Raw genomic sequence first — 143,525 nt, 5'->3', positions numbered from 1 at the left:
CAGTGGAGATGCCGAGATCATGAGATGGCTGCCGAGGAGCTGCCGGCCCTGATGAAGTTTTCCACGACTGTGAGTAGCCTAGCTGGAGGGGCAGAATTGGAATGCCAGAGACTTGTTGCTGGTTAGAATTATCGGACTTGAAGATTTGTCACTGGTTAGAGTTGCTGGACTTGAAGCTACAGAGTTTGATGTTTGCCCTGGTTGTTTTAAATCTTGTATTGGTTGAATGTTTCTTTGCTATGCCCAATGTCATCTTTTGCAGTGTGAATATTTATTCTGTGCCATTATGGGTTTTTTGAGGTTATATTTTGGTATTATGGCTCAGTTAAAAGATCTTGAACTATGGGGATGTATGAACATCATTGGGATTGATAAAAACTATGGGGACTTTTAAAGTCAGACTGAAAGCATTGTATTTTACATCATGTATGGATATCAGTTTATGGGGGCCAGGGACGGAATGTGGTGGTTTGATTCAGGTGTCCCCCATAAACTTAGGTGTTCTGAATGCTAAGTTCCCAGCTGATGGATATTTGGGAATTAATGCCTCCTGGTGGGAGTGTATTGTTGGGGGCGGGCTTATGGGCTTTATAGCCAGTTTCCCCATGCCAGTGTTTGGCACACCCTCCTGTTGCTGTGGTCCATCTTATGTTGGCCAGGGGGTGATGTCCACCCTCTACTAATGCCATCGTTTTCCCCTGCCATCGTGGAGCTTCCCCTCGAGCCTGTAAGCTAAAATAAACCTCTTTTTCCCAGAAGCTACTCTTGGTTGGGTGATTTCTACCAGCAATGCGAACCGGACTGCAACACCCTGATTAACAAATTGGCACCCTACCTGGTATTATGAAGTATAATAAATGCAGGGAAGAGAGGGTCATTGAATTTGCAACACAGCCTGTGTTTGGAAATGGCCATAGGCAGTGTGAAGCAGGATTGTCCACATGGAGACACAATGGAGCTGAGAGGATGGGCTGTGAGTTGCACTGGAGACCCAGTGGAGAAGCCAGGACCATGAGACAGCTACTAAAGAGAGCTGCTGGTCCCAATGAAGTTTTCCAGGACTGTGAGTAGCCTAGCTGGAGGGGAGGAATTGGAGTTACAGAGACTTGTTGCTGGTTAGAATTATCGACTTGGAGATTTGTCACTGACTAGAGTTGTTGGACTTGGAACTACAGAGTTTGATGTTTGCCCTGTTTAAATCTTGTATTGGTTGAATATTCCTTTGCTATGCTCAATGCCATCTTTTGCAGCATGAGTGTTTATTCTGTGCCATTATGTTTTTTTTGGGGGGGGATTTTTTTGGTATTATGGCTCAGTTAAAAGACCTTGAATTATGGGAATGTTTGAACATCACTGGGATTGATAAAAACTATGGGGACTCTTAAAGTCATACTGAATGCATCATATTTTATATCATGTATGGATATCAGTTCATAAGGGCCAGGGGCAGAATGTGGTGGTTTGATTGAGGGGTCCCCCATAAACTTAGGTGTTCTGAATGCTAGTCTCCTCAGCTGATGGCAATTGGAAATTAATGCCTCCTGGAGGTGGTGTGTTGTTGGGGGTGGGCTTATGAGTGTTATAGCCAGTTTCCCCATTCCAGTGTTTGGCACATTCTCCTGTTCTTGTTGTCCACCTTATGTTGGTCAGGGGGTGATGTTCACCTTCTTCTCATGCCATTGTTTTCCCCTGCCATCATGGAGCTTCCCTCGAGTCTGTAAGCCAAAATAAACCCTTAAAAAAACAGCTGCTCTTGGTCGGGTGATTTTTGCCAGCAATGCAAACCTGACTGCAACAGGTAGTAAGTTAAGGAAGAGTAGCAGAGAGAAAATATCAAAACAGAAACCAAGAAATCCACATGAGAAATCTTAAGGTGGAAAGAGACTTATACCCATGGTTGCCTTGAGCTTAGAGAAATTCTCCAGGTAACAGGCCTAGAGTTAGAGGAAGCACCCACATGGTAGATCTAGAGTGTGAGGGAAATACACATATGGTTGATTCAGAGACCAGAAGAAAATCATACACGTAATTACAGTGAGAAGATACCCCAAACTATAAAGCAGAGGCTAGCAGAAAAGTCCCCCAGACCAAGAAACAGTGTTCTTATCTCCACTGCCCCAAGCCAGACTGGGTCAGGGGGAAGCCAGACTCAATCCAAACAGAGATGAGAGGGAATCCAGAGAGAACTCCACAAAGAAAAAAAGGCAAGACACGAAGAAGATGAGCACCTTTATATGCAAGGAGAATACCCAGTTGGTTTGTAGATTTAGAGAGTGTATCCCAGAGCCATCCCATTTGGGCAAGCCCACCTAAACCAGCCCATTTGGGCTGTCTACCTAGGTAGCGGGGGACACTGTAGATCAGTCTTGACCAGACATGAGTTCCATTTTGTTTTATTTATTTGGGAGAGAGAGAGAGACAGAGAGAGAGAGAGGCAGATAGAGAATGGGTGTGGCAGGGCCTTTAGCTGCTGTAAATAAACTCCAGATGCATGTGCTACCATACATGGGTCCTGGGGGATCAAACCTTTGGCTTTGTAGGAAAGTGCCTTAACCAGTAAGGCATCTCTCCAACCCACGAATTCCATTTCTGCCAAGAATTATGTTCTTGTATCAGGGTGAGGTGTCATGTTGGGTGGTATCTCTTGGTTCTCTTTGGGCCACAATCTCTAAGTGAAACTAAAAGGAGCTAGCTTTCTCCTATCTACCTTTCACTGAATTTGCAACACAATTTTGGTCTTTGGAAATGGCCATGGGCAACGTAAAGCAGGTTTGTTGGATTACCTGTGTGGAGGCCTGATAGAGCCATGAGGATGAACTGTGGGTTGAAGTAGAGACCCAATGGACATGCCAGGACTATGGATGGCTGCCAAGGACAGCTGTCAGCCTTGGATGAAGTTCTCCTGGACTGTGAGTAGCCTGGCTGGAGGGTCAGAATTGGAACTCCAGAGACTCATCACTGGTGAGAACGATCAGACTTGGAGACTTTTCCCTTGTTGGAGTTGTCAGACTTAGAGCTACAGAGTTTGATGTTTGCCCTGGTGTTTTATTTATTTATTTATTTATTTATTTATTTATTTATTGGTTGATTTTAGTTTTTCGAGGTAGCGTCTCACTCTAGCCAAGGCTGACCAGGAATTCACTATGTAGTCTCAGGGTGGCCTCGAACTCATGGTGGTCCTCCTACCTCTGTCTCCCGAGTGCTGGGTTTAAAGGTGTGCGCCACCACACCCGGCTCCCTTGTTTATTTTAAATCTGGGACTGAATGCATTGCATTTTGTATCATGGATGGTTATCAGTTTATGGGGTCTCAGGAACAAAATGTTGTGGTTTGATTCAGGTGTCCCCCATAAATTTAAGTGTTCTGAATGCTAGGTTCCCAGCTGATGGAGATTTGGGAATTAATGCCTCATGGAGGCAGGGTATTGTTGGGGGCGGGCTTATCGGTGTTATAGCCAGTTTCCCCAAGCCCGTGTTTGGCACACTCTCCTGTTGCTATTGTCCACCTTATGTTGCCAGGGGTTATGCCCACCCTCTGATCATGCTGTCATTTTCCCTGCCATCATGGAGCTTCTCCCTCGAGCCTGTAAGCCAAAATAAACCTCTTTTTCCCCAGAAGCTGCTCTTGGTTGGGTGGTTTCTACCAGCAATGTGAACAGGACTGCAACAATGTATCCTTAGGCTTCACAGGCAAGCACCTTAACCACTAAACCATATCTCCAGCCCGAGGACTAACTTTTTAAAAACATATTTTCTTTACTTACTATGTATTTATTTATTTGAGATGAGAGAGAAAAAGGCAGATAGAGAAAGAATGGGCACACCAGGGGTTCCAGGCACTGCAAACAAACTTCAGATGCATGTACCAACTTGTTCATCTGGTTTACATGGGTCCTAACGAATTGAACCTGGGTCCTTAGGCTTTGCAGGCAAATGTCTTAACTGCTAAACCATCTCTCCAGCACAAGAGGACTCATTTTGAAGAGATGTTAGTGCTGTGAGCTTTATTGTGAAGCAATTTAATGTTTTCAAACAAGTTTATTTTTTAAAATTATTTATTTGACAGGAGATGGAGAGAGAGAGAGAGAGAGAGAGAGGGAGGGAGGGAGAATGAGCAGGAGAACAGGCATATCAGGGCCTTCAGCCATAGCAAACAAACTCCAGATGTATGCACCACCTTATGCATCTGGCTTACGTGGGTACTGGGGAATTAAACCTAGTTCCTTTGGCTTTGCAGGCAAGCACCTTAACTTCTACGCCATCTCTCCAGCCCAATTGTTTAAAAAAGGTCTTATTATTTATTTATTTGAGGGTGAGAGAAATAGGTAGATATATATAGAGGGGAATGGGTGCACCAGGGCCTCTAGCCACTGCAGACGAACTCCAGACACATGCACCACCTTGTGCATCTGGCTTACATTGGCCCTAGGGAATCAAACCTGGATCCTTTGGCTTTGTAGGCAAGCCCCTTAACCATTAAGCCATCTCTCCACCCCTTTCAGACAATTTTCTTGTGGCACTGTTATCACTGTATGTTTTGGGAGGAAGATTTTTTTCCCCCCTGCATCATCAGGTTAGGTTCTTAGGTATGAAGATTAAAGACAGGAAGCCAATTAAGAGTCTGTTGGAGGCCAGGTGTGGTGGTACACACATTTAATGCCAGAGGTAGGAGGATCACTGTGAGTTTGAAGCTATCCTGAGATTACATAGTGAATTCCAGGTCAGCCTGGGCTAGAGTGAAATCCTACCTTGAAAAACCAAAAGAGAAAGTCTGTTGGACATGACAGAGAAAAGATAGGAGAGTCTAGATTCAATGGTAAGACACGGATAGCCCGCTGCTGCCATGACATGTGCCACCTCTAGCACATCAGCCAGGGCCCAGGAGAAAGTGTAGAGGAAGCGACATCATGAATACTGACCTTACTGTTGGCCCAGGGTGATGACAGACATGAAGATTAATCAAAACCTATGAAAGCAGAAATCTAGAGACTATACATAACACTAAATCTGACTGCTAACAGACCTTCCACAGCTCAGGGAACATCACAGAAGAGGGGGCAGAGAGAATGTAAGAGCCACAGAGTGGGTAGGGATCCCTTGAGGCACAGTTCCCCTACTACCTCATAGAGACTGACTGAGGCCTTCATGACTCCATAGTGATGACCATAACCCCACTGAGGAGGGCCCCAGGGTAATGGAAGTTGGGGTGAGGGGATAAAAGAGTATAACATGTTATAAGATTATATATATAATATATGTAACATATTCATATATATATGGTTTAAAAAGCTGAGCACAGTCAGTGCTTGGGACCCCTGTTTATTTCAGGCATTCACCAACAGAGGCACATTCAAAGCTTCAAATAAAAGCTCTCATTTTCTCTTGAGTAAATTTGCCTGATAATTCTCACTGACTCAATTTCTCTAATTTCCTGTACAAGCAGTGGATTTTTTTCATGCTATGTTGGACCTTGCTAGCATTCTCCTTTAGTATTTCAGCTGTTGACTACTGAGACCATCTGGCACCTGTTTGGAAATGGATGGTTGTGTGCTTTCAGAGATCCTGCCTACTTTCATAAAGAGGTTCTATAATAGAGTTCAATAAGGTTTTTATAAATATTATAGTGGTAACCTCTGGATGTCTTACATGTTTATAAAAGATATCTGAAAAGGCAGCAAAGACCACAGTTATCCAGATATGGTGGCGTACACCTTTAATCCTAGCACTGAGGAGGCAGAGGTAGAAGGATCTTTAAGTTCGTGACCAGCCTGGGACTATAGAGTGAGACCCTACCTCAAAACAAAACAAACAAAACAGATAACAGTTAAAGAGTTTAAAGGAAATCTCTAAAATAGACCATATACCAACGACACAAAGCAAATCATAACAAGTAGAGGAAAATTGAAATAATTCTTTGTACTCTATCTGATCACAATGGGATTAAACAATAAATCAGCAAAAGAAAAACTACAGAGCATATAAAAAAATCATGGAAACAGCACACTACTGAATTATTAATGGATCATTGAAAAATCAAGAAGGCAATCAAAAAATTCCTACAATCATGCCAGGCATGTGGTACATGCCTTTAATACCAGCACATGGGAGACAGAGGTAGGAGGATTGCCATGAGTTCGAGGCCAGTCTGAGACTACATAGTGAATTCCATGTCAGCCTGGGCTAGAGTGAGACCCTACCTCAAAAAAACAAAAAAGAATTTAATTATTATTATTTTTATTAACAACTTTCATGATTGTAAACACTATCCCATGGTAATGCCCTCCCTCACTCCACTTTCCCCTTTGAAACTCCATTCTCCATCATCTCCCCTCCCCCTCTCAATCAGTCTCTCTTTTATTTTGATGTCATGAGCTTTTCCTCATGGTCTTATGCAGGTAGTGTCAGGCCCTGTGAGGTCATGGATATACAGGCCATTTTGTGTCTGGGGGGAGCATGTTGTAAGGAGTCCTAACCTTCCTTTGGCTCTTACATTCTTTCCACCACCTCTTCCGCAATGGACCCTGAGCCTTGGAAGGTGTGATAGAGATATTGCAGTGCTGAGCACTCCTCTGTCCCTTCTTCCCAGCACCATGATGCTTTTGAATTATTCCAAGGTCACTGCCATCTGAAAAGAGAAGGTTCTCTACAAAAAGTTAGAGTAGAATTAATATATAGGTATGAACATTACGAAAAGAGCTTACTGGGCAGTTTGATGAGCATAGTATATACATGTAGCCAGACATACTGTACAAACATATACTCCACTAAGTTTGAAAATCTGAAAGAAATGGGTGATTTACTTGATTTATATGACCTACCAAAATTAAATCAAGGGTAGATTAAGCACTTAAATAGACCTATAACAAGTATGAAGATCCAAGCAGTTATAAAAAGTCTCCCAGAAGGCTGGGCATGGTGACACATGCCTTTAATCCCAGCACTTGGGAGGCAGAGGTAGGAGGATCACCATGAGTTCGAGGCTACCCTGAGACTACATAGTGAGTTCCAGGTCAGCTTGGTCCAGTGAGACCCTACCTCAAAAAACAAAACAAAACAAAACAAAAAGTCTCCCAGAGCCGGGTGTGGTGGTGCACACCTTTAATCCCAGCACTGGGGAGGCAGAGGTAGGAGGATTGCCATGAGTTTGAGGTGACCCTGAGACTACATAGTGAATCCCAGGTTAGCCTTGGCCAGAATGAAACCCTACTTCAAAAAAACAATAAATAAATAAATAAAAATAAAATACCAGGCCTTCATGGAAGAACTAACGCCAATACCTCTCAAACTTTTCCATAAAATAGAAAAGGAAGAAATACAACTGAACTCTTATGAAGCAAGTATCATCCTGTTACCAAAACCAAAGATAGAACAAAAAAAACCAAAACAAAACAAAAAAAAAGAAAACCTCATGATAGAAAAATCCTCAACAAATATTTGCAAACAGAATACAAGAATATATCAGAAAGATCATTCACCCTGACTAAGTAGGTTTTACCCCACAGATGCAGGGATGGTTCAACAGCACATGCAAATCAATAAATGTAATATATTATATAAATGGACTGAAGGACAAAAATCACATGATCATCTCATTAGATACAGAAAAGGAATTTGACAAAACCCAATACAATATCCCTTTATGGTAAAAGTGCTACAGAGACTGGGAATAGAAGGATCATATTTCAATATAATAAAGGCTATTTATTACAAACCTACTGGCAACATAATACTAGGTGGAGAAAAACTTGAAGCTTTTCCACTGAAATTAGGGACAAGACTTTTATTAATATTTATTTATTTATTTGCAAGCAAAGAGATAGAAGAGATGTGGATGTGCGTGTGTGTGTGTGTGTGTATGTGTGTGTGCGTGTGTGTGTATGTGTGTGTGCATGTGTGTGTGTGTGCGTGTGCGTGTGTGTATGGAGACAGAGAGAGAGAGGACAGAGAGCCTCCTGCTGCAAACATAGACGCATGTGCCACTTTGTGCCTCTCTCCACTTTTATTTAATATAGTACTAGAAGTACTGGCTATAGCAATAAGAGAACAGACACTCTTAAAAGGGATACAAATTGCTGGGCATGGTGGCACATGCCTTTAATCCCAGCACTCGGGAGGCAGAGGTAGGAGGATTGCCATGAGTTCAAGGCCACCCTGAAACCACATAGTGAATTCCAGGTCAGCCAGGATTAGAGTGAGACCCTACCTCAAAAAAAAAAAACAAACAAACAAAAAAAAAACAACCAAAGAAACAAAAAAAAGGGATACAAATTGGATAGGAAATGATCAAATTATCATTATTTGCAGACTCTATCAGCAAACTGTTAGAGCTGATAAACACTTTTAGCAATGTAGCAGGATACAAAATACACAGAAATCAGTAGCTTTCCTATATACTAAAAACAGGGAATTGTACCCATTCACAATTGTCCAAAAAAAATGAAGTGCCTTAGAATAAGCCTAGCCAAGGATGTAAAGGATCCCTACAATGCACACTTTCATTAATTCTTTGGATTGTTTTTTTGGGTGCTGCCCTAATCTTTATTATTTCTTCCCGTCTACTGATTTTTGGTTTGCCTTGTTCTGCTTTTTCCAAGGCTTTAAGTTGAAGCATTAGGTCGTTCACTTGCGACCTTTCTAATTTCTTAATATAGGCACTTAAGGCTATAAATTTATCTCTTAGAACTGCCTTCATTGGGTCCCAGAGATTTTGGCATGTTGTGTTCTCATTATCGTTTGACTCTATAAATTTTTTGATTTCCTTCTTTATTTCTATATTGACCCATTCATCATTTAGTAGTGTATTGTTTAGTTTTCATGATTTTGTGTATGCTCAATAGCCTTTCTTGCTACTGATTTGTACTTTAATTCCATTGTGGTCAGATAGAATGCAAGCAATGATTTCAATTTTCCTGAATTTGTTAAGATTTGCTTTGTGTCCTAATATATGGTCTATTTTTGAGAAAGTTCATGTGCTGCTGAAAAGAATGTATATTCTGCAGCATTTGAATGAAATGTCCTGTATATATCTGTTAGGTCCATTCCTTCTATGACCTCATTTAGTCCAGATGCCTCTCTGTTTATTTTTTCCCGGGATGACCTGTCAATTGATGAGAGTGGGGTGTTAAAGTCACCCACCACCACTGTGTTTGGTATTATCTGTGACCTTAGTTCTAATAGTGTTTGTTTGATGTATTTGGAAGCCCCATGTTAGGTGCATATATGTTTAGGACTGTAATGTCCTCCTGTTGGAGTGTGTCCTTAATCAATATAAAGTGACCTTCCTTATCTTTCTTGACTAACATTGGACTAAAGTCTACCTTGTCAGATATTAGGATAGCAACCCCTGCTTGTTTTCTAGGCCCATTTGCTTGAAACAGCATTTTCAAACCATTCACCCTAAGATAATGTCTATTCTTTGTAGAAAGGTGAGTTTCTTGGCGACAACAAATTGTAGGATCCTGCTTTTTAACCCAGTCTGCAAACCTATGTCTTTTCATTGGGGCATTGAGGCCATTGATATTAAGAGATATTATTGAAAGATGTGTATTTATGTTTGCCTTTTTTTTGTGTGGTTCTGGTTCTACCTGTGCTCTCTTGTTTTAACTAGTATTTGAGTATTGCTTGTTTTTTCTAGGTTCCTTATATATGTGCTTTTCCTTTTCTTCAGCATGAAGGACTCTATCAAGTATTTTCTGTAGAGCTGGTTTTGTCTTCAAATACTCCTTTAACCTGCTTTTGTCATGGAATGTCCTTATTTCTCTGTCTATTTGAATGGATAGCTTTGCAGGATAAAGTAACCTTGGTTGACAGTTGTTATCTTTCAGAACTTGGAATACATCACTCCAAGCCCTTCTGGCTTTTAAAGTTTGTGTTGAATAATCTGTTGTAATCCTGATGGGCTTGCCTTTGTAGGTAACTTGATTTTTCTCTCTAACTGCTTTCCATATTTTTTCTTTGGTTTGTGTGTTTGGAAGTTTGATTATAATATGGCAAGGAGAGGTTCTTTCCAGGTTTTGTCTGGCTGGGGTTCTAAAGGCTTCCTGTATCTGCATTGGCACCTCTTTCCCAATTTGGGGGAAATTTTCTTCTAAGATTTTGTTGAAGATGCATACTATGCCTTTGCAGTGGAATTCTTCTCCTTCTACTATGCCCTGAATTCTTATATTTGATCTTTTCATAGTGTCCCGAATATCTTGAACTTCCCACTCATACTTTTCTATAAGTTTGTCTTTCTCTTTGTTAGACTGTATTAGATCTGCCACCTGGTCTTCTAACTTAGATATTCTGTCCTCTCCTTCATCCATTCTACTGGTGAGATTTTCTACAGAGTTTTTCATTTCATTAACTGTGTTCTTCATTGCTAGTAATTCTGACTGGTTTTTCTTTATTTCTATTTCCTTATTTATGTCTTGTATTGCCTTCTTTATTTCATTAAATTGGTGTCCTGCATCTAATTTCCTCTTTGATTCCTTTGATTTCCTCTTTGATTTCTTCTTTGATTCCTTTGATTTGTTCTTTGACCTCTTTGAACATATTTACAATCATTCTTTTGAAATCTTTCTCAGGCATTTCCTCTAACTCGTTCTCACTGAAGGTCATTTCTGATGCATTAATACTTTTAGGTGGATTTATATCGTCTTGCTTTTTAGTGTTTCTTGTGTTATAATGTATATATTTTTGCATCTTAGATTAAGTTAATGCTTGGATTTTCTATCTAGCTGTGTATTCTTAGCTGTATCAGTCGATTTGATATATATTTTCAGGGTAGGAGCTTAAGGTGTTAGATGTAGCTCTTAAGACTCTCAGAGTATCTACAAAGGTGTTCCTAGGGGTTGAGTTTCCCTGCTATGAGAGTATTCAAGTAGGCCGAGTGGAATAAAATACAGGTAGATTCTAAAATTTAACTAAACACTGTATGCATTCAATCAAAAACAGCCCCAAGCAAGTATGCAAGAGTAGTTATTATAACGACCAGATGCTCTATCAACAAAGAGGCAAAGATTTCTGGTCTTTTGAGGCATCCAAGTCAGCTTGTGACCAAGTGAGACCCTTCCCTGGTACAATCCCAGTTTACCTTGGATGATTTTGGTCTCAGTCAAGCTGCTGCCTGGGTCGTCGGGCTGCTGTTCTGATTTCTGGAGCTGGACACTGGCTTTTCCTGTGGGGCAAACTGAGCCTGGCAAGTGTGGCCCTGCAGATCAGCACCCCTGCTGCTGGAACTGCTGCTGCTAAAGCTGCCTCTGCTGGGTCTGTCACCACTGTTGCTGCTGAAGCTGCTGCTGGACCCACCACCGCTGCTTCCACTGAAGCTGCTGCTGCTGGGTCTGCCGCTGCTGCCGCTACTGGATCTGCTGCTGCTGGGGCTGCTGTTGTTACCAGTGCTGGAGCCGCTGATGTTGCTGCCAGATTCTGCTGCTCCTTGGGTCCTGCTGTCGGCTCAAGTTGGCATGGCTGGGTCCCGGGACCACTGCTCTGTTCGCTGGAGCTGGGTTCAGGCGGTTGGGGAGGGGAGAGAGCCACAGCTGCTCTAGTTCTCTCACTGTTCCATGTGTTCTTCTACCTCGTGGTCTCCTCCTCCGTTGTTCACTGCCACTCTCCCTTCATATTTCTTGAGTTGCGGAGAGTGCCAGTGTGAGTGGAAGCTCCCCTCACCTGGCTTTTCCTGCAGCTCGAGCTGAGCTTGGCAGCTTTCTGGTGCACCTCCCCTGCTGCCACGGCAGGTGGACCTCCCAGGGCCACTTTTGCTGGCCTGTGTGGACTCTGGATGCTCTGGATCTCTTCTACTTCTCTGCTGCCACTTCAATTTCCTATACACCTCACTTTTTAGTAAGAGTGTGTATTTTGCTGAGCTTTTTTGGTCTTTTTCCCCCCTAGGCTGCTTTGCGTGGTACCTACGCCACCATCTTAACTGGAAGTCTCCCTACAATGCAAACTTTAAAACACTCAAGCTAGAAATTGCAGGAGACATTAGGAAATGGAAAGACATACCATGTTTTTGGATTAGAAGACCCAATATTGTAAAAATGTCAATCTTACCAAAATCAATCTACACATTTAATACAATCCCCATCAAAATTCCAATGGTATTCTTCACAGAAATAGAAAAGTAAATCCTAAAATTCATTTGGAAGCACAAAAGACACTCGAATAGTCAAAACAATTTTGAGCAACAAAAATAAGGCTGGTGGTATTGCTATATCTGATTTTAAGCTATATCACAGAGCCACAGTAACAAAAACAGCATGGTACTGGCATAAAGACAGACATGTAGATCAATGGAACAGAATAGAGGACCCAGATGTAAATCCAGGCAGCTACAGCCATCTGATCTTTTCCAAAAATGCCAAAAAAAAATTCATTGGAGAAAAGACAGCCTCTTTAACAAATGGTGCTAGGAAAAATGGATGAAAATAGATCATTGTCTCTCTCCATGCCCAAGAATCAAGTCCAAATGGATCAGAGCCCTTAATATCAGACCTGAAACTCTGAAGCTGCTAGAGGGAAAAGTAGGGAAAACCCTTCAACATATTGGCACAGGCAATGACTTTCTGAATAACCCCAGTTGCTCAGGATATAAAGCCACTAATCAACCACTGGGATCTCATGAAGCTTTTGTACAGGAAAGGACACTATAAATAGAGCAAAGAGACAAGCCTACAGACTGGGAGAAAATCTTTGCCAGCTATAATCTGACAGAGGATTAATATCTAGGATATACAAAGAACTCAGAAAACTAAATAATAAGATATTGAACAACCCAATTAAAAATGGGCTATGGAGCCGGGTGTGGTGGTGCATGCCTTTAGTCCCAGCATTTGGGAGGCAGAGATAGGAGGATCACTGTGAGTTCGAGGTCACTCTGAGACTCCATAGTGAATTCCAGGTCAGCCTGGGCTAGAATGAGACCCTACCTCGAAAAACCCCCCAAAAAAGGGGGAGGGCTATGTTACTACAGAGTTCTCAAAAGAAGAAATACAGATGGCCTATAAACATCTCAAAAATGTCCTATATCCTTAGCCACCAGAGAAATGAAAATTAAAACTACTTTGAGATTCCATCTCACTCCTGTCAGAATGGCTACCATAAAGAAAGCAAATGACAACAAATGCTGGTAAGGATGTGGATAAAGAGGAACACTACACTTCTACACTGTTGGTGGGAATGTAATCTTGTACAGCTATTGTGGAAACCAGTGTGAAGGTTCCTAAGACAGCTAAAAATAAATCTACCATATGATCCAGCTATAGCACTCCTAGGCATATATCCTAAGGACTCTTCTCACTACCTTGGGGATATTTGCACAGCCATGTTTATTGCCACTCTATTCACAGTAGCTAGGAAATGGAACCAGCCCAGATGTCCCTCAACTGATGAATGGAAAATGAAGATATGGTATATTTACACAATGGAGTTCTATTCCGTGGTAAAGAAAAATGAAATTATGAAAATGGATGGATCTGGAAATGATTATACTAAGTGAGGTAACCCAGGCCCAGAAGTCCAAATGTCTCTCATATGTTTATCCTAACTACAAATGTTCAGTCTTGTGTGTGAGTTGGAATAAAAAATCAGTAACAGAGGCCAGTGAGCTAGAAAAGGGTATAAGAGAGGGAGGAGAGGGATGTGTGTAAGTAGAACAGATTACTGAGGGTCGAATGGCCTAGGCAAGTTCAGGGGAAGAGATTGAGTAAAAGAAGGGTGGGTGGAGGGTTAATCAAAATTCAAGATATTGTCTAAGGTCCCAGGTTCAATTCCCCAATATCCATGTAAGCCAGATGTACAGGGTGGCACATGTGTCTGGAATTCTTTTGGCTGGAGACCTGCAGTGGCTAAAGGCCCTGGTGCATCCATACTCTTTCTCTATCTGACTCTTTCTCTTAGAATAAGTAAATAAATAAAATATTAAAAATATTTTGTCACTTATTCGAAAGAAAGAAACAGAAAGAGGCAGACACAGAGAGAGGGAGTGTGGGCACACTAGGACCTCCTGTCACTGCAAATGAACTCCAGATGCATTCCCCATTTGGTGCATCTTGTTCTAAGTGGGTACCAGAAAATTGAACCTGGCCAGTCAGGCTTTGCAAGCAAGCACCTTTAGTTGCTGAACCATCTCTCCAGCACTGAGTTAATATTCTTTTTTTTCAAAGTAAGGTTTCACTCTATCCTAGGCTGGCCTCAAATTCAAGCAGTCCTCCTACCTTTGCCTCCCAAGTGTTGGGATTAAAGGCGTGTGCCACCATACCCAGGTTAGTGCTTATATCTTTTTTAAATTTCTTTTTATTTATTTAAGAGAGAGAGAGAGAGAGAGAGAGAGAGAGAGAGAGAGAGAGAGAGAATGGGTGCACCAGGGCCTACAGCTACTGCAAATGAATTCCAGGCAGATGTGCCACCTTGTGCATCTGGCTTATGTGGGTACTGTGGAATGGAACCTGAGTCCTTAGGCTTCACAGGCAAGTGCCTTAACTGTTAGGCAATCTTTGCAGCCTAATGCTTATATCTTTTTGTTTGTTTTAAGGCAGTGTTTCACCCTACTCCAGGCTGACCTGGTACTCACTCTAGCTCCACATTGACCTTGAACTCATTGTGATCCTCCTACATCTGCCTCCCTAAGTGCATATACATTAATTGCGCTTAAATACTTTCATTTTTCTTAAATGGGCACACCAGGGCCTCTGGCCACTGCAAACAAACTCCAGATGCATGTGCCACCTTGTGCATCTGGCTTATGTGGGTCCTGGGGAATTGGGAATTGAGCCTGGGTCCTTAGGTTTCACAGACAAGTGCCTTAGCCATCATGCAAGTGCTTTTATTTTTTTGGAGGTAGGCAGAGCATTCTTCCTGCCTCAGATCCCGAGTGCTGGGATTCCAGGGGTGCACCATGCTTGAATTAAAACACTCTTTAAAATTGTGTTTTAGTTCATTATTTATTTATTTATTTATTTGAGAGCGACAGACATAGAGAGAAAGACACATAGAGGGAAAGAGAGAGAATGGGCGAGCCAGGGCTTCCAGCCACTGCAAACGAACTCCAGACGCGTGCGCCCCCTTGTGCATCTGGCTAACGTGGGACCTGGGGAACCGAGCCTCGAACCGGGGTCCTTAGGCTTCACAGGCAAGCACTTAACCGCTAAGCCATCTCTCCAGCCCTAAAATTGTTTTTTTAAATACTGGAGAGATGCTTGTGAAGCCTGACAGCCCAGGGTTCAATTCTCCAGAACCCATGTAAAGCCAGATGCACCAAGTGGTGCGTACATCTGGAGTTTGTCTGCAGTGGCAGCAGGCCCTGGCATTCCTGTACTTTCTCTCTCAAAAAGAAACAACTACATATAGTGTATGTGTATATATATATATATATATATATATATATATATATATATATATGTACTATATAGTATATTAGTATATATACTAATATACTATATATAGTATTTTCTCTAAAATATTTAATTTATTTATTTACAAGAGAAAGAGGGAGGGAGAGAGAATGAAAGAGGGAGAGGCAGAGGGCAGAGAGAGAGAGAGAGAGAGAGAGAGAGAGAGAGAGAGAGAGAGAGAGGATGGGAATGCCAGGGCCATCAGCTGTTGCAAACAAACTCCAGATGCATGGACCACCTTGTGCATCTGGCTATCTGGCTTACATGGGTCCTGGAGAATCGAACCTAGGTCCTTTGAATTTGTAGGTGAGAGCCTTAACCACTAAGCAATCTTTCCAGCCCATACATGTTTTTAAGAATGCTGCTCATAGTTGCCCATTCCTGTAATCATAACATTTGAAGGGTAGAGGCAGGAGGGGCAGGAGCTTAGGCCAACCTTAGTTACATACAGAAAAGTTCCAAACACTAGCTGAGGTAGCTGGGTTGGTAAAGGGGTTGTCTTGAGAGCATGAGAAACTGATGTTGAACCCGAGAATCTTTATAAAACTGCCCTGGAGCTCACTGTCCAGCCAGTCTAGCCGCATTGGTGAGTTCCAGGCCAAAAGAGAGGTGGCTAGTGTTCCTGAGGGTGATACCTGAGATTGTCCTCTGCTTTCTACATGCACACTAACATCAATGTATGTGCACCTTCACATGCATGAACACATAGACACATGCATACAGGACAGCTGGGGATGTGGCTTAGTGTGTAGAGGACTTTCCTCAAATATATAAAGCCCTGAGTCCTATCCCTAGCACCACATAAAACAGATATGAGGGCACATAGCTGTAATCCCAGAACTTGGGAGGTGGATGCAGAAGGATCTTGAATTAAAGGTCATACTTGGCTACATAGTGAAGCCAGTCTGGTCTATGTGAGACCTTGTCTCAAACACACACACACACACACACACACACACACACACACACACACACATACGTAAGATGGCTTAGACATTGAGAGGGCTTGCTGTGGAAGCTGGGGGGCCTGAGATCTACTGAGTTTGATTTCTAGCACCCATCTGCAAAGCTGGGCAAGGTCACACATGTCTGGAACCCAACTGCTTGCTGACAAAAAAACAAAACAAAAAAACAAACAAAAAAAAAACCAGCTAAAATATCAGCTCTGGGTCCAGTAAGAGATTCCATCTCAAGGAAGCAGGCAGAACCGTGGGGGAGGATACCCAGCACTCTGTTCTGGATGGACCCTATGTGCATGCACGCAGGACGTGATATCTGGACACATATCCCACACCACAAATACTTTATTATTTTATTTTTTTGAAGCAGAGTTCCACTCTGTAGCCCAGGGTGGCCTCTAACTCACAGTGATGTTCCTACCTCAGCTTTCTGAGAGCTAGAATTATAAGCATGAGTCATCGCACCCTGCTTTCATCTGGACTTAATTAGCTTGCATGTGTAATTCCACAGCTGTTTGATTCTTTTACGGGCTGGATGATAATCCTGACCCTACAAATGAAGAAATGAAGGCTCAGAAATTATTTAAATTCAAAGCTCTACCTCTCAAGCCAGGCAAGGGTCACCCCTGAAATTCATTCTCTCACACCTGGCTTCCATCTGGGAAACTTGTTGATCTTGAATCTCCCAAGGTCCAGGACACAGCCAGGGATGTAAGGAGACCCTGTTTCTCAGCACCTGCAGTGCTTTCCTCTAGAGGCGCCTTTACCTGTACCAAGAGTGTCTTCTTCATGTGGCCCTGGGCCTCCAAGCCCATAGCCTTGACCTCCATAACCGCTTGGCCAGTCACAAGAGGAAGAAGCACAAAGGGCATTGTTGGGCCTGAGAGGCCCGGGTGTGAGGCCTAGTGGAACTTCCTGAGCCTAGCTAAAGTTTGGTGATCTGCCTCAAGCCAGCTATGCCTAATGGCTTCTGGCCTGCTACTTCCGCGTAGGAGTTGGAATTCCCGTGCGTGCCCGTGCTTGGGACCAATCACCTCAAAAGTCACGGTTTACTATTGGCCCTTACCTCCCACCCACCCCCCCGTCCTAGAATCCCTGCCTTTGTTCCCAACATTATATAGGCAACCACCTGTAACAATAAAGTGACTTCCTGCTTCGACAAGACTCTTGACTCAGTGTGGCTTTTCTCTGGTGACTAGGAGGCGTTCTGAGTTGTCTGACATTTACCCTCTTCCTCAACCCCTTGGGAGGAACCAGTGGGCCTGGTTTACCCATTGGAGGAGCCCTGCATCTGGCGCCTAACGTGGGGCTCCGGGGACCTGGCAGACTAGTGCCCTGTGAGAGGCATTCATTGAGGAGGTCAATCGGTGTACATGTGTGGGTGAGCGTACCCTCATAAGTTATGAGGTAGTCTTCATATTTAATGTGCTAAACTTTGCTTCTATAACCTGTACTTGCTTGTCAACATCTTTTCATTCTCTTTCTCTTTCCTTTCACTTTTGGTTTGCCAGCAAGCTGCATCTGCGGCTTTTGTATTTCTGAACGGGTCATATGTCCCTAGTGGACACACTGTATGGCTTTTGACCTTTGGGCTTGTATTTCTCTCTCTCTGCTTGGGCCTGTGAAGGCAGGTCAACTTTTTCTGCCATTATGGAACTTCCCCTGGATCTGTAAGCTTCAATAAATATCCCTTCCTCCATAACTGTGCCTGGTCTGGAAGTTTATCTCAGCGAACCTGAAGCTGTCTGATACAGAACTTGGTACCGAGAAGTGGACTGAGATAAACCTGACCATGTGGATGTTGATCTTGTGGAACCTTTGTTTTGGAGGAATGGGCATGGACTTGGGGCTTGCAACTGAAGGTGTCTTTTGGAGTGGTAAGCCAAATTTTATGGACTATTCTAATGAGAATCTAAAAATGCTAAGTGCAAACAGCATTGAACTTCGAGGCTTGGCTTATGAGCTTTCTAAGGGAAAGGAAAGACTACGGAGGACTTTTTTGGAACTGGGCTACTGGCATAAGGGCTGCTGCATCCTGCTGCCCAGGCCCAGAGAGTTTAATCAAGGTTAAATTTATAATGGGCTGATGTGCGTATGAAGGAAAGAATTTTCAGGTTAAACCTAAATGCCATGACTTAAGTTAGAGATTTTTCAACTGTTTACAGACTTAAGGATACTCTAAAAGTTTTATGTAGGGACATAGTCTTAATCTAAATTATCTTACATTAGACACAGGCGATGCCTATTCTAGGTGGGTCACAAAGTCATAAGTACAGATGTAATTGGAAGTTTAACCAGGTTAAACATAGACAAGAGTCTATCACTTTGTGTTTTGCAAATGGGTAAATTTGCTATGTAAAACAAACAACTTCAGAATAGGATAAGAAATGTCAAGATGCTTATCTCTCTGCTCTGTAATTTCATTTTGCTGTTGCTTTCCAACATATGCTACTTAAATTCATGGAAAGCTGGACTCTAAAAAACCGGATAAAACCCCCTTTATCTCAGACCCCATACAAGTTTAAGCCATGTGTCCTCCAGACTCTGACTAGTGACAAAATGGCCAATTGTCTCTGACAAAGAAAAAAAAAAAGTACAACATATAACTGTGATTCTCTTTAGTTCTTCTCTTTTAAACACCTAAAGTCACATCTGTTAGATAAAATTTCTCACTAGACAAAATGTTAAATAGGTCAACTGAGTCAAGGTATTTGACCAGGTTGCAAACTCCTTACATAAGATAAGCATCAGACTTACCTAATGTGTATATCAGGGGAAGGGCCCCTTCATTAAAACATTTAATTGGATTAAATCTAATGTTTACCTGATGCCAACGTTTTAATCAATGGAGAAACTGAGTCTTATGATAAGACCTCACCCATTAACAGGTCACTGATGCTAATTTGTTATGATTTAAGGGTTATAGAACTGGCTTTAAGACTCTCTCAGTAAAGTAAATTAGGTTCCTCTTTTCATCAAGGTTTTAACTATTCTTAAGATAAAGGCTCACATAGAAATGGTTAATTTCCAAAAGTAAAGTACTCATACCTAAAGACATCGTAACTTTAAAAGTAGCTTCTGTCTTATTTATGCTAATTCTATTGGATGGTCATAACTAGGTTTAATCACTTAGGTTTAAGTGATTTAATTTTAGTAATGATAACTTTCATCTTCCTGGGATATGTTAGGATAGCTTGCTTAAGCTTTATCAAATTTAAGTCATAGGTAAAACATAAAATTGTTTTAAGTTAATAAAAGTTTCTGTGGTACATAAAATCAATAGCTATCAAGCTTAAGCCCAAATCATTGGTTGTCAAATAATGTTTTTTTCTTTCAAAAAGATTTATCAAGGGTTATATTAAAATTTAGCTAGCTGTTTTTGTTTAAAAAATTATTAAACTCTATGGTTGTGTTTTCAATGTTCTCTGGATAATTTGTACCAACACAGGTATTTAAACTAGTCAGAGATGTTTTCAAACACAGGTGCTAAGAATTTCTAGGTTAAATAAGTTAGTCTATAAATCAATTGGTACTGTTTTCAGGACTGGTGACAGGTTCTACCTGTGTTTATAAATGTTAAATATTTAAAATGTGAGATACTCATAAGTATTAGATATTTAAAATATGAGATATGTCTACTTTCTATACCTCATATATAAGGCTTATACTGCCATAGTACAACTAAAATTTTAAAAATAGAATAATCAGACTCTCAAGTCTCAATTACAAAAACAAAAGGGGGAATCCTTACCCCCACATGACCAACTAAAAAAGGTATTATTTACCCTAAATAAACAATTATCCCCTTTTCAAAAACATTGGTCCTCATCCGTTACCTACAGTTCTATCTGGTAAGATGGAGGGTCCCATTGACTGGGGCCTGGAGAGGACCAGACCCGCTCCTCACAGCAGGGAGAGGGTTTGGGTGTGTCTTCCCTCAAGATGACAAAAGACCCATTTGGGTACCAGCGAGAGACCTAAAATATTTGTCCCAACAAGGGGACCTGACAATCACTTCTCCAGGGAGTGTCCCACCCCAGAGGACTATTCCTAAAATGGTCTTCACCCTGCTGTGGCTTTGCCTCTGATCTGGGCCTCCCTGGCTGCTTGAAGTACAGTTGCCTATACAACCTTAAAAAATTGTTCAGCCACCTTCGCCATCCCCATCCAGCTTTTCCCAGTGTTTCCTCAGGAACTTGCATTTGCACCCCAACTTTCCCTAATAATTCCAGTATAGATGTGGGATACATTCATCCTTCCTTCTCTACTTTTAACACAATTGAGCCCAGTGCTCAACGCTGCCCACCTTCTGGAATGGTTTATGTTTGTGGAGGCAGGATAGCCTATGACTTTCTGCCCACCAATTGGATGGGCCTTTGTGCAATCCCATATATAGATATCATTCCTGGAAATGAGGCCCTCCCTATGCCCTCTTTTGATTATATTGGAGGGAGACCTATTTCCAACAACAGCTAGATTCCCTGGCTGACGTAGTCCTACAAAACAGGAGGGGACTAGACCTACTAATGGCCAAAAAGGGAGGCATATGCTTGTTTTTACAGGAAAAATGCCACTTTTTATGCCAATAAATTGGGAATCATCCAGGACAAGATCAAGAAACTTCATGAGGACTTGGAGAAGAGACAGTGGGACCTCCAGGACAGCCCACTGTGGACAGGTTTACATGGCTTCTTACCCTACCTCCTCCCTCTACTTAGGCCACTCCTTCCCCTTCTCCTTCTCTTCACTGTCAGGCCTTGTGTAATTAACAAAATTACACAATTCATTCACCAGCAGCTAGAGGCAATAAAACTCCATCAGGTTGAGATACATTACCACAGGCTGGCAACTCAGGAATTAAGTTCCTCAGATGACCCACTGCCACCTCCTCTGCCCTCCATATGACCAATGATGGGTAAGATCTCAGACTGACTGAGACAACCTAAGACAGGCCATGGAGTGGGTTCTCAGTGAGCTAAATACCTGGTACCCAGTGACGGGTAAGATCCCCAGAGGGGGACAACCTAAGACAGGGGCCATGGTGACTAATGCTCTCACAAAAACAAAAGGGGGAGATGTTGGGCCTTGAGAGGCCTGGGCATGAGTCCTAGTGGAACTTCTTGAGCCTAGCTAAAGTTTGGTGATCTGCCTCAGGCCAGCTACACCTAATGGCTTCTGGCCTGCTACTTCCACATAGGAGTTGGAATTCCCGCGCACGTGCTTGGGACCAATCATCTCAAAAGTCGCGGTTTACTATTGGCCCTTACCTCTCCCCCGTCCTAGAATCCCTGCCTTTGTTCCCAACATTATATAGGCAACTGTCTGTAACAATAAAGTGAGTTCCTGCTTTGACAAGACTCCCAACTCAGTGTGTCTTTTCTCCGGTGACCAGGAGAGGTCTGAGTCATCTGATGTTCATCCTCCTCAACCCCTTGGGAGGAACCAGTGGGCCTGGTTCTTCCTCAGCACTACCTACCAGTCAGGGGAGCCTGGAAGGCATGACCTTACAGGCAGGGGGCACAAAGACCACTTGGTGAGATGGGGCACCTGGCTTTGAAGCACTACACAGTGGCTTCTTGTGGGTGAATGCCACTTGGGTCTAGTGTAGGAGGGACAGGTACCATGCATGGGGTGGCCTAGGGCTATAGGCTCACAGTCCCTTCTCTGCCCCTGCCCTTAGATACCCAAGTTACAGAAATAGCCTATATTCTGGCTCAGAGCTCTTTTCAGCCACTTTCATGCTGTGTGACCTCAGGCAAATCCTTTGACCTCCCATGCTTCCATTTCCTGTTCTTGAAACTATTACTGCATGCATGGGTGCAAGTTATTGTGATATTTAAATGAGATATTTTAGAAGCTTCCAAGAAGCCTGTGGTTTTCTTTTCTTTCTGTTTTTAATTTCTAAAAATATTTTAAAGCTGGGTGTGGTGATACATGCCTTTAATACCAGCACTTGGGAGGCAGAGGTAGGAGGGTTTCCGTGATTTCGAGGCCGCCCTGAGACTACATAGTGAATTCCAGATCAGTCTGGGCTAGAGTGAGACTCTATCTTGGAAAACCAATATATATATATATATCTTTTATTTACTTTATTTGAGAGAGAGAAGGAGAGAGAGAGAGCGGGAAGAGTGCACCAGGGCCTCCAGCCACTGCAAATGAACTCTAGATTCATGTGCCCCCTTGTGCATCTGGCTAATGTGGGTCCTGGATACTTGAACCAGGATCCTTTGGCTTTGCAGGCAAAGGCCTTAACCACCAAGCCATCTCTCCAGCCCCTTAAATTTTTTTTTTTTAGTTCGAATTTTATTTTAGAGAGATAGAGACAGAGAGAGAAAGAGAGAAAGAACAAGATAATTGGTGCACCAGGGCCTCAGCCACTGAAATCGAACTCCAGACACTTCCACCGCCTAGTAGGCATGTGTGACCTTGCATTTGCTTCACCTTTTGTGCATCTGGCTTATGTGGGATCTGGAGAGTCCAATATGGGTCCTTAAGCTTTGCAGACAAGCACCTTAACTGCTAAGCCATCTCTCAGCCCCAGTTTTCTTTTATCTTAAGTCTTCCTTCCCTCCTTTCCTACTCTCTCCCTCCCTCCCTCCCTCTCTCCTGTTTTGTGTTTTAAAAATATTTTTACTTATTTATTTGAAATAGAGAAAGAGGAAGGGGCTGGATATAAGCGCACCAGGGCCTCCAGCTGCTGCAAACTAACTCCAGATGCATGCACCGCCTTGTACACCTGGCTTTATGTGGATCCAGGAGAATTGAACCCGAGTCCTTTGGTTTTGCAAGCAAGTGCCTTAACTGCTACAGCATCTCTCCAGCCCTCTTTCTTCCCTCCCTCCTTTCTTCATTCCTTCCTTTCTGTTTTGTTTCTTGTTTAGGTGTGCATGTGTATAGTATTGTGTGCACACATGTAAAGGTCAGAGAAGACTCTCTCCTTCCACTGTGTTTGGACCAGGAGGACTGGTACCTGTGCATGGGGTGGCCCAGGGGTATAGGTTCTTTCTTTTTTTTTTTTCTGCTGGGAAGGCTGAACTAGCTGATCCACAAGACTTGGGATTCTCCTGACTCTGCCTCCCATTGCCATGCACTGGGATTGCAGTTGCATGTCTGGATTATGTGAGTGCTGGGGATCTGAACGCCCGTTGGCAGGCTTGTAGAGCAAGTGCTTGTACCACTGAGCATCTTTCCAGCCCCTATTTTTTTCAGTATGGAATGCTTTACGAGTCTGCATATCATCCTTGTGCAGGGGCCATGCTAATTTTCTCTGTATCATTCCAATTTTAGTATATGTGCTGCTGAAGCAAGCACTTTTTAAGTTTTTTTGTTGACAACTTTCATAATTATGGTCCACTGTAATCCCCCCTCCCTCTCTCCCTTTGTAATTGTAATTCTCTCTCCCCCACCACTTTTCCCTTTGCAACTCCACTCTTCATCACTCCCCTTTCCCCTCTCAATCTTGTGTAGATAGTGCCAGGTACTGCAAGGTCATATGTATCCAGGTCATTTTGTGTCTGGAGGAGCAGGTTGCAAGGAATCCTATCCTTCAGCTCTTACATTATTTCCACCACCTCTTCAGCAATGGACTCTGAGCCTTGGAAGGTATGATAGAGAAATTGCAGTGCTGAGAACTCCTCTATCACTTCTCAGCACTATTGTGCCTTCTGACTCATCCCAAGGTCACTGCCTTCTGAAAAGAGAAGCTTCTCTATCCAAAAGTGAGAGTAGCATTAATGCATGGGTATGAACCTTAAGAGAAGTGCTTACTGGGCAGTTGTTGAGCATAGTATCTACATTTAGTCAGATACAAACATATGTGATACACCTATAGGGCTCATGACTTCCCCTGTTGTAGGTTTTCAGGGTCAGGCATGTATTCCCTCCCGAGGAGTCAGCCTCCAGTCCAATTAGAGAGCAGTTGGTTTCTCCCATAACAGACATGACACTATTGTACCAGTTGGCTCATTTGACCTGGATAGCCAAATTTAAGGCTTGCAGTGTCCACTGTTGAGTATCTCCACTGGTGATTTCTCTCTGCCCCATGGAACTGCATGCAGTGTGGCTTTTTCCAGCTTTCTGTCAGCTGGTCTACACGAAGAAGGTTTTCAGCTCAGCTCCAGCAGGATTTCTCAGTGACCTTGCAGCCCAAGTATGCGGAGTCTTTAGCAAAAGGATCTTACCATCTATTCTGTGTGGGAGTCCAAGAGCTTTGGCAATGGTCTGTAATGTTTTGGGGAGTATCAGGTACCTCCCTGGCCAACAATTCACTGGAAGGTATCCCATACCTGGCACTGAAATTTTTCTAGTAGCAATCTATGGCTTCTGGGTGAAGCACTTCCTTTTTGAGACAGGGTTCCATGTAGTCCAGGCTGTCCTCAAACTTTTGATCCTTCTATCTCTACTTCCAAAGTGTTGGAGTGACAGGAATATGCCATTATGCCATGCTAGGGTCTCAGCCCAGACTGACCTCAAGCTCATGGTGATCCTCTTACCTCAGTCTCTTGAGTGCTGGGGTTACAGGAGTGAGCCACCATACCTGCATACACCATCATTTTAATAAAATATACTGAAAGAAGCTGGGTGTTTGTTGTACTCCTGGCAAGGTGGTACCACTTTGTCATTCCAGTACTCAGGAGGTGGACGCAAGAGGATCAGGACTTTAACGCTATCCTCAGAAGCTACATGAAACTCTGTCTCAAACAAACAAACAAACAAACAAACAAACAAACAAACAAAGAAACAACAATAATAAAATACACTGACAGAAGCCTGGTCTGCTAACACAGGTGTGTAGTCTCAGAATTTAGGAGGGTGAGGCAGCAGGACCAGGAGTTCAATGACAGCCTGGGCTGCATACCAAGATTTTGTCTCAAACATAAAAACAAAGAACTTGCCATGTAAACATGAGTACCTGAGTTTGGATCCTCAATGCCCACATAAAAGGCCAGACCTGGTGGCATTGGCCAGTAATCCTAGCATTGGGAGGTGGAGACAGGAGGATCCCTGGGGCTCCGGGGCCAGCTAGTCTAGCTGAATTGGTGAGCTCTAGGTTCAGTGAGATCCTCTTTCCAAAAGTAAGAGTGGAGAACAACTGAGAAAGATACCCATTGTCAATCTCTGGCTTACACACACACACACACACACACACACACACACACACACACACACACCACAAGATCCCAGTTCCAGATATTTGGGGAATCTCACCTTCACATGGCAATTCCTGAAATTGTATAGCACCACTTGGATTTGGACTTGCTCATTTCTGATCACAGATGAGGACAACTTAGGTCCATAAAGAACAATTTTGTAACTATCAGCTTCAAGGGCCCCAAGACACAGTTACCTTAAACACCAGAAGTGCAGTGGGTTGAAGCAGATGCCAGAGGCCCAGAGTGGGGCAGGGCAGGGCCATGGTCTCCCTCCTCCCTCTGTGCTGGGCTCACTGGATCACCTCATTCTTCCTCAAGACTGACGGCCACAAACTGCCAAGTTGTGATGGAATCTGGCATCTGCACAAGGATGCTATATTCAGAGATGCCATGGGAAGTGGGGGATATTGTTGAGTTCCTGCTACCTGGACAGGGCATCTGAGTATGGGGGCTCACTGTGCATGTTTATGGTCACTTTACAGGGTGATCACATTAGCAACAGGTGACCCCATTAGCAACACCATAGCTCATGGTTGATTATTTTGTGATACATATAGGATTTTATTTTTCTTTTTAAGTTTCTTGTAGCATAGTCTGGCTTTAAACTTCTTATGTAGTTGAGGGTGTATGGTAGTTTGAATAGATAGCCTCCAATATATTCATTGTTTTATTAGTTTGTACTTTGCATTTGCAGCCAGCTGGCTGGAGGCAGTGTCACTGGGCAGGTCTTAAGATGTGGTGGTGGGTTTGAGATTTCAATCTAAAGATATGCAAAGTGTGCCTAGCTGGAGTTCCTGAAGTGTGCTGTACTGTGTGTCTTTTGGATTTTGGCTTGTGCTTCTCTCTCTGTGTTTAGTCCTGCAAAAATAGACCAGCTTCTTCTGCCATAATGGAACTTCCCCTGGATCTGTAAGCTTTGATAAATCCCTTCCTCCATGACTGTGCCTTGTCTGGAAGTTCATCTCAGTGAACCTAAGCTGTCTGCTACAGGTTGACTTTGAACTTCTGATCTTTCCTGTCTCTACCAAGGTGCTGGGATGATAGGTGTGCATTACCACACCTGGTTCATGCCATGCTGGAAATGGAATTGAGGGGATTCTTGAACGTAGACAAGCACTCTATCAACTGGGCCATATCCCCAGCTAGGTTTTTTGGAACTTGTGATGCAGCTGAGGATGGCCCCAAACTCCTGATCCTCCTGCCTCTATTTCCCAAGTGAGGGATTACAGGTGCACTAGCATGACTAGCAATGTTTTATTACTGTATGTGTAGATGTGTAGGTGGGTATGGGGTTATATGTGTGCACATGCATGTGCCATGTTGTACATGTGGAGGTCTGAGAACAACTGTGGGGTGTTTGTCCTCTTCCACCACTCTACTTGACACAGGGGTTCTCTTTTATTTTTGCTGCTTTACTTCATGTGGGCCAGTGTAGGTGGTATGCAAGCTTTTGGATTCCCCTTAAAAAATGAGCTACATGCCCGGCGTGGTGCACACGCCTTTAATCCCAGCACTCAGGAGGCAGAGGTAGGAGGATTGCTGTGAGTTCAAGGCCACCCTGAGATGACAGAGAGAATTCCAGGTCAGCCTGGACTACTGTGAGACCCTACCTTGAAAAACCAAAAAAAAAAAGCTACATATCCAGCCCTTGCTTCTTAAGGCAGGGTCTCATGTGGACTAGGCTGGAGGCTTCAATTTTCTGTATCTGAGGATGACCTTGTACTCGTCCTCCTGCCTTAAGTTTCTGAATAGTAGTAGGATAGGCCTATCACATCACATTGGGATCTTACTCTCCATCCTGGTGGTACGGAGCTTGGGACTTCCCAAGTCTCAGTATCACCACTGGGGTCATGTCCATTGGAAACTGGAAGCATGAGGGACCAGAACTTGACATCTGACATGACAGCTGCCATCTTACCCTCACTTTTTGGAAGTGTGATCTTCCTCCAGAGCCAGCTCTCAGGGAACAAGGTCTGGACAGGTATGTCATTCACGAAGAGGTTGTTGAAGTCCTCATCTTCATCAGCTGTGGCTACAGGGATTCAATGTGAGTAGCATCTCCATATTGCTCCTGAGTCCCTTAAGAAACCATCCTGGGGTGCCCTCCAGCCCCTTACAGACAGTATCACCCCTTAACCTGTTGCCACAGTTGTCTTATTATCCTTCAGCTCAGCCCCCCAGTAGATGCCTCCTGTTCACCTCATGTGGCAGCAATCTAGGAAGGTAGCTGCACAGGCTGGAACACAGGGGATATGCCAGTTCTGCTCTTTGCAGGAGAGTCCCACGGGGCTCTCCTGGAGTACAGTCTTGCAGCATCTGTGCTTTAGGCATGTCTTAAACTTGGTAACTGTGAAACAGAGAGAGGAGGACTGGGTGGGACTCGCTGAACCTGCAGGCTGTAACCACTTTGCCTTCCTGCTGGCCACATCTCAATGGAACCCACTTGATGGCTTCCTCTTCTTTTTCCTCTTAGTGTATGTGTGTGTGTGTGTGTTTATTTCTCTTATTGGCAGCACACTGGGGTTGCATACATGAGTACTTCTTGTTTACTTTTTAAATTTTATTTATTTATTTATTTGAGAGAGAGGAAGAAGAGGAGGAGAGAAAGAATGGGTGTGCCAGGACCTCCAGCCACTGCAAACAAACTCCACACTCATGTACCTCCTAGTGCATCTGGCTTACGTGGGTCCTGGGGAATCAAACCTGGGTCCTTTGGGTTTGCAGGCAAGTGCCTTAACTACTAAGCAGTCTCTCCAGCCCCACAGGTGCTTCTTGCATCTGTCTTTATGTGAGTTCTGGAGATCCAAACTCCAGTTGTCAGGCTTGTGTGGCAAGTGTCTAAACCCCTGAGCCATCTCCCTAACCCTAAGCCTTATGTTTTTGAGAGAGGAACTCTCCCTGAACCTGGCACTCACTAGTTTGGCTACACTGGCTGGCCAATGAGCCCCAGGGATTCTCTTGTCTCTGCATCCCCAGCACAGGGATTACAGGTATAGGCCACAATGTCTGGCTGTTATTTATTTGCATGTGTATGTGTGTGTATGGGTGTGCCAGAGTCACTTGTCATGCAAACAAGTGACTCATCTGGTTTTATGTGGGTGACTTGGAAACTGAACCCATGCCTCTTGCTGCTGCAAATGAACTCTAGACACATGTGCCACTTTGTGCATCTGGCTTTATGGGGGTACTGAAGAATCAAGTCCAGGCCAGCAAGCTCGTTCAACTGTTGATCCATCTCCCCAGACCCCGCAGCTTTTATGTAGGTGTTGTAGATCTAACTCAGGCCCTCATACTTGCATGACGGACACTTAGGGTACACTGAGCCATCTTCCGAACCTTCTTTTTTGAGACAGGGTTCCATTTTGCCCTTCCTGGTCTCAAACTCTTTTTTTTTTTTAATATAATTATACATTTATTTATTGATTTGAGAATGACAGACAGAGAGAGAAAGAGGCAGAGAGAGACAGCAAAAATGGGCGCTCCAGGGCTTCCAGCCTCTGCAAAGAAACTCCAGACACGAGTGCCCCTTGTGCGTCTGGCTAACGTGGGTCCTGGGGAATCAAGCCTCGAACTGGGGTCCTTAGGCTTCACAGGCAAGCGCTTAATGCGTAAGCCATCTCTCCAGCCCTGGTCTCAAACTCTTTATGCAATTGAGGATGGCCTTGAACTATTGATGTTTCTGACAGTTTCTTTTTTCTTTCTTTTCTTTTCTTTTTTTTTTTTTGGTTTTTCGAGGTAGGGTCTTGTTGTAGCCCAGGCTGACCTGGAATTCACTATGGAGTCTCAGGGTGGCCTCGAACTCACAGCAATCCTCCTACCTGTGCCTCCTGAGTGCTGGGATTAAAGGCATGTGCCACCACACTTGGCTTCAGACAGGGTTTCTTGTTGAGCAGAGAGGGGTTCAGCCAGCCTAGAGGACCTAACCTGTGTTCCTCTTTGCCTCCAGTCCCTGGAGGGGTGGCAGCAGCTGGGTGAGGGACTCTGAGGACAGTGCCAGTCTGGGGGTGAGAATGAGTGGATCACTGTTACAGTCATTATCGACATCTGTGATGATAGTTATTAAGTGCTTACTGCATACTTTATGTGCATCACACTTCAGCCCACTGTCTCTGAGAGTCCTAAAGGCTGGGCTATCCTTAGTAAGCCACTTAACCTCTCCAGACATTAAGTTCTCCAGCAAAGTCAAGTGGGTGTAATCATAGTTCTATCAATGATATATCATGCATAGGAAAATACTTATCAGATGCAGAAATACTGTTATTATTGGTCTATTGATGTGGGTTTTTTTTGTATGTATGTGTGGTGTGGTATGTGTATCCACAGTGTGTGCACATGTGTATGTAGATGCACATGCCCTGTGTGCATAAATGACAGAGCACAGGAGAATGCTGGGTGTCCACTTCTATCACTTCCCCTGTTGGTTCCTTGAGACAGAGTCTCTCACCGAACTTGGCATTGTGGTTTTCAGTCAGATTGGCTGACCAGTGGTACCATAGGACTAAGGTTATGTGTGACCATGCCTGGATATTTTTTAGCATGGGTGCTGGGACTGAGCTTAGGTCCTCTCAGGCCCACATGTTTTGGAGGCTCTTACTTGCTGAGCCATCTCCCCAGTCCTGTTGTTGGTTTTTAATTTTTTTCCTTCTTCTTTTTCTCTAAGACAGGCTCTCATGTATCCCAGGCTGGCCTCAAACTGGGTAGATGGTGAGCACCAAACAAAAAGTTGTCCATTTTTTTCATTATTTTAAAATCTTTATTAATTGGTGCTTGCAGCTTTTTTTTTTTAGAAAAAAAAATCAAGTTGTAAACTTTTTTATTACAAATTAAAAATGAAGTTCTTAAAAATCTCAACTTGATCAGATGGGCGTGGTGGTGCACGCCTTTAATCCCAGCACTCCATAGGCAGAGGTAGGAAGATTGCCATGAGTTCAAGGCCACCCTGAGACTACACAGTGAATTCCAGGTCAGCCTGAGCTAGAGTAAGATCAAAACTCCCCCCCAAGAAGGTGTCTTGAGAAAAGCCAGGCTAAAAAAAATCCACGTTTGTCATTACCAAAAAGAGATATCTTTAGATGAAAATAATAAAAACCCCATGCTGCATAGACAATGCAGGTAGTTCTAGTTTATCCGGTCAACGGGCAAACAGCAAGCACGTAAGGTCTTCAGCCCTGATCTTTTATTCATTTCTTACTGCTGGAGAACTAAACCAGGTGACCGCCAAGATGGAAGCCGGCTGAGCCCGCGCGGGGAGCGGGGGATCGGCTGCCCGCGTCTCCTTGCCGCCTTGGGCTTCAGGGCTCTCCGGCCTCCGCGCCCGCAGTTGACGTTGACCTTGGGGTCCTCTTGAGCTTCCCGGCTTCTTCGTCGCCGGCCCCCCTGGGCTGTCTGCGGCCGCGGAGCCCTGCGGGACCGTGGTCTGCGACCCCACCCGCTCGCCCCGCAGGTCTGCCGGGCGGTCCTGCACCCGGGGCGTCGGGCGCCCGCCCGGGAGGGGCTGCCCCGGCCCCGGCCCCGCGCGGGGCTCCTCCTGCAGGAGGGTGGGACCCTCGCCCACCGGGCCGCGGCGACCCCAGCGCCTCTCCACCACCTCCCCCTCTTCCCTGGTGTCCTTCCTGAGATGAAACCATACCCGTTCCTTGCACTGAACCATTTTACTGCTCCCGAAACCTTTCTTGCCATGACCTTCTTGTCCGCTGCCGCTGCCGTGCTGTGGGGCTTGGTGTGGGCGGCGCCGAGGGCAGGCCCGGGCGGCTGCTGGGTCTCCCTCGCTGCTCAAGGGGTCCGTGATGTGCATCGAGGTAAGGTGTCACTCTAGCCCAGACTGACCTGTGTTCATTGTGTAGTCCCAGGGTGGCCTTGAACTCATGGCAATCCTCCTACCTCTGCCTGCTTCCCAAGTACTGGGATTAAAGTGTGCCACCACGTGGACCCAGGGTATTTTTTTTTTGTTGTTGCTGTTATCGTTTACATTTGCTTTCATTTTATTGAGAGGAAAACTAGACATTTTATGAAAAATGAAATCCATTGTACAACATATTAGAAAGATCTTAAAGTAGTACTGGCATCATAACTATCATGTTCCACCGTTAATAAATAACAACAAAAAGACTCCTCTTTAACAGAAAGTAAAGTGCTACCCATGTTAAACATACTGAAGCCTCATTAATACTATATCTCTTTAACCTTATTAACTACCACTTTGTAAGTACATAAAGGTTGATTAATTTTGCGTGGCCTCCTATGTCTTAAAGTATTAAATATAGTTTTAATTTGGGAAACATAAAAACTACTTAGATCTGTAGGTTGAACCCAAATATTGTACCGTAGTTATCAAGATAAAGATATTGGGCTGGATAGATTGCTTGGTGGTTAAGGCACTTGCCTGCAAAGCCAAGGGACGCAGGTTTGATTTCCCATGAAAAGCCAGATGCACAGGTGTCATATGTGTCTTGAGTAACTAGAGGCACTGCTACACCCATTCTCTTTCTCTACCTCTCTGCACCCCGAATAAATAAAATATTTTTAAAAAAAGATATTGCAAGAAAATGATGACTTTATCATTTGAAGGTTGTCTCAGTAACTGGTCACCATTAGTCCTTTTCTCATTGCTGGGCGCAAATACCTATAGAAACAGCAGAAAGAGGGCATGTATCAGCTCACTGCTTGGTGGCAGAAGGGCATAGTAACAGCCATGGTGGCAGGAGGTGACAGAACATGAGGCAGCTTACGCACATCTCCATATCAAGAAGCAGAGAGAGAGCTCTGCTGGAACCAGGGTGGGATTGTAACCCTTCTCCCCCACCCACTTTTCCACCTGACACCCACTTCCTTGAGGCTCCACAATCGGCTTTAAAGCAACACCAGCCATCAGCTGGAGACCCAGACAGGGTGTTGCAGTCAGGTTTGCATTGCTGGTAGAAATGTTAGGTCAGGATGAATGTAGTCACCAAGGACAGCAGGAGGGCAACAGATACCAGGGAGGGGGTCATCCACATTCCTCAAGGAACCACCCAGCCACCATCCCTTCCTTGCCTAACAATGCCCCAGGTCTAGGTGTCCTGCCCCCTTATCTCTCAGGACACCAGGTTACTGTTCTGATGTCACACCCTGGCTATCTTCGATCTCCCTTAAAGAAACCTTTTCTTTACTTCCCCCTTCTTCACCTTCCCCCAACTGAAGAGCTCTATAAAGCCCACTATCTGAAAACCCATGCTGACTGCTCCACTCTTGAGAGCCAGTCCAGGCAGTTCGTGTTTTTCCTGAATGAAAGCTTCCAGAGTGGTATCCGTGGTCCTTGGTCACTCCTGAACCTTACATCTGGTGCTGTGACTCAGATGAGGCTCCATTTGCCCTCTTGGGTGGTTTATTTTTCTCTCATCTTTGTTTTGCTCTTTCCCTGTCTCCTTAAGAACTTAAAAGCCTTGATGACTCTTGGAAGACATCTTATCTTTCTCTGCAACTCTGCTTGGCCACATCCATAAGATGGACAATGGGTCCAAATGGCCTGAGAATGATACTTTTGATTTCCAAATTCTCACCGATTTAAAATACTTCTGCCAATGTGCAGGCAAATGGTCAAAAATACCCTATTTTTCACTCTGCATGCACAGCCTTGTCTCTGCTCTACCTGCTCTTCTCACCAGGTCCTTCTAGCCCCCTCACCCAGCAGCTCCTCCAGCTCCCTCAGCCTCTCCTGACCCCCTGCCTGGTAACAAGGTTTGATTTTAGTCTCTGGAGTTGTAAAAAGAATAGAAATTTAAAATGAAAATGCACTTCTAAATGAGTGAAGGGGAAATGGTTGTCTAGAATCTATATGAAAAGTGCACTTAAAACAAATGTGTGTGCAGGAGTGTGTACGGGCTCACAGCCCCAAGGCTGCAGGATGATTTCTGTTCTGAGCAGTGCCGTTTCATTGTGGGGGTGTTTTCCACCAAGGCCACTGTACTAGACAGCATAGCCAATTTTTACTGTTGAGTGTCCCCCAGAGGGAACACTAAAAGTAATTAAGATCATAGACAAAAGAAAAAAAAAAAAAAGCAAGATACTCCTACTCTTAAAGAGTTGTAAAATGGCAGGATCAAAAAGATGCCTTATAGCCCTGAGGGAAGATCAAAACTCTCCCTGGAATTTAGGGGGAAAAAAGGCTCTTTCTTAGCTTCCCTGCCTTGCAGAGCCAGAGGGCTGCAAGCACAGGGAATCGCAGGATCCTGGCCCCAGCAAGATGATGGGTGAATGCCAAGTCGTTATAAACAGATGGTGACTTCTTATAAGAAATTTGTAACTGCTTTACTTTATCTTTCTATGCTTCTATGGAATTACCAATAGACCACACAGCCTCAAGATTTATGTTTAAATTTCAGAGTACTCAATGTTGAATTCGAAAAAAAATTCTCTAAAATTTCGAATATGGTTCAAATCTGCTTTCATATATATTTTAAAAACGTGTTTCAGGAAAGTTATAAGAAGTGAGGTTCCAAAATCTATATGTTTATTCTGGGTAACTAGCATAAGTCAAATCTGATCTACTCTTTCTTTAGAAAAGTTATTTCAGGCTGGAGAGATGGCTTAGTGGTTAAGCACTTGCCTTGTGAAGCCTAAGGACCCTGGTTCAAGGCTTGATTCCCCAGGACCCACGTTAGCCAGATGCACAAGGGGGTGCACACATCTGGAGTTTGTTTGCAATGGCTAGAAGCCCTGGCGTGCCCATTCTCTCTCGCTATCTCTCTCTCTCTCTCTCTGTTGCTCTAAAAAAAAAAGTTATTCCTAAAAGCCTTTTGAAGGAAAAAAAATGGTCATATTACAAAGTACTCAATCAGATTACATACTTCTTTTTTTTTAATTTTTGTTTATTTATTTATTTGAGAGCGACAGACACAGAAAGAAAGACAGATAGAGGGAGAGAGAGAGAATGGGCGCGCCAGGGCCTCCAGCCTCTGCAAACGAACTCCAGACGCGTGCGCCCCCTTGTGCATCTGGCTAACGTGGGACCTGGGGAACCAAGCCTTGAACCGGGGTCCTTAGGCTTCACAGGCAAGCGCTTAACCGCTAAGCCATCTCTCCAGCCCAGATTACATACTTCTTGAGACATAAAATGACTAGCCTAGGGCTTACATCAGACTAACAGAGTATGGCCCTGGCTGGTAGCAGGTTACTGTGGTATTCAGGTTGTAAACTTAACTTTAACTCATTGATGTTAATCTGGTCATAATAATAGTCATGAAAGACTAAATTTAGAGTACCCAACCAAATTAACTAGGTCAACCTTTTAACTAAATGTTAAAGTTAAAATTGGCTCGTTAATATTCTCTCTTATCATACCTAAAACCCTGCCTCAAAAAAAAAAAAAAAAATCTCACAGAGAAACTATTTACCTTCACCCCTATTTTATAAGGTAAATAGACCACATTTGAAATGTTAAACAGTATTTATCTGTCACATACTTAAAAAACTATTTATTTCATGGTGAACAGTAAAAAAATTCTAAACAAAGTTATGTTGTGATTTAAGATATAGTTCCTCAATTCCTCCAACAACCAGTCTTAATACTTTAGATTTAACTATGTCATTACTGAACAAGTTTACCAAAGTACTACAGGCAGAATTATAGAGTTGGTTAAGACTGAAATGGTTATTTCTTCTTGGCTTAGCAGTTTAAGATGCTTATTTGCGAAGCCAGATGAATGTAGTGGGGCATACATTTTGAAATCGTTTGCAGTGGCAAGTGGCCCTGGCATGCTCAGTTCCTCTCTTTTCCATGTGACTTGTCTCCTTTTTTTTTTTTTTTATTAGATCATGGCAGTTTAATCTAGTTCCTCTATTCTTTGGGTATGTTAAATATCGCTAAAATAATTTCAAAACTGACTTATAGATTGGATGGATCTCTTACTTAGCTTTTAAAAGTGCTAAAGCTTCTCAAAAAATAAAGGTGTCTTAATTCTGATAAGCTTTAAAAATTATAAAATTTTTCATGTCTTCATATTTTAGCCAAAATGTAACTACATAATATAGATTTCTTCTTTATTTTAAATTCTGTCAACAAATCTTTTGATCATGGTTTACTCTCTGTAGCCTCATGTGCCTTAAATATGTAAACTCTACTTTTTGTTAATATCAGACTTTTCCAGATATCAGAATATTGTAATTTGATTTATACAAAGTCCATGTTTGGCTATCAATAAGCATGCATCATCATGCCTGGCTAAAACTCTGTAATTTTAAGGTGGTTCTTGTCTTGTTCATGCTGGTTTTGCTAGATGATTATCATTGAGGTTATAATCTAAGTCTTATAGAAAGTGCATTATTGTGATTTTGTTCTTTAAAAAAAACTGAAAAAGTTCCCCTTGTCTTAGAAAAATCTACTGTATGCAAACAACTTTAATATAGTTTGTCTAAGTTTCATGTAACAGTCATAAATATTTCTTTAGTTAAGCCTTAAAATTGTTGAATGGGAAAAAGTACTTTAAAAAATTGCTTTGTGTCTGTCATATTGTCTCTAATGCAGGCTTGCTTAACTCAACAATGACCAAGTTTCCCCCCCGCACCCCCCCCCCAGAGGTAGGACAGTAACATAGACACCATAGAGATGGTAACTGTAGAACATTGTTCCTTGGAATTTCTTGCCTTCTTTCATGTGCTCTTCAGTCTTTTTTTTCTTTCAGTACACAAAAACTTTTCCAAAAGGCTTGATTCTTCTATTTATAGTTCATCTTCTGGTAAAAGCTGGAGTTTATCATCAGCAGTTAAATATGTGATTGGCAGCCATCTTTCAGCTTCCTTGGATGCATGATTCAAACAAAATTGCCCAGAGCTGACAGAGAGGCAAAGTTGTCAAGTCTCCTTATTTCATAAAACTATGGTGGTGCCTACCATTTTTTTCCCCTTCATATGAAACTTCTAGTTACTTCTGGTGGAGATAACCCCTGGTAGTTCACCACCTTGGATAAGTCAGGGTCACACAGGTAGCACAGGTAGGAGATGGTGTCCAAGTGCCTGCACCTGGGTGGACCCAGGTAAGCTGACCTCTCCACTCATGCAGTGCCCACATGTTGAGTATGCAGGCCAAGTGCATGCACAGCTGCAGGAAGGGGCACGTGTCACTGCACATGAGTGAGCACCAGATGGCCAGGTGGGGGTCTGAGTGCCCATCCAGGCTCTGGCATTGACCTGGAGCTCCTGGGCAGCAGCAGCAGTACATCTGCCTCCTTGATGGCACTTATTATTATTATTTTGAGATAGGGTCTTATCTAATCCAGGCTGGCCTTGGAACTTGCTGTGTAGCCAGTGTTGATTTTGAACTTCTGATACTCCTGTCTCCATCTCTGGAGTATTGGTATGACAGGTGTGCACCAAGATATCTGGCCCTCCTATGAGCTCTTATCACCACCCAACTTCTCTGCTATGGATCCCCTCTGGGTCACACCACCTATGGCTGTGGCCCATTTCTCAGCAGCAGAGGCTGGGGCTTGAGCACCTGCAGGCAACCTCTCAACCCAGAGCCCAGGTGCTCTTACTGTCTTCTGAATGAGCTTGTGTCTGCTGGCCATGATGTGGACAGCCTTGTCCACAGCCATCAGCCCCACGATGGGCTCAGAATCACCTGTCACCTTCAGCTCCACTTTGCTGTCAGGCTCCAGGTCTGAACGAATCCATCATTACTCAAGTCCACCTTCAGCTGAGCCAAAGAGAGATGTCATGAACTCTACCTTCACACCCTGCTCCCCATTGCAGAGCACTGGGGACATCTTCCTTGCTTTTTGTCCCTCTCCTCATGTCTCTATGCCTCCTCTTTATCTCTCTGCCTCTCTGTCTTTTTCTGTATCTGTTTGTGTCTATATCTTTGCTTCTGTCTCTCTGCTTCTTTTTATCTCTCTCTCTTGGCATGTGCATATATGCGCATGTGTTTGTGTATGTATGGGATATATATGTACACATATATGTGGAGGCCAGAAGTTGATGCTGGGTATCTTCTTCAGCCTCTCTTTCCACCTTATTTGTTGACACAGGGTCTCTAACTAAGTCAGGAGTTCACTGAGTCAGCCAGACTAGCTAGGCAGTGAGCTCCATGGATCCTCTTTCTCTACCTCCCAGCACCGGGGTTATGTGCACATGCCACCATTTTGTGTGGGTGCTGGGAATCTGAACTCAGGCCCTTATAGTAACCCTCTCAGCCTTGTCCCCAGCCCCAACTTTTCTTTTTCTTTCTGTCTGTCTTCCCTTTAGGGGCTCCCTAAGTACCTCAGACCACTGAGGTCTGCTTTGGGGTGTGTCTGGGAGCATAGAGTACAGAGTCTCACCCTGAAGTGGAAGGACATCTCTGGTTTGAAATACAATGGTGTTCTGGTAAAGTTGACATTATACGGGGTCTTGATGACCTGAGGCCACCATTTGGACCATCTCACCCCTGTGGAGACAGAGAGACCAGCTTGGAGTCTGCCAAGGAGACTCAATGCCATGAGCTCCCTGCCTTGGTGGAGACAAAGGAAGAGGGAGCCATACAGTTTCCATTCATCCAGCTCTGCTGATGGTTCTCAAGGGAATTCACTAGGACATGGCTTGAGGTCACACCACCTGGGAACAAAACTGTCATGGGGCAGGGAAGATAACTCAGTGTGTAAAGCACTTTCCATGTAACTGTGAGAGCTTGAGTTCAAATCCCTAGCACATATATAAAAGCTGCCAGGCACTAAAGATACTCCAGAGGTGTTAGCAGGAGGATTCCTGGGGCAAGCTGGCTACATAGATTTGCCAAATTTCCAAGTTCTGGGTTCAAGGGAGGCACCCTACCTTAATAAATAAGGTAGAGAGTAATTGAGAAAGACACCTGATGTCTACTTCTAGCATATAATCATGTAAGTATGCATACCCACATGTATACGTGCCAAAAACACGCAAAAACAAGCACATAAACAAGCCAGAAGTATGACCACAATCAGAGTGCTGGATGAGGGTATGCCCTGAGGAGAACACAAAGTTCTGGAGGAAGGTATCCCCAGAGGAGGACACAGAGGCCTGGGTGGGGGTTTCACCTGGGAAGACACAGATCCATGGAAGAAGCTATAAGGACACAGAACCCTGGATGAGGGTATACCTGAGAAGGACACAGAACTGGATGAGGGGATCATCTGAGAAAGACACAGAGCCTTGGAGGAGGGTATCACCTGATGAGGACACAAAGACAGGGATGAGGGTATCACTTGAGAAGGCTACAGAGACCTGGATGAGGATATCACATGAGAAGGACACAAAGACTTGGATGAAAGTATCAGGGAACAGAGAGGTCTGGATGAGTATATCACCTGAGAAGGACACAGAGTCTTGGAGGAAGGTATCACCTGAGGAGAACACAAAGACAGGAATGAGGGTGTCACCTGAGAAGGACACAGAGCCCTGGATGAGGGTATCACCTGAGAAGAACATAGACCTTGGATGAGGGTAAGACTTGAGCAGGACACAGAGACCAGGAAGAGGGAATCACCCTAGGAAGAAAAAGGCATGGGAGTGGGTATAACCTGAGGAAGACAGAGAGACCTTGAAGAGAGTAAAACCTGAGGAAGACATGGAGACCACGATAAGGGTATCACCTGAGGAAGAAACAGAGCCTTTGATGAGGGTATCATCTGAGGAGGACACAGAGACCTGGATAAGGGTATCACCTGAAGAAGACACAGAGCCCTGATGAGGATATCACCTGAGGAGGATATACAGACCTGGATGAGTGTATCACCTGAGGAGGTCAGAGAGACCTGGATGAGGGTATCACATGAGGAAATTACAGAGACCTGGATGAGGGTATCATGTGAGGAGGACACAGAGACCTTGATGGGGATATCACCTGAGGAGGACACAGAGACCTGGATGAGGATGTCACCTGAGGAGGACACAGTACCCATGTTGAGGGTGTCTTCTGAGGAAGACACAGAGACCTGGTTTAGAGTATCACCTGATGAGGACACAGAGACCCAATGAGGATATCATTTGAGGAGGACACAGATCTGGAAGAGGATAGCCCCTGTGGAAGACACAGAGAGATGGATGAGGGTATCCCCTGAGGAGGACACATAAACCTGGATGAGGTAAAATCTGAGGAAGACACAGAGCCCTGGATGAGGGTATCATCTGAGGAGGACACAGAGATCTGGAAGAGGGTATCTACTGAGGAAGACACAGACACCTGGATAAGGGTATCACCTCAGGAAGATACAGAATCCTGGAAGAGGGCATCATGTAAGGAGGACACAGAACCCTGGGTGAGATTACCCCCTGAGAAGGATGCAGAGACCTGGAATAGAAAATCACCTGAGGAGGACACAGAGACTTGGATGAGGGTATCACTTGAGGAATACACAGAAATCGGGATAAGCATATCACCTGATGAAGACATAGAGACCTGTATGAGGTTATCACCAGAGGAAGGTACAGAGTCCTGGATGAGGGTATCACATGAGGAGGACACAGAGCCCTGAATTAGGGTATTCCCTGAGGAGAACAGAGAGAACTGTTTGAGGTAATCACCTGACGAGGACACAGAAACCTAGATGGGGGTATTGCATGCAGAGGATATAGAGTACTGGGTGAGGCTATCAACTGAAGAAAACACAGAGCAATGGGAGGGAGTATCAACTAAGGAAGGCCCAGAGGCCTGAAGATGGTATGACCTGTGGAAGACACAGACACTTGGGAGAGGGTATAACCTGAGGATGACACAGAAACCTGGAAGAGGGTATCACCTGAGGATGATACAAAGTCCTGCCTAAGGGTATCACATAAGGAGGGCATAGAGCCCTGGATGAGGGTATCCCCTGAGGAGGACACAGAGACCTGGATGAAGGTATTACCTGATGAGGACACAGAGATCTGGAAGAGGGTATCACCTGAGGTGGACACAGAGCCCTGGATGAGGGTGGCACATGAAGAAGACATAGAGATCTGCATGAGGGTATCACTTGAGGAGTACACAGAGCCCTGGATGAGGGTATAACCTGAGGATGACACAAAGACCTGGATGAGGGTATCACCTGACGAGGACACAGAGACCTGGATTAGGTTATACCCTGAAGAGGACACAAAGATCTGGAAGTCAGCGTAACCTGAGGAAGACACAAAGATCTGGAGGAGGGTATCAGCTGTGGATGACACAGAGAACTGGATGAGGGTATTACCTGAAGAAGATACAGAGTCCTGGCTGAGGGTATCAAATGAGGATGATACAGAGCCCTTGATGAGGGTATCACCTGAGGAGATCACAGAGGCCTGGATGAGGGTATCACATGAGGAAGACAGAGACATAGATGAGGGTATAACTTGAGGAGTACACAGAGCCCTGGATGAGGGTATACCCTGAGGAGGACACAAAAGCTGGAAGAGGGTATTACCTGAGGAAGGCACAGAGGCCTGGAGGAGGATATCATCTGACAATGACACAAAGATCTGGATGAGGGTATCACCTGAGGAAGATACAGTGTCATGGATGAGGGTGTCACATAAGGAGGACACAGAGCCCTGGATGAGGGTATCACCTGAGGAGGACACAACATCTGGAAGAGGGTATCCCCTGGGGAAGACAAAGAGAACAGAGGAGGGTATCACCTGAGGACACAGAGCCCAGGATGAGGGTATCACCTGAGGAAAACCTATAGACCTGGATGAGGGTATCACTTGAGTACATAGAGCCCTGGATGACATTATACCCCAAGGAAGACCCAGTGATCCGGAAGAGGGTATTACCCGAGGATGACAGAGAGCTGGATGAGGTATCCCCTGAGGAAGATACAGAGTCCTGGCTGAAGGTTTCACATGAGGAGGACACAGAGATCAGGAAGAGGGTATCACCTGATGAGGACACAGACCTGGATGAGGCTATCTCATGGGGAGGACACATGGAACCAGATGATGGTATCACTTGAGGAGGACACGGAGATCTGGAAGAGTGTATCCCCTGAGGAAGACACAGAGACCTGTTGGAGGGTATCACCTGAGGAGACAAAGAGCCCTGGATGAGGGTATCACCTGAGGAAGATACAGAGAACTGGATGAGCATATCACCTGAGGAAGATACACAGTCCAGGATGAGGCTATAACATTAGGATGACACAGAGCCCTGGATGAGAGTATCCCCTGAGGAGGGTACAGAGACCTGTATGAGGGTATCACCTGAGGATGACACAGAGCCCTGGATTAGGGTACCACCGAAGAGGACACAGAGATCTTGAAGAAGGTGTCAACTGAGGAAGACACAGAGACCTCGATGAGGGTATCACCTGAGGAGGACACCAAGTCCTGGATGAGGATATCTCCTGAGGAGGACACAGGGCCCTGGATGAGGATATATCCTGAGGAGGACACAGAGCCCTGTCTGAAGGTATCACATGATGAAGACACAGAGACCTGGATGAGGGTGTCACATGAGGAAGATACAGAGCCCTGGATGAGAGTATCCCTTGCTGAGGACACAGACCTGGATGAGAGTATCACCTGAGGATGACACAGAGACCTGGTTGAGGGTATCATCTGAGGAAGACATAGATACTTGGATGAGGGTATCTCATTAGGAAGACATAGAGTCCTGATGAGGGTATCACATGAGGAGGAGCATTGGATGAGGGTATCCTCTGAGGAAGACAGAGATCTGGATGAGGCTATCACCTGAGGATGAAACAGACCTGGATGCAGGTATCACCTTAGGAAGATACAGAGTCCTGGCTAAGGGTATCACATGAGGAGGACACAGAGCCCTGGATGAGGGTATCACCTGACAAGGACATGGAACCCTGGATGAGGGTATCACCTGAGGAAGCCACAGAGACCTGGAGGAGGGTATCCCCAGAGGAAAACACAGAGACCTGGAATAGGGTATCATCTGAGGATGACCCAGAGACCTGAATGAGATATCACCTGAGGAAGATACATAGCCCTGGCTGAAGTTATCTTATGAGGAGGACATAGGGCTCTGGATGAGTGTATCCCATGAGGAAGATACAGAGTCCTGGCTGAGGGTATCACATGAGGAGGACTCAGAGCATTGGATGAGTGTATCACCTGAGGAACACATAGAGACCTGGATGAGGGTATCACCTGAGGAGGACACAGATCTCTGGATGAGGATATCACCTAAGGAGGACATAGAGCCCTGAATAGGCTATCATGTGAGGAGGACAACGAGACCTGGATGAGGGTATTTCCTGAAGAGGAACCATAGTCCTGGATGATGGTATCACCTGAGGATAACACAGATCTCTGGATAAGGTTATCACCTCAGGAGGACACAGATCCCTTAATGAGGGTATCACCTGAAAAAGGCACATAGTCCTGACAGAGGATAAAATCTGAGGAAGAAACAGAGACCTGGAAGCATGTATAACCTGAGGAAGACACAGAGCCCTGGAAGGGGATATCACCTGAAGAAGACACAGAGACCTTGAAGAGGGTATTACCTGAGGAAAACACAGAGTCCTGAATGAGGGTATCACATGAGAGGGACACAGAGCCCTGGATCAGTATATCATCTGAGGAGGACACAGATACCTAGATATGGGTATCACATGAGGAGGCACAGAGACCTGGATGAGGGTATCACCTGAGGAGATCACAGAGCACTGGATGAGGATATCACCTGAAGAGAACACAGAGCTCTGGATATGGTATCCCATGAGGAAGAAACAGATCCCTGGATGAGGGTATTATCTGAGGAAGACACAAAGACCTGGAAGAGGTATCACCTGAGGAAGACAGAACTGGATGAGCTTATCACCTGAGGAAGATACAGAGTCCAGGGGGTGGGTATCACATCAGGAGGACACAGAGCTCTGGATGAGAGTATCCCCTGAGGATGGTGCAGAGACCTGGATGAGTGTATCACCTGATGAGTACATAGAGACCTGGATGAGGGCATCACCACAGGAAGACACACAGCCCTGGATGAGGGTGCCACCTGAGGAGGACACAGGGATCTGGAAGAGGGTGTCAACCAAGAAGAGACAGAGACCTGGATGAGGGTATCCCCTGAGGAGGAAACAAAGAACTTGATGAGGGTATTACCTGATGATGACACAGATATCTGGATGAGGGTATCACATGCAGAGGATAAACAGTAAAGATTGTATCACCTGTTGGAGACACAGACACCTTGAAGAGGGTGTCATCTGAGGATGACACTGAGTCCTGGAATCAGGTATCACCTGAACATGACACAGAGACATGAAGTGGGTATATCCTGAAGAAGACACAGAGCCTTGGAAGAAGATATCACCTGAGGAAGACATAGAGACCTTGAAGAGGGTAAAATCTGACGAAGACACAGAAACCTCTATGAAGGTATCACTTGAGGAAAACAGAGAACTGGAAGAGGGTAAAACTTGAGGAAGACACACAGCCCTGGATGAGAGTATCACTGGAGGAAGACAAAGAACACTGGATGATGGCAAAACTTGAAGAACACACAGAGCCCAGGATGAGGGTGTCACCTGAGGATGAAACAGAGCCCTTATATCTGTAGCACCTGAGGAGGACACTGAGGTCTGGATATTGGTATCACCTAAGGAAGACACAGAGCCCTGGATGAGGGCATCACCTGAGGAAGATAAGAGTCCTGGGTGAGGGTATCACCTGAGGATGACACAGAACCCTGGATATCGGTATCACCAGAGAAGGACACAGAGATCTGGAAAAGCATATTACCTGAGGAATACACAGAGACCTGGATGAGGGTATCTCCTGAAGAGGACACAGAGACCTGGATGAGGGTATCACCTGAGGAAGACACAGAGTCCTGGATGAGGGTATCACATGAGGAGGACATAGATACCTGGATGAAGATATCATCTGAGGAGGACACAGAGCCCTGGATGAGGGTATCACCTGAAGAGGATATAGATACCTCGATGAGTATATCACATGAGGACAACACAGATACCTGGATGAGAATATCATCTGAGGTGGACACAGAATCCCAGATTGGGTAGCACATGAAGAAGAAACAGATCCTTGGATAAGGGTTTCACCTGAGGAAGACACAGAGACCTGGATGATTGTATAGCCTGAGGAAGACACAGAGACCTGGAAGAGGGTATCCCCTGTCGAGGACACAGAGACCTGGATGAGGTTATCACCTGAGGAGGACACAGCAACCTGGATGAGGGTGTCACCTGAGGAGGACACAGCGACCTGGATGAGGGTATCACCTGAGGAAAACCAAGAGCATTGGATGAGGATACAACTTGAAGGACACAGAGTTCTGCAAGAGGGTATCAACTGAAGAAGACACAGAGACATGGATGAGGGTATCTCTTGTGGAGGACACAGAGTCCTGGATGAGGGTATCACCTGAGGAAGACACAGAGCTCTGGAAGAGTGTATCCCATGAGGAGGACACGGAGAACTGGATGAGGGTATCTCCTGGTGATCACACAGATACCTGGATGATGGTATCACATGCAGAGGATACAGAGTACTGGGTGAGGCTATCACCTGAAGAGAACACAGAGCAATGAGTGGGGGTATCAGCTGAGGAGGGCACAGAGACCTGAAGATGGCATCTTCTGTGGGAGACACCGACACTTGGAAGAGGGTATCACCTGACAATGACACAGAAACCTAGAAGAGGATATCACCTGAAGACGACACAGAGACCTCAAGTGGGTATATCCTGAGGAAGACACAGAGCCTTGGAAGAGGATATCACCTGAGGAAGACATAGAGACAGTGAAGAGGGTAAAATCTGAGGAAGACACAGATACCTTTGTGAGGGTATCATCTCATAGACACAGAGAACTGGAAGAGGGTAAAACTTGAGGAAGACACACAGCCCAAGATGAGAATATCACCAGAGGAAGACACAGAGCAAAACTTGAGTAACACACAGAGTCCTGGATGAGGGGGTCACATGAGGAAGACGGAGAGTCCTGGATGAGGGTATCACCTGAGCATGACACAGAACCCTGGGTATCAGTATCACCTGAGGAGGACACAAAGATCTGGAAGAGCGTATCACCTGAGGAATACAGAGACCTGGATGAGGGTGTCCCCTGAGGAGGACACAGACACCTGGATGAGGGTATCCCCTGAGGAAGACACAGAAACCTCTATGAGGTTATCACCTGAGGAAGACACAGAGTTCTGGGTAAGGCTATCACATGAGGAGGACATAGATACTTGGATGAGTATAACACATCAGGAGGTCACAGATACCTGGATGAGGATATCGCCTGAGGAAGACACAGAGACCTGGATAGGCTATCATGTGAGGAGGACCCATAGCCCTGGATGATGGTATCACCTGAGGAGGACAAAGATCTCTGGATGGGGGTATCATCTGAGGAGGACACAGAGACATGGAAGAGGGTAAAACCTGAGGAAGACCCAGAGTTCTCTATGAGGGTTTTACTTGAGGAAGACAGAGTCCTGGATGGGGTATCACATGAGGAGGACACAGAGACCTGGATGAGGGTAAAACCAGAGGAAGACACTGTGACACTGGTAACAATACAGGCCCCTATGAGGTTTTTTCTGTTGTGGGGGAGACGATGGCCTAGACCTTTCAAAATGTGTTGTTAGGATAGGAGAGAGGAGGCCCAGATGGGTTCTAGGAAGATTGATGGTGAGAGTGATGGTGAGATGGAGGCATGTGAAGGCTCTGGAATTGGTCTCCTCCACCCTTTATAGCTAGCTTTGTATGGGAGTCTAGGGGAGTCCATTGTGATTCTAAGGTGCTCAAGGCATGCCCATTAACTGGCTTGTTGAAGATGTATGTGGAACACAGAGGACCATCTTGCTCATCTGGAGACACCCACAAGCCCTGGTTCTAGATGGCTTATGTGACCTCATAGAGGCTGCTGTGTTGGCTATGTAGCTTTTTTGAGAGTCTGAGGTGGCCTTCAGGATGGCTTTGTGGCCCATGTACACAACAACTCTGAAAAGTGGCAAGTATGTCCCAATTAACCTTATGAGTTGTGGGAGGGCTGGAAGGATGGTTTAGTGGTTAAGGCACTTGCCTGTAAAATCAAAGGACCCACATAAGCCAGATACACAAGGTGGTGCATGTGTCTGGAGTTCATTTGTTCTAGCTAGAGACCCTGGCACACTCAGTCTCTCATTATCTCTCTCTCAATCTCTCTCTCTCTCTCTCTCTCTCTCTCTCTCTCTCTCAGTCTTTCTCACTCTCTCTCCCTCTGTCTCTCTCAAATAAATTTAAAAAATTAACCAAAAGAGTTGTGGGAATGGTCCTGTGACCTCACAACATAGGAGAGATAGTGGACAAGCCTGGATGTGGTTATTTGAATCAGGTGTCCCCCATAAATGAATGCTTGGTGCCCAGTTGGTGCAATTTGGGCAGTGGAGCTTGAAGAAGATGTGTTGCTGTGGTCAGGCTTTGTGATGTTATAGCCAGCTCCCCTTGCCAGAGTTCAGCTCACTCTCTTGCTGCTATCTTCCACCTGCTGTGATTGTGGTGATGTCCAGCCTCTGCTGGTGTCATGCTTTTCCCTGACACCATGAAGCTTTCACTAAAAACTGTAAGCCAAAATAAAACTTTTCCTCCCACTAGCTGTTTTCAGTCAGGTTTTTTTGTCCCAGCAATGAGAAGATAAGCACAGTAAATACTGCATGACTAGTGAGGTGGCTGTGCTACCCCAAAGGGGGGACCGAGTGGCCCAGGGGCAGGTAAGAGTGGTCCGAAGGATCTGTGCAATGTCATGCTGGCACATGCTACCTTGGGTAGGCAGCATGGCCTGGACCAACTCAGAGAACCATGGAGATAGCCTACCAACCTCAAAATGTAGTATGTGTGGCATTTGCCATCTCTTAGAAGTGTTGTGGACAACTTCACAATGGCAAAAAGGACCCATGCACCCTTGCAGGCTTTCAGAGATAGTCTGAACCATGAAGCAGCAGATTTGTGGTAACCCCCTCCATCAGGTACAGATGAGTGCTGTGACCCCATAGGTGATATTCAGGGAGTGTTCAACCTTAGCCTCCTGACAGCTGGGATTACAGAAGGAACCATCACACTCAGTTTATGTGGTGCTGGGAATTGAACCCAGGGCTTTGTGCATGCTCGGCAAGCCCTACCCACTGAACTAAGTCTCCAGCCCAGAGCTCATGTTTTCAATGCTTGGTTCTCACTGTTTGGGAGGTTATGGTACCTGTAAAAGGTGGTGACTGGCTAGAAGAAGTTGGTTACCTGAGGCAGGTCTTTGAAGGTCATCCACATTCTTGGTTCCTGCCTCCCTTCCTGATTCCTGGCGCACCAATATGTGAGCAGCTTCACTGTCTGTACTGGCCACCAAGAACAGCTCCTGGGCCTGGGGACATAGCTCAGCAGGTAAGAGCACTTGCTGAACAAATATGTAAATTTGAGTTTGATCTTTACCACCCACATCAAAAACCAAGCATTGTGGGCTGGAGAGATGGTTCAGGGGTTAAAGGTGCTTGCAAAGTCTGTCAGTTCCAGCTCAATTCCCAAGCTGACCATGTAAGCTAGATGCCCAAAGTGGTGCAAGCATCTAGTGTTTGTTTGCAGTGGCAAGAGGTCCTGGGATGCCCATGCACACATGTGTGCAAATACCTGCACATGCCTGTAATCACAGAGTTGAGAGGGATGAGGAAGAAAGGATCACTGGGGCTTCCTGGTTAGCCAGTCTAACTGAAAAACCGGGATCTCAGGTTTTTTTTTTTTTTTTTTTTTCCGAGGTAGGGTCTCATTGTATCCCAGGCTGACCTGGAACTCACTATGTAGTCTCAGGGCGGCCTTGAAGTCACGGTGATTCTCCCACCTCTGCCTCCTGAGTGCTGGGATTCAGGTTTGTTTTTTGTTGTTGTTGTTTGTTTGTTGTGTGGGTGTAGTATTTGTTGTGTGTGCATTGTGTATACACGTGTGTGTGCAGATGCGTGTGGTCCCATGTGCGCCTATGAGGTCAGAGGAAGACATCAGCTGTCCTCCTCTATCACTTACTTCCTGAAGACAAAGTCTTTCCCTAGATCAAAGTGGCTCCTGATGAGGAGAGAGGGTGGATTTCTAGAGTGGGGCTGAGCTGTGTGCCTGTGGGGTGGAGGCATGAATCACCAGGGCCCACTAGCCCTGTCCCCTTGGCTTTGCTTTGCCTGCCCCATCATGATGGATTGAAACCCCTGACACCTTGAGCCAAGATAAATCTTCCCTCCCTTAAGTTGCTTCTGTATGGTATTTTGTCAAAGCAACAAGACAAGTTGCCAATACTTCCGTGAGTAGAATTCCTGACAGAAACATTTAAGGCATAAAAGATTAATCTCAGGCTTGAAGTTTCAATCCACCATGGTGGAAAGTTATCTGGAGTTCCTGCTTGGTTGATAGGATGTAGAGAACTGTACAGGAAATAGGGTGGGGCTATAACCTTCAAAATACTGCCTTTGATGACCTACTTCTGCCAGTGAGACCCTGCCTCTTAACCACAACCTCTCAAAACATTGCTGTCAATTGTGACCAATAGTTCCAGCACATGATTGTGTGTAAGGGACATTTTACACTCAAACAATAATCGTGAGGAATCTCCTGTCCCTTCATTTCCTGGTGTTTCTGGTCAGTAGCAGGGAAAAGGGCCAGGGAGACTCACCAAGCTTTGATGTCAACATCCAGTACCTCCTCACTGAGGCAGAAGAACCTCTTGTTTGGCTTCAACTGGACCTGGAAAGATGGAAGCACTGAGACTCTGAGCCAGTCACCTTGTTCCTCCCTGTCTTTCTCCTTCCTCTCATGTCTTCATGATCTCCCCTCTCTCTCCAGCGACCCCCACCCCCACAAATTATATCTCAGTCTCCACCACACCTTCCTCTGGTGGTACGTACACCTTCAAGCCAAAGGTTGAACTTCTGCTTGCCTGAAGTAGCCTGAAACAGCCTCAGTGGTCCAGGAAGCCAGGAGAGATGGAGATTGAGAGGGACTTTCCATACTGTTTTGGATTTTTTGGATGTGTGTCAGGGGATGAACTTCAGACACTTAGGAACCTAGAGAGCGATTCCCACAATCTTTAGGTTCTGATGGGGTCTCCCTCCCTGTAGACAAAGGTTTGGCTGATGTGAGAAGAAACATTTCAGTGATTCTCTTTCAGTAGCAAGGTTGTCATGCACAGCTGTGCACAAGTACACCCAGCCAGATGAATGAAATCTAATTCACCCCCAGCCTCCCAAGCTACTAGCAGAAGGCTCTTCACATTGCACCTGACCAGCTCTGGCAGGTGGAAAGAGCTGACAAAGAAGCCATCCTTGGTAGCAGGTTCTGGCTCTTCATGGTGACTCCATCTGGATCCTGGATCTTGATGATTCATGTCTCCATCCCATCAGCACACAGTGCAACCCAAGTTCTGAGATCCACCCTCCCTCTCCTCATCAGGAGCCACCTTGATATCCAATGTGAATGTGTCCCTGCCCCCCTCCCCATCCATCCTATATGGTGAGTACCCAGTACTGGGCTGGGAGAACAAGAGAGTTTGAGAGAGGAGGGGAAGGAAAGAGAGCTTGCAGTGGGGCTGGGTGGTGCACTCTACAGGTTTGTGGTGGAGGAAAGAGACCTTGAGAAGTGGAGAAAATTTGAAAAAGTCAGAATATATTTGGCTTTAGAGGATATTTGGGGAAAGAGTGTTTGCTCCTAAGAACCCCTTAGGGATTGTACCCAAGTGCTCAGGGCTTGGATTGTCTTGTCTGTTTGGATGAAGATGTGGCCAGCATGGGGAGGAACCAGCACTATCTTCTCCATGTATGAAGAGACAGAGGTGGGTGTCCAAGACATCCAGATGATGAAATATTGCTGTCCTGCTTTGGCGGGGGTACACCAGTTTCTCAGGAACCTGGGGAGAAATAGATGCTATATTCCTCATTCTGTTGCGGTCTCCGTCCCTGGATGTAAAGGCTTCATTCAGGTCTTGGAAAAAGAAGCAATTGAGTGGTTCTGCCTTTGGGAACAAAGTTGTCATGCATTGCTCTACAGACTGCTAGTGTCCCAAGGACACCCAGCCAGAGTAGAACCGGATCTAGCTCATACTGCGCTTCCCACCCTACCAGCAGAGGGCGTCTTGTGTAATTTGTACAGTGGCTTAAATGAACTCATGGCAGGGATCTTCTTGGAGCCTAGGCTTAAAGGACTTTTTGATTACTACATGGACATGATATAAGAGAATCATTAAATATATCCAGGCCCTGGCATGAACTCTACAGAGTCCCTTGGGGGAATTCTGCTCCTTTACTGTTGACTGTGTGGTCCATCTGGATCATGAGGTTATTTTTTGGTGACAGAAGACACTGGCTGCTGGCCACTGCTATCTTTCTTAGGGGAAAGTCCCATACTGTGACGTACACCTGTAGGGCCACCTCTGACGGCTGCCTGGAGTCTGAGTGGGCTTGGATGTGAATGTTCTCAAGGCTGCCAACCTTCATAACCCTGGGATTCACTAGGATGTATCTGACAAAGGAGAAAACACAGAGACACGGGAAGGACTCAGTGGCAAATGGGGTTGTGAGCAGGGAGACATGTAGATGTGAGGAAAAACACGGGTTCCCCTCAGTACCCTGGACTCATAGTGGCTCAGTGTGATTGAGGGTGCTGCTGACAAGGACCAGAAGTCCAAGTTCAAAGCCCAAGGTCCAAGGCATGTCCATGGTGGGACAAAGACAGAATATATGTGTCCTCTTGTCTGCTGAAGGCCTAGACTGTTGGCCTTGGCACATCTGAGTTAATATCTAAACAGTTTCAGAGAAGGGAATACTGGTGAGTCCAGTGAGTGTGGGAACTGCTTCTGATTTCTCAACCAGGCTTCCAAGAGGGGTGCTGGGAACAGTTGTCTTGAGATGAAGAGTCTCTGCTCCTTCACTGGGGGCCACAGTGGCAGGAAGGGAGTCACAGGTGACTTATCCTAAGAGCATGCCCCTCTTACGGCAAAGAGCCACATGGCCCTGAAATACTAACCCTGGGGTTATTTGGGATTGGCAGAACTTCCCTCCCATGGCCTGGATGGTTTGCCCCACCTTTATTCTTATGAAATTGGCCAGTTTCTGGAATAGCTGATGCCACAGGGGAGTAGCAAGCATTTTATGCCTGCTTCCCAACTTCAGAAAACCCTATGGCATGCAGCCCATCTGCTCCCAGGATCTGTCCTCATAGAGCCTTCTGAGAAATGCATGGGTCAAATTCTCTTTCTTGCTGGAGCAAGCATACACCACATGGTGCTGGGCCTTTTCCTTTCCTTCCTTTCTCTTCTTCTTTCCTTCCTTTTGCATGCATGTTCGTGTGTGCGTGTGCACGGAGGCCTCAGGTGCCATCTTCAGGAATACCACTCTCTGTCTTTGAGCTAGAACAGGCCCCTTCCCTGCCTGGGAGCCCACCAATTAGGCTAGACTGCCTGGGCAGCAAGCCCCAGGAGTCCCCCTGTCTCTGGCTCTCCAGCTCTGGGATTACAGGTGTGTTCCATCACACCTGGCATGTAAAAACTTTTTGAAATGTGTGTGGGTGGGTGGGTGCATGTGTTCCATGCCACTCAGTGGAGGTCAAAGGACAGCTTTTGGGGGTCAGTTCTCACCTCCCACCTCCTTTGTTTCTCTCATTCTAGCTGCTCTGCTTTGCTGCTTTGGAGGTGAGCTTTCAGGAAATTCTCCTGTCTCTGTCAGCATGCATCTGCCACTGCTTCTGACTTGAGCAGCAAGCACTTTGTCTGCTGAGACATCTCCCCAGCCCCAAGGCCTGGCATTTTTACATGGGTGCTGATGGTTGAACTCATGCTTGTGAGGCAAGCACTTGACTCACCAAAGTTACTTGTCTAGCCCTTTTTCTTTTCTTTTTAAAGTTTAGTTGAGAGAGAGACAGAGAGGGAGAGGGAGAGAGGCCTTTAGCCTCTGCAAATGAACTCCAGACATGTGCCACCTAGTGTATTTGGCTTATGTGTGTCCTGGGGAATTAAACCTGGGTCCTTTGGCTTTGCAGGCAAGTGCCTTAACCACTAACCAATCTCTCTAGCCCCTTTTTTCTTTTCGTTTTTTTTTTTTTTTGTGTGTGTGTGTACTATGTTTGTGTGTGTATTTGGTATATGCATGTGTGTGCAAATGTGTGGGCCGCATGCACATATGTGTGGAGGCCAGAAAAAGAGGTTAGGTGCCCTCCTTTATCACTCTTCCAATCTCAGTTTCCTGAGAAACTCTCACTGAAACTGGAGCTCATCATTTCTCAATTAGACAGGCTGACCTGGGAGCCTCAGTGATTCTTGTTTCTACCTCTCTCAACGCTGGGGTTCCAGGTGTTGCTGCCACACACAGCCTTTTAGTGGGTGCTCCTGCTTGCGCAGCCAGTGCTCTTACCCTCAGGAGCATCTCCCCAGGATTCTCGTGTGCTCTCTCTCTGCAGGGATGGGCTCTATGCATGTGTATGCACCCATGCCCTCGCCTGTAGGTGGGCTCACCTGCAGTGGCCGAGGGGAACATCGGGTGTTCCACTCTATTCCTCTAACTGATCCTGGAGCTTGCCGCTATTTTAGGAACCCTGGAAATTCTAGGGACTCTGCTCCCCACTGTGACGTCAGACTTATGTCACCACATCTGGCTGTTTCGGGGCCCTGGGGACTGAATGAGAGTGGTCTTTCAGCCTCCTCAGGCTCTCATGCTTGCATAGGAAGTGCTCTTAACCACCAAGCTATCTCTTCAGCACTTTTTTTTTTCAAGGTAGGGTTTCACTCTAGCCAAGGCTGACCTGGAATCCACTATGTGGTGGATTCAGGATGGCCTTGAACTCACAGGTATTCTCCTACCTCTGCTTTGAGTGCTAGGATTAAAAGTGTGCACCACTACACCCGGCTCACTATTTTTTTTTTCCTTGAGACAAAATTTCATGTAGCTCAGGCTGGTTTTGTACTCTCTATGTAACCATGGATAGATGACCTTAAACTCCTGATCCTCCTGCTTCTACCTTCTAAGTGTTGGGATTACCAGTGTGCACCACCATGCACATTTGGTTTATGCGGTGCTGGGGAGGCGACCAGAGCTTCATGCATGTCAGGTGAGTACTCTACCCACTACGTCACATCTCCATCCCCACCAGGGATTTCTGCCTTGCTTGGAGGAGACAGTTGCATGTGATAAATGGTGACTGCTGTCTGTGGTTCCTGAATCATCACAGCCTCCTTCTAGTAAATTACACATATTGACTCCTGGGAAGGAGCCTTCCTGGAAGAAGGTTTCCTCTGTCCCCAAACAGTTCCCACTGCTTGTTTTATATGTCTTTTAAAGAAAATGTTCAGCTTGCCCTAGTCTGCTTGGAAGCACTTGGAGTTGCAGAGAATTCTGTCTGAGGTTTCCCCTGACAACTGGGACAATATTTTTTTGAGAAGGGTCTCTGCTTTCCACTGGGGTTACAGATGTGCATGGCCATGCCCAACTATTTGTGTGGGTCCTGGGGATTGAACTCAAGAGGTTTCTAAGACCTCCTCAGTTCTTGCTTGCACAAGCAGAGTTCCTAACCACTGAGCTATCTCTCCAGGTCCTTTTAAAAATATTTTATTTATTTATTTAAGAGAGATAGAAAGGAGAGGAGAGAGAAAAATGGGCATGCCAGGACCTCCTGCCCTGCAAATGAATTCCAGATGCATGTGCCATTTTGTACATCTGGATTTACCTGTGTACTGGGGAATTGAATCCAAGTCATCAGTCTTTGCAAGCAAATACCTTTAACTGCCCTGCCATATCTCCAGACCCCACTTTTCCCCCTTTTTTGAAACACTGTCTCGTAGCTTAGGCTGGCATTTACTTGCTATTAGCTGAGAATGATCTTGAACTCCTGATCCTCCTGGCTCTACCTCCCAAGTGTTCCAAGATGACAGGTGTGTACTACCAAGCCCAGTTCATGCGGTACTAGGAATGGAACCCAGGATTTGAGCATGCTAGGCACACACTCTACCGACTGAGCTGTGTCCCCAGCTCTACTTGGACTATCTTGGCTCTTGCAAGGTGACTGATGCTCCCCAAACATTTGTCCAACATAGACCCAGTAAGCAGTTTATTTTTAAATATTTTATTTATTTATATTTATTTATATACAGAGAGAATTGGCATGCCAGGGCCTTCGGCCACTGCAAACAAACTTGAGATGGGTGCCTTCTCTTGTAAGTCCCCTGGCTTATGTGGATGCTGGGGAATGGAACCTGGATCCTTTGGCTTTGCAGACAAGTGCCTTGACCACTAAGCCATCTCTCCAACCCAGCATTTTCTTTTCTTTTCTTTCTTTCTTTCTTTCTTTCTTTTCTTTTTTTTTTTTTTTTGGTTTTTCGAGGTAGGGTCTCACTGTAGCCCAGGCTGACCTGGAATTCACTATGGAGTCTCAGGGTGGCCTCGAACTCACAATCCTCCCACCTCTGCCTCCCGAGTGCTGGGATTAAAGGTGCGTGCCACCATGCCCGGCTCGCATTTTCTTTCTTAAGAAAAATATTTTTATTTATGAGAGGGAGAGAGAGAAAGAAAGACAATGGGCAAACCAGGGCCTCTAGACACTGCAAACAAATTCCAGATGCATATGCCACCTTGTGCATCCGGCTTTATGTGGGTACCGAGGAATCAAATCAGGGTCCTTGGCTTTGCAGGCAAGTACCTTAAATGTTGAACCATCTCTCCAACCCATCTGTAAGCATTTTCTACAAGCTTGTCTCCAATTAGCATGCTGGGATACAGTCATGAATAGGCACGGGAGGTAGAAGCAGGAGGATCAGAAGTTCAAGGTCCTTCTCAGCTACATAGTGAGTACAGGCCATCCTGAGGTACATGAGACTCTGTCTCAAAAAGGGGAGGAACTGGGGGCTGGAGGTCAGCAGGTAAAATTATGCATTAAGAAACCAGACACATAATGTGCTTGCCTGCAAAGCCTAAAGATCTGAGTTCAGTTATTCAGCACCCACATAAAGTCAGATGCACAAAGTGGTGTATGCATCTGGGGTTCATTTGCAGTGGCTAGAGGCCCTTGGTGTGCCTATATGCTCAATGTCTCTGTTTCTCTGTGCATCTGTATCTCTGTGCTTATAAATAAATAAATATTAAAAAAAGAAACCAGACATAGGGCTGGAAAGATGGCTCAGCAGTTAAAGCACCTGCTTGCAAAGCCTGACAGCCCTGGTTCAATTCACTAGTACCCATGTAAAGCCAGATGTACAGAGTAGGGCATGCATTTGGAGTTTGTCTGCAGCAGCAAGATGCCCTGGCATGCCCATACTTTCTCTATATAAATCTATCTCTTCCTCCTTGCAAATAAATAATTAAATATATTAAGATTAAAAGGAAACCAGACACAGAGGGGTTGAGAAGATCATTCAGCAGTTAAAGGAACTTGCTTGCAAAGTCTGTCAGCCCAGGTACCCACCTAAAGCCAGAGGCACAAAGTGGGACATGCATCTGGAATTTGTTTGAAACACCAAGAAGCTCCTGCGCACCCATACTCTTTCTCTTTCTTTCTCCTTCTCTCTCTGAAATAAATAAAAATATTTTAAAAAGAAACCAGGCACAGAGAAGTTGGGCTTCTTACTAAAGGCCGCCCAGCCAGTTTAGTGATGGCCCTGAGCTCCACATCCTGAGCTGAGGAGTGCTCCTGGACTCAAGGATGGTAGAAGGCTTGGGAAGAGGTAGTAGGTTCACGTTGGGTAGTGTCAGGTCCAGGTTGTGGGCTAGCCCATGTTTGCTACTATTTAAAAAAATTCTTTTTAGAGAGAGTGAGTGAAAGAGAGAGACAGAGAGAGAGAGAGAAGAGAAGAGAAAGGAAGAGAAGAGAAAATTGGTGCCCCAGGACCTCAGCTACTGCAACTGAACTCCAGGTACTTGTGCCACTTATTGGGCATGTGTGACCTTGCCCTTGCCTCACCTTTGTGGGTCTGGCTTATGTGGGATCTGGAAAGTGGAACATGGGTCCTTAGAGCTTCATAGGCAAGCTCCTTAACTGCTAAGCCATCTCTCCAGCCCTGCTACTATTTTTTATGCCTGCGTGTGTGTGTGTGTGTGTGTGTGTGTGTGTGTGTGCACGCGCACGCACACATGTGTTCATGTGGAGGCCAGAAAAAACCTTGGGAGTCACCTTTTTTTTTTTTTTCGAGGTAGGGTCTCGCTCTAGCCCAGGCTGACCTGGAATTCACTTTGGAGTCTCAGGGTGGCCTCGAATTCATAGTGATCCTCCTTCCTACCTCTGCCACCCGAGTGCTGGGATTAAAGGCGTGTGCCACCATGCCGGGATCTCATCCACTCTTTTTAGAAAAATTGTTTTGATACAGGGTTCCTTTTTGGCCTGGAATTCACTAGTTAGGCTAGACTGTCTGGCCAGCAAGTTCCGGAGGGGTTCCCATCTCTGCCTTCCCAGCTCTGGGATAGCAGGTACATGCCATCACCTGGCGTTTGTACAAGGGTGCTGGGAAACCAAACTCAGGTTCTTATGCTTGTGCAGCAAGCATTTTACCTACTGATCCATTTACCCAGCCACGGCTGTTTTTCAGACAAGTTCTCTCCATGTCACCTAGGCTGACCTCAACTTGCACCCATCTTTCTGCTTTCGCCTCCCAAGTGCTGAGATGTGTGCCAAACTTGTAGAAAGGGTCAGGTTCATCTGTATTCCTGCACTAGGCCGCGAGAGGGCGCCAACGGGCCTCCCGCGGGCCGGGCAGCTGTACTGGACGCCTCCCGCAGGAATGCGGGCTGTGGAGGGAGGCGCCGCAGCCCCGCGCCCGCCCACCGGGAGCAGCTGCTGCCGGGGCTGCGATCCAGCCGCCTTCCCCTCCCTGGGACCCGGGGGTTTGCAGCGCGGAGGCGCGGGCGGGAGGAGCAGCCTTGCAGGGATGGGTGGGCTGTAGCTTCACCCCCTCCCAGGGCTGCAAGCCCAGGGCTTCCTGAGAAAAGGCCGGGCAGGACCCTGGAGGCCAAAAGATAATACCAATACCCGCCTGCTAAGGGCTGATATTCATTAGACACCCAGTACATTCCAGCACGGAGCAGCCGCGGCTTTCTAGCCAGGCTGCCATTTCACAGATGAGAAAACTGAGACACACATTGCCTCTGTTTTTGTCCACGTGGGCTTTGTCAGCTGCTACAGTCCACAGTCCCACCAGCCCTGTTGTTCCCAAGGACCTTTTTTTAATGTGTGTGTGGTGTGCATGTGTGTTTGCGTGTGTGTGTGAGCACACATATGTGCGCGCGTGCGTGCGTGTGTGTGTGTGTGAGTGTGTGTAGGCCAGAGGTTCGAATCTCAGCACCCATGTAAATGCCTGGTGTGGCAGCCCACTGGTAATCCCAGTGTTGGGAAGTAAAGGAGGCAGATCCCTCCGCAAGCTGAGGAGCTGGAGTAGCTGACGTTGGCTCTCTGGAGTCAGTGAGAGAACCTGCCTCAGTAAACCGAGTGGAGTACACTGGAGGAACACACCTGACCTGGGCTCCGGCCTCCACACACATGCTCGCAAGTACTTTCATACACATATACACTCACACATACCAACACACACACTCACATGCATGCACACACACAAGCAAAAACCAAAATAAACCCATGCTGAGATATCAGCGTATGTGTGTGTGTGTGTGTGTGCAACATGCATGTGCCCCATGGACTCTGCTGTGGCTGCCAGAGAGGAATGTCAGGTGTTCCACTCCATTCTGTCTTTTGAGCCAGAGTTCTGAGTCTGGAGCTTGCTGTTTTCATGACCTCCAGAGATTTTCCTGTCTCTGCCCCAGTGTGGGATTGGCATTACAGACACGTGTGGCTACGCTCAGATGTTTGTGTGGGTCCTGGGGATTAAATTTGAGTGGTCTCTCAGGCCTCCTCAGGCCCTCATACTTACACAGGAAGTGCACTTAACCACTGAGCCCTCTCCTGCCCTGGCATGCCAATTATTATCCAGTAGATTTGCATAGGTTGAGAATGCTAACAGCACACTCAGTAGTGAAGTCCCAGGAGCAAGCAAGCTAACACAGGGATGGATAGGATAGAGATGGATTTGATAATGTCATAGCAGTTACAAAGCATAGATACTCGGATCCAGGAATCTCATGAGAGATGCTTTCACATGTGTGAGATGATGTATGCAACACAAGATGATTCATCTGATCATTTATATAATAGCTAAACAAGGGAAAAAAACATGGAGAGAGCCCAAAGAACTATCAGAGTCATGGAGCAGTTGCATAAATGATGATTCGTCTACAGAGCAGACCACATTGCACACTTGCAAAAGAATGAAGATGACTGAGCTCAGAGAAAACCCTCCAAGGTACCTCACTTAAAAAAAAAAAGATCTCAAGTTCAAAATTTGGCATATGGTGTGCTACTTTTAGTGAAAAAGTTAAAACAGATATACTGCTTTTCCCCGTTAAAACATTGTATTCATTTAAAAAATTATGATATAATATACATGCATAAAATCTACAATATTAATCTTTTTTTCTGAGACAGGAAGGTTCCATATAGCCTAGAATGGCATTGAACACACTATGTAGCTGAGGCTGGCTTCCAATTTCTGATCCCCTTGCCTCCTCCTCCTGAGCTTATCTCCATGCCTAGTTAGAACTTTTTTTTTTTTTTTTTTAAATTTTAAGATGTAGGTCTTGCTTGTCTCAGTTTTCCTAGTGCTGGGCTTACAGGTGCGCACCACGACATCTGGCTCAGGGAATTGCTTGCTAAGAACATCCTTAGGCTGGAGGGATGGCCTAGTGGTTAAAGTGTTTGTCTGCAAAGCCAAAGGATCCCAGTTTGATTCTCCAGGTCCTATGTAAGCCAGATGCACAAGGGGGCACATGAATCTGGAGTTTGTTTGCAGTGGCTGGAGGTCCTTCCACACCCATTTTCTCTCTCTCAAATAAATAAATAAAATATATTTAAAAAATAATAGCCTTCATAAGCCAGGCATGGTGGCACACATCTGTAACCCCAGCACAGGGGGGCCTGGTGGCACATACCCTTAACCCCAGCATTGGGGAGGCTAAAGTAGAAGGATTATACAGGAGTTTGAGGTCCACCTGGACCTACAAAATGATTTCCAGGTCAGCCTGGACTAGAGTTCCTCAATGCCCACCAGGAGCCCAATGCAGAACATGACACATGTCTGGAGTTCATTTGCAGTGGGCTAGAGGCTCTGGCACACCATACTCTCTCCCTCTCTCTTTCAAATAAATAAACGAATAAATCTTTTTTAAAAGTATATTTACTGGGCTGGAGAGATGGCTTAGCGGTTAAGCACTCGCCTGTGAAGCCTAAGGACCCCGGCTCGAGGCACGGTTCCCCAGGTCCCACATTAGCCAGATGCACAAGGGGGCGCACGTGTCTGGAGTTCGTTTGCAGAGGCTGGAAGCCCTGGCGCGCCCATTCTCTCTCTCTCCCTCTATCTGTCTTTCTCTCTGTGTCTGTCACTCTCAAATAAATAAATAAAAAATTAAAAAGAAAAAAGTATGTTTGAAAAAAAAGTATTTTTACTTATTTATTACTAAGCAGAGAGATACAGACAGAATGGGTGTGTCAGGGTCTCTAGTCACTGCAAATGAACTCCAGATGCACGTGCCACTTTGTGCATCTGACTTTACATAGGTACTGGGGAATTGAATCTGGGTCATTAGGCTTTGCAGGCAAACAACTTAACCCCTGAGCCATCTCTCCAGCCCTCATAAATCTTTTTTTTTTTTAATAAAGAAAGAATATATATTCAGGACTGACAAGATGCCTGAGTGGTTAAAGTTGCTTGCATGCAAAGACTGCCAGCCTGGCTTCTGTTCCCCAGCACGCATCTAAAGCCAGATGCATATGTCACAGTGGCAAAAGACCCTTGCGTGTACACAGACACACACACTCATGTGTGTGCACGCACAAATATATTTATTTAAAAGACCCTTTCAGCCAAGCATGTTCGTTCACACCTGTAATCCCAACATTAAGAAGGCTGAGGTAGGAAGATTATTGTGAGTTCGAGACCATCCTGGGCTACAGTGTGAGTTCTAGGACAGACTAGGTTAGAGATAGACCCTGCCTAAAAAAAATCCTTCTTTGGGGGCTGGAAAGATGGCTTAGTGGTTAAGGTACTTGCCTGCAAAGCCTAACAACCTAGGTTTGATTTCCCAGGACCCACATAAGCCAGTTACACAAGGTGGCGCATGCATCTGGAGTTCGTTTGCAGTGACTGGAGGACCTGGTGCGCCCATTCTCTTCTCTCTCTCTCTATGCCACTTTTCTTTCTCTCTCTCTCAAAGAAACAAACAATTTTTTTTTAAAAAAATCCTTCTTTGATATATTTTTACTTATTTAAAAAAACCCACTCTGATAATTTATATCGACTATCAACCTGACAGGACCTAGAACCACCTAGGAAACATGACCCTGAACATGCTTGTGAGGGACTATCTAAACTAGACTAGCCTCTGGGTGTGCCTTGGTGGATCGTCTTGATTAGGTTAACTGAGGTGAGAAGACTCACCTTAACTGAGGGTGGCACCATCCCATAGGCTGGAGTGCTGCACTGGGTAACGGGGAGACATGAGCTGCACCCCAGCATTCCTCTCTGTCTGCTTCCTGGCTGTGTGTGGATGAGTGACTGGCTACCTCAAGCTCCTTTTGCCAGGCCTTCCCTTCCCACATGTGAGCTCAATAAAGCCGTTCTTCTTAAGTTGCCCATTGTCAGATATTTGGTCACAACTGGAAAGCAATGAATACAAACACTGAACATTTTACTTATTCATGTGAATTTTAGTGGCACTGAGGGTGGAACTGAAATGGGAATCTTGGGGTTCCTCACCAATACACCCACATACACCAACACTTTGATAAATTTGGGGTAGCCTTGGATTCTTTTTAAGGTATTTTTGTTTATGTGTTTGAGAGAGGAAGAAGGAGAGAGGGAGGGAGAGAGAGAGAATAAATGAATATGGGCACACCAGGGACTCCAGCCACTGCAAATGAACTCTAGATGCATGTGCCACCTTGTGCATCTGGCTTTATTTGGGTACTGGGGAATTGAGCTTAGGTCATTAGGCTTTGCAGGCAAGTGCCCCAACTGCTAAGCCATCTCTCCAGCCCAATCCCTGGATTATTATCTTATAAACTTAAAGAATTGAAATCCACAGACCAGCCAGGTTTGGTGGCTCATACCTTTAGTTCCAGCACTCAGCAGACAGAGGCAGGAGATCGCTGCGAGTTCGAGGCCAGCTTGGAAAACTACAGAGTGAGTTCTAGGTCAGTCTGGACTAGAGTAAGACCCTACTTTAAAACAACAACAAAAAATATCCATAGACCAGAGGGTAAGGCTTAGAGAGACTTTATTAGATTATGAGAGGGAAAAAGAAGGAAGCACAGAGACCTCCTGCCATGTGGAATGCAGGAGGGGGTAACAAGCACATGTGTGAGTAGGGGTCCCCAGCTGGGCTGGGCTGGGCTCCCTGGGGGGAAGCTACCAGAGCAGCACCCTGGAGGTTCAGACATCAGGAGAGATAAACAGCCAAGAACAGGCTTTGCCCTCTTGATAAGCATCTATTTATAATCTATTCCAGTGGGCTACACTCTCAGGCTTAGGTGAGTTCTGAGAGAAAGAGAGTGACTGGTCTGGACTTGGGGCTATAGCCATAACCAACCTCAATGCCAGGATCAGATTTAAACCTCAATTCTGGGAAAGGGGAACTACTTCCCAGTGAGGAGCTCCTGGGAAAAACAGATCTAGGGAACTCCTTTAGTCCATAGATAAGGAGAGGGCTGGAGAGATGGCTTAGTGGTTGAAGAATTTGCCTGTGAAGCCTAAGGACCGAGGTTCAATGCCCCAGTATGTATGCGAGCCAGGTGCACAAGATAGCCCATTCATCTGGAGTTCATTTGCCATGGTTGGAGGCCTTGGTGCACCCATCCTTTCTCTCTTTATCTGCTTGTTTCTCTTGCTCAAGTAAATAAAATATTTTTAAAAAGATAAGTATTCTTCATGGAAATAGAAAAAACAATCCAAAAATTCATTTGGAATCACAAAAACCTCGAATATCTAAAATAATACTGAGCAACAAAAATAAGGCTGGTGGTATCACCATACCTGATTTTAACCTTTACTACAGAGCCATAGTAACAAAAACAGCATGGTACTGGCACAAAAGCAGGCATGTAGATCAATGGTACAGAATAGAGGACCCAGATGTAGTCCAGGTAGCTACAACCACCTGATATTCGATAAAAATGCCAAAAACACTCATTGCTCTTCAGCAAATGGTGTTGGGAAAACTGGATATGTATCTGTAAAAGGATGAAAATAGATCCTTCTCTCTCTCCATGCACAAGAATTAAATCCATATGGATTAAAGACCTTAACATCAGACCGGAAATCCTAAAACTGCTAGAGGAAAAAGTAGGGGAAACCCTTCAGCATATTGGTCTTGGCAAAGACTTCCTGAATACAACCCCAACTGCTCAGGCAATAAAACCACAGATTAACCACTGGGACCTTATGAAATTACAAAGATTTTGTACTGCAAAGGACACTGTGAATAAAGCAAAGAGGCAACCTACAGAATGGGAAAAAATCTTCACCAGCTATATATCTGATAGAGGATTAATATCTAGGGTATACAAAGAACTCAAAAAAGTTAAATAATAAGAAATCAAACAAGCCAATTAAAAAATGGGCTATGGAACAAAATAGAGAGTTCTCAAAGGAAGAAATACAGATGGCATATAAGCATCTAAAAAATGTTCTACGTCACTAGTCATCAGGGAAATGCAGATTAAAACTACATTGAGATTCCATCTCACTCCTGTCAGATTGGCCACCATCATGAAAACAAATGATCATAAATGCTGGCGGAAAAAGAGGAATGTTTCTACACTGTTGGTGGGAATGCAATCTGGTCCAGCCATTGTGGAAATCAGTGTGGAGGTTCCTAAAACAGCTAAGGATTGATCTACCATATGACCCAGCTATAGCACTCCTAGGCATATATCCTAAGGACTCATCTCATTTCCTTAGAAGTACATGCTCAACCATGTTTATTGCTGCTGAATTTATAATAGCTGGGAAATGGAACCAGCCTAGATGTCCCTCAACTGATGAGTGGATAACAAAGATATGGCACATTTATACAATGGAGTTCTACTCAGCAGTAAAGAAAAATGAAGTTATGAAATTTGCAAAAAAATGGATGGATCTGGAAAGGATTATACTAAGTGAGGTAACCCAGGCCCAGAAAGCCAAGTGCCGCATGTTCTCTCTCATATGTGGATCCTAGCTACAGATGACTGGGCTTCTGTGTGAGAAGGAAAAAACTCAGTAGCAGAGGTAGTAAGCTAAAAAAAGATACAAAGGGAAGAGAAAGGAAGGGAGGAGGTACCTTAATAGGTTAGTATGGTATATATGTAAGTAGAAGAATAGATTCACAGGGGTAAAAAAGGCCCAAATTGAGGTCAGGGGAGGAGATTGAGTAAAGGAAAGGTGGAGGGAAGGCTAATAAAAATCTAAAAGGATATAAATAAATCATATGGAATTCTCTGATTTTGGACAATGTAACACTCAGGAGCCGTAGATCATTGCCAGAAAATTTTCAGTGCCAGGGATGGGATACCTCCAGTGAGTTGTTGGACAGGGAGGTCCCTGTGCCCCCAAAACATTATAGGCCATTGCTGAGGCCCTTGGTTTCCCACCAGGAATAGATGGTAAGACCCTATTGCTGAAGATTCCACACACTTGGGCTATAAGACCACTGAGAAATCCTGCTGAAACTGAGCTGATAATCCCCTCCATGTAGACCAGCTGACAGAAAGCTGGAAGAAGCCATTCTACATGCTGTTCGATGGGAGAAAGAGATAACACCAGTGAAGATACTCAATAGTGGACACTGCAAGCCTTATAATTGGCCAGCCAGGACAAATGAGCCAACGGGTGCAATAGTGGCATGTCTGTCATGGTGGAAACCAACTGCCCTCCAATTGGACTGGAGGCCCGCTCCAAGGGTGGGAATACATCCCTGATACTGAAAACTTAAAACGGGTAGTCATGAGCCCTAGAGGTGTAACATCTGCTGATGTCTGGATAAGTGTATATACTATGCTTATCAAACTGCCCCGTAAGCACTTCTCTTAATATTCATACCCATATATTAATGCTACTCTCACTTTGGGTAGAGAATCTTCTCTTTTCAGATGGCAGTGACCTTGGAACAACTCAGAAGGTATCATGGTGCTGGAAAGAAGTGACTAGAGTACCAAGTAACATCTCGATCACACCTTCCAAGGCTCAGAGTCTAATGCAAAAGAGGTGGCGGAAAGAATGTAAGAGCCAAAGGAAGGGTTGGACTCTTTACAACGTGCTCCCTCCAGACATAAAATGGCCTTGATATCCATGACCTCATAGTGCCTGACACTACCTACACAAGACCATCATAAGAGGAGGGAAAGATCACTACATCAAAATAAAAGAGAAACTTATTGAGATGGGGAGGGGAAATGATGGAGAATGGAATGTCAAAGGGGAAAGTGGGGGGAGGAAGGGTATTACCATGGGATACTTTTTACAATCATGAAAAATGTTTTTAAAAATTGAGAAAAAATAAAGTAAAATAAGATTAAAAAAAAGATAAGGAGCCGAGCATGGTGGTGCAAGCCTTTATTCCCAGCACTTGGGAGGCAGAGGTAGGAGGATCACCATAAATTCAAAGCCAGCCTGAGACTACATAGTGAATTCCAGGTCAGCCTGAGCCAGAGTGAGACCCTACCTCAACAAACAAATAAAAAAAGGGGGGAGAGTCTCGGTGGTTAAGGTGTTTGCCTGCAAAGCCAAAGGATCCCAGCTTGATTCCCCAGGACCCACGTTAGCCAGATGCACAAGGGGGGTGCACGCGTCTGGAGTTCATTTGTAGTGGCTGGATGCACTGGCACACCCATTCTCTCTCTCAAATAAATAAATAAGTTATATATATATATATATATATATATATATATATATATATATATATATATATATATATATATGGAGAGAGAGAGAGAGAGCGCCAGGTGTGGTGCTGCATGCCTTTAATCCCAGCACTTGGGAGGCAGAAGTAGGAGGAGAGAGAGAGAGAGAGAAAGAAGCAGATAGAGAGAGACAATGAACATTCCTGGGCCTTTAGCTGCTGCAAATGAACTCCAGATGCATGTGCCACATTGTGCATATGGCTTATGTGGGTCCTGGGGAATCGAACATGGGTTCTTTGGCTTTGCAGGCTAGTGTCTTAACCACTAACCCATTCCTCCAGCCTTAAAGTGGAGATTTTAAGGACAGATTCAAGGATATTCCTGCTGTTTTTACTTACGGTGCCCAGTCACCCTGAGCTGCCTCCGAGCCTAGGGCTTCACTTACTTGAGCATATGTTCTAGCACTGAGCTGCACCCTCGGCTGTTGTTGTTTTCGGGAAGGGTCTTGTGTAGCTCAGGCAGATCTCCAGCTCTCTACATGGCCTAGGGTAACCTTAACTTCCTGTCTCCATGTCTCTAATGCTGGGAAGACAAGCATAAACCACCACTCCTGGTTTTGTATTGTCTTTGTTTTCTTTCCCTAAATATTTCTATCTGTCTGGATCCCTAGATGCAGAGTCCTGGGTATGGAGTGTCGGTTGTACTGCAAGGTGGGGTCCAGGAAGGTCTGCACATACTTTACACCCCATAACCTGAAGCTGAGCTGTGATGTTAAAATAATAATGGTGTGGTGATGATGGGATGTTTGTTACTCAGTGATAGAATGAATGCATACTATTCTCTCTCTCTCTTTTTTTTTTGAAGTAGAGTCTCACTCTAGCTCAGGCTGACCTGGAATTCATCTGTAGTCTCAGGGTGGCCTTGAACTCACAGCGATCTTCCTACCTCTGCCTCCCAAGTGCTGGGATTAAAGGTGTGCGCCACCACGACTGGCTCTATTCTTTTTTAAAAATATATTTTATTTATTTATTTTGAGAGAGAGAAAGAGGTGGAGGGAGAGAGAGACAGGCCTCCAGCCCTGCAAACGAACTCCAGATGCATGTGCTTACATAGGTCCTGGAGAGTCAAACCAGGATCCTTTTTGGCTTTGCAGGCAAACATCTTAATTGCTAAGCCATCTCTCCAAACTGAATGTATAGTATTCTTGAAGCTCTGGGTTCCATCCCTAGCACCTTTCACACTGTGAGACACAAACAGGAGGAAGGAAGATAGGAAGGGGAAGAAGGTAGAGGAAAGCAGGAAGAAAGGAAGGAAGGAGAGAGGGAAGGTAGGAAGGAAAAAGAAGAGAAGAAAAGAAGGAAAGGGGAGGTAGTGAGGGAAGGAGGAATAAACAAAGGGAGAAGAGAAAGGAAGGGAAAGGGAAAAGTAGGGAGGGAAGGAAGAAGGGAAGGAAGAAAGAAAAAAATCAGCTGCAAAGTGTGAAAAAAGAAACTTGAGGTGACTTGAACATTGGCATGAGCAAATGAAGACTGGATTTATCCTGCTGAGGGGTGGCTGGGGTAGGGCTGTGTGAGCCAGAGTCCACCTGCCTTTAGGATCTTCCAAACTTGGCCAGTCTTCAGTTAGCCATAGCATCCAGCCAGTACTTAATGACACCTTCCTCCCTCACTGTATTTGATATTGTAGTTAACACTTGGGATCTCCAAAAGGATTCCTCCCTACAAGCAGTAGTAGCCAATTAAGGGTGATTTCAGCAACACAGGAATGTATGGGGTGTATCCTGGGGCTAGGAATAGATAGGAAATCAACAATGAAGCAAAACAGCATAGGGACACAACCACAACCTGCTCATCCCCAAAGCTCTGCTCACCGTGCCCACCTCAGCCAATCCTGCTCACCCCAAGCCCTGCCCATCGTGCCCACCTCAGCCAATTCTGCTCACCCCAAGCCCTGCCCACTGTGCCCACCTCAGCCAATCCTGCTCACCCCACGCCCTGCCCATCGTGCCCACCTCAGCCAATCCTGCTCACCCCAAGCACTGCCCACCGTGCCCACCTCAGCCAATCCTGCTCACCCCACGCCCTGCCCATCGTGCCCACCTCAGCCAATCCTGCTCACCCCAAGCCCTGCCCATCGTGCCCACCTCAGCCAATCCTGCTCACCCCACGCCCTGCCCATAGTGCCCACCTCAGCCAATCCTGCTCACCCCAAACCCTGCCCACTGTGCCCACCTCAGCCAATCCTGCTCACGCCAAGCCCTGCCCATCGTGCCCACCTCAGCCAATCCTGCTCACCCCAAGCCCTGCCCATCGTGCCCACCTCAGCCAATCCTGCTCACCCCAAGCCCTGCCCATCGTGCCCACCTCAGCCAATCCTGCTCACCCCAAGCCCTGCCCATCGTGCCCACCTCAGCCAATCCTGCTCACCCCAAGCCCTGCCCATCGTGCCCACCTCAGCCAATCCTGCTCACCCCAAGCCCTGCCCATCGTGCCCACCTCAGCCAATCCTGCTCACCCCAAGCCCTGCCCATCGTGCCCACCACAGTGAATGTGTGAGCACACCTATAATAATAATAATAATAATAATAATAATAATAATAATGATGTCTCCCTGGCATGGAAATAAGATTTTCTTATAAAATAATTTATTTTGGCTCAGGAAGTGGCTCAGTGGTGGAGCTTCTGCCTAGCATCAGTGGAGTCCATCCTCAGAAGAAAAAAGATATAAATGAATAAATACAAATGACATAAATGAAAAAAATGAATAAATGAATCAGTAAAATAATTTATTTAAGTAAACTTTTTTGAGAACAAAGCAGGAAGAACGTTAGACCTAAAATTGAATACAATGAAGACTGTTGGGCGGAGGCCAGCCAGTTGCAGGGCCGTGTATCTATACCCGCTGTTGGGGAGGATTGCTGGGGCTCCCTGGATAGCACTGGCCAAACAAGTGCGCTACAGGTTCAAGGACCCTGTTTTTAAGAAAAACTAAAGAAGAGAGTGACTGTGGAGGATCCTCAGCATCCCCTGGCCTCCAGATGCACCTGCACACACACGAACACACACACATATGCACATAACACACATATGCACATAACACACACATATGCACATAACACACACACAGTAAAATAAATACATTTAAAAACCCTTTCCTGAGAGCTTGACTGAATGAGTGTCTGGGTGGTCCAGTGAGCAGAGGGTAGACGACAGAACCCTGGGTATTTGCGTGTGAGGTGGGTCCGGCTCTTGTGGGCTCATCCCGGCCACACCCGCTTGGGGAGGCAGCCACAGGACAGGCACCGAAGGCCCAGGCTGAGGAGGCGTGGCCAGTGGAAGAGGAGTCGGTGCGTGGTTCTCACGTACAGGCTGCCCGACGGGCTCAAGGTTTTTAGTGCTGACAGCGGGAGGTAGCGGGCATTGGTCTGTGTGCGCAGGGGGGGTCTGGTCGAACTGATGACCTTGGCAATGACCTGTGGAATAGAATCTTGAGCCCTGGGATCCATGGAGTTCTTGGTGTTGCAACATATAAGCCCATCAGCCCTGGAGCACTCTCCTGGAGCACGCACCTGGGCCACATCGTAGGGACTCTGCCCCACAGAGCGGAAGAGCTCGCCGGAGAGCGGGAGGTACAAGTCCCGGAAGTAGCTCAGGGTGTCGGGGTCGGTGCCTGGAAACTCAGCCAGGGCACTCTGATTCAAGAGCTTGCCCTCAAATTCAGTGGCCACAGGGCCGGGCTCCACCAGGGAGATGCTGGGGGCAGTGACAGGGTTGGTGGGTATGGGACCCCAATTCATTTACTCTTCCATTTTGCCCAGAGCTGTCTCTTCTCCCGCGCCCCATTCCTCCCACCAGCATTTCCTTTTGCGATCTCCACTTCCCCCACTGCGTCTACTTCCTCAACCTTGACTTAGCTACTCTCTCCCCTCGTGCTTTCTTCTTTCTTTTTGAGACAGGGTCTCACGTAGCCCAGGCTGGTTTCATTATTTAGCCAAAGATGATCTTGAACTCCTCATCCTCCTGCCCCCACCACTTTAGTGCTGGGATTACAGACATGCACCACCACGCCAGGTTGATACAGTGCTATGGATAGAACACGGGGCTTCATGCATGTTAGGTAGGCACTCCTATTTTGAGCCATGTTCCCACCCTCTTTGCTATCTTGGCTTCTGCCCCACGATCTCCCTTTGCTCCTCACTGCCCAGATACCCGCCTCACAAGATATTGAATTGCCGCAGTTGGATAGCGAGACTCTCGAAGAATCCTTCCAAGGCAAACTTGGAGGCTGCGTAGACGTCATTGAATATGACACCTGGGGAGGAGAACTCTTGAAGAGGGCGGTTCTATTATGGACTTTGTGAGATGCAAAATGATGGGGTCTTTGAGACACAGAGCAAAGGGGACTTGCACATTAGAAGTGGGGTACAGATGAGGAAGGGGGTTTACAGGGACTCAAGGAGAAAGATCCCAAGGAGCAAGGATGGCAAGTAAGTGGCCTCTAGAATAGGATTGTGGCAGACATCACTAAGTTGTAATGGATCCTTTGGACTTAAAAGAGAAAAGTGAAAAGATGTTTTGGAGCTATTAAAAGTGAGGTTGATTCTGGGATGTGGATGGCACACATTGCATCACTGTCTTATTCCAAGGCAGGCATAATTAATCCATCCCAGAATTTTTTTCCTTTTGAGATTCAGAGTCTGTTTCAACACAGGTTCAATTAGAACATGAACTAAACTCTACTTGCCACCATTCCAGCTTGGGGTAGGGTCAGTCTCTTAGGGGTGGGTCCCTGTGGCTCACCCTGAAGCCCCATAACACTGCTGACCACCACGATGTGGCCCCTTCGCCTCCTCTTCATGCCTGGAAGCACTGCTTTGACCAGACGAACAGCTCCGAAAAAGTTGGTGTCAAAGACATTTTGCATGGTAGCTATACTGAGCCCCTCCAGGGGCCCCACCAGGCCGACTCCAGCATTGTTCACTAAAGTGAGGTGTAGAGAGTGTTATCTTGAAGTCGTCCTAATGACCACACCCGTGCTTCATGTCTAAGGTATCTTGAGTGGACACACAAGAGCCTGGGTGATGTTAACTTACTGTTTTTCACTCTGTATAATGTTTTGTATGCATGGGTGTGCCTGCACCAAGTTGTGGACTTTGGGTTTCTCCACATTCCACCTGTCACTGCCATTAGGCACCCAAGGATTACAGATGTGTGCAATACTGTGCATACATCTTTAGAGAGGTTCTGAGATTCCAAACTCTGGTTGGCAGGCTTGTGCAGCAATTGCCAACTGAGCCATCTCCCCAGCTCTCCCTGGGTGATGTTTAAACACTTTAGCATTTGTTGTACAGTGCCCTGGGGCCCTAGAGGATGGAAGAAGTACTGGAAACATAGTTTTGGTCATGCATGAGCAAGTCAGTGTAACTCCAAAATTGCATCAAAATGGGGACCCCCACCCTCCAGAGCAGACAGTGCAGGGACCGTGACTTGCTACTTCATCATCGCCCATGTCCAAGTGACTCATCAAAGTAATCTTCCCAACCACATGTGGTTCTCTCCTTGTGTGAGGATGTCTCTTCCATTAGGTCCACCCCACCCCTTGCTCCTCAGCTATGACTAGGGTCTTCAGCAAATACACTGGTGTTTCTGGCTCTTGACCAACTGATCTACCCTTAATCCAGGCCTAGAAATTTCAAGTCCTGGACCTTGTCTTGCTCAGGGTGTATACTTAGGGTTAGTGACTCCAGGGGCTGCAAAGTCTCACCCAGCACGTCCACTTGTCCTCCCTGGATGTGGCTGAGACACTGGGCCACTGACTCATCACTGCACACGTCCAGCTGCTCCACACTAAGGGTCTTTCCCAGAGCCTTTCCAGCAGCTGCCTCCAATGTCTCCTTCTTCCTCAGGTCTCTCATGGTGGCCACCACTGAGGACAGAGAGCAGAGATGGGATATGCACTGAGCTCCTTTGCCCAGGAGTTTTTTATGCTTTTTTCTGTTTGTTTGTTGTCTGTTCTTTCTTTCTGTCTGTCTGTCTGTCTCTCTCTGTCGTGTGTGTGTGTGTGTGTGTGTGTGTGTGTGTGTGTGTGTGTGTGCACGCGCACACGTACAAGCACAGGGTGAGCATGTAGAGGTCGAAGGACAGCTTCAGGCACTATCCACCTCTTTTGAGACAAGATCTCTCAGTGGTTTAGCTACATGGCCGGCCTGTGAGCCCCAGCAACCCTTCTGTGGCCCTTCCCCTCTGCTGGGTTTACAGGCACACACCAACATGTCTGTTTCCGCCCCCCCCACTAACACGGGTACTAGAGATTGGACTCATGCTTGTGAGGGAAGCACTTTACCAACAGAGCCATCTTCCCAGATCGGGTTTTGCTTTTTGAGACAGGCTTCTCTGTTTTCTCTGCTGGTCTCAAGTGTGTGAGACATCCACACGTGCAAGCACACCCAGGCTCCTGAACACATGGACTACAGATAGGTGCTGTCAGTTCAGTTTAGTTGTAGCTACTTACTTTGAGCCAGCATCACGCAGCTGAATCCTTCCTGGAACCATATGCACCATGTATGGAAAAAACAAATGACCACAGTTGCACTACACCACTGATTAATTTTAGCTTGGTGGAATTATGATTCTTGTTACATAAATCAAAATCAACACATTCAGACTCAGCAAGGTGAAGGTTCCTGCTATTTGCCCCTAGCCTGATTAGAATTGACTTCTTTTTTCTAGTGTATCTGTGTATGTTGTATGCATGCATGTACATGCATGTTTGTATGGTGTACTGGTGTGCATGTGTGTTTGTGTGTGCTATGCAGGTATGTGCTGTGTATGTGTGGGGTGTGTGTGCATATGTATTTATGTGTATGCACATGTGTGGGGACTAGAGGTTAGTGTAGGTCTACTCCTCTATGAATTATGTGCCTTATTTATTATCTAAATTTTTGTTTATTTATTTGGGTGCACATATTTGTGTGTGTGTGCATATGTGCATGCACACAGGCTTATGTGCACACTAAGGAATCTTGCTGTTTTATGTGGGTGCTGGGGAATCAAAACCCAGGCTAGCAAGCTTTGCAAGCAAGTACCTTTAACCTATATTCTCAGCCCCAATTCACCTCATTCTTTTTTTAAAAAAAATATTATTTACTTATTTGCAAGCAGGGAGAGATAGAAGAGAGATAGACAGAAAGAATGGGCATGCCAGGGCCTTCAGCCACTGCAAATGAACTCCAGACATATGCTCCTCTTTGTGCATCTGGCTTCATGTGGGTACTGGGGGATTGAACCCGGGTTGCTAGACTTTAGCTTTAACCACTAAGCAATCTCCAGCCCTCATCTAATTCTTTGACATGGGGTCTCACCGAACAAGCTGGTCAGTGAGCTCCAGGGCTTCCCTGTCTCCACCTTGCAAGTGCTGGGATTGCAGGAGTGTACCAGCACACCTGCTTGTACACGGCGCTGGAGTTCCAAACTCAGGTCCGCACGCTTGGAAGGCAGGCACTTTACCACTGAGTCATCTTCCCAGCCTCCACCCTTTTGTTGATCCCAGGATAGCCTTGACCTCTCAGCAATACCCCTGCTTTAGCCTCCCGAGTGCAGGGATTACAGATATACATGATTGTATGTGGCTCATACAAACGCATCTAGAATATATCTTGGCACATAGTAAACATACCTGTAACTCTGTGTCATGACTCAGATCTGTAATCCCTGCACTCAACAGACTGAGGCAGGAGGATCTTAAGTTCAAGGCCAGGCTGGGCTACAAAGTTAGAACTTGTCTCAACAATGACAGTGACAAACACAGCAGGCTGGGCATGTGGCTCAGCTGGTAGAGCGCTTGCCTGGCATGCACAAAGCCTGGGTTCCATCTCTAGCACCATATAAATTGGGTGTGGTGGCATAAATCTAATTCCAGAACTTAGGAAATAGAAACATGAGGATCACAAATTTAGGGTTATCCTTGGCTACATAGCAAGGTCCAGGCCAGCTCAGACTACATGAGACTCTGTCTAACAAACCAAAACAAAATGTAAAGCAAGTAAGGCCAGCCTGGGAAATTTAGATGAGTTCCAGGTCAGGCTGGGCTATAGTGAGACCCAACCTCGAAAAAACAACAAACAATTGGTGTTCACTTCTAGCCTTAAACATGCTCATGTGTGTGTGTGCCTGCACCTCCCTCCCCCGAGCAGCATTAGATGCCAGTCTGCTCACCCACAGGGACACAAGCTCTCTGCATGCTGGCATTCATACTTGCATGCTCAAAGCTGTGCACATCTCTAACTCAAAGGGCCGAGGGTGGGAGTGCCAGCCCAAATGAGGCAATGCCCTCACCACTAGCAGCCTGCTCTTAAGTAACAGGCCTGCTTGCCTTCAGCCTGCGCTGGGTCAGAGGTTCCTGTGCATGGGGTGCATGTTAAAGTAATGAACTGCAGGGACAAAAAGCCCCCTTAAGCCCCCAAGGTCAGACACTTAGTAAGAGGCTTATCTGGTAGCTGTAATCTAGGGCAGGTGGGGGAGCCAGCATCAGGGAACGACTGTTCTCGGAGGTTCTGGGGAGCTTCCTTAGGGAAGTCTCTTGGGATGGCCCTGCTAAAAATATCACCCCTCACCCGACACTGTCCTTATTTGCTTTATCATCATCAGACATGTTGCTACTTTTCTCTATTTTTCTCTCTCCTTTCCTTTCCCCTCCCTCCCTCCTTCCTTTACTTCTCTTTTTTTCTTGAGACAAAGTCTCTATGTATCTTGGGCTGGCCTGGAAATTACTATGTAGCCCAGGCTGGTGTCAAATTTACAATAATCCTCCCACCTCTGCCGCGCAAATGCATGTGCCACCACACCCAGCTTACGATTTCTTTTTATCTGTTTATTGCCTTTCTTTCCCCTCTTCTGTTGTACTACTACCCAGAGCTGATTTATTTTTTCCTTTTTCAGACAGAGTCTTTCTAGCCCACACTGATCTCAAACTCACCGTTCTCCTACTCTAGCCTCCTGAATGCTGGGATGACAGGTGTGTTCCACCACACCTGGCTCAGGGTTCACACACACGCACACACACACACACATACACACACACGGAGATGTTTTTGTTCACAACTCTGTTATCTGCCTGGCACACAATGCTAAGAACAATTTGTCAGATGAGGGGCTGAAGTGGTGGCTCAGCTGGTAAAGTGCTTGCCACAGCCACATGCAAACAAGTCTGAGAATCTGAGTTCAGATCCCTAGTACCCACAGTAAAAGCCAGGGTCTGAAACACCAGTGTTGGTGAGACAGACAGGAGGATCCCTGGGGGCCTCAATGGTTAGCCATATCAGTGAGCTCCACATTCAGTGAGAGACATTGTTTCAAAATATAAGGTGGAGGTCAATTGATGAAGACTTTCAATGTCAGTCTCTGGCCTTCACATGCACACACAGGTGTGCACACACATCCAAATACACACACACACACACACACACACACACACACAGAAATGTTTGTCAAGTGAGGGGGTGATCCATTGAGGAAAGGGGAGTCTGTCTACATGTAAGTCTCAAACTTGAAATTTACAACCCGGAGGGATGGGTGGGGTGGTGGAGGGGGACTGGAGGCTGCAGATCCGGGAGCTGTGTCTTACCCTGGTAGCGCTTCTTAGGGTCCTGAGCCAGCTGCACAGCAAGCTCTAGGCCAATTCCCGATGAACAACCAGAGATAAGCACAGTCTGGCTCTCGGAAGCCATGTTGATTCTCAACCTGGACTCATGACGTTACTTGCTCAGAGCCTCCCCTCCCCCATCCCACCATCCAACCTCAGCTCATCTCTCCCTTTTAAGCCCTATCCACCTGATCCTATGTGGAGTAAAGAGGCTCAGGGAGGACTCAATGATGTCCTGATCCTGGAGAGGACCTGAAGTCTCTATACCCCCAATACTTTCATCTGTCAAACATTTCTTCTTGGGGTCAGGCCTGAAAGTACACACCTATCATGTCAACTCCAGGGAAGCTGAGGTAAGAGGATGGAGACAATGCTTCTCAACATAAAATAATAAACAAAATAAAAACTAAATAGACCCTGGGTTTGATTACCAGCACCATGGTCATATATGAGCACACACATACACACACAAATTCATTTCTCATTCTTTAACTGCAATTCTCAACTGTTTTTTAAAAATAATTTTATTTTTATTTGAGAGAGAGAAAAAAAAAATAGCAGGGGGGGGGGATAGACTCCAGTCACTGCAAATGAACTCCAGATGCATGCACCCCCTTGTGCATCTGGCTTATGTGGGTCCTGGGTAATTGAACCTGATGTTTTGGCTTTGCAGGCAAATGCCTTAACTGCTAAGCTATCTCTCCAGCCCTCAACGTTTTAATTTTTGAGACAGGATCTCATATAGCCCAGGCTAGCCTCCAACTCACTATGTAGCCATTCAAGATGATCTTGAATTCTTTAATTAAAAAAATTATGTGCATGAGTGGGTGTGCTCATATGTGTATGTGTCAGGGTCTCTGGACACTGCACATGAATGCCAATCGAACTTTACTGGGTGGCTAGGATATTGAATCTAGGCTGACAGGCTTTGCAAGTCAGTGCTTTTAACAGCTGAACCATCTTCCCAGCTCCTGATCTTCAATTCTTGATCCGTTTGCTTGGGATCCCAGGACTGCACCTCTATGTCCCATTTATGCAGTGCTGGGGGTGGAACCCAGGGCTTTGTGCATGCTCGGTAAGCACTCTATCACGGAGCTATATCCTCGACCCCTCTTTCCTGGTTTTGACAGGTCCTCTGCAGCCTTGTCTCAGCCTTCGAAGTGCTGGAATACAGACCTGGACCATTATGCCTAGCATATAATTGCTTTTTAATTTTTATTATGACTGTAAATTATTCCTAGCAGAAAATGTTTCAGTAAGTGTAGGGAATGAGTGGGGGCATTTCTTCTCTTACTATCTGTACTCTGGTTGACACAGAAAGTGAGAGAAAGTGACAGAGTATGGTCCCAGAGGCTTTGTAGACATGTCAGAAGTCAGTTAGACTACAGGAAGAACTTTTTAGCAGGGCAGGGCATGGCTAGAACTTTGTGACAGTCTTCTGCTTGGGAAAGTTTCAGTCCCTGGAGAGGAAAGAGAGGCTGTGTGTGTTTTCCCTCTTCTTCCTCCATTCCAGGGGGGCCATCTCTTCCTCCAGCCAGATGGGGCCCCGCCCCTTCTCTCCAAGGACACAACAACGCTTTGTCTGAGGAGCCTAGGCTGAGAGGGAGCTGCCTGGGGCTCCTTGTACCCCTTGAGGACGGGGCCACCTCAGGCACCAGAACTCAGTCCTTGGATTTCTTCCTGGAAAAGTCCCCTAACATCTCTCATGTCTGTGCTTGTCCACCCTTCCTAGAGACAGACTCCTTCATTTGATGGGAACGATGAGCAGGATTAGGATTGGAGCCTGGTGTCCACGGGGGGGAGGGGGGCATTTTAAGGGTGAAACAGAAGGGGCTAGGCTGGAGGCTGGATTCCTTTCTTTGAAGATGAAGAGCTATGAAAAGAGCTGGGGTGTGGCTCAGTGGTAGAACTTTTCTTTCACATATGTGAGGCCCTGGGTTCCATTCCCAGCATGGCAGAATTTTAAATAAAATTTTAAAATTTATGTTATTTATTTGAGGGGGAGAGAGGGAGGTATGGATGCACCAGGGCCTTCATCCACCGCAAATGATCTCAGATGCACATGCCACCTTGTGCATTTGGCTTTACATGGGTCCTGGGGAATCAAGCCTGGTCCTTTGCCTTTGCAGTAAGTGCCTTAAGGTGTAAGCCATCTCACCAGCCCAACAAAATTTTAAAACAAAGTTGCTAGAAAGCCAAAACTGTGTTTTGGAATCTATGCTAAGAGTGTAGGAATGGAGTTTAGTGGGCAAAGCTCTTGTCTAGCCTGCATGAGGCCATGGGCTTGACCCCAGTACTGCATACAGGGGGTATAATGGCACATGTCTGTCATGCCAGCATTTAAGAGGTGGAGATCTCAAGGTCACCCTTGGCTACATAGCAAATTCAAGGCTCGCCTGGCTACATGAGAGTCTGTCTCAGAAGAGGTAGGCCAAGGGGAGGAGCAGGAAGAAGAAATAAACAGGGGAGATGGTTTAGTGAATAAGCTGCTGACCACATGAGTGCTGGGACTTGAGTGTAAATTCTCAGTACCCACCACCCACCTAAAGACTGGGCTAGTGTGGGGGCCTGCCTGTAACCTCCAGGCTTGAGAGGCTGAGATGGAGGGGAGCCAGAGGTCACAGGGCAAGCTGGCTAGCTGCGCCAGTTGAATCAGTCAGCTCTGGGCTCAAGTGATACCTGCCTCCATCAAAAAGGTGGCGAGCAATGGAAAAGGCAACTGGGATCAAGCTGTGACCTTCCTGTGTGCACACGCCTGTGCCTGTGAATACACATGCCCCACTCTTCCATGTATGTGAGCACACAATGCATGTGAGCATGCATACTCCACTCTTACTTCCACGTATGTGCACGAGTCATACATGTGTGCATGCATACCCCACTCTTACTTCCACATATGTGCACACAGCCATACATGTGAGCATGCATACCCCACTCTTACTTCCATGTATGTGCACAAAGTCACACATGTGAGCATGCATACCCCACTCTTACTTCCACGCATGTGCACGAGTCATACATGTGAGCATGCCTACCCCACTCTTACTTCCATGTATGTGCACACAGCCATACGTGTGAGCATGCCTACCCCACTCTTACTTCCACGTATGTGAACACAGCCATACATGTGAGCATGCCTACTCCACTCTTACTTCCACGTATGTGCACACAGCCATACATGTGTGCATGCCTACCCCACTCTTACTTCCACGTATGTGAACACAGCCATACATGTGAGCATGACTACCCCATTCTTCCACGTATGTGCACGAGTCATACATGTGAGCATGCCTACCCCACTCTTACTTCCACGTATGTGCACACAGCCATACATGTGAGCATGCCTACCCCACTCTTACTTCCACGTATGAGCACACAGCCATACATGTGAGCATGCCTACCCCACTCTTACTTCCACGTATGTGCACACAGCCATACATGTGAGCATGCATACCCCACTCTTACTTCCACGTATGAGCACACAGCCATACATGTGAGCATGCCTACCCCACTCTTACTTCCACGTATGTGCACAAGTCATACATGTGAGCATGCATACCCCACTCTTACTTCCACGTATGTGCACACAGCCATACATGTGAGCATGCATACCCCACTCTTACTTCCACGTATGTGCACAAAGTCATACGTGTGAGCATGCCTACCCCACTCTTACTTCCACGTATGTGCACAAAGTCATACGTGTGAGCATGCCTACCCCACTCTTACTTCCACGTATGTGCATGAGTCATACATGTGAGCATGCATACCCCACTCTTACTTCCACATATGTGCACGAGTCATACATGTGATCATGCCTACCCCACTCTTACTTCCACGTATGTGCGCACACAAGTGCATGTGAACAGGTACACTCCACACTCTTACATTCATGTACACACCCATGCATATGAACACCCCCACCATTCTTACATCCATGTATGTACAGAACCTGCATGTGAACATCACCCACACACTCCTGCATCTATGTATGTGCACACACATGCATGTGAACTCACATACCTCACACTCTTAAATCCATGCATGTGCACACACATGCATGCGACCATGCATATCCCCACACTTACACCCATGTTTGTGCACACACTTGCATGTGAACAATTTCCACAGTCTTACATCCATGCACATGCACACACATTTATGTGAACACACATACCCCACTCTCTTGCATTCGAGCACATGCGTGCATGCATGTGATCATGCACCCCGCCCTTACTCCCCTGTATGTGCACACACATGCACGCGAACACACATACCTGCACTCTTACACACACATGCATGTGAACACGCACCCCCGCTCTGACAGTGAAGGCGGCGGGGTTGCAGACAGGCGGTCATGAGATTTGCATGGACAAGCTTGGGGGATCTTCTGTGAGCCCTGGTGTCAGTGTCGTGGTGGAAGCAGCGTCCTAAGTAGCTGTGGGATGAAACCGTGAGCCCTCCTTCGGGGACTTGAGACAAAAGGTGTAAAGCCGCATCGTGTCCGAAAGCAGAGACTGAAGACCTGATTCAAGCTGGGATTGCCTGTGGGGTGGGGGTGGCCGGTGGAGGGGGTCTAGCAGAAGGCTGGACCCCAGTTCTCGGCTGCAGGGAGCGGTAGGTCTCCCCCACTGCGGGCCCGCGGGTGGGGCGGCACCCGCGCCGGCCAATCCTCTGGCGGCGCAAACTTTTCCCTCCTTCCTGCCGCGGGTCGCCGCCTCCCCCGCCTGGCCCGGCCCTGCCCCGCGCTGGAGCAGGGCGCGGTCGGGCGCGGCCTCGGGCAGTCGCCTGCGTTTCGGATCGCGAGGCAGCGGGCCGCCGCGGGGCCTGCGCGGAGCCGCCCCGGACCGGCCCGACGCCCCACTCACGGCCCTTCGTCCTCGGCGCCAGGACCCCGCGGGCATGGGAAGCTGCCGGAACCCCGGCCCGCCGCCCGCCGGACTCGGCCTGCTCCTGGCCGCGCTGCAGCTTCTGTCCCGGACCCTGGCTGGTGAGCCCGGAGGGAGGGTGCAGCACTTGGGGTACAGGAGAGACTTCCCAGACGGGATAGAGAATACGGCTGTGCCAAGGGGTGGGCCGTGCGTGTGGGACTCGTGGGTGTCTCTGCCACTGGTTTGAGGGTGTGACAGCTGCGGGGGGCGGCGGTGTCCAGTAAATCACGAGATTGTGTTTCGTGGCGGGGAATGCCTGCAATCCCAGGATTGGGAGGCTGAGGCAGGGGCATCGCCAGTTGGAAGCCACGCTGGACTACATAGGGGATGCAGAGCCAGCTCGGGCTTCATTGCCAGACCCGGTCTCAAAAGAGGAATGTGAGCTGGGACTGGTGGCCTCAGCCCTCAGAAGCCAGAGGTAGGAGATTCTCTGTGAGTTTGAGACCAGCCTGTGCTACAGAATGAGTTCCAGGTCATCCTGGACCAGACTGAGACCTGCTTATTAAAAGAAGAAAGAGAGCCGGGCGAGGTGGTGCACGCCTTTAATACCAGCACTCGCGAGGCAGAGGTAGGAGGATCGACATGAGTTCAAGGCCACCCTGAGACTATATAGTGAATTCCAGGTCAGCCTGGGCTAAAGCGAGACCCTACCTCGAAAAAACAAAAAAGAAGAAAGAAAAAAAGAAGGCAGTAATTAATAAGTGTGTGCAACCACTTGAAGTATGCAAGCTTAGATATGGACGTTGACTAGAATTGTATAAATATGGGCGACGGTCCCTGGAAGGGTGCTTATCCAAAGATATGAGCATGGTGTGTGTGTGTGTGTGTGTGTGTGTGTGTGTGTGTGTTTAGAGTCAGGGTCTCATGTGGTTCAGGATGGCTTCAAACTCTCCATATAGCCAAAGATGCACTTGAACTGATCCTCCTGCCTCCGCCTCCCCATTGCTGGCATTACAGGCCTGCGTCGCGTCACCACACGCAGATTGAGTGGCGCTGCAGATCGAATCCAGGGGTTCATGCATGCTAAGTAAGCACTGTACCAATAGAGCCACATCCCCAGTCCTGTAGGGCTGATTTTAGACTGATCATGTGTTACGGGTGTGGTCATATGTCTCTAGTTGGTCCTGCAAGGGCCGTACTTGTGATTTTGATTACCCAGGAGGACGTGAGTGGCTGACTCTGAGGTGGGTCGGGGTGGGTGACTGTAAGAAATGGTGATTCAGGAGATCCACAATTACCTTTGCAAATGACTTCACCTCTCTCATCTTCCTTCTCTCCCCCACTCCCCGTCCCCTCCCCCAGCACACACTCCCCAGAGCCAATGTCAGCACCACGGACAGGGCCTTGGGGAGGGGCGAGGCAAAGCGGGGCGGCGCACAGGGCTGGACCGGAGAGCTGAAAGTGGAAGTTGCTCCCCACCCCAGCAGAGCATGGGGTGTTTGTCCTGAGGAATTTCTCAGTCCCCCTCCAGGGGTCCCTAGGGGACCAGGGACGATGAGTCAGCGCTGACACACACCCAGCTGTGAGCATCTGGCCGGATGCCCCCCAGCCACGCCCCACAGAGTTCTGGGTGGGTGGGTAGAAGGGTGGTCCAGTGGTGAAGGGGGACATTCTGGACTCTTGTGGTGGATCACCAGGTTTTCTCTTATCCAGAGGATCCCAGAACTGCTATATCATTAAGGTGAGCTCAGTCTCCCAGTTCTGGGGTACACACACCCCACTCCACTTTCTCATTTTTCTCCCCAGTTCAGGGAAGTGCCTTGCCCACCCACGTGGGTAATCCCATCTTGGCCAGTGCCCATTCCCACACTCTCATAGCCCCAGAATCATGCACTCTCAGGCATTTATTTGGAATATAAAACCCCTGAGACAACAAGAATGTGTTAATACCGTGGCCACGCCCTGGCAACCTCAACATAAGATCACTCTCCTTTCCTTTCAAATTCTCACACATGCTGCCCTCTGGCACACAGCCTGAGGTCAACACTCACCGCAAATCGCCCACTCGCTTGGTCACATTTTCCCATAGACTGCTTGGAAGGAATCTCCCATGGGTTAGAGCCACAGGCTTACATTGTAAATTTGACCTGTAGGATGTACAAGGTTGCAATCTCATGGCAAGAGTCCTCATTCACACTGAAACAAAACCATGTATCAAACAGCTGTATCAATTTTTTTCCAGCACAACACATGGACACCCCAACCTACACTTGCAAATTCTTTAAATCTTTTATTATTATTGCCGTCGTCATCATCATTATTTTGTACATGGGCATGTGTGTGCCATGGCATGTGTATGGCCTTCAGAGGATAAGCTCGGGTTGTTGGTCTGTCTTTCCACCATATCTCAGATAGAGTCTCATTGTTTGCTGCTGCAAAGTGTATCAATTTCTTTCTTGTTGCTGGACAGAGTACCTCACTAGAAGCGGCTGGTGGAAGGAAAGAGTGTTCTGGCTTGCAGCTCGCGAGGGGAGCCCATCGTGGCAGGGGCAGCGGGGCGGGCCCGGGAGGCAGCTCAGTCATCGCATCAGCAGGGAAGATTACAGAGAGATGAACCATGAATGCTCAGCTAGCCTTCACCCTGAAAGCATGATTTGTTGGTTTGCATATATGTATATAGGAACACACTGGGCCCTCTTGCTGCTGCAAAGGAACTCAAGATGCTTGAACTGCTTTTTACATGTGCTTATGTGAGTGGCTTGGAAATTGAACCCAGGTTGACAGCATGCCAGCACCTTTAACCCCTGAGCCATCTTTCCAGTCCCCCAGAACTTTTTCCTTTTTTTAAAATGGGTCCTTTATATTTTTTGAACTTCTTTTGTTTGTTTTTATTTATGTGAGAGTGACAGATAGACAGAGAAAGAGGAAGAGAGAGAGAGAGAGAGACAGAGACAGAGACAGAGAGAGAATGGGCATGCTGGGGCTTCCAGCTACTGCAGACAAACTCCAGATGCATGCACCTCCTTACGTGGATCCTGGGGAATTGAGCCTCGAACTGCCTTTAGGCTTCACAGGCAAGTGCTTAACTGCTAAGCCATCTCTCCAGCCCCTTTTTTGAAAAACAAAAACTCATTTATGTATTTGCAAGGAGAGAGAGAAAGAGAGATAATGAATGGACATGCCAGCATCTCTAGCCACTGCAAATGAACTTCAGATGCATGTACCACTTTGTGCATCTGGTTTTATGTGGGTATTGGGGAATTGAACCTGGGACCTTGGGCTTTGAAAGCAAGCACCTTAACTGCTGAGCCATATGTCCAGCTCTGCTTTCTCCTTTTTATACAATCCAGGAATGCAGCCCATGGGGTGGTGCTGCCAATAGTTGGGGTGAGTCCTCCTCCTCAAGCAGCCTAATGTAGAAAATTCCCTCACAGACATGACCAAAGATTTGTTTCCATGGTGAATCTAAATCCTGTCAAGTTGACACTCAGAGATGAACCATCGCAGAAGGCCCTGAGCTTCAGGATTCTCTCGACTCTGCCTCTAGTTACTGTAGGTAGGATTAGGTGGGATTACAGATGCATTAGCTGCCTGGTTGTCTGGGTGTACATGGGTGCTGGGAATCCAAATCTGGTCTGGGGGATTGTGAAACAGGTGCTTTTAGCCACTGAGCCACCACCCCAACTCCACACTCATGCACATATCTAGCGAGGTGGGCCCCATCCATGATCCAGCCTTGTCCCTATCCACCTACCTCCACATCTTAGATCTCACCCAGAATCATGCTGGTGCCCTGACCAGCATAGAGCAGATGGTATGTATGTGTGGGGAGAGTATGGGCTGTGCCCCTGGCAACCCACTCAATGCCTTCTTGTGTGTCTCCTTGTCAGCAAGCCAGCTATGGAAAGAAAGGGCAGTCAGTTTCTGAAAGGTCATTACAAAAGGGACACAAAATTGAAGCAGGAATCCTTTGTGTCAGATGCCAGGAAGAACTTTTGAAATGTGAGTGAGGGACTGGGGAGATGTTTGGTGGATAAAGCACTTGTCCTGAAAGCGTGGGTACTGAGGTCAAGCATTTTTTTAAAATCTTATTTGTTGGTACATGTGTGTACATGTGTGTGTACATGCCATCAGAGCCTCTTTTCCCTGAGAAAAAACACCAGGCACTTGCACCATGTTTTGTGTCTGGATTACATGACTGGCTTGAGAATTGAGCCTAGTCCAGCAGGCTTTGTAAGCAAAGACCTTTAACCACCAAGCCATCTTCCTATATCTGTAATGCCTATGGCAAGAAGGGAGTGGAGACAGAATTGCCCAGTGACTCGATGGCTGGCTATGCTGGTGAACACCACAGCGAACAAAAACCTACCTCAAACAAGGTGGAAGGTGAGGACTGACCCCTGAAGTTGTCCTTTGATCTCCATAAGTGTGCCATTGTATGCACACATATGAACACATGCACATACATAAAAATATTACACACACAATAAATGTGCATGAACAATGTGCAAAGGGAGACACTATTGCATAGAAACTGGGGGTGTGGGACTTTATGCAGGGTGAGGTCGTGATCTGAGTCTTTCCCTGGGTTCTCAGGCTGGACAGGAGACAGCTGGGATGACTGGTCCACTGGGGAGTGACTTTTGTGGTCAACAGAGCCTGAGAGCTCACGTCTCAGCCCCAGAGGGCTGTAACCCAAATACCTCTTAATGACAGCCTGGCCAGGGAATTATATATGGAGAGGGAGATGAAGAGGAAAAAGTTAGAGGGGAGAGGAGGGGAAGAGGGAGGTGCTAGACTGTGGTCAAAGAACTAACCAAATACCAAGAGATAGAGCCAAGTGCAGTGGGACGCACCTGCAATCCCAGCACTTGGGAGGCTGAGGTAGGAGGACCTGTGTGAATTCGAGGCTCGCATAGGCAAGAGAGTGAGACCCTGTCTCAAGAAATAAAACTGCAGCCTGGTGTGGTGGCACATGCCTTTAATCCCAGCACTTGGGAGGCAGAAGTAGGAAAATCACCATGAGTTCAAGGCCAGCCTGGGACTACATAGTGAGTTCCAGGTCAGGCTGGTCTAGAGTGAGACTCTACTTCAAATAAAATCAAAACAGAAAACAACCCCCCTGCTCTGCAAAGAACTGAGGAGATGGCTAAGGGGTTAAAGATGCTTGCTTGCAAAGCCTGTGTTGGCCTGGGTTCAATCCCCAGCCCAGTAAAGCCAGATGCCCATTTGTGCAATAGCAAGAGACCTTAACTTACCCATTCACCACATGCAAATAAATAAATATTTTATTTTATTTTTTATTTTTATTTTTTTGTTTATTTGAGAGCGACAGACACAGAGAGAAAGACAGGTAGAGGGAGAGAGAGAGAATGGGCGTGCCAGGGCTTCCAGCCTCTGCAAACGAACTCCAGACGTGTGCGCCCCCTTGTGCATCTGGCTAACGTGGGACCTGGGGAACCGAGCCTCGAACCGGGGTCCTTAGGCTTCACAGGCAAGCGCTTAACCGCTAAGCCATCTCTCCAGCCCAATAAATAAATATTTTTTAAAGAAAAATGCCCCTCCAAACAAAGACCCCCAAAATGAAAAAATTAAATGCCAAGAGATGGAGGGATTAAAATTGATTAAAAAAAAACCAAAAAACAGATCTTACTTTAGCCCAGGGTGACCTGAAACTCACTTTGTAGCCCAGGCTAGCCTTGAGCTCACATTAGTCCTCTACCTCAGTCTCCCGGTCCTAGGAGTACTTTGCTGAGCCACCACACTCAGCTTGAAGTTAATTATTGGCTGTTTGTTTGATTCCAAGTAGAGCAGAAAGTGGAAGGGATAGGAGAGATGGAAAGAGCAAGGGGGAGTAGGGACTGGAACAGGGCTCTGCAGCACTTGGAGAATGGGGGTTCCAACCTGGTGATAGCATCGGGGGTCCTCATCCAAGCCCCTATTACCCCAAATATGGCCCCCAACCCAGTTCCCAAGAATGGGATCAGTATAGATGCCCCTTGGGTGAGCTCATGGCAGATTCTCGGCTCCTGCCAAGAGCTTGGGTCAGGGGGTTAGTGGGACAGTCTGCTGAGGTTGGGGGATGGGATAGGGCAGGGGTTTTGGGCTCAGGGGAAGCCCCAGAACACCCTGCCCAGGCCATGTGGTTCTACTTAAAATATTGGCTGGGCTGCCTGGGGTGGGGCCTGAGGATGGCCTGGATTAGAGGCTGGCTGGGCCAGATTTGTCCCTTCCTTTGCTGAAATGAGGTGGGGGGGGGGGAGGGCCAGAGGAGGAGGCTGGGAAGTTATCAGAGGGAGCTAGTCAGAAGGAGGAGGTCAGAGAATAATGGGCTGTGATGCAGCTCAGTGGGTACCGTGCATGAAACCCTTGATTGGATCCCAGAGCCACATAAGTGGGGCATGGTGGACCATGCCTATATCTTAGCACTCAGGGTGCAGAGGTGGGAGGGTCAGTAATTCAAGATCATCCTTGGGTACATAGCAAATTTGAGGCTAGCCTGGGCTACATGAGACCCTCTCTCAAAGAAAGAAAGAAAGAAACAAACACAAAAAAACGGGGAGGTCCCAGGTGAGATGAAGGAGGGTGGGAAAGTCAAGGGAGGAGGTTAGAGTCAGGGGAAATTGAGGAAGGAAGCCCTTGGGGTGGTGGTGAGAGGGAAGACAGTGGAAGTTGTGAGGGGCTGTGGACAAAAGGAGAAGCTCATGGGCCTAGTGGTGAAAAGGATGAGGCATGGACGCTCGTCAGAGGGTGAACATGGGGTCTGGAGGCCAGAGGAACTGGAGGTCATACACAGAGGCAGGCAGTGGGGATGAAGGAAGGATCCCCCCCCCCCTTTCTCCTGGATTTCCCCTGGCAAGGGTAATTAGACTGGGAAGCAGCCTCCGGTAGCCCGTGCAGGGAGCCTGGAGAAGGGACAGTTTGGCTCTGGGGCTCAGGCCAGGAAGCTTTGATTCATCCCAGAATTAGGTCAGCTTTTTTTTTGTCACCAAAAACTAAGAGAAATAACCACAGTCAACAATCTCATGTGGCTGGAACATCTGTGGGGTTCTTGGAGGTGGGGAGGTGGGTTGCTGGCCCTGGGATGGATCTTTCCTTCTTTCTGCACAATAAATACACTTGTGGGGAGAGGGAGTCCCTCAAACCTGAGCAACTACCTTGGAGTCCTGTGTTAGCTCTTTTTTGTTGTTGTTTTTCTTGATTTTGAGATATGCTTTCACTAAGTTGCTCAGGCTGAACTTGAACTTGGGATCCCCTGCCTCAAACTGTGAGTCTGAGATGACAGCCTGTGTCATTACGACTAGCTCCTGGCTTGGTCTAACCGTCCTTCAACCCGGCTTCTCCCTGCAGCAGAGCCTGTGGACGTGCTCACAGCCTTGGGTATACGTGGGAGCCATGCTGGGGTTCCTCAGGTTCCTGGCTTCTGCCCCCAGAGGGCTCCACAGGGTGACCAGGCATTCAGAGTGGGCAGGACCAGCATACTCAGTGTCCCCACATGGGAGCTCTTTCCAGGTGAGTTGGGGCAGAAGGGCTGGGGTCAACATAGAGGAGACTGGCCTGGGTTACAGCTAGGTTGTCTGACCTGCTTATGTTTCCTTTGCCCATCCAGACGAGTACTTTCCTGGGAACTTCTCTGTGATGGCCACTCTGCGGGGCCGGCCAGCCAATCAGTCTGTCCTTCTATCTGTTTATGATGAGAAGGGTGTCCGGCAGCTAGGCCTGGCACTGGGGCCGGTTCTGGGCCTTCTTGGTGACTCCTTCAGTCCCCTCCCCCAGCAGGTCAATCTCATGGATGGCAGGTGAGTATAGGGAAAGAGAAAAGTGCAGGGGGTCTATGCAGAAACCCCTGCATTGAGACTTGTTCCCCTTACAGGTGGCACCGTGTGGCAATTAGTATAGATGGTGACAAGATGACTGTGGCCACTGACTGTGAATTTCAGCTGCCTGTGCCAGGCCAGGGGCCTCGCTTCATCAGCACAGCTGGACTCACTGTAATGGGGACCCAAGACATCAGAGAGGAGACTTTTGAGGTAGGGAGTTCAGTGACAGTGGAAACTGAGGCAGAAGCTGGGACATTTTCTCTATACCCTGAATTTGAGAAGAGACTGGAGAAAGAAAATGTCCAGCTTCCACTTACCCCACAAGGTTGAAGGAAGGGAGCACCATGTGTACCCCATCATTGCTGTGTGTGATGGGAACACAACAGAGCCATGTGATGGCAAGTTGCTGTGGTGCATTCACACTTGATCTGTGTAATCATGTGTTACACATGATTCAGACTGTGAACCAACAGTGCTGATGGCTGAGATGTGCATAATTGCATGTGGGGAGGTTGTGACACTGAGGACTAGCGAGGTAGTGTTGTGTGCTCCTGTGTCAAATACATTTTTGGTGTGGTGACTGTGCTGTGATTGTGAAGTGTATTGTCTATAGGAAGACGGAGACCTGACATGGGTGAGTTGGACACCATGAAGCCAAAGGGCAAAAGGACCCATGAGCCTTTACAGACAGATGCTGGGTGTGGTCCCTGGTTGTGGTGTGACTAATGGACCTTTCCTTCTCTGAGTTACAGGGCAGCTGTGAAAGGCTACACACCCCTGGGGTGCTATTGGTGGGGAGGCAGGAGGGTCAGGGATGTACTGTGGAAAAGGAGCCAGAGTCAGCCTATAGTCCCTTATTCCCCCACTCCAGGGAGACATCCAGGAGCTAATGATAAGTGCAGACCCTCAGGCTGCCTTCCATGCCTGTGAGCACTACCTCCCCGGCTGTGACAACCTGGACCCCACAACCCAGCAGGTGAGTGAGTAGTCCAAGGTGACAGGTTGCAAGAAGGAGTGAACTCTGAACCCCGCCCCCCAAACATGAGGTTGTGCAACAGTAGACAGAACTCAAACACAGGACAGATCCCAAAAGAGTGACCTTGGCTTCAAGTTACAAAAACAACTAGATGTGTTGTGCATGCCTGAAGCAAGATCATGAGCTTGAGGCCAGCCTGGACTACATAGCAAAACCTTGCTTCAAAAAAACACAAGGGCTGGAGAGATTCCTTAGTGGTTAAGACGCTTCCCTGCAAAGCCTAAGTACCCATGTTCAACTTTCCAGGTCCCATGTAAGCCAGCAACACAAAGTGATACAAATAGGCAAGATTGCACATATGCACAAGGTGGTACATGTGTCTGAAGTTCTATTGCACTGGCTGGAGGCCCTGGCCTGCCAATTCTCTCTCTCATTCTCTCATAAAAAAGGCTAATCTGTTGGGCTTACCTCAAAAAAGATTAAAAAAAAACACACAAAAAATGAAGGGCTGGGAATATATTCCAGGTGTAAAATGCTTGTCTTACAAGCATAAGACTTAACTGAGATCCCTAGAACCCACATAGAAAAGTTGGGCATGGAGGCATGTGTCTGTGGAGGCAGGAGGGTCCCTGGGGCTCACTAGCCAGTCAGTCTGGCCTACCTGGTGAGCTCCAGGCCATGGAAACACTGTCTCACAGGAGGTAGGTGGCGTTCCTGAGGAACTACACTGGAGTTGGCCTCTGGATGGTGCACATGTACACACATGTTCGTATGTACATAATATATGTATAACATGCACATGTGCACACAGTGAAGACACACACACAAAGTAAGATCATATAACTAAATGGTCTGGATCACATGATGAGCTCATGACCTTTGACCCCAAGTGAACGATTGAGTGAGAACTAATGGGCTACAGACCAATATGTGATAGTGTTTGAAATGGGGGGGGGGTCCCTAGACCTGACTGGGACCCTCCTCTCAGGCCCCCATGGATGAACCAGAAGCACCTCCTCCTCGCCGCAAGGGCAAGGGCAAAGGGAAGAAAAAAAGACCAGGTGTCAAGGGAAAGGGCAGAAAGAAAAAGAACAAGGGCGTTGTGATGTCGAGTCCAGCACCTGCGTACCTGGAGAACCAGGTAAGGATTTGGGGCCTCTCATTTCTGCTTGCCACTGTCCAGTTCCCATTGGCCTCTGGATCCTCGTCCTGGTGTTAGTCCCCAGGGTCTGATCTTTGAGGTCTGACCCTTTCTGGATAGTGAGGGCTGCCAAGGATAACATGCTGTCTTAGGAGTTCTTTCACGCCTGTGCCTTCAAGCTGCAGTCCTGGGGGTCTGGAGGGGCCTGTACATGCAAGTACCCAATGACCAGAAGGCTCCTAATGAGTACTTCATGAGGGCATTATTAGCTGGAGTATCTAGTGACAGGTTGGGTCTCTGTTTAGAATCCACTGATAGGGGTCTTTGGTGAAGGTTTGGGGACACTCTGTGGGACTGCTGGTTGAGGATGGTTATTGAAGGAGATGCTTATGAGGTCAATATTTAGGGTGTTCCTAGTTGGAGGTCACTAATAAAGGCCATAGTAAGTATTTTTGGTGTCCTTGGTTTAGGATTAAAGGTTAGGAGTCATTCATTAGACATTAATACAAAGCCACAATGGGGTCTACAAATGGGGTCACTGGTTAGAGAAGATTTTTTTGCATGGGTATGTGTGTGTGTGTGTGTGTGTGTGTGTGTGTGAGAGAGAGAGAGAGAGAGAGAGAGAGAGAGAGAGAGAGAGAGAGAGCGCACCCAGGGAGACCCTGTCTCTACCTCTCCAGTTCTGGGATCATAGGCATGTAACTCCACATCTTGTACTTTTTATGAAGCAGCATATCACTCTAGTCCCAGCTGACCTGATACTCACTCTGCAGCCCAAGCTGGCCTCAAACTCACAGTAATCTTTCTTCCTCAGCCTCCCAAGTGCTAGAATTAAAGGCATGGGCTACATCTCCTGGCCATGCCTTGCATTCTTATGTGGATTGCTGGGGCTCAAAACTCAGGTCCTCATGCCTGTGTGAAAGTACTTTACCCACTGAGGCATCTACTTAGTCCCTAAAGAAGGGTTTTTGAGAAAATCATGGGTAGGGTCACTGGGTTGGGAGGCCCTGGTAGGTTACTACTTAGGAAGTCATGTTAGGCCAGTCTTTACTGGGATGACTGTTTGGGGGGTCTTGTCTGGGGAGCATAAATTTAATTCACTTATGTGTGTTCATTATTGAGGAATGACTGGAAGGATTCATTATTTTGGGGATCACTAGTTTTGTTATTGGGGGATGGCATTAGCTAGGGAGGGTCCCTAGTTTGAAGAGTATCTGATGGGATTGGTGGGAGGACTCCTCACTTAGGGGGTATTGTTTGTAGTAATAACTGGGATCCATTGTGTAGGTTACTGGGGAGGAGTCCTTGGCATAGGTCATTGGTGGGGTCCTTGGTTGGAAGAGTCACTAGCTACGTGCTATTCCAGAGCCTTCTGTCCTCCAGTGTGACTATCAAGAGTAACATGTCCCCCAACTCCTTCAGCCCCTGCCACTCACCCAGGCCCCTGTGGCCTTCTCCCCCTGTTTTGACCCAATTCTTCCACAGCTGTCCAGGCCAGGGGAGCTGATGCTGTTTGTGGCCTGGCTGGCTGATGGCTCAGTTCTGTCTTGTGAGAGGACATGTGGGGATAGGCTTCCGGAAGTCTGGCCCTGAATGCTAGCCCTTGACCTTGACCACTGCGTCCTGGAACCAGCCCAGCTCTGCCTCCCAAGCCTGGGAGACTTGGCCCAGCTCTGCTTCTCCTCCATCTGGAAGAGATGTTGGCTGCCCCAGTACAGCCCCTAGGGCAAGCATGCTTTTGTATACAGTGGCCTCCATGTTCTTTGAGAATCCACTCCTGTCCCCCTCTCCAGACTGGATGCTATCCTGTGGGTGGGGGCAAGACCTGGCTTCTTCTTTTTGTCTTTATTGGCCTGATCCCAGATCTGATACACCCTCCTTGCCTACTCCAGACCTCCCTTGACACCCTCATGACTGAGACATCTGTTTCAAGTCTGCTTTCAACTCCCATGCCTTTGGTCATCACCACCTCTGTGACTACTGGCCACAGCGTTACCATCCTGCAGGTCTGTAGGAAGTGGGTGGGGCTGGACGAGGAGGACCTGGGCTGGCAGAGGTAGTGGCAGAAAATAAGGAGACCAAGGGCAGACCTTGACTGTCCCAATATCCTTAGGGAGGGTTGGCTCCTGACAATGAAACAGAGCTGAGGACCCCAGAGACTGAGACCGTTGAAGAAGATGAAAAAGATGGTGACCTCTCTATGGGCCCTGAATTCCGAGCAGCTGAACAGCCTTCACGCACTGAGTTCCAGATCTTTCCTGTGAGTCTGTGAGGCTTGGTTAGGGGACACAATCTCTGTTTTGCATGACCCCAGTGCAATTGAAAAATGTTTATCAAGTGCTTACAGAGTAACAGACTATGCTAACATATGGTGATGCTGTTGGCTTCTAGTCTAAGCTTGACATAGAGTAGACTATTTCAACACCCTCTGCCTGCTGAATGACATATGGACAGTAGAAGTCAGAGAGACAGTAGGGAGCCTATAATGCAAGCAAGAGATAAGACAACTAACAATTTGAGGTGTGCCCCATTTTGTTCTTGCTGCTAGAGGTAGAGAAAAGTAGGTCCATGTAGGACTATCAAATGAGATGCATCCTCTAATCTTGTGATTAAAGACCAAGTGCAAAGTCAAGTACCTCCACTTGGATGTCCTGAATTTATAATCCCTGTTCCACATTCAAGGGAGGGTATCAAGTAGGGGATGGCTAAAATGCTCTGGAGTTCAGGGTAGATCATCTAAGATGGAGGCAAAAACTTGGCACTTCTCAGCAGAGAAGGTATCTCTAGTCAAGGATTGGGTGAGATTACCCAGGAGAGCATGCTGACCTGGTATTGGACAGAGGAGGAGCTGGAGTTGAACTAGTCTTGAGTTTTTGTTCTGAGTTATTGTGCAAATTACCTCACATAAACAATAGGAGGAGGAGTTTATTTTGGCTCATGGTTTCAGAGGGTTCAGTCCGTGGTTGCTAGTGCACATAGGCAGAACATCATGGCCATGGGAGTGTGTGCTGGAGAAGACACACTTCTTGGTGAGCAGGAGGCAGAGAAGGCAATGCCAGTCTTCTGCTGGTTTTCTCCTTTATCCTCTTTTATTCAACCTGGGCCCCCACATCATGGATGGTGCCACCCACATTCAGGGTGGGTCTTCCTTCCTTACTGAATCCTCTTTGGAAACTCTCAGACAAATGTGCCCCGCCTGGATTTCCTAGGTGATTGTAAACCAGTCAAGTTTACAATGAAGACTAGCCAAGTATTGCTTAATTCATTTAGCATGTTGGATACACACAGTTGTCATGCATTCACTGACCTTACAGGTGACCCAGCTCCCTGAAGATAGATGGCCACAGGGGTTGAGTATGTTCCTAGAATCACTCAGTAAGGGGCAGAGCTGTGATCACAACTCTCACCTTGAAGAAGCATTGTTGGGTTGACGGAGGAGGCCAAGCTTCTCAATGTGCATTGGCTGAAAGAAGGGTGGATGGGGGCTGTGTGGGTGGATCTCAGTGTGGTAGAAAGGTAGGGTGGGCTCACATCTCTTTTCCCCCACCTCTTATCCCCAGGGCGCCGGAGAAAAGGGAGCAAAAGGGGAACCTGCAGTGGTAGAACAGGTGAGGGGGCAGGGGCTGCGAGGAAGTTGAGAGGCCTTGTGAAAACAGGGTCCACACTCATTCCTCCCTCCAGGGACAGAAATTTGAGGGACCTCCGGGAGCTCCAGGACCTCGAGTGAGTACTGCTCATTTTCTCCAGTTGTCTTTCGGTCTTTCCTCCCTCCTGCTCTTCTTGCCCATCCTCATCCTCTTTCTCCTGTACCCTGCCATCTTCTATTTGACTAGTTCTCACTATGTAGCTAGCCCTGGCTAGCCTGCAACTCATTATGTAGTCCAGGCTGACCTCCAAATCGCAGTCCTCCTTTCTTAGCCTCCCAAGTGCTGGGATTCTAAGCGTATACCATCACACCCTTCTTTGTCTCTTTTCTAGCTCAGGGGTATTTAAACCCTGCACTGAGGAGTTGAATTGATCACATAGAGGCCATTTGGTACCCAAAGGATGAGATGAAATAAGGTTGGGGTTGTAAAGTGTTCAGCTGGTGTGGTCCATATAACATCGGGCAAGGGCAAACCTTGACTACGCCAGTGTCCTCGAAGGTGGGAGGTTGGACCCTGACAGTGAAATGGAGTTATGGCCAAGAGGTTGATCTAGGGTCAGGATCAGAAGTGGGTCAGAATCCAGCCTGGTTTAAATTTTGTGCTTCTGTGACTTCTATTTCTATCTCTTGTAGGGGATGGCTGGCCCTTCAGGTCCTCCTGGCCCCCCAGGATTTCCTGGGGATCGTGGTTTACCGGTAAGACTCCTACCTTGGGTGTATCTTTCTTTGGAGAGTGGGACTTCAGATTGGGAGTGTGGCGGTCTGAACATGGGTCTGGGGGCTGGGACTAAGCCCATCATTCTGGTGTGCCATGGGACCCTTCTGGTATCCTTCCACCTGCAAACAACCTCTCTGGATCCCTTTTGTCTCTGTGGAACTATCCCTTGCATTTTTTATCAGTGTCTATCTGTTTTTGTTTGTCTTTATGGCTGTCTGGCTGTCTCTTTCTCTTTTTTTCCTCAATTTTTATCAACATCTTCCATGATTATAAAAAAAAATCCCATGGTAATACCCCCCCCTTTCCCCTTTGAAATTCCATTCTCCGTCATATCCCCTCCCCATCTCAATCAGTCTCTCTTTTATTTTGATGTCATAATCTTTTCCTCCTCTTATGATGGTCTTTGTAAGTAGTGTCAGGCACTGTGAGGTCATGGATATCCAGGCCATTTTATGTTGTTCTGTTTCTTTCTTATTTATTTATTTATTTTATTTTAGAGAGAACAAGAGAGAGAGAGAGAGAGAGAGAGGAGAGAGAATTTGCACGCCAGGGCCTCAGCAACTGTAATTAAACTACAGACACTTGTGCCACCTAGTGGGCATGTACAACCTTGCACTTGCCTTACCTTTGTGTGTCTGGCTAAGGTAGGATCTGGAGAGAAGAACATGGGTCCTTAGGCTTCACAGGCAAGTGCCTTATACACTAAGCCATCTCTCCAGCCCAGTTAAGGTGCTTGCCTGTGAAGCCCAAGGATCCAGATTTGATTCCCCAGTGCCCATACAAGCCAGATGCACAAGGTGGTACATGCATCTGGAGTTTGTTTGCAGTGGCTAGAGGCCCTGGCACCCCTCTTCTCTTATTTAACAGAGGTTAACTAACTAACTAACTAAAATAAAATATTTAAAAATTATTTATTTGGGGAAAGAGAGAGAAAGACTAGAGCTTCCTACCACTGCAAACAAATTCCAGCACCATTTTGTGCATCTGGGTTTACATAGGTGCTCAGGAATTGAACCCAGGCCATCAGGCATTGCAATCAAGTGCCTTTAACAGCTGAACCATCTCTCCAACCCCTCTCTCTTTCTCACATCCCTTCCAATGTGTGTACAGTGTGCATGTTCTAGCATGTGTGTGGAAGTCAGAGGACAACTGCAAGGTGTCTATCCTTTCCTTCCACCTTCTTTAAGATGAGATCTCTTGATTTTATCACTTTGAACACAAGTCTAGCTGGCCCACTAGCTTTGGGATTCTCCTAGCTCCACTTTCCATTGCCAAAGGTGTGTTGGGGTCACAGATGCATGCTCCACTTTGCATCTGGATTAACACGGGTGCTGGGGAGGATTGAATTTGGGTTAGCAGGCTTTGTAGGCAAGTGTCTTTAACCACTAAGAATCTTCCCAGTCCATCCTCTTTTACTTTCTGCTTCTTTCCTCCCCTCTATCTTTCTTTCTTTTACTCTTCCTCTCTCTCTTTTTCCTTGTCTCCATATTTCTGTCTTTTCTCTGCATCTCCATGTTCCTCTATCTCTTTCTCTCAGTTCTGTGTCTCTTTTCATCTCTGTCTCATCTCTCTTCATCTCTCCTTATCTCTCCCCATCCTTCCCTGCATGCCTCCCTGTCTCTTTCTGCCTCCATGAACCTCTCTCTTTCTCCTTCTATTAGGGTCCTGCTGGCCTCCCGGGAGTCCCTGGGATGGATGGAGTCCGGGGCCCACCTGGCACTGTGGTCATGATGCCGGTAAGGACAGAGGACTGCACAGCCTTGGTAATGGATGGAGTCTTGACTCTGCAGGGTGCTTTTTATAGAGCTTTTCTCACCAGCAGTTGCTTCTTAGTTCCAGTTTGCAAGCAGCAGCAACTTGAAAGGACCCCAAGTCTCCTTCCAACAGGCTCAGGCCCAGGCAGTACTTCAGCAGGCTCAGGTGAGTGGGAGGGGTGATGTTAATGTAATGATGACATGAATGAGGGATCATGAGGCGTTCGACAGAAGACAAAGAATCTCTCTCTTGAAGATTCCTATCTTGAGTCTCTGTTGCTGTAGTAAAGTATTTGAGACTCAACAGTTTATAAAAACAATAGAAGCTTTTGGGCTGGAGAGATGGCTTAGCGGTTAAGCGCTTGCCTGTGAAGCCTAAGGACCCCGGTTCGAGGCTCGGTTCCCCAGGTCCCAGGTTAGCCAGATGCACAAGGGGGCGCACGCGTCTGGAGTTCGTTTGCAGAGGCTGGAAGCCCTGGCGCGCCCATTCTCTCTCTCTCCCTCTATCTGTCTTTCTCTCTGTGTCTGTCGCTCTCAAATAAATGAATTAAAAATTAAAAAATATATATATATATTTAAAAAAATAGAAGCTTTTAAGCCAGCTGCTGTGGTGCACCCCTTTAATTGCAGCACTCAGAAGGCAGAGGTAGGAGGATCACTGTGAGTTATGAATTCAAGGACACCCTGAGACTACATAGTGAATTCCAGGTCAGCCAGGGCTAGAGCGAAACCCTACCTCTCAGACAAAAAAAGGGGGGGAGGCTTTTTTGGTTTATGGTTCTGGAGGCTCAGAAGTCCCAGATCACACTGCCACCTAGTGGTGGGGTCATTCTTGCTGCATTGTAACTAATGAATTTAATGGCTGGACAGAGCAAGTGCTCTACTCTGGGCTATTCTTCCTCTTATTGAAGCACTAATTACTATCACAGGGTTCCACCATCCTGACTTCATCTAATCCTAATAGCCTTCCAAAGGGTCCACCTCCAAATGCTATCAATTTATGAATCGGGCATGAAATTTCAACACATAAATTTTGACAAGCACATTCAAACCATAGCAGTGTTTTTGTGAGAGTTGTTTGGGATCTGGTGGAAACTTAAGGTTCTGTCTCCTATCTTTCAAGCTGTCCATGAAAGGCCCTCCTGGCCCAGTGGGACTCACTGGGCGCCCAGGACCTGTGGTGAGTAAGGGATTTGCACTGGGTAGGAAAGTACATCTATGGTGAGTGGCTACTTTCTCTAGTCATATTCCCCCATCTCTCCTTCTTCAAGGGTCTCCCTGGATACCCAGGTCTAAAAGGAGAAGCAGGAGAAGTGGGGCTACAGGTGAGATTGGGTGAATCTGGGGACAGAATTGGACGGGGAAGTCTTACTCCAAAACTACATGATAAAGTGCTGGTTGGGAAAAATTACAAAAGAGCTGGAGATACCCTCATAATTCCTGCTTATCTTAGGGAGTGATTTAAAATAAGTCTAGGGCTGAGCGTGTGATTTAGTGGGTAGAATGCTTGCCTAGCATGCATGAGATGCATGAAGCCCTAGGTTCAATTCCCAATGCCACATAAGCCAGGTATGGTTGTATATATACCTGCCATTCCAGCATTTGGGAGGTGGAGGCAGGAGGAGCAGAAGCTCAAGGTTATCCTTGACTACATAGCAAGTTTGAGGTCAGCCTAGGTTACATGAGGCCCTATTTTGAGTAAAATACATAAGACAAAGTAAGAGTCCTTCCTCCTTTTATTCTTTTTTTCTCATCTTTCTTTTCTAGGGTCCCCGAGGACTACAGGGTCCACCCGGACCTCCTGGCCGAGAAGGCAAGATGGTGAGTACTTCCTTGGTCTGCATGTCACTTTTGGTGCATGTATGTGTTGTGTCTGTGGTGTGTGTGTGCGGTGTGTACAGGTATGTATGCAGATGCATTGCCTCATGTGCACGTATGTGGAGGTCAGGGTAGCGTGTTGGGTGTCCTTTTCTACTGCTTTTCCATTTTATAACTTTTTCTGGCGGGGGGAGTTCAAGGTAGGGTCTCACTCTGGCCCAGACTGACCTGGAATTCACTATGTATGTGGCCTCAAACTTATGGCGATCCTCCTACCTCTGGCTCCCAAGTTCTGGGATTAAAGGTGTGTACCACCACACCCAGTTCTTCCATCTTATATCTTTGAGACAAAGCCTGTCATCCAATCTGGAACTTGCCATTTTCAGTTAGACTGGCTGACATGTGAGTCCCAGTGCCATTCTTAATCTCTACCCTCTCACTGCTAGGGTTACAGGTGTTCATGGTCATGCCTGGCTTTTCGCCTAGGTGTTGGGGATTGGGCTCAGGTCCTCTGCTTGCACAGCAGGTGCTCTTACCTGCTGTGCCATTTTCTCAGTCCTCAAGCTACCCTTGATCCAGCCATCAACACCTGACAAGGACCCTGGCTTATGCCTTCTGGTCTTCTGGAGTCATCAGTAGGATCAGAGCAATGGAGGTGTCAGTGGAGCATCACTGAGAGCACAGAGAAGGAATCTGGCTGCCACGGAGGCAGGGGAACTGGAGAACAGATGTAATGTTTGACCTGAGATCAGAAGCATGACTAAGCAGGCGAGGAATAGCATTCTAAGCAGAAGAAATAGCAAATACAAAATAGAAGGTGAAGGCTGCGGATAAAGTTTAGTTGGCAGAATACTTGTCTAGCATGAACAAAGCCCTCATTTCTATCCCAGCTTTAGGTGTGGTAGCACATGCCTGTAATCCAACACTTGGGAGGTGGAGGCAGAAGGATCAGAAGGTCAATCTTGGCTGCATAGTGAATTTGAGGCCAGCCTGGGCTACAGGAGATCATGCCTCAAAAGCAAGAAAGTAGACAAACAAATACAAAAGAGAAGCCTGCTACACGGAGAGAGGACAATACCCAATAAGGGTAAATGTGATGAGGAACATGTAACAGAGTGATTCATGAAGATGGGACTTGTCTGTTTGTAGCATGGGCTGTCCTAGAACCCACAATAATCTTCTCACCTCAGCCGGCCCAGAGCTGGAATCACAGGTGTGCACCGCTCAGCTTTGAAAATGGGAATTCTTACTTTTTGTGATGATGGTGATTTGGACTAGAGCAAGGAAAATGGGGTCAAGAATTACAGTGGAGGGCTGGAGAGATGGCTTAGCGGTTAAGCGCTTGCCTGTGAAGCCTAAGGACCCAGGTTTGAGGCTCGATTCCCCAGGACCCATGTTAGCCAGATGCACAAGGGGGCGCACACATCTGGAATTTGTCTGCAGTGGCTGGAAGCCCTGGTGCGCCCATTTTCTCTCTCTCTCTCTGCCTCGTTCTCTGTCGCTCTCAAATAAATAAATAAAAATACACCAAAAAATTAAAAAAAGAAAAAGAATTATGGTGGAAACTGGGGAGATGACTCAGTGGGTAAAAGTGCTGACCACACAGCAGCAGAACCTGAGTGTGACCCCCCAACCCCATGTAAATGCAGGTGTGGTGGCACACACCTGTAATCCTAGCACTGGGGGAGACAGGAAGTCCTTGGAAATCCTTGACCTCTGCTGCACACATACATACATGCAACACCACACATACAAAAAAGAGTAGTGGGTGCGTTTGAGATGTGTTAGGAAGATGAAATGGATTCACTAGAAGCCCCCTTAATAAATGTTAATAGACATCTTGGTCATAAGTTTCTAATTCTGAGGAGAAGTTTTCTGGGAGATGTTTATCACTGATCTTTCCCTGCAGGGCCGTGCTGGAGCAGATGGGGCTCGGGGTCTCCCAGGAGACACAGGACCTAAAGTAGGTGATGGGGCCAGGATTATGTGTGTGTGTTGGGGGGTGGAAACTGTCAAAGTCAAGGGCTCAAAGCTCAACTGGCATCTCTTCCAACAGGGAGATCGGGGCTTTGATGGCCTGCCAGGCCTGCCTGGTGAAAAAGGGCAAAGAGTGAGTACATGAGGTGTCCCTCTCCCATCTTCATAGTCCCTGTTCTCCCTCAGTATCAGAGCCTCAATTGAGTGTCAAAGACTTCAAACCCTCACACCATGCCTACTTTCAGGAATTATTCTACATGACATTCCCTTCTGTTCTCTACCCCAGGGTGACTTTGGCCATGTAGGGCAACCTGGTCCTCCAGGAGAGGATGGTGAGAAGGTAAGCTGAGAAGAGGGTTAGGAGATGGGGGTGGTGGGAAGCCTTAGGAGTCTGAATGAAAAGAACTGACAATATCGCTTAGCAGTAGAGCTCCTGTCTAGAATCCACAGTGAGGACTGGGGGCGTGGCTCAGGGGTAGAGCTCCTGTCTAGAATCCACAGTGAGGGCTGGGGGCGTGGCTCAGGGGTAGAGCTCCTGTCTAGAATCCACAGTGAGGGCTGGGGGCGTGGCTCAGGGGTAGAGCTCCTGTCTAGAATCCACAGTGAGGCTGGGGGCGTGGCTCAGGGGTAGAGCTCCTGTCTAGAATCCACAGTGAGGGCTGGGGGGCGTGGCTCAGGGGTAGAGCTCCTGTCTAGAATCCACAGTGAGGGCTGGGGGCGTGGCTCAGGGGTAGAGCTCCTGTCTAGAATCCACAGTGAGGACTGGGGGCGTGGCTCAGGGGTAGAGCTCCTGTCTGGAATCCACAGTGAGGGCTGGGGGCGTGGCTCAGGGGTAGAGCTCCTGTCTGGAATCCACAGTGAGGGCTGGGGGCGTGGCTCAGGGGAGAGCTCCTGCCTAGAGTCCACAGTGAGGGCTGGGGGTGTGGCTCAGGGGTAGAGCTCCTGTCTAGAATCCACAGTGAGGGCTGGGGGCGTGGCTCAGGGGTAGAGCTCCTGTCTAGAATCCACAGTGAGGACTGGGGGTGTGGCTCAGGGGTAGAGCTCCTGCCTAGAATCCACAGTGAGGGCTGGGGGTGTGGCTCAGGGGTAGAGCTCCTGTCTAGAATCCACAGTGAGGGCTGGGGGTGTGGCTCAGGGGTAGAGCTCCTGTCTAGAATCCACAGTGAGGGCTGGGGGTGTGGCTCAGGGGTAGAGCTCCTGTCTAGAACCACAGTGAGGGCTGGGGCATGGCTCAGCTGTAGAGCTCCTGTCTAGAATCCACAGTGAGGGCTGGGGGCATGGCTCGGGGGTAGAGCTCCTGCCTAGAATCCACAGTGAGGCTGGGGATGTGGCTCAGGGTAGACTTCCTTCCTAGTGGCTCAGCATAGATAGAACCTGACCTCCATCCCCAGCAATGAAACAGGAAAATCCTGAATGGCACCCAGGGACTGGATGGTGGTCAAGGGTCTACACTGGTGAGCTGGAAAGCCCCAGAGGGAACTGAATGAGAGCTAAGTGTTCGATCTAGTTTAGGATGTGTTATTGTAAGTTGAGGGTTGTAGTCCAAGCGTCCTCAGCAGAATCTCATGTGCTTGGCCTACAGGATCTTGTATACCTCACGCTAGCTCTGAGGTGCCTCTGGAAAGGATTTTCCAATAAGGGGAGGTGATCTCCTAGTGGCTGTATTTCAACCTCTCCAAATAATGACACTTTTCCACAGGGAGCACAGGGACCTCCAGGGCCGACTGGTCAGGCCGGGGAGCAGGTGAGTGTCAGGGAACCCTTCTGCTGGTTGCAGGGGAGAATCAGGGAGGGGAGTCTTGAGGCTCCTGGATTGCATGACACTACATAGCAGTGATGCTAGGGTGATGTGTTCATTTCCCTGCAGGGTCCCCGAGGTCTGATTGGTCCTAGAGGCTCCCCTGGCCCCCTGGGACGCCAGGTGAGACTCTAGCTGCTCTCTGCCCCTGCGTCTTTATCTGTTCTCTTCCCTTCCTGCTGCCTGATGTCTGCTCACCTTCCTGCCTGTTTCTTGGCATTTCCTCACCAGCTCCTGACTTGTCCTGGTCTCCCATACTTTCCCCCCCTAGGGTGTGACCGGAAGTGATGGTGCCCCAGGTGCCAAAGGCAATGTGGTATGTGTTTTGTGTTCTGCCATCTGGCCCTTCACCCTTTCAACATTGAACCCATGATTTCCCATAGCCTTAGCACATGTGTGCATGTGGAGGCCAGGGGGCAACATCAGGAATCATCTCAATGGTTTTCCATCTTATTTGAGATAAGGTCTCTTGCTGAACCTAGAGCTCACTTACTGGGTTAAGCTAGCTAGCCAATGAGATCCAGGGGCCCTTGGGTCTGCCTCTCCAGGCCTGGCTTCTATGTGGGTGCTGGGCTTGAACTTAAGTTGTCATGCTTAGGCAGTGAGTGCTTCTCCCATTTAGCCACCTTCCCTCTTCACCTCTTCTGTGACTTCTTCAGGTCAGCTTTCTTGACCCTCAACACTATAACCCCTTCAAGCTTCACTGAACCCCTACTTTTTCCACAGGGTCCTCCAGGAGAACCAGGCCCCCCAGGACAGCAGGGAAACCATGGGTCCCAGGTTTGAACCCTTTTCCCCAGTAATAGGGAGGGGTCAGCCTAAGCCTCCCTCCCACCTCTGCTGCCTTTCCAACCATTAAGCATTGTTCTATTCTCATGCCTCCCTCCCCTCCTTTTGTTTTTATGTCCCCAGGGAATTCCTGGCCCCCAGGGGCCCATTGGCATTCCTGGGGAGAAGGTGAGAGACGTCTTTCTGATTTTTCCCCACTTTCCTCTGTCACCAGAGAAGGCTTCTAACCAAGGCCTCTTTGTGAGCCCTCATCAGTGATGAATTGTCATATTTCCTAATCCAGCCCACAGTTACAAAGTGTCATTGTTGGAGAAGGGTTTCAGGAAGAAACTCACCAGGGCTAGCTCACAGAAGGGGATATTGTCAGGATATAGAGGACATCATAGAAGTCTCTCACAGAGGGGCTCAGAAGATGCTAGGGCAGGCGAACCTTTTAGGGGGCCAGAGTCCTCATGATTGTCCCTCGGGCATTTGTGTTGACCTCCTCAGCAGATACATAGTCTTTTTCTTCTTTTCTCCCTCCCTTCCTTCTTCCCTGTCGTCCTTTCTTCCCTCTGTTTTCCTCCATCCTCTCTCATTCCTTTCCTTCCTACCTGTCTTTTCTTCCCTTCCTCCCTTCCTTCTCTTTCCTTCCCTTTCCTCTCTTTTCTTTCTTTTATGTTTTTATTTTTGAGACAGGGACTTGCTATGTAGCCCAGGCCAGGCTTCAAGCTCAGGGCAATCCTTTTGCCTCAGATATATCCTGGGACTACAAGTATGTGCCACCACATGTAGCCTGTGTTACCTCTCTGGCTGCAGATCCCAATGTTTCTCCATCATGACCTATCTGTTCCCAAAGCCATCTGATCAGCTGTGTTCACCATGTCTCTAAATTCCTGGAAGCAGCTTATTGGCTGGGCCTATCAGATGTTTGTTTTTGGACCTGTCAGATGCTTGTGGGATGAGGGGAGGCACCTCATGTCTGCCTAGGTATACCTTTCTAAGGATGGAGCTAAAGGTGGATGGAGTTTTCAAAGAAAGGGGTGTTAAGCAGGTGTGGTGGTGTACACCTGGGATCCAGTCCTCAAGAGGCTGAGGTAGAGGAATTGAAAGTTCAAGGTTAGCTTAGTCTACTTAGAGAGATTTTTTTTTTTTTTAGTTTTTTGAGGTAGGGTCTCACTGTAGCTCAGGCTGACCTGGAATTCACTATGGAGTTTCAGAGTGGCCTCGAACTCAGCAATCCTCCCGCCTCTGCGTACCAAGTGTACCTTCTCTTGTGGTATTGGAGGTGAACCCAGGGCCTTGAGCATGCTAGGCCTACATGCTGCTGATAGAGCCATACTCCCAGCCCCACCGCAGCCCTTACATTGTTTGTACGTCTCTTCTGTCAACTATCCGAGAAGGAAGATTACTGAGGCACAGGGAGGGCAAAGGACTTCCCAGGGTCACACAGCAAGTCTGGGCAGAGCTGGGGTGATGTCAAGGGCATTGGCTTTTTCTCTGGCCTATCTGTCTACTTCTACTGTTCATCTTCTTTTAGGGTCCCCCTGGAAGCCCAGGAATTCCAGGTGTCCCAGGAGCTGATGGACCTCCGGTGAGACCCAGGAGCTGGGGGCAAGAAGGAAGGAACAAGGACGGGCTTGGAAATTTGTCTGATGTATTTTGACATGTGGTGACTTAATCTGTTTCTCTGTTAGGGTCATCCAGGCCATGAGGGTCCTACAGGAGAAAAAGGGGCCCAGGTGAGTGCTGAGAATGGGGAAGATAGGCAGCACTCAGAGACGGGAGCCTCAGACCAGGAGGAGAACCAGGAGGACACTGGAACTTTGAGGGGATATAACAGGATGACATGGACCTTATATTTCTCTCAGGGTCTACCAGGGTCGGCAGGCCCTCTGGGCTATCCTGGACCTCGGGGCATTAAGGTAGGTGACATTTTGAGGTTTGCAGGTAAAGTAATTCATCAGCCATGACTTCAGAAAGCCAGCTTCATGCTGGGCACTGAGGTGCACACCTGTGTTCCCAGTACTCAGGAGGCCAACAGGCAGTAGAAGTAAGAGGTATAGGCCAGCTGGAGCTGCGTTATGAGATTCAGGTGTGACTAGAGTGAGACTCTCTCAGAAACCAAAGGGGGAAGAGGCTGAAGAGCTGGCTGAGCAGTTAAGATGCTTGTCTGAAGAGCCTAACAACCCAGGTTCAGTTCCCCAGTACCCACGTAAAGCCAGATGCACAAAGTGGCCATGTATCTGGAGTTTGTGTTCATTGGCAGTGGCTAGAGGCCCTGGCTCATCCATTCTCTCTTTCTCTCCTTCTTTCTCTGCTTGCAAATAAATAAATAATAAGTAAAATAAAAAAGGGGGGACCTTGGGATTCCACTCGGAAGACTGTTTGACTAGCATGCCAATCAGCCCAGGCTTCTGTCCCCAACACCACAAAAATTGGGCATGGTAGTTCATGTCTGTAATCCCAATACTCAGTTGATGGAGCCAGGAGGATCAGGAGTTGAAGGCCATCTTTGGCTATATAAAGAGCTTGAGGCCAACCTGGGCTCTATAAGATCTTGTCTTAAAAATACCCAAGACTAGAGGCTAGGGAGAGGGTCATTTGGTAAAACACTTGCTATGCAAGTAAGTGTGAAGACCTGAGTTTGGATCTCCAGCACGCACATAAATGCTGAGGCTGTGTAGCAGTGTTCCAGTGCTTAGAAGGTGGAGACAAAGAAGCCTCAGGGAAAGCTGGCTAGCCCAATGGGCAATCTTTGTGTTCAAATGAGAGACCCTGTCTCAATAACTAAGAGAATGAGGAGGACACTTGACATCAACCTCTGACTTCCACCTGCATCAGTGCGTCCATATACATACACCCTGGCAATAGCTCCACAAAGCACATCTACACACCCACACAAAATCAAGACCAAATCAAATAAACAAGAAAAACCTAACAGTATACTGTCAGTATACAGTTATCATTGTCCTACTTTATTATTTCTTATTGTCAGTCTCCTATGATTAACTTATAAATCTGATCTTGTCAATGCTATGAATAGAGAGGAAACAAACAAACAAAAAAAAAAAGAGAGTTTCAGGAATCTGGTTGCAGGCGTTCACTGGGGTCTCCTAGCATTTCCCCTGCAGATAATGGGAGGGACATAGCCAAGACCAGAGGACAACTGTAGCCAAGTGTGATTATGTTGTGGTTAAGTGAATTACTGTGGCTGAAGACAGTAATGCTACTTCCAAACATAGCTGTATTGACCCAAAATACAAGTTCCTTCTAGTAGCTCAATTCTGTTCCATTGTAGCCAAATGCAATTTTAGGTTTGCTGTGAGCAGGAAGTCCTGGGCTTTCAGGGAGCAATCCCATCACCAGACACACAGTCTCCTTGTAGCCAGCACAATAGGGGAACATTTTCCATCTTCAGAATGAGGCTGGAGCCTGGAATGTTCATCTTTCTTCTGCCAGAAAGAACTGTGCACACTGTGTCCCCCGGAAATGGGAATGAATGGCTTGGAAACTTGGCCTTCCCTGCTCACTCCCACGGAGATGATCTTGGGGGACTGCCAGGATGTGAGGCGAGGGAGGTAGAAAAGGTGTGGGAGGGTGAGGGGCTCTGAGGATATCTCTCCAAAGCTGCTTCATTCCACTCTACTCAAACATCTTTCTTCTTCTTCTTCCTTTTTTTTTTTTTTTTTTTTTTTTTTGAGGCTGCCTTATTTGGAACTCACTCTGTAGTGCAGGCTGGTCTTGAGCTCATAGGAATCCCCTACCTCAGTCCCCTGAGTACTGGTATTGAACGTGTGAACCACTAAGCCAGGTTCAACTGTTCTGGCTGTTTTGGAACACAGGACTGAGGCTAAATGTTTCCTTAATCAGGGAAGGAGCCTCAGAGCTTCATTTATTTTTCAGGGTACTGCTGGCAACCGGGGCCTTCAAGGAGAGAAAGGCGAAAGGGTAAGAAGGAAGGGGATTTATTGGAGTGGAGGGAGTTCTCAAAATGGAAGAGGCCCCCACTTCTGACATCTCTCACCCCTTCTTCTTCTTCTCCCTCTTTCTATTCTCCCATTTAGGGAGAGGATGGCTTCCCTGGTTTCAAGGGTGATGGGGGACTGAAAGGCGATTGGGTAAGACCAACTTCAAATGACAGGCTATGCAGGGTTTTGGGGGAACATGGGAAAGATGGAGGGGGGGCTAACTGGGACAAGATAAGGCCTTAAGGGAGCAGAAAGGACAAACAATTGGCATCAGTTTATTTTTTATTTTTTTTTAATTATTCTAGGGAAACCCAGGTCCAGCAGGTCCCCGGGGAGAAGATGGCCCTGAGGGACCAAAGGGGCTTGAAGGTCTGCCAGGGGAGAGGGGCCCCACAGGAACAGTAGGAGAGAAGGTGATTTAAGTATTGGTCATTCCCTTAGTTGTTGCCACCTCTTCTCCTTTTTGTTTTGTTGTTATTGTTGGTGGTGGTGGTGGTGGTTGGTGATGTGTGTGTACATGTGTGTGTTTCAGTGCTAGGATGAAACCTAGTGCTTCTCATAGATAGGCCAGGGCTCTACCCAAACCACACTCTACTCCTCATTGGGGAATTCTACTTAGCTACACCGCCAACCCCTCTCTGCCAACTCTAGGCAGGAGCTCTACCTCTAGCCACGCTTCAGCCTCACTGTGGATTCTAGACAGGAGCTCTACCCCTGAGCCACGCCCCCAGCCCTCACTGTGCATTCTAGACAGGAGCTCTACCCCTGAGCCACAGCCCCAGCCCTCACTGTGGATTCTAGGCAGGAGCTCTACCCCTGAGCCATGCCCCCAGCCCTCACTGTGGATTCTAGAACAGTCCTGTAGAGCTGAATCCTGCCTTATCCTGCCCACACTGCCAGTGTCTTGTTAATTTCTTTGTTCATCCTTATAAAGCAATTCCCTGCACATTATTTTTCTCTGTCCCTAGGGCTGCTCATGCTATAGAACTCTATTCCCATTTGACAAATGAGGAAACAGGTTTGCAGTGGTTGAATGAATGTTCTACAAACATGCCTCTATAAGGAACTGAGTTTCTCTGATTCTCACCCTGCTTCCCTTAACATGCTGACCTTTCCCCTTTGTCCTCCACTTTGTTATCTGATCTTTGTCCCATAACCTTTTCTTCTTCAGGGCAACCTTGGGGTTCCTGGGGTTCCAGGTTACCCAGGACGCCCAGGACCTAAGGTAAGAAGACAGGGAGCTGAATGTGGGCAGGAACAGGGGCAGGAGAGGGATTGACATTAGAGGTCCAGACTGTGGTTTGAGAGGTTAGCTCTCCTCCCCATAGGTCACTGTGAGAGTATAAAGTGTGGCCTTGTTATTGGATGGACTTGCATGCAGTAACTGCTTACCAGCTATGTGACTTTTAACAAGTATCCTGAACCTACTTTCTTAGCTTAGCTGCAGAATGGAGGATGTAGTAATAGCTGTCTTACTAATTTGATGATGGTGGTGGCAGTTGTGGTAAAATTGTACAGCCCTTATTGGGTGTGGCTGGGCTTCATCCATCACCCAGGGTGATGCATAAGACTGTTTTCTGTTACTATAACAAAAAACTTAAATATAGCTACTTTATAAAGCAAAGAAGTTTGTTTAGCTCATAGTTTTGAAGCTGAAAATCCCAAACTAGGAGATCCTGTGGAATTAGCCCTGGGGTGGGGGGTGTCCCCTGGCAGCATTAGGGGTTATGACATCATGGCAACATAGGAAGCCAGAGAAGGGGAAGGACCAGTCTTGCTCATTAATAACAAGCATGTCATAGATTGCCACAAGTAGTACACTTATTGCTTCACCTTCAACCCCAGGGGTCTCAACACCTCCCACCAGGTCTCACCTCTTAAAGGTTCCACCAGCCCAGCATAGTGGCACACACCTTTAATCCCAGTACTCAGGAGGACCAGGTAGGAGGATCACTGTGAGTTTGAGGACAGCCTGGGACTACCGAATGAAGTCTAGGACAGCTTGGGCTAGAGAGAGACCCTTCCTCGTAAAAAACAAAAAAACAAAAAAGGTTCCATAGTCTCCGTACTGCTACACTGAGGACCAAGCCTTTATCACATGGACATTTGGGAAACAAATCAGATCCAAATAAATTAACAGGACAGGTATATAAAAAGGCAGAACTTCCATATCTTGAATCAATTATTATATAACAAAATGTACTTGTACAGAAATGTACTTACATAAAGACATACACTTTGTGCCAGTGTCTTGATGAAAGAGAAAGCCTGTGAGATTTATCTTTCTGCCTGAGTCACACTCACATTAAGTCATGGAATATTTATTGTCTCTGCAAAGTTGTTTGGGGACTTAAAGACACGTGTAAACAACAGTGAGCATAAAATTTGTCCAGAGTTCCATATTTGTGTCCTTAGTTTATACCATTGTCTTGCCCATGCCAATTGTGACATTGACTTTTCCATATAATTTAGTTTGTTTGCTTATTTAGTTTTGTTTTGTGGTACTGGGATGGAGCTAAGAGTATTACACATGCTAGGAAAATAGTCTACCTGTGAACCAGGTCTGGAACCCCTACTGAGGATTCTAGACAGGAGCTCTACACCTGAGCCACACCCCAAGTCCTCACTGTGGATTCTGGGCAGGAGCTCTACCCCTGAGCCACGCCCCCAGCCCTCACTGTGGATTCTAGGCAGGAGCTCTACCCCTGAGCCACGCCCCCAGCCCTCACTGTGGATTCTAGTCAGGAGCTCTACCCCTGAGCCACACCCCCAGCCCTCACTGTGGATTCTAGACAGGAGCTCTACCCCTGAGCCACGCCCCCAGCCCTCACTGTGGATTCTAGATAGGAGCTCTACCCCTGAGCCACGCCCCCAGCCCTCACTGTGGATTCTAGGCAGGAGCTCTACCCCTGAACCACACCCCCAGTCCTCACTGTGGATTCTAGGCAGGAGCTCTTATCTTTGATGTACATCCCCAGTTCTTCAATTCAATCTTGAGAAAGATTTTTTGTTTTTTTATCTGTATTTATTAGTTTTTTAAATTTTCCTCTTACACATGATTTCCATTACAAGTACAAAAGCTATAAACATGTTTGGGGATAAACTCAATGTATCATAGCTTAATATCGAAGTCAATCAGTGCAAGCAGAAGCTCGTGGGTGTTTGAAAGAGAAAGTCACTTGTAGGGACTAATCAGAGTGCAGTAAACATTGAATAATTCTTTCTTTGGGAGATGTAGTTGGTTGGATAAGTCAAGGTCAATAACAATAATAATGGCAATAGAAGTGTTCAACTGCACATTACTATAAAGAAATACCTAAGCCAGGTGTGGTGGCACATGCCTTTAATCCCAGCACTTGGGAGGCAGAGGTTCCTACTCTTGGATTGCCAAGAGTTTGAGACCATCCTGAGAATACAGAGTGAATTCCAGGTCAGCCTAGAATGAGACCCTACCTCAAAAAACAAAACAAAGCAAAAACCAAAACAAAAAAGAAAAAGAAATACCTGAGAGAATTCATTTACAAAAGATAAGGTTTTCCAAGTGTGGTGGTACACTCCTGTAATCGCATCACTTGGAGGCAGAAGGATCAGGAGTTCAAAGCTCAGCTACACAGAAAGTTTGAGGCCATCCCAGGCTACATGAGACTCTCATGAAAACAATTAAGGAGGACAAGAAAAAGAAAAGGGAGGGAGGGGCTGGCAAGATGGATCAATAGATAAAGTGCTTGCAGTCAAAGTGTGAGGACCTGAGTTCAGATTCTCAGAACCCACATGGAGCCAGATATAGCACATGTGTTTCTAATCCAGGGCACCAAGGCAGGAAGTTCAAGGCTGGCCGGCCTCACATGTGCAGCTAGTTGGGCAACAAGCGGCCCCTCCTCAAACCAGGTGGACGGTGAGGACTGACGTGCTCAGTGCTTTCATACTGTGGCATGCATGCAACCTTGTTCACACACATGAACATGTACATATATACAGAGAGCAAGTGAGAGAGTAAAACAGAGCAAGAAAGACAAAGTGAGAGAGATAAGGATACCTATCCCCTTCAAGGAATGCAATCAATGACCAAAAAGTCTCCTATGAGGCCTAGGCTTCATTTAATTATATATATTTGCAAGCAGAAAGAGATAGAAGAGAGGCAGATGAGCAGAATGGGCACACCAGGGCCTCTGCCTGCTACAAATTAACTCCAGATGCATGTGCTTCTTTGTGCATCTGGCTTTATGTGGTGTTGCAGTCAGGTTCACGTCTCTTAGGCCAAGATTTCAAATCCTTCCACATTCCTCTCAAAAATCAACTCCAAAAGCCAAAACCCACACAATCAGATATCTAGCAGCAATGCCACTCTCACCAACTTTACTGCTGCAGTCAGGTTTAAATTGCTAGCATAAGTTACCTGACCAAGAGCAGCTTGTGGGGAAAGAAAGGTTTATTTTGGCTTACATGTTCCAGGGGAAGCTCCACGATGGCAGGGAAAACAATGGCATGAGCAGAGGGTGGACATCACCCCATGGCCCACATAAGGTGGACAGTAGCAACAGGAGAGTGGGCCAAACATTGGCAAGAGGACACTGGCTATAACACCCATAAGCCCGCCCCCAACAATACACTCCTTCCAGGAGGCATTAATTCCCAAATATCCATCAGCTGGGAACCTAGCATTCAGAACACCTAAGTTTATGGGGGACACCTGAATCAAACCACCACATGTGGGCAATGGGGAATTGAACCTAGGTTATTAGGCTTTGCAGATAAGCACTTTAACCAATCTCCATTTTTTTGTTTTGTTTTGTTTTGAGACAGGCTGGCTTCAACTATGTAGCCAAGATTGACCTTAAATTTCTCATCCTCCTGTCCCCCCTCCCACGTGCTAGGATGAGAGGCAGATGTCACCATGCCCCATTTATACAGTGCTGGAGATGGGACCCAGGGCATTGTGCAGGCTAGGTGAATGCTCCACACTGAGCCACAGCCCTGACCCCACCTCTTAAAGGTCCGCAGCACCTCCCAGTAGTGCTGTTGCGGAACTTTTCTGAAAAGATCACCCCAATGCCAGCATGAGTGAAAGTAGAGGAGTTCATTTCCTGGGGACCAAAGTTGAGATCGCTCTCCAAAGTAACTTTGGTGTTAAGCTGAGATTTTACTTCATAAAAAGAAAAATGCCAAGGAGAAGGGTGAGCGAGCAAGTGGGCAGCTGGTTTATAGAAGCAGGACGTGACAGCTTGTGTCCATTTTTCCCCTCATATCTCAGGTTGAATTTCTCAACTAGACTAGTCAGCTTCCAGAGTGACTAGACCAGGGCTATAGTCTCCTCGTCAGGGACCTTGACCTGGAGGGGACCCTCTGGGGTCCTGGTAATTTGTGAGCTGCTGCAATCAGCTGAGGACACTGTCCTCTTGACTCTGGTGTGATGAATCTATGCCCCTAAGCTGATGGGTATGGGCCCAATTCCCTGAAGGTATGTAGGTTCCCTTGTGTTACAAATTTTAAGGGAGCAGGAGAATCTGGTTTACCTCTGTAAATCTGAACAAAGAGCCACTTTGAACAAGCAGCACCACCCACATCAACAAGTACAAACAGCTAGAACTCTAAGTTGTTTCTACATGTTAGGATGGGGTTCTGAGATCTGTCCTTATGAAACATATCAAGGAGAAATTGGACCAATACAAATCAATAACTATCAGGTAAACATAACCAATGAGGACAAGTTTAATTTTTTTTAAATTATTTATTTATTTATTTGAGAGCGACAGACACAGAGAGAAAGACAGGTAGAGGGAGAGAGAGAGAATGGGCGCGCCAGGGCTTCCAGCCTCTGCAAACGAACGCCAGACGCGTGCACCCCCTTGTGCATCTGGCTAACGTGGGACCTGGGGAACCGAGCCTCGAACCGGGGTCCTTAGGCTTCACAGGCAAGCGCTTAACCGCTAAGGCATCTCTCCAGCCCAATTTTTTTTTTTTTTTATTTAAAGGAAACAGTGACTAATCAGGGACAGGAAGAAGGCATGAGTTAATGTTAGAGTTTAGTATTGTAAACCAGCATCAGACGGGGAGCCTATTAGTCTGAATCTTGGTTTATATTGTAATGTCTTGTAGTTATATTTTCTTACTAGGTGTTTAAGACCATATAGGCAGCCAAAATTAACTATGTATTATATTTTAGAGGTCATTCATGGCTCTATAAGTGAGACTTTTAGGGACCTATGAGGATTTCTATGACTCTCAGCATTATCTGATAGGATAAGTCAAGGCCATGCTGACCAAGGGTCCTCCCTCTCTCTCTTGGGAGCCTAGAGGACTGATTTTCCTCTGATGTGACTCTCATGTTGCAGGTACAGTGACTTGAAATCTGTCTCTGGGTCTCCATATCCTCCCTGATCAAGAAGACAGGCAACTTGCCAGAGGCTAGAAACCAGCAAGTGTCCCATCATCTCCTATGGCCTTATGACCTAGGAGCAGGAACCAAAATATTGATTATCCTTTTAACTCCAATGTTGCCAATCAACTTTGGTTCTACATATAGTTATTAATTACTCAGATATATACTTCTGATTATCAGAACAGGTCTAGTTAGCAAAGTAGACCTGGTCGGAGAATGATGCAGATATTTAAAATAATTCTGACTAGCATTTAAGTTTAGATATCAGGTTACAGTGTGAGCTATATCTGGAACACAGAAAGCATACACATTTTATCTTTTAAGTATCTGTCAGTCATAAGTACAGTCATAACATATGAGTAGCCCTGAAACAAATATTTTACCAATTATTTTATCAATAACTTTAAATCAATTGATTTACTTTATTAATTGTATGTCAGGCCTGGCATGGTGGCACACACCTTTAAGCCCAGCACTTGGGAGGCAGAGGTAGGAGGATCATCATGAGTTCAAGGCTACCCTGAGACTACATAGTGAATTCCAGGTCAGCTTGAGCTAGAGTGAAACCCTACCTCAAAAACAAAACAAAACAAATAAATTGTATGTCAGAAGCCAGGCATGGTGGCACACGCCTTTTAATCCCAGCACTTGGGAGGCAGAGGCAGAAGGATCTCTATGAGTTCAAGGCCACCCTGAGACTGTATACATAGTAAGTGCCAGGTCAGCCTGGGCTAGAGTGAGACCCTACCTTGAAAAGCCAAAAAAGACAAGACAATATAAAAACTTGGCATCTGTGTTTGAAAACAACTTTGGCTAGTCTGTATACCTGTGCAGGTACCAATTAAACCAAAAACTAGAAGCAGGATTGCAGAGTTTAAGTTATTATTTTTTTGAGGAGGGAACATGTCTTAATCATCAATATATATATATATAAGCAGTGAACCTAAGATACTAGAAATGAGACAATTACTTAAGTAAAACCTTGACTAAGACTGATTATACACAGTTTAAGAATAAAGAATAAAGTTGAGCTGAGCTAGCCTGATTTTAAACATATATTAGAGACATTTTGACAGACACAAAGTAATTTCTTAAGCAAGTACCTTTAACCATTGTACAATTTTATAGCTTATCATAAAGAAATATTTATGAGTGTTTGAATATATAAAGCTTAGACAAACTATATTAACATGTTTGTAAACAGTAGATTTCCCTAGGACATGGGGAGCTTCCTCAGTTTTCCTAAGAACAAAGTCACAATGACTAAGTCACCTTTTATAAGACTTAGATTATAACCTCAGGGATAATCCAAAACTAGCATGAACAAGACAGGAGTCATCTTAAATTACAGGGTTTTAAAAGCCAGGCATGGTGGTGCACGCCTTTAATCCCAGCACTTGGGAGGCAGGGGTAGGAGGATTGCCATGAGTTCGAGGCCACCCTGAGACTCCATAGTGAATTCCAGGTCAGCTTAGGCTAGAGTGAGACTCTACCTTGAAAAACAAAACAAAACAAAACAAAACAAAACAAAACAAAACAAAACAAAACAAAACAAATTACAGGATTTTAGCTAAAATACCTTATGAGATGAATTAAACACTAATGAGCATATGTTAACCTTAAGATGTAGCTAAAAGTTTGACAGCTAGAGTAACACGGCTAACTTGGTTGAGAACTGTAAAGTCAGTTGTTCACAACCATTATCATGACCAGATTAACATCAACGAGTTAAAGTTAAGTTTACAACCGGAATAGCGTCCTGCTACCATCCAGGGCCATCCTTTGTTAGTCTGTTGTAAACCCGAGGCTAATTTAGTCATCTTATATCTCAATAAATCTGTAATCTGGTCAAGCACATTGAGACTTAATCAACTTTATATTTAGCCTTCTATTTAAAATACTTATATCTTCATCCACATACTTTACTCCTACCTCCATCTACATACTTTGATCTTACAATCCATGTAACCACTCTGTAACAATCTCTTTTTATCACACATTTAATATTCAATACTTAAAATTTCTCTCCACATTATCTTCCTTAGTCAGTTCATCTCATTATAACTACCACCAAAACTTTTATTGTCCTTACCATCAGACTTTTAATATGACCATATAAATTTTTTTTCCTCAAAAGGCTTTTTGAAATAACTTTTTATAAGAGTAGAGCAGCCGGGCGTGGTGGCGCACGCCTTTAATCCCAGCACTCAGGAGGCAGAGGTAGGAGGAGCGCCTTGAGTAGCCACCCTGAGACTACATAGTAAATTCCCGGTCAGCCTGATGGGAGTGAGACCCTATCTCAAAAAACCAAATAAATAAAATAATAATAAATAAAAATTAAAATAAATAAATAAATAAAATAAAAGAGTAGACCAGACTTGACTTACAATGTTTACCCAACATATACATGCAGATTTTATCATTTGTTGATTTTGGAACTCCTTTTCTTATAACTTTCCTGAAACATGTTTTTTCAAAATATGAAAGCAGATTTGAACATTATTAGAAACTTTAGAAATTTTCTGACAAACTCAGTATTGAGTACTTCTACATTTAAACATAAATCTTGAGGCTGTTGTCTGTTAGTAGTTCCACAGGAGCATAGAGAGATAAATTAAACTTAAAAACAGTTACAAATTTCTCATAAGAAGTCCCCATCTGTTCACAGTGACTTGGGACTCACCAATCATCATGTTGGGGCCAGGATCCTGAGATTTCCTGTGCCTGCACCCCTGCCCTCCCCCACCCCATCCCCCTCTGCAAGGCAGGGAAACTAAGAAAGAAGCGCCATCAGGGATTCTCCTGGGGGCAGCATAAACCCCAGAGAGGTCTGCGCCTTGTCTCCCTGTCCAACAATGCGACTTGAGCGTTAGGCTCTCCTCTTACTCCCAGGGCCACCTGGCCATCTGCAGATCAAGCCCTTCAGGGGAAAGCTCTAAGTGACACACTAAGTGACATGAAGTGCCTGCTCATGTGTAGTCCCCCACTTTTGACTTTGCTGTGGGGAGCTGCCCCAGCCACAGCATGAGAGAGAAATACAGTTTTCTGCAGGTTTTAGTATTTGCCTAGAACTGGCCCAAAACTTAGCTATTCCTGATCTACGCCTTGCCCCTGGACAACACAGTGGGACTGCATAACCCTTTTTTTTTTCAAGTGTGGGGGCTCTCCCTCCTCTTCTGATAGGTATGTGGTTGGGTTTAGGGCTTGAGTGGCTTCCACTCACATTTGGGGATTTTACAGCATTTCTTTCAGAGCCAAAAACCATGGAAAACCAAGGCTAGAACACCTGGCATTAGCATAGAGAGTCAGAAGCAATTTTAGCATGAGAAGCCCTTTAGATCTGGCCCAAGCATTTCATCTACCTTAAGCTTAGAGGCCTTTGCAAAACTTTACAGAGAGACTTCAACCTTAGTTTATCTCCTTCCATCCTTTAACCCGTTCCTTAGTTTCAGGCCCTGGAGTGGTGAAATTCCCAAGTAGCCCAGACAACACTGTCTCCCTCAACTCCCCTTTCTGTGGCTTTGGGTTTAGCCATTTTCAAGTTCTGCCAGCCAGTACGTCATTACTGGAGAGTATGTTAGGAGGTAGCAGTGTGTGTGTGTGTGTATGTGTAGGGGGTGCAGTCTCTGGCCTTGAAGCTTCTGGTCTGATTTAACTAAGCTGTGTTTTTTAACTCTGGGGAGAGTTTTGGACTTTTCTCAAGGCCACAGGGCAGCTTTCTGATCCTGCCAGTTTAACGCTATTGAAAAATAGGAGGATCTTGCATTTTTCCTTGTCTATGATCTTAGTTACTTTCAGTGTTTCCTCCAGGGACCAGTCAACATTAAAAGCTGGCCATGCAGTCTAGAACAACGAACGGGCTTGGTGGAAGACTTCCTCCACAGTGACTTTCCCACTGTGAGGGTGTTGCAGAGAAGACACAAAGACAGACAAAATCAAAGCCTTCCTGAGCATACACTGCTCAGGACAGAAATCACTCTGCAGCCTTAGGGCTGTGAGCCACATACATACTGTACACACTTTTGTTTTTTTCCCCGGCTTTTTGAGGTAGGGCCTCACTCTAGCCCAGGCTGACCTAGAATACACTATGTGGTCTCAGGGTGCCCTTGAACTCACGGTGATCCTCTTACCTGTGCCTCCTGTGTGCTGGGATTAAAACACACATTCATTTCAAGTGCACTTTTCATCTAGACTCCAGACAACCATCTCCCCCTCACAATTCATTCATTCATTAATTCAGAAGCTATGCATTCCCATTCTAAATTCCTATTCTATTTACAACTCGGGAAATCAAAACCAAACCTTGAAATTACTTCAAGTATAATTCCAAATCCAAATCACTTCAAGTATCAAAGGAGACCAGTGTAACTCCAGTATCAGGTCAGAGCTTTGGATGCAATTTCCTGTGGGTGATCAGTCCACCCTGGCTCTTCCAAACCTTGATATTAGAACACCGAATGTAATTCCAAACCTCAAAATCACTTCAAGTGTAATTTCAGGCCTCACATCAAGGATTTTCCAAACCAAAACCTGACTAGTCTCAATTCCAATTTCCCCGGGGAGTTCTGAGTCCTTACCTGGTCCAAGCATTTGGATCAGTGTCTCATCTCCTTCCACTCAGGAACTCTGGTCCTGGGTCTGGCAGCCCTCTTGGGCCTCCAGGAAGGTGACCCCAAGACACGATCATGTCTGGGGCATATGCTTCCCAGTTCCAGGGAACTTCAGCAGGCTGGGAAGCCCAGGAGCATTAGCCCTTCCCGACCAGCGGGGGTTATGGTGAAGGAGGATATCGTGGAGGAAATGTTGCAGAACTTTTCTGCAAAGATCACTTCAGTACCAACATAAGTGAAAGTAGAGGAGTTTATTTCCTAGGGACCGAAGTTGGAATCGCTCCCCAAAGTAACTTTGATGTTAAGCTGAGATGTTACTCTCATTTCACAGTGTTCATAGCCGAGGGGAGGGGTGAGCGAGCAAGTGAGCAGCTGGTTTACAGCTGGTGACAATTAGCTTGTGCAGTCTGTATGATTCAGTTTTTTTAAAACATACCTATGAATCAACATGCATATGGATCATGAGCTCTGTTATCCTCTATTTTAGTCCAAATTGGCCTTCTCTCTTATCATCCCTATGGGTCCCCCCTAGACATTTCTCTCTTTGGGATTCCTTCGGCTACTGACAGAGATAAGTTCAGCTCCTCAGAAGTTACCTCTTACAGGGACTTAGTGCATCAGTTCAGCTTTCAGCTACTTTTCCACTACACTGCCACATTGAGGACTAAGCATTTAGCACACGGATCTATAAGGACACTCATCCACACTGTGACCTCTAACACGTGGGCCCATGGTGGTCAGCAGCTCCCTTTTGCTGAGACTTACTCTCTATGAAACACCAGGAAAAAGAGACACTTTTTTATGCATGGTCCTATGGAATCCTTACCAAACCTTTGGAGGAAGGTGTGCCAAGGTCATTTGTAATTCCAGCACTTGTGATGCTGAGGCAGGAGGATGGTACATTTCAGGCCAGCCTGGGATACATATAGCAAGGCTGTCTCAAAACAACCAAAAATCCAATATTCTATTTTGTGATAGAGGGTGACCTGGAGGAGGTATGGTCATAATGGTGGTTGAAGGCCATGAGAATGAAGTCTAAATGGAGTCCTGGGGGTAATTGTAGGCAATGATAAGGGCCAGTGCAAAGGCCCTGAGGTAGGAACATGCTAGTATATCCAGGGAACACTGAGGGAGACAACATGGCTGGAGTGGGGTGGGAGAGAAAGGAAAAGAGGCGGGTGTTTTGGAGGACACTGGGGCTGGAGGGACTAAAGGAAGCCACTAGCATCGATGACCTGAAAAAGCCTTAAAAGGATGGGGAAAATAATTGGGACAGCTCTATCACTCCCCCAAGTCTAAGAGGACCTCTGCAGAAAAGGGGTGGAAGTAATGACATAGCCAGAGAGTACCAACGACTTCTGGACATGACATGTCAGTTGTACTCATGAACTCACAGTCGCTGTGATTCCCTGCATAACAGCTGCACAACATAGGGGCTGTTAACATTTTGTGATGGGGAAGGGACAGCAATAGACTCCATTCCCTCCTTGAGAATTTATAGGCAGGTAATGGTTGCTAGAGGGTGTGGGAGACATTTTCTGCAGTGGTTGTAGACCCTGGTAAATTGCACATGCTCTGGTAAATACCCGCCTCTCCCATGCCCATGCAAGCAAGCCTAACTAAACTCAGTAGGTAACAGAAAATGCATGAGAGTAACGGGGGCTGGTTGGGAAGAGAGAGGGTATGAGCAGGAGTGAGGGACAACAGAGGGTGAGTATGATCAAAGTACATCATGTACATGCATGAAATGTCACGACGGAGTCCACTGTGTAGACTGAATACATGCTAATAAAAATCAGTTTCAAGGCTGGAGAGATGGCTCAGAGGTTAAAGGTGCTTGTTTGTAAAACCTGCTGGCCTAGGTTAGAATCCCTAGCACCCATGTATTGCAAAACATGGCACAAGCATCTGGTGTGTGTTTGTAGTGGCAAGAGGCCCTGGTGTGCCACACATTTATACGTGCATGTGTGCACATGTGCAAATGAGTGAATAAACAATTTTTAAAAGTCAGGTGTGGTGGCTTATATCTAATCCCAAGGGGCTGAAGAAAGAGCCTAACCATGAATTCAAGGGTAGCCTGGGTTAGAGACCTGAAACTACAGACTGTTGCAAAAATACAAAAAGAAAAAAGTAAAAAGACAAAGTAAGTGGCTAATTCTGTCTACCACTCACTCCTCCCATCTCATGCCCGATTCTCTCTGGTTAGGGATCTATTGGATTTCCTGGGCCTCTGGGACCACTAGGAGAGAAAGGAAAACGGGTGAGTTCTGGTGATAGAAGGGGAGGGAAGAGGGTGGCCTGGCTGGAGAGGACGGCATGTGTTGTCATATGATAGCAGGTGGGTTCCCAGTGACCATGTCTATGCTTGGAAGCCTTGTGTGTATACATCCCCAGACAATGCAGAACATGCATAGGTGATCACACCTATTATTACTATGCATGTGTCTGTGAGCCCCCATGCATATGTCTGTCTCATGTAGCATTCATATAGTTGGGACAGGGTCTGCACCTTGAGTGAACCAGGTCACAATCTTGCTCTATGTGACGGTTTGCACACAAGTGTATACACAGATGTAACTATATACATGTGTATAACTGTAACTAGGGAAAAAGACATTGTGCATATGACACATGTGGTGTCTTTCTCAGGATGTCATAGGGATCCCTGCATGAGTGTGGTTACGTGGGTGCATGTGGCAAGAGGTGGACACTGCATGACAGGCACAGGTCGGGATGGCATGTGGCCCTGGGTATATACCGCACAAATGTGGTAATGTGTGTCCATGTGGACAAATGTGTGTTTGGACTTTGTGGCTGTGCTCAGATGTGTGACTGGGTGTATTAGTCAGGTTCTCTAGAGGAATAGACAGATGAATATAGATCATAACAGGTTTATTGGCTTGGCTCGTGTGATATGAGCTGAGAAGTTCAAAAATGGCTGCCTCTACCCTGGAGAGGCTGAGAACCTCAGTCCATGAAGCTGGATGCCTCAGTATCTCAATCTGGCACCGGAGGCCTGGAGGCTTCCTGGAGAGCCACTGCTCTTCAGTCCACACTGGAAGTCCAAAGACGCTGGTTCTGATGTCTGCAAAGGACTGCAGCAAGCAGGGTGGATGCAGTGAGGGTTCAAACGCAGACAAGTGAGGGCAACAAGGGCTGCTTTTGTCCTGGAACCTCTTTGTTCGTAATCTACCACCAGAAGGGCTGCCTGCCCTGGGGGAAGGTCTTCCTGTCTCAGTTAACCCTGGAAACGCCCTCACAAAAGGTGTGTTCTATTTGATTCTAGAGCTGATCAAGTTGACCACAGAAATTAGTTGCCACATTGGACATCTCTGACCTCCATGTTTGTGCATGTGCAAACCTCTTGGGAATAAATGGTCTTCTGAGGTGGGAGAGGGCATATCTGTCTGTGCAAGCCCTTGTGCTCTAACTTCCACGTTCCCTCTCCCAATTTGCATTTCAGGGGAAAGCAGGACAGCCAGGGTTGGAAGGAGAGCGGGGAACACCAGTAAGAACATGAGGGCGCCCCCATGCTGCTGAGCCTTGGGATACAGGGCTGGGAAAGGGGCTGAGGAGCCAGGCTATGAGTGGGCAGGGAAGGGCTTAGGTTCTTCAGCATCTCCAATGTGGAAGGAGAGTGCTGGGGGAGGGGGTCGGGGTGTGGTGTGCTCTTCTGGGCCCCTCATCTTCTCACTTCCATATTTTTTGCCTTTTTTGTGTGTGTGCAGGGTGCCCGTGGAGAGAGGGGGCAGCCAGGGGCCACAGGCCAACCCGGCCCCAAGGTATGGCATGAATGGGCCATTAAGGCCCCTCCATGCAGCTCCTCTTCTTCAGGCTCACCCAGTTCCTTCCCAAGGTTTTCCCCTAGAGTGTGTTTTGGTGCCTGAGTGTCATTCATTCTGTTCTAGGGAGACGTGGGCCAGGACGGGTCCACTGGAATCCCTGGAGAAAAAGTAAGTTTGTGTGTGTGTGTGTGTGTGTGTGTGTGTGTGTGTGCGTGCGTGCGTGCGTGCGCACGTGTGCCTGTGTGTACCTGTGCATGTGTATGTGTGATTCTGAGCAGGGGACAAGCCCAGAAAGTGACAAAACAGTATATATAATATAGACATTACATATAATATATCCTCCAAGCCAAAGAGCCATGAGTGGAATCATGGTTCTGCTACCTACCAGCTGTGCGGACTTGGGCAAGTCCCTTAGCCTCCCTGGGCAGCAATCTTCTTTAAAATGGGAACCTGAGAGGGTTCCAACGGTGAGATGACTTGCCACTGGAGAATGTTCAGCACCATATCTGACATGCAGTATGTTCTGAGGGAGTTTGAGGTAGGCTCTCACTCTGGCCCAGGCTGACCTGGAATTCACTATGTATTCTCAGGGTTGCCTCAAACTCATGGTGATCCTCCTACCTCTGCCTCCCAAATGCTGGGATTAAAGGTGTGCGCCACCACGCCCGGTTTGAGGTTATGATTTCTGGTCCCATTTCAGGGTCTACCTGGTGTGCAAGGCCCCCCAGGATTCCCCGGGCCAAAGGGCCCCCCTGTAAGTGACATCCTGACTTGGAGTAAGGTGGGAGGGAACCCAGGGAGGAAGAGCTCCTACATTTAAATCTGTATTCTCTCATACTTTGTCCCCTAGGGTCCCCAGGGGAAAGATGGGATACCAGGACACCCTGGTCAGAGAGGAGAATTGGTAAGTGATCCTTGACCTCTGACTCCTGACCTTTCTTTCTTCCTCTCATATGTCACCCCTCATTTTATTTTCCTCCCTAGGGCTTCCAAGGTCAGACAGGCCCTCCAGGACCAGCTGGCGTCTTGGGACCTCAGGTCAGAGTGGACTACCTCAGCCTTCTCTCGTCTTGCACCAGCTGGAGGACCCTGTAGGGAGTGGGGAGCTGGAGGTCTGATGGACTTCCTCCTCCAGGTCATTCAAGATGTACCTTGTTCCTCTCCAGGGGAAGATAGGGGATGTGGGCCCTCTTGGTGAGAGGGGACCCCCAGGGCCCCCTGGACCTCCTGGCGATCAAGGTCTTCCAGGCCTGGAAGGTAGAGAGGGAGCCAAGGTGAGCATCATGTTGTGAGAGATTTTGGATGAGCTGCCCCAGTGTCCCCCACCACAAGTCACCTGGAGGGGCTGGGAGTCATTCCTGGGGGGAGGGGCCCAGAGTCATAGATTGAGGGTTAGACACCCCAACTCTGAAGCCAACTTCCCTCCCTTTCACTCTCTGCAGGGTGAACTAGGACCCTTGGGACCCCTTGGGAAGGAAGGAGCACCGGGGCCCAGAGGCTTCCCTGGCCCCCAAGGAGCCCCTGGAGAACCTGTGAGTCTGTGGAGCATGCCCTGCATGCATCCTTCTGGGGGATGAAGCAGAGGACAAAGGGGGAAGTTGGGGAGGTGGGTCAGTGGGTAGAGCGCTTTCTGCATAAGCATGAGGACCTGAGTTCAGATCCTTAGCAGCCATGTAAAATCCATGTGAGGTGATGCCCCTGTAATACTAGCACTGATGAGGCAGGCAGGAGGATCTGTGGGGTTTACTGGATAGCTAGTCCAGGTATCCAGGGTCACTGGGAGACCTGCCTCAAAGAATCAAGTGGAGAGCCATTGAGGAAGTCACCTGAGGCCGACTTCTGATCTCCACATGCATGCACACATGTGTGTGCAGGTGCTTTCACACACATGCATGTACACACACCACATATGCATTTAATGTAATGAAAGAATTTAAAAGGAAGCTCAAGGGGTGTATGGTGAAGGGAGCAACTTTGAAAAGTGGTCATTTGAAGGCAGCAGACAGACGCCCAGAGTCCAGTGCTATACACTATTAGGAAATGGCTGGGGACAGTGAGCTCCCAGAGTGAAGATAGGACTTGGGAATACTTTGAAGACTTTTTTGACTGAATCATTTCCTCCCTCAGGGACCTATTGGTTTGAAGGGTGACAAGGGCCCCCCTGGCCCTGTTGGAGCCAATGTGAGTACAGCCACATCTGCTGGGTGGGGATTGGGCTAGAGGAGACCAGAATGTCTTAGAAGCCTGGCATTGTCATTGACTGAGCTTGAAGGTAGATGGGTCTGGATTGTACCCAGTTCTGCCCCCCATTGCCTGGGCAGGTGCCTCACCTTGGAGCCTTGGTTTTCCTCTTTGAAATAGCTGTGATTGACCAGGCACCTGGGAGGCTGAGGCAGGAGAAGCACTGTGATTTTGAGGCCAGCCTGGCTTTTGCTTGGAATTCCAGGTCAGCCTGGAGGCTGGGATAAAGTGAGACTCTACCCCCCTAAAAAAAAAACAAAAAAAACCACCCCACATCAATCAATAGCTGTGATGGGCTGGACAAGGTGGCAGAAGCCTGCCATCTCAGCACTTGGGAGGCTGAGGCAGGAGGATTGAGAGTTCGAGGCCAGCTTCAAACCAAATCAAACTGAAACAAAGAGGAGCTGTCCTGTGACACTTTTTCTCTCAAAATGAAACTATCCAAGGAGTCCGTTGGAGGTTCCATGGTTAGGGCATTATCTGACCTTAGGGTCACTTCTCAAAGACCCCACTGCTAAATACCTTGCTTAGTCAGATTTGCTGTCTTTGTTTTGCTTGTTTGTTTGTTTTGTTCTTTTTTGGGGTAGGGTCTCACTCTAGCCCAGGCTGACCTGGAATTCACTATGTAGTCTCAGGATGGCCTTGAACTCACCAATCCTCCTATCTCTGTCTCCCAAGTGCTGGGATTAAAGGCGTGCGCCACCACACCTGGCAGACTTACTATCTTTTATGTTGGTGATGTTTTGCTTATTTGAGAAAGTGTCTCATTATGTAGCCCAGGCTGACTTGAACTTGTGAGATTTTCCTGCCTCAGCCTCCCAAGTGCTGGGATTACCAGAATGTACAATAACCTTGATTGGCTTTTAAGTTTCTGCTTTTTATCTTCTAATGGTGATGAAATTTCAGCACATGAACCATAGAAGGACACACTTGAACCATATATAAACAATCCAACAAATATTTACCTGCATGTCAGACAGATATCCATATGTATATATATGTATGTACAATGTGTGTATGTATTCATGCTCATATATGCATGTATAATATGTATATGTACTTATGGATTTATGCATGATGTATATATATATATACATACATACATATATATGTATATAATATATATACATTATGCATACATTTTTTGAGTTTGAGGCCCCTCTCAGACTACATAGTGAATTCCAGATCAACCTGAGTTGGAGTGAGACCCTACCTAAGGAAACCAGAAAAAAAAAAAAACCCACCACCAACCCGCCCCCCCCCCAGAAAAAACAAACAAACAGAGCAGGGCTGGGTGTACAGGCACAGTCTGTTATCCCAGCACTTGGTAGGATCAAGGTCATCTTCCAGTACATAGTGAGTTCAAGACCAGTCTGGACTATAAAGACCCTGTCTCAGGAAAAGAAAGTGGAAAGAGGGGAAGGAGAAAACAGGGAAAGGAGTGGGGAAAGGAAGTGAAAGGGAAGGAAAAGGTAAGGAGAGGGAGAAGGAAGGTAGGGAGAGGGTGCCGGGAGTGCTGGGAAGGTAGTATAAATGCGCAGCTAGCTGGGCTTTCCTGAGAGGTCACATTTGAGCTAAGACCTGAAGGAGATGAGGCATGAGCCCTGTGGATATCTGGGGGATGTGTTCCAAGAAGGAGCACTGGCATGTGCGAATGCTCCATGGCAGGGCCATGCCAGGCATGTTTGAGAAGCAGTGAGATCTGTGTCGCTGGGCTGAGCGAGGAGGAAATCCCAGCAAGCAGGAGTCAGGCAGTTTGCGTAGGGCTTTGTGGACCCTTAGCAGGACCTTGGCTTTTGCTCGGAGGAATATGGGAGCCATAGAAGGCTGTGGCCAGAGGAGGGTCACAGCCTGACTCAGGTGACAATACTGTGTGGGCTGGGGACATGACTCAGCGCATAAAGTGTTAGTCATACAAGCCTGCGGACCCGAGTTCATCTCCAGTCTTCATGTAAAAATGCCAGATGTGGTAGAGTGCATATGTAATCCCAGCACTGGGGACACAGAGATAGGAGGATCCCTGGGGCTCGCTGGCCAGCCAGTCTAGCCTAACTGGTAAGCTCTGGGCCAACAAGAGAGTCTCAACAAAGCTGTATGGAAAAAAGGTGTATGTCACCCGAGGATGACACTGAAGTTTATTCTCTGGCCAACATGCCCTCACACACATACAATGCTGATGTCAGCCAGCTACCCCATTATAGTTACTACTTCTTACCCTCCATTTCTGTTTCCAGGGATCTCCTGGTGAGCGTGGCCCTGTGGGTCCCTCAGGTGGCATTGGGCTTCCAGGTCAAAGTGGCGGTCAAGGTCCCATTGGTCCTGCAGGCGAGAAGGGGTCCCCAGTAAGTGTCCTGCCCAACCCCCCAGTTCTTCAACATCCTCAGAACTTCACTCCCAAAGAATACTTCAAGTCCTGATACCTGGCTCCCTCCTCTTCCAGGGAGAACGTGGAGCCCCTGGTCCCACTGGCAAAGATGGAATGCCAGGGCCTCTAGGGCTTCAGGGCCCCCCTGGTGCTGCTGGACCTTCTGGTGAAGAAGGAGATAAGGTGAGGAGTTCACAGAGGTGGTCCTGGGGGTTGATGGGTTCGGAGGATGCGGAACACTTCTTCTCCTGTCTCCTCTGCAGGGGGAAGTGGGCGCCCCTGGCCACAAGGGGAGTAAAGGCGATAAGGGAGATGCGGTGAGTGGGGAGAGGACTTGGTACTCAGAGGAGGAAATGTGGGGAAGGAATGGATTCCTCCTCCCCCCAGCCCTCTCTTAGTCCTATACGTGGCTCACTAGAGGTAAAGACTGAGACTGTAGCCCCGAGAGCAGAGGGGAATGAGAACGGCTCTGTGGGGTTACCTGCCCTCTCCTCCTTTGTGGGGTGTACTTCTTATGGTCTGGGGTCCAAGGCTTCTCCCACAACTTAAATTCCAGTTCCAGCATCAGTGGGACCTACTGTATTCTTGAGTCCCCATGGAATCTGGGGAAAGATTTTTCAAAAATTTATTTGTATATGTGTGTTTATAAGGGCACATCAGGGCCTTGCCACTGTAAATGCCACTGAAAACCAGATATTTGCACCACTTTTTGCATCCAGCTAATGTGGGTGGCTGGGAAATTAAACCCAGGCTGGCAGGCTTTTCAAGCAAGTGTCTTTAACCTATAAGTCATATTCCCAGCTCCTTACTTTTTCTCTCTTTCTTTCTATCATCTATTTATCTAATCTATCTACCTGTTTTTTGAGACAGTCTCATATAGCCCAGGATGGCTTTTCATAGCTGACTATGACCTCAAACTCCTGATCCTCTTGCTGCCCCCTCTGGAGTGATAGGATTTTAGGTGTGTGCTACCATGCCCAGCTCTGAAAGATTTTTCTATTCTGTTCCCTCTTCCAGGGCCCCCCTGGACCGATAGGGATACAGGGTCCTGTGGGACACCCTGGTCCACCGGTGAGTACTTCCAGCTGTATTATTAATGGGAAGAGAGGGTTTCTCACTAAGAAAGTATCCCAACCTTCCCATGCAGTCTCCATGACAGCTCCTAAAATGAGCTCAAATCTAAACATGACCTTGAATCTCATCAAAGATCAATGTCTTCTTAGCTCACAACCTCTCTCTCTCTCTCTCTCTCTCTCTCTCTCTCTCTCTCTCTCTCTTTGGTTTTTCAAGGTAGGGTCTCACTCTAGCTCAGGCTTACCTGGAATTCACTATGTAGTCTCAGGCTGGCCTTGAACTCACTGTGATCCTCCTACCTCTGCCTCCTGAGTGCTGGGATTAAAGGCATGCGCCACCATGCCTGGCCTACCTCATATCTCTTAATTAAGACTAATCTTTGGTACTGGGGTACTGGCCCCAAATGGGAACTTGAACTTTGAATTGGACTTTGACACTGTCTTACTTTTCTGTTGCTATCACAAAATCCCTGAGCCTGGGAAATTTATAAAGAAGGAACGTTTAGGGCTGAGGAGATGGCTCAAGTGAGTAAAGTGCTTGCCTCAAAAGCATGAAGACTTGAGTTTAGATCCCCAGAACCCATGTGAAAATGCCAGGTACAGTGTCAATCACCTGTAATCCCAGTGGTCAGAGGTGCAGACAGGATTCTTGGGCTCACTGGCTACCTAGTCTAGCCTAATTGATGAGTTCTAGGCCAATTAGAGACCCTGTCTCAAAACAGATGGACAGCATTCTTGAGAATGGCACCCAAGGATGTCCCCTGGTCTCCTCAGGCACATGCAAGTACATGTGCATGTACACACACACACACACACACACACACACACATACAATCTTTTAAAATAAAACAAAAGAAGAGAGGAGCTGGAGAGATAAAGCACTTGTCTGCAAAACTTAATGATCCAGGTTCAGCTCTCCAGGACCCAGGTAAAGCCAAATGCACAAGGCAGCACATGTGTCTGGAGTTTGCAGTGACTAGAGGCCCTGGTGTGCCTATTCTCTCTTGTCTCTCTTTTCTCTCTCTCTCTCTCTTTATTGCTGATTGCAAATAATCAAACAACCAAATAAATAAATAAATTTTAAGGAATTAAAAAAAGAAGAGAGATTTAGGTGGCTTCTCATTTTGGAGGCTAAGAGGTCCCCAAGTATGCTCCTAGCATCTGGCCAGGACCTACTTGCTTCACTTACAATATAACAGGGTGAGTGTGTAGGGTCTTTTTCTCTTCTCAAAATGCCATTACTAGGCCATCAAGAGGACACATCCCAGGACATCACCTTATCCTAAGTACCTCCTTAAGAATTTGCCTCCAAATGCCATACATATGAATTTGCTGGGAAGGGCTGGAGATATAACTCAGTGGATTAAGTACCTGCTTAAGCATGCTTAAGGCTCTGGGTTGGATCCCAGGACCACATTAGCTGGCATTGTGATGTGTGCCTATAATCCCAGCACTTGGGAGGTAGATCACAAGTTCAAGGTCATCCTCAGCTATATAGCTAGTTGGAGAACAACCTGGGCTACATGAGACCATGTCTCAAACACACACACACACACACACACACACACACACACACACATATGTAAATTTGGAGATTAATTTTTTTTTTCATTCTTTCTTTTTAGGGCTTCTTGAGGTAGGGTTTCACTGTAGCTCAGGCTCACCTGAAATTCACTATATAGTCTCAGGGTGGCCTTGAACTCTCAGTGATCCTCCTACTTCTGCCTCCCAAATTCTGGGAATAAAGGTGTGTGCCACCACGCCTAGCTTGGAGATTAAATTTCTAACACATGAACTTTTGGGAGGCACCAAACCATATCAGGTCTTAAACCTCTGATCAAGCCCTAAAAGCCATCTCAACCTCATTGAGCCCTGCTCACTAAATTGCTGCTCACTGTGAGCCTTGCTTCTTACTTGGAACCCCAAATCTACTGCAGCAGGCATCTCATCTGAAATGTCCACTCCACCCTGTACTTTATTCCTGAGCTCAGATCATTACCTGAGCCAACCTCAGCCTTGACCCTCCTCAACTCTGGCCCCAATCCTGACCTTTACCCTATTTCCAGCCTTAGAACTGGATCCCAACTGTCCTGACCCTGTCCTACTTGCAGGGTGCTGATGGGGCTCAGGGCCGCCGGGGACCCCCTGGCCTCTTTGGACAGAAGGGAGACGATGGTGTCCGAGGTTTCGTGGGTGCAATCGGTCCCCAGGGCCTGCAGGTGGGTGTCTGAGTTTTGGGAGTGACATCTCTGAGTTCTCCCAGATTTTTGTCCCAATCTTGCCTCTTTATTTTACAGGGGCTTCCAGGCCCTCCTGGAGAGAAGGGTGAGGTTGGAGGTGTAGGGCCCATGGTATGTACTCCCAGGGGAAGGCGGGAGAGGGTGGGAAATGGGGTGACAGCTGGTCCACTTGTGGTCTCAAAGGGTCATGATCTCTTAAAGGTCTTTGTGGCTACTTCAGCCTTTCTGGGTCATTAGGTAATATTCTGGTCCTTCCACAGGGTCCTCATGGAGCTCCAGGGCCTCGGGGTCCCCATGGGCCCAGCGGATCAGAGGTAAGAACTCTGGGGAGGGCAGGATGTCTCAGAGGTAGAGTTGCCACCCACTTCCTGAGATTCTGTGGATTCATGTCTTCTCTTGCTGTCTTTCCAGGGCCCCCCAGGACTGCTTGGAGGAGTAGGTCAGCCTGGTGCTGTGGGAGAGAAGGTGAGAGGAAAGCCTAGGGCTACCCAGGGTGGAGGGAGCAAGATCTGTTTTGTGTATGCATGTGTGTATGTGTGTGGTTGCACACACACATTGCACGCGGAGGCCAGAGGTGAATGTCAGATACCTTCCTGGGAGAGGCAGTCTCTCACTGACCACAAGACTGGCTTGCCAGCAAGCTCCAGGGATCCTTCTAGCACTAGGGTTACAAGGGCATACTGCTACATCCAGATTTTTACACGGTGCTGGAGATCTGAACTCAGGTCTTTATGCTTGCTGTGTAAGCGCTTTATCAACTGAGACATTTCCAAAGCCCTGCAAGGCCTAGCAGTGTGGGCAGCAGCTGTTGTGGGAGCATCTTCCTGCCTGTCAGTGGGAAGAACCTTGTTCCATTCTCTGCCTACTGCAGGGTGAGCCAGGAAATCCTGGAGATGCAGGACCCCCAGGAATCCCTGGCATCCTGGTGAGTTTCTATGTTGTGTGGTCCCAGTACTCATCCCTGGGAATCCCTAATCCCTGAGCACTTTGATCTCTGTGGATTCCCAGATCATCCCCTGGCCCAAGAGTTTTGGGCATCCCTGGTTACCTTGATGGAAGATCATCTGTAGAGTTTTCAGGTTGCCCACTGCACAAAGCGACAGCTGGGGTCCAAATCTAAGTAACAAGCCTTAAAAAGCTTGGGGAAAAGTTGCCAAAGGGCCTTTTCTAATTAAATCAAGAGCAGCACACAGGCCAGCCCAACCTTGCTTATGACCATATGGACCATTCTTGACCATGTAAGTCCTAGGTCACTCTGCTTTCTAACCTTGGGTGACCTAGGACCCCTGACACCTCAGAAAAGTCCCCAGCTGCCATGATGTCGGAGTCCATGTGTGCTAATTCTTGACTTGTGGAGACCAGGTCATGCTCATGCTTGATCTCTGACCTCTCTTTACAAAGGGTTCCAAAGGTGAAGTTGGTGAAAAGGGGGACACTGGTCCATCGGGGGCTGCTGGACCCCCAGGCAAGAAAGGCCCCCCTGGGGAGGATGGACCCAAAGGGAGCATGGTAAGTCCTAGCGGAGGGGGAGGCAGAGTTTTGGGAACCCATGATTATACTTGAACCTGTTCCAGACTTCTAGCCAGGAGTCTTTTCTTATTTTTTTTTTTTTTTTTTGTCCTCTGAGCAATCCAGAAAATAGCTTAATAAAAGAATGAAGTGAAGTGACTAATAAGACACAAAAATACAATTGCAGGGCTGGAGAGATAGCATAGCGGTTAAGCGCTTGCCTGTGAAGCCTAAGGACCCCGGTTTGAGGCTCGGTTCCCCAGGTCCCACGTTAGCCAGATGCACAAGGGGGCGCACGCGTCTGGAGTTCGTTTGCAGAGGCTGGAGGCCCTGGCGCGCCCATTCTCTCTCTCTCCCTCTGTCTGTCTTTCTCTCTGTGTCTGTCACTCTCAAAAAAAAAAAAAAAAAAACAATTATTTAAAAAAAAATACAATTGCAGGTCTAAGGGGATGGCTCAATGGATGAAGTGCTTGCCTTGCAAACAGAAGGACCTGAGTTCAATTCTCAGAACCCACATGAAAGTGCCAGGTGTGGTAGTATGCAACTGTAATCCCAGCTCTGAGGGTGTGGAGACAGGAGATCTCTAGAGTTCACTATCTCTAACTGGTGAGCTTCAGGCCAAAGAGACATTGTCTCAAAAACAGGTGGATGGGGCTGGAGAGATGGCTTAGCGGTTAAGTGCTTGCCTGTGAAGCCTAAGGACCCCGGTTCGAGGCTCGGTTCCCCAGGTCCCACGTTAGCCAGATGCACAAGGGGGCGCACGTGTCTGGAGTTTGTTTGCAGAGGCTGGAAGCCCTGGCGCGCCCATTCTCTCTCTCCCTCTATCTGTCTTTCTCTCTGTGTCTGTCACTCTCAAATAAATAAATTTAAAAACAAACAAACAAAAAAAAAAAACAGGTGGATGGGGCTGGGAGATGGCTCAGTGGTTAATTGTTTGCTGTGCAAGCCTGAGAACTAGAGTTTGGTTACCCAGAATCCACTTAAAGCTGGACTCAAGTAGTACACACATCTGTAATCCCAACACACCTATGACAATGGGAGGCAGAGACAGTAGAATCCCAAAGCTGAAGGGCCAGTGTTGGAGTTTTCCTAGCAAAAAACAAGAGAGACCCTGTCTCAAGGTGCAAGGGCAGGGCCAACATCCTGAGCTTATCCTCTGACCTGTATCTGCGTGCTGTGGTGTGCTTAAGTCCATACATGCAAAATACACACTCCACAGGTGGACACATGGATAGTGCTTCTCACCCAAGGTTGCCCTGTGGCCTCCAAATGCACACACATGTGCTCCCACACACATGAAAAGTGCAATGACTACCTATCACCATATGGGAGAAGAAGGCTTAACTTATATTGGATATTCTAACAGTGTTGGAGAGGTCCATATGGAGGCTGGAGCTGGTTCAGAGTTGGGGTTTGGAATCAGATGCAGGCTGGGGTTCCTCTGCCATCTTGGTCAAATTTAGGGTATGGGGCAGGGCTTCAGAATGTTTTTAAATTGTGCATGTGTGTGTGTGCATGCACACATGTGTGCATGCCATGTGTGAGTAAAGGCCAGAGAAAACTGCAGGTGTCACTCCTAGCCTTCTGCCTTGTTTGAGGCAGGCTCTCTTGTGCACCACTGTTTGCTGGGCTGGCTGCCTGTGAGTGCTTCCAGGGACTCTGCTGACTCCACCCCCCATCTCGTCATAGGAGCACTGGGACTACAGACACCTGCCATACACCTGGCTTTATGTGGGTTCTTGAGATCTGAGCCTGCCATGCTTATGTGGCCGGCAATTCGCCATCTGAGCCCTCCCCTCAGATCTACAGTATGTGTTGAGACCTCACCTCACACCTTGCTTCATCCCTTGCAGAATGTCTAGGTGTCAGTGCTCTTGAGTCCCATGCTGGAAATGTGCAGGATAAAGTGAGGTGGCCCCTGGTTCATCCTTATCTCATCACCCACACTCATGAAATGTCAGAATGTTTGCTAACATGACCCCAGTGGCTCAACCTGGGACAGTTGATCAGGTCAATGTAGAAATGACTCATTCAGAACAATTATTGGGAATCTTTTTGTTTCAGGGTCCCACAGGGCTTCCTGGAGATCTAGGGCCCCCAGGAGACCCTGGAGTTCCGGTGGGTATAACCCCTGCCCTCAGCCAGTATGTTCTCTAAGTCTGTCCCCATCTCCCTCCAAGAACCCCCAAACCTGGCTGAGGTCAGTGGAGCCAATCGCCTTCACCTTCCTCCAGCTCTGCCTCAAAATTGCATGTACCCCAAAGCCCCTCACAAGTGTCTCCCCTCCCTAGGGTATAGATGGCATTCCGGGGGAGAAGGGAGAGGCTGGTGATGTTGGGGGACCGGTGAGTGAGGGAAGAGAGGATGTGGTGACTGGGGAGAGGGTGATACTGGTGATGGGTCTGGAGTGGTGGTTGAGTGGGGTGCCAGGGCACCTGCAGAGCTCTGTGGCATCTCTCTGGGCCCTCTGTGCTAGGGTGTCTGGGGGAATGTTTGGTAATATATCTTGAAGCAGCAGGGAACTAACACTGGGTTGTCCTAATATCAATAGGGGCCACCTGGTGCTTCTGGAGAACCTGGCACTCCTGGACCTCCCGGCAAGAGAGTAAGTGATAACTCACCTCCTGAAGGCCTTGTCCCACCCAGTACTTGGCCCCCACTGTTTCCACAGACTCCACTGTCCCCACATCCTCCTACTGTCATTCCCTCCTCAGGGTCCCCCAGGCCGCATGGGTCGAGAAGGCAGAGAGGGAGCGCAAGGTGCCAAGGTGAGTGTCACCCAGGGAGGGTTCCTGTGCCAACTCACACCCTTCTCCACACTGTACCAATTGTACCAACAGGAAGACTGGGACTCCCCTTCCCTGAGGGGCTCAGCTGACTGCTCTTCTCCTCACCCCTATCCATTGCAGGGCGATCCAGGTCCTGTTGGGCCCCCAGGCAGGACAGGCCCTGTGGGAGCTCGAGGGCCTCCTGGGCGAGTGGGGCCTGAAGGTCTTCAAGGGATCCCTGGCCCAGTGGTGAGTGGAGTGGGAATTGGGAAGGAGGTCGTGTAGGGCATCCCTTAAGCTTTGTTCTGTCTCCTCAGGGTGAACCAGGCCTCCTGGGACCTCCTGGGCTGATGGGCCCTCCAGGCCCCCTGGTAAGAAACTTCTCTGTTCCTAATATTTCAGCTCTGAGGACCACTCTGGGCATCCAGGGGCCACTGAGTGGCTTCTGGGGCTGATGGTACAAGCCACCCCCTCAGTGACCACAAGTCTTCCCACAATGGCTGCCTCATCAAACCTCTATCCTTACTCCAAGTCTTCATGGTCTACAAGGATGGCACACATGCCAACCTCTATTGGGTGGTCCACACTGAAACCTCTCTCCATATCTCAGTAGTCTACACCGAGTCACCTTCTTAGTGGTCTACACTGTGCACACACACTGACCTTCATCTTGATGGTCTCCACTGACCCTCTCCACTGACCCCCATTTTGATAGTCTCTACCAATCCCCATCTTGAGGATCTATACCGACCCTCCATTCTGGGTGGTCTGTACTCCCACTGTTTCTGGTCCTGGCCCCTGGCCATTCTCCTTGGCCATCCTCTATTCCAGCCCTAGTGTCTCCAGACTTCCCTGTGTCCTCAGCCCTGGTCACTGGAAGCCTCACAGGCATTCCCATGCCCCATGGTGCCCCTGAGATTTTGGAGACTGACAGACTGACCTTGTCTCCTCCCAGGGGCCATCTGGCCTCCCAGGACTGAAGGGCGATGCTGGCCTAAAAGGGGAGAAGGTAAGTCTTCCATTGTTCCCCACATCTCCCCTCATTTCCCTCCCACCCTGGCCAGAGGCCTGCAAGAGTGAGATGACTCTGCTTCCTGGCTCATATCCTCAAGGCACCAGGAGAGAATTCCAAGCATCTCTCCAACCATACTCCCCTTATGTGCCTCTCTGTCCCCAGGGTCATATGGGATTAATTGGTCTTATTGGTCCCCCTGGAGAAGCTGGTGAAAAAGGGGATGGAGGGTTACCAGGCGTGCAGGGCCCCCCAGGCCCCCCTGGAGATGCTGTGAGTGTGTTTCCTGTCTTGGGTGGGCTTGTTTGGAGACTGTGGGTGTGGGGTCTGGAATAAGGGGTGTGTGGGGGAGAAAGAGGGTTGTATCTGAGGACTTGAAGTATGAGAAGCTATTATCTGGGGGTTGTGGAGCCCTTAGGGGAGTTGGAAGTTTGTGTAGGATTTGTGGGTTTTCCTTTGAGAGGATGGAAGGATATTTGGGGGACTGTCTGGGCAATTGAGCTATGCCCCACTAATACCATGTCACTCCTACAGGGTCTCCCTGGTCCCACTGGCTCTTTAGGTCACCCAGGACCCCCAGGTGTGGTGGTAAGTAGAGGGCCATTTGTGAAATGGGTCACCATGTCAGGCTAAGTCAGGACCACAGCATTCCCTGTCTGTACCCACAGGGTCCTCTGGGACAGAAAGGCTCCAAGGGGTCCCCGGTGAGTAACAAACGTTCCCCCACTCCTCTCCATTTGCCCTCCTGGTCTCCACCTTTCTGTTTCATCATTCAGTCAATAATATTGGTCCTGTCTCCACCAGTGCATGTCAGGGGATCTGAGAGCTAGCAACTCTAAGATGTGCTTTTAGTTTACAAAGTGCTTTGAACAAGAACAGCTCTGGCAACTAAATTATGACTTGTCGAAAATGTTAAGATGTAGACTTGGGGACATGGGAATATGGGAAAGAAAATGTATCCTAGAAAAACATTTTTTAGAAAGCCAGGTGTGGTGGCATAGGCCTTTAATCCCAGCACTTGGGAGGCAGAGGTAGGAGGATTACTGTGAGTTCAAGACTAGCCTGGGACTACAGAGTGAATTTCAGGCCAGCCTGGGCTAGAGTGAGACCCTACCTCGACAAAAACAACAACAACAAAAGCAGCTTTGGCTTAGTACTGAACAGTGCATTTCTCTCCTGGGGTTGCATGGTGTGTGTGTGTGTGTGTGTGTGTGTGTGTGTGTGTGTGTGTGTGTGTCTCAAGCTAACAGGACTCCTTAGACCAAAGTGACTTCTTCTCGTAGGGATCTCTTGGTCCTCGTGGAGACACTGGACCTGCAGGTCCCCCTGGGCCCCCCGTAAGTTATCAGGGTGTGTGGGGTGGCAGGGACCAGAACTGGGAGGGTACTCAGAGCTCAGCTGTGTTCAAGCGGGTGGAAAGAGTAGTCCCTTCAGTGTTCCAGAAGGATCTGGGCTGGGGGAGAAGGGTAGATGATAGTTACATTCATAGAGCCGATGATCTTGGTCTTAACTCTTAAAAAAAATTCTTTTTTGAGACCTGTCTCATGTAGTGCAAGCTGCCCTCGAGGTCTATGGAGTGAAGGCTGGCCTTGACTGGGTCTTATTTCTTGATTCTTTCTCCCCCATTCCATTTCTCCCTCCATCTCTTCTGTCTGTCTCAATACTTGTTCCATTCCAACAATTTCTCCTTTCCTGCCTCTTCTTCCTTCCCCTCCCCCTCCTCTTGCCCCTCTCCTTCCTCTCATCTGCCTTCCACATCCACATCCACACTCACCGTTACCTGTTTCTTCCTCGCCTCCATTTCCAGGGTCCTCCTGCCGAGTTTCACAGACTGCGCAGGCGCCGCCGCTCAGTTCTGGGAGCTCCCGAGGGCGGCCTGGAGGAGGTGGTGGCCTCACTCAACTCTCTGAGCTTGGAGCTAGAGCAGCTAAGGCGACCGCCGGGCACAGCTGAGCACCCCGGGCTCATGTGCCACGAACTGCACCGCAATCACCCGCACCTGCCGGATGGTGAGGCCCAGGAGCTGCCCCCACCCCCAGGGCCAGGGCACCGCGGAACCCACTACCGCTTACCTGTCGGGTCTTGCCTCTGCGGCAGGGGAATATTGGATTGACCCCAACCAGGGCTGCACACAGGATGCCTTCAGGGTTTTCTGCAACTTCACGTCTGGAGGAGAGACCTGTCTCTATCCGGACAAAAAGTTTGAGACTGTGAGTGATGGAAGTTATCCCCTCCCTGCCTCCACCACACTAGGCCTCGCCTTGCATCAGCCCACAGTAGCCAATTCCTGTCTTTTTTTTTTTTAAAGCTTTTTATTGACAACCTCCTATATATATATAACCTCTATCTTAAGTAGAGGAACAAAGGAGGCCAGGGATGAGAGAGGGGAGGTGCCCAGCAGTAGAGTGCAGAGCATGCCCGGGCCCCTGCGTCCTGTTCTGAGCGCTCGTTTAGCAAGTGTGGGCTGGGTGACACGCGTGTGACACCCTCGCAGCCCTTGCCGAGCATATGCTGCGCCCCTAGACCAGCGCTTGCTGAGCTTGCCCAAGGCCCTGGGTTCTGTCCCCAACACAGCTGAGGGGCAGGGCGGGGCGATAGTACCCAGGGATCTCCCCACTAGAAAACCCCGGGTGCCCGCAGTGCGAGCACGGGCAGATGGTCCACATGGGGAGAGAAGGTGGGGTGTATGTCCACAGTCTGCAGCGTCCAGTGTGGGGAGGGGACGGGGCGCCCGCTACTGTGACCCTTTCCCCTTCCTCAGGTGAAACTGGCCTCGTGGTCCAAGGAGAAGCCTGGAGGCTGGTATAGCACCTTCCGGCGAGGGAGGAAGGTGGGTCAGTAGGGTGGCATGGGAACTTGGAAAGGAGCCCTGGGGGTGAGATGATCAGGCCAGACCTCGGCCATCTCACAGTGCGCGTGAGAGACGCGGGCAGCTGCTGCACAGGGGACACGGCGCCCAGAGTGCGCTGGGTGGAAACCCAGAAGTAGGGCTAGAGCCCACAGTTCATTAGAAGCCGAAGGAATGAGTTGAGCCAGCAAACTGGGAAAGACATTGTTCCAGGCAGAGGGAAAACTCGAGAGGGTCTGGTGAGTTTCAAGAAGAAAAGCCAGTTGCTCTTGCTCTCTCAGGTGTGACAGGGAAAACAGTAGAAGAGGTGGGTGAGGGCTATGCCAAGAAAGAGCTGTGAACATAGGCAATAATGGAATATGTATAGGTGAGGAGGGACCCAGATCAAATCTCCTGTTTTGTTTTTTCTTAAATATTTATTTAGTTATTTTATTTTAGAGAGCGTGAGGGAAAGAGAGACTTGGCAAACCAGGGCCTCAGCCACTGAAATCGCACTCCAGCCGCTTGCGCCACCTAGTGGACTTATGCAACCTTGCGCTTGCCTCACCTTTATGTGTCTGGCATAAGTAGGATCTGGAGAGTCTAACCTGGCTTCTTAGGCTTCCCAGGCAAGCACCTTAACCGCTAACCATCTCTCCAGCCCAAATCTCCTGTTTTAAAACATGCCCTTTGGGCAGAAGTGGAGTGTGAGGTGGAGGCTTGAGAGGCCCAGAAGGAGATTTGGCATGTTGTTTCAGGAGAGGGAAGAGGATATTTGGAGAAGGATTGCTGTTACATGAAAAGAGCAGTTGGAACAATAGCGAAGGCTCTGGGTTGACAGGACCTGGTTGATGGATTGGATATTGGATGGAGGGAGGAAGGAGTGGGGGTATCACCCTGGTTCCTGGCTTGGAGAATTTGTACCTATTAAGCAACCTCTCTCTGAGATCTGTAAATGAGAAAAACTGGACTGTAAAGTATGGGGTTATGTATTGAGTTCAACTTGAAATTTGTTCAGTGTGTGTGTGTGTGTGTGTGTGTGTGTGTGTGTGTGTGGTTAGGAACACAGCAGCACATAAAATAAGGCCTCTGACTTCATGAAGCTGATACCCTAGAATGAAAATAAAGCTAACATATAGCATAAGGGTATATATCTTTGGCTTCCCCCAAAGCCGGTCGTCAAACGATACAGTTACAAGGAGCTTATCTGACTGATGTTCCACAAGGCAGAATTTGAAGAATGTAGAAATGATACAAAGAAGAAAGCCTAAAGAAAGTGTCCTAAGCCATGTATTTCAAATCATCTGTATTTTAATAATATATCATTAAATCTCACATTAGCACAGGCTGACCTGGAATTCACTCTGTAGCCCCAGGCTGGCCTTGAACTCCTGGTGATTCGCCTACCTTCAGCCTCCTAAATGCTGGGATTAAAGGTGTGTACCAGCTCATTAAAAGAATATCTTTGTAAACTAGTATGTCGAAGACATGCCACAGCCATATAAAGGAGTAAGATGCTTCATACTTTTTAAAAATTCTGATGCATCTTACATGTGCAATAAATCACAATTTGGGTGCCAAAGTTCATGGAGAATACTTGATCTACATTTAGATTTCATGAACCCATGCGGGAACAACTGAACAAGGACAGGTATGGTGGCATGCACCTGTTATTTCATCACATGGAAACTGAGAAAGGAGAACCGTGAATTTAAGGCCAGCCTGAGCTACAAAACAAGTTCTAGACCAGCCTGGGCTGAGATTCCCATCTCAAAACAAATAGAACAATTGGACAAGTATATTCACATGGTCAAATTTTTCTTTAGCCTCTGAGCTGTCTCCCTAGCCCTGGTCAAGTTTTTCTAAACATAAACTCCTCCCTCCCTTCTCCTCTCCTTCACTTCCCTTTCCTCCTGTACCTTCCCTCCCCACCTCTCATTCCCTTCTCTTTGAGGTAGATCTTGCTATGTAGCCTAAGCTGGCCTCAAATTCACTGCAATCCTCTTGCCTCAGCCTCCTGAGTGCTGTGGTAACAGTGTGAGCCACCACATCCAGCATAAACTTTCTGGTAACTGTATTGAAATTCAGGTATGGGGAATGAATTTTTTTAAAGGAAAACTTTTCAAATTTTTATTTATTTTCTTTTTACTTGTTTAAATGTTTTTATGTTATTTATTTGCAAGAAGAGAGAAAGAGAGAGAGGGGGAGAGAGAATGAATGAATGAATATGAATGAGCACACCAGGGCCTCCTGTCACTGTAAACAAACTCCAGACACATGTGCCACTTTGTTTATCTGGCTTAATGTGTTTACTGAGGAATCAAACCCAGGCTGTCAGGCTTTGCAAGCAAGTGCCTTTAACTGCTGAGCTCTCTCTCCAGCCCCAGGAAAAATTTTTTTAATACTATTTATTTGTGGAAGGAGGGAGAGAATGGGCATGCCAGGGCCTCTAGCCACTGCAAATTAACTGAGACACATGTGCCACCTTGTGCATCTGGCTTATGTGGGTACTAGGGAATTGAACCTGGGTCCTTGGCTTCTCAGGCAAGCACCTTAACTGCTAAACCATCTCTCTACCCCAGGAAAAAATGTTTTTAAGTATTTTTGTCATGGAAAATTGTATTTTAAGGGTTCACTAGCCTGCTATTGGACATGTGGCTACCCCACTGAACTCTTGAATGTGTGGCTGCCACAAATGAACTCTTGGACATGTGGCCACCACAGAGATTTTGCCCACATGAAGCTCTTTCTGGCATGGTCACCATGTTGCGCTCTTGGACATGTGATCACTATAATGGATATGGGGTTATTCAGAGGACAATCAGCTCAGGAATTTAGGAGCTCACAAAAGTGAGTTCTGAGTAGAAACAAACAGGTTAAAGCCCTGTATTTGATGGGCCATGTGGCCGAGATTTGGCAATCTAAGTGAGTCAGGCATATTGACCCAGCAGATGACAAGGGGCAGAGGTGAGGTCAAAGACAGCTCCCAGGAGTCTTCCATTGCTCTCTGGGTGGTGGTTGGGCTTCTCTGGAGATGGGGACATGGAGAGGTGGTAGGTCTGCTAATAGAGAGAATTCTGGGAGGCAGCTTCCCCAGCAAGAGCTTAGGGATAATGGAACCCCGTAAACTCTGCCTTGTCTCTGCCCCCAGTTCTCCTATGTGGACGCCGATGGGTCCCCAGTCAGCGTGGTGCAGCTGACCTTCCTGAAGTTACTGAGTGCCACAGCCCATCAACGCTTCACCTATTCCTGCCAGAATTCGGCTGCCTGGCTGGATGAAGCCATGGGTAACCATGACCGTTCCTTGCGCTTCCTGGGGTCCAATGGAGAAGAGCTATCCTTCAACCAGTCAACAGCAGTCACCATCAGAGTCCCCCATGATGGCTGCCGGGTAAGGAGATGGGGCAGGGCTGGTTAGGGTGGAGAGAGGGGAAGCCACTTCTCATCCTCTCTCTAATTCACCATCCCTGTCTTCTCATGGCCAGCTACGGAAGGGACAAGCAAAGACCCTCTTGGAATTCAGCTCTTCCCGAGTGGGCTTTTTACCCCTGTGGGATGTAGCCGCCATTGACTTTGGACAGACGAACCAGAAGTTTGGGTTTGAACTTGGCCCTGTGTGCTTTGGCAGCTGAGAGTCTTGGGGGTGGCAAGGATAGCAAGGGAGCCCTACACGGGCCACACATGGTGCTGAGGCTTTGAAGCCACCATATTTATCATCTCCTGGGATTATGGAGCCCGGGGCTTTGTAACTCCTTATTCCTTCTCCCTAGTAGAGATCTGAGGGATGGAGGGTCCAACTCCCTGTACACATTAAAGGTGGCATAACTGTAGCCTGGCTCTATCTTCCCCCCATCCAACCATCCATGTTCTCCCCCAGGCCCCTATGCAGTGAGCTAATGAAAGCCCCACATGCTTGCCTCCTACCCTCCATCAGTGCCCTCAGTACCCTTTGGTGCTACCCTTCCCCATAGTAAAGCACTGGATATCTCTCAACCCCAGGCCAGGATCCTTCTGCTCATTCCGACTCCACTCCCACTTGGGTGCATGATGAAGGTCTGATTTCCCTTCAAGGAAATATGTCTTCCTATGCTGCCTCAGCCCAGCTCCAAACGTCTCCTTCCCCCAAACCCACCCCACCACCATATCCCTAAACTCATCTTGCCAGGCCAGATATCTTGCAGATCAAAATGGCTGGCATCCTAACTGATCCTAAGTGATTCTAAGTGGTGCTGTCCTATTTATACCTGGGTCTGTAGTAAAAAGGGAATTGCTCCCTCTGTGGTCTGTGGTATAGTTAATCTGCTTCCTCATAGGGGAGGCAAGGATATGATGACATATTCTAGAATAATCTACAACCCCTCCCCTATCCACCACACACCCCCAGGCCATAGGGAAAAATTGACATCTCAAGTCTGAGAATAAACCAATGAACTGTGCTGATTGTGTCTTAGTTTTTGTGTGCACACACATGTGTGCAAGTGCATGTACACGTACACATGTCATGTGGAGGCCAGAGGTCAATGTTCGGTATCTTTCTCAGTTGCTCTTCACCTTATTCTTTGAGAAGGGGTCTCTCACAGAACCCAGAGCCCACCCATTCAGCTAGCCATCAAACTAGCAAGCCCTGAGACCCTTCCTATCTCCACTCCCTCAGCAGTGGGATTACAGACATGTGTCACTACATCTAGCTTTTATGTGTGTACTGGGAAATGTGAATTTTAGGCTAGCCTGGGCTACACATGATTGTGACCTAAAAAAAAAGCCAAAAGTGGTGGTGCATGCCTTTAATCCCAGCACTCAGGAGGCAGAGGTAGGAGGATCACTGTGAGTTCCAGGCCACTCTGAGACTACAGAGTGAATTCCAGGTCAGCCTAGGCTAGAGTGAGACCCCACCTCAAAAAACAGAAAAAAAAAAAAAAAAGAATTTGGTCTTAGGTGCCAGATGTAATGGCACACAACGGTGACCCAGACCCCAGGATACTGAAGCAGGAAGATCATAAGTTCGAGGACAATGGGCTCATTGGTTAGGGCTGGTCTCACAGGTGGATGAGTGGGGCTGCTGTGAAATGGGCGGTTTGGAGAATCAGAGTGAAACCAGTGAAGGTGAAGAGGATTTAGGGTGACTTAAATTAAAGTTTCAATGTTGGGTTGAGGGTTTTAAAAAATGTTCTATTTATTTACTTGAGAGAGAGAGAGAAAGGTAGAAGAGAGAGAGAATGGGTGCACCAAGACCTCCAGCTACTACAGATGAACTCCAGACACATGCAGGCGCCACCTTGTACATCTGGCTTACATGGGTCCTGGGGAATTGAACCTGGGGCCTTTGACTTTGCAGGCAATTCCCTTAACCACTAAGCCATCTCTCCAGTCCCAGGTTGAGGTTTTTTAACAGGTTCATTCACATACCATATGATTCACCCATGTAAAGTATATAATTCAAACTTTATTGCCACTACCAATCAATTTCTTAGAAAATTTTTCATTACATTAAAAGAAATAACTCTCAGTTACTACGTCTTCTTTTTCCAAACCTACAGGATCTAAACAGCGACTAATTATTTTCTATTTCTATGCATTCACTTCTTTTGCACATTTCATTTGGGTGGCCTAGAATCCACAGTGTGGGCTGGGGTCCTGGCTCAGAGATAGAGCTCCTGCCTAGAATCTGCAGTGAGGACTGGGGCATGGCTGAGCCATAGAGCTTCCACCTGTGTTGTGCGGTACTCTGGACTCCATTTACAATGCCACAAATAAATACAGATAAGTAAACCCTTTCTAGATGACTTACAGTACCTGATACAATGTAAATGCTATGCAAATTTTTATATTGCATTGTTTTGGGGATAATGACAAGAAACTATTTCTAACTCTGAAGATGTAGTTTAGTCTCCAGAACCCTTAAAGATATTCTGATCTTGAACTTCATAATCTCCTTGCCTCTGTCTCCTGATTGTTGGGATCCACCATGCCTGGCTCCAAGAAAAATTCTATACATGTTCAGAACAGACATTCTTTTACCTGAAAATATTTTCAGTCTGGTTAGATCCAAGGATGAGGAGGATGAGCTCTATAAAACTTGAAAGCAGCTGGGTATGGTGGCGGCACACCTTTAATCCCAGTGCTCAGGAGGCAGAAGTAGGAGGATTTCCTTGAGTTTGAGGCCAGTTTGAGACTACATAGTGAATTCCAGGTCAGTGTGGGCTAGAATGATACTCTATCTCAATAAAACAAATAAACAAACAAACAAACTTGAAAGCAGCTTGATTCCCTGAGTCATTACTTATAGGAGACCTCCATCCGATGAGGATATGAACTAGAAATAACTTGGTTTTGGCTCTGTGGCTTTTGGAGCTGCTTATTACAGAAGCTATCACCATGCATTCCGACTAATCAGTGAGTGAACCTGACTTTTGCTGGAGGCTGTCCTAAGAGAACCATGTAAGTAAGTACATTGAAAGCTCAGGGCTTGGGATATGGCT

At 47.1% G+C, this 143,525-nt stretch overlaps 2 protein-coding genes and 1 non-coding gene across 4 annotated transcripts; 1 reads left to right on the top strand and 2 right to left on the bottom strand.

The window, feature by feature from the left end:
• Nucleotides 1-23,536: 23,536 nt before the first annotated feature.
• LOC123458990 lies at nt 23,537-23,643 on the bottom strand. Its single transcript, XR_006635923.1, has one exon. It is a non-coding gene; the product is annotated as a U6 spliceosomal RNA (small nuclear RNA).
• A 44,953-nt stretch (nt 23,644-68,596) lies between these two features.
• Nucleotides 68,597-75,064, bottom strand: Rdh8 (retinol dehydrogenase 8). Its single transcript, XM_004667411.2, has 6 exons — nt 74,962-75,064; nt 71,104-71,265; nt 70,140-70,319; nt 69,558-69,651; nt 68,909-69,092; nt 68,597-68,812 (listed from the first exon to the last, which is right to left on the bottom strand). The coding sequence occupies exons 1-6, from the start codon at nt 75,062-75,064 to the stop codon at nt 68,597-68,599; spliced, it is 939 nt and encodes a 312-aa protein (XP_004667468.1).
• Nucleotides 75,065-79,881: 4,817 nt separating this feature from the next.
• Nucleotides 79,882-141,482, top strand: Col5a3 (collagen type V alpha 3 chain). 2 transcript variants are annotated; one of them, XM_045142794.1, is made up of 67 exons: nt 79,882-79,969; nt 87,204-87,362; nt 87,460-87,649; nt 87,724-87,880; nt 88,542-88,646; nt 89,635-89,787; nt 91,680-91,793; nt 91,901-92,047; nt 93,348-93,395; nt 93,469-93,510; nt 94,067-94,129; nt 95,813-95,887; nt 95,985-96,071; nt 97,029-97,085; nt 97,177-97,230; nt 97,673-97,726; nt 99,633-99,686; nt 99,780-99,833; nt 99,987-100,040; nt 101,400-101,444; nt 101,568-101,621; nt 101,770-101,814; nt 102,225-102,278; nt 102,411-102,455; nt 103,807-103,860; nt 103,964-104,008; nt 104,138-104,191; nt 106,173-106,217; nt 106,334-106,387; nt 106,543-106,650; nt 107,409-107,462; nt 119,433-119,486; nt 120,690-120,734; nt 120,955-121,008; nt 121,135-121,179; nt 121,712-121,765; nt 121,862-121,915; nt 121,996-122,049; nt 122,178-122,285; nt 122,454-122,543; nt 123,139-123,192; nt 125,487-125,594; nt 125,693-125,800; nt 125,881-125,934; nt 126,635-126,688; nt 128,802-128,909; nt 128,988-129,041; nt 129,191-129,244; nt 129,342-129,395; nt 129,802-129,855; nt 130,332-130,439; nt 132,504-132,557; nt 132,731-132,784; nt 132,991-133,044; nt 133,154-133,207; nt 133,349-133,456; nt 133,525-133,578; nt 134,163-134,216; nt 134,385-134,492; nt 134,754-134,807; nt 134,888-134,923; nt 135,503-135,556; nt 136,027-136,228; nt 136,317-136,429; nt 136,981-137,049; nt 140,198-140,437; nt 140,532-141,482. In XM_045142794.1, exons 1-67 carry the CDS (start codon nt 79,882-79,884, stop codon nt 140,676-140,678), a joined length of 5,235 nt encoding a protein of 1,744 aa, XP_044998729.1. In that variant the 3' UTR covers nt 140,679-141,482. The 2 variants fall into 2 exon arrangements, with proteins under 2 accessions (XP_044998729.1, XP_004667467.1); XM_004667410.2 differs by having other exon boundaries at nt 87,201-87,362.
• The last annotated feature ends 2,043 nt before the right edge of the window (nt 141,483-143,525 follow it).

The sequence above is a fragment of the Jaculus jaculus genome, chromosome 2 (assembly GCF_020740685.1).
Source record: "Jaculus jaculus isolate mJacJac1 chromosome 2, mJacJac1.mat.Y.cur, whole genome shotgun sequence".
NCBI classification, from domain to species: Eukaryota; Metazoa; Chordata; class Mammalia; order Rodentia; family Dipodidae; genus Jaculus; species Jaculus jaculus.
Note: the sequence above shows the minus strand (reverse complement) of the source record. Positions and strands in the feature narration are given on the sequence as shown.

Coding starts and splice junctions, on each gene's coding strand:
- Rdh8 (XM_004667411.2), bottom strand. CDS start 75,064: ATGGCTTCCGAGAGCCAGACTGTGCTTATCTCTGGTTGTTCATCGGGA. Junction 71,266..74,961: donor CCCTAAGAAGCGCTACCAGG/GTAAGACACAGC, acceptor CTCTGTCCTCAG/TGGTGGCCACCATGAGAGAC. Junction 70,320..71,103: donor AGGACAAGTGGACGTGCTGG/GTGAGACTTTGC, acceptor ACCTCACTTTAG/TGAACAATGCTGGAGTCGGC.
- Col5a3 (XM_004667410.2), top strand. CDS start 79,882: ATGGGAAGCTGCCGGAACCCCGGCCCGCCGCCCGCCGGACTCGGCCTG. Junction 129,396..129,801: donor CTGGTGCTGTGGGAGAGAAG/GTGAGAGGAAAG, acceptor TGCCTACTGCAG/GGTGAGCCAGGAAATCCTGG. Junction 134,217..134,384: donor CTGGCCTAAAAGGGGAGAAG/GTAAGTCTTCCA, acceptor CTCTGTCCCCAG/GGTCATATGGGATTAATTGG.